We start from the raw sequence: 143,251 nt of genomic DNA, 5'->3' as shown, positions 1-143,251 counted from the left end.
TCTCCTGTCAGAACAGCACTGCAGTACTGGAGGTGGGGAGGGGGAAGGTCCTCTCTGCAAAGAAGCTGCTCGCTATTTTGTTTCGCTTGGAGTTTATTGACTGAATTATACAACCAAAGTGATTTTGATCCTGAGTTTATCACGTTAATTTTGCCGTGTGAAACCAGGATACAGTGTCTTTACTCCTGCAAAATACGTCATAGGAATCCTCTTTCTTGCTGCTGTATATTGCCACTGCTGAGAGGAGCGTATCACCAGCTTACGTTCTGTAACTGTGTAATTCATATCCAGCCAAAGAACTGTACTCTAACACCTTACATTTCCATGTTTCTTGTGTTTCCAGCATTAAATCAAGAAATAAACCAGATGAAGGTAAACTGAGTGTATAGCTGATGGTACTTTTGAGTGTGTGAACCTATTATCTTATAGGTCAATTTTATGTGTTGTAGCAATAGTGTAACATTGAGAACTGGATAATATAAATAAAATAATATCAATAAATGTCTTGGATTCTTTCTTTCGATTTTGTAACTTTGCTACTGAAAGCTATTGCAGGAATCCAGAGCCGTGGTGATTCTTTCAGTCTTCACGGGAGAATGAGGTTAAGCTTCCATCAAATGTATGTGCAGTGTTGTGGCACTACAGCAGACCAAATTGAACACCTTACTAACAGAGGAGTTCTGCTGTTCGTTGTTATAAAATACAACTCTGAATTTAAAGGAAGAACCCATATTCAGAATGGAGAGTGAGAATCGTTCAGACACGTCATTGAGAATCTTGGAAGTGGGCAGAGGGGGCTGAAACTGTTTGTTTTCAGAATGTTTCCCTCCGTGTCGGACCTTGTCGGTGAGGTGGCTTACACGGCACATCGCGCTGTGAGGTGAGCGCTTGCATCACACAATGAAAGATGATCTGGTCCTTCAGGAGCGACATTCAGGTTGAAACGTGAGACTTCCTGGAGCAGCAGGCTTAAGCAATCTCTTAGCAAACAGCATCACAGCCCAAATTGGGCCGGAAAGGAGGGATCTGAGAGGAGATCCGTGCCTCCCGAGAGAAGAGCAGCAAGTTAGAGCCGAGGGTTGCTTGGAGGTTCCTGTGTTCCGCGTCTGCATCACAATAGGCAGGTGTGCCTTGCCTCCTTCCCAGCCCCCACTCGAGATAAGTGTGTTGACGCATTGAGGAGCTGTGGGTGGTGTCGGATTCCTGCTGGCACTGAAATTTCAAACGAAGCAGCAGGCTGTGGGCTAACTATGGCCAGCGCCGGCTGAGAATATCCATAGGCTTCTGCGTTCTGTGCACAGACGAACAAGCGATGAAGCGAGGGAGTAAGCTGGGTGCCACCTGCTTCCTGGTGATGGCCGGTGTTCTGTTCAGGACTACAGAGACCACTGCCGAGCGCGCCTTCGTCACTTTGCTCTACTTCAACAGCACCAGCAACAGGTCTGTGTCCGAGCAGTGCGAATGCGGCCTGTACGGGTTAAACTCTCCTCTGCTCAGCGCTCAGGGCTTCGTGGCCATTCCCAAAGCCGCCAGTCTTCAAGCCTGCGACTGGAACACCCAGTTCACCGTCACGGAACCGCCGTGGATCGCGCTGATTGAAAGAGGCAATTGCACTTTTGCTGAGAAGATCAAGGTGGCAGCCAGGAGGGGTGCGACGGCAGCTGTGATCTACAACGCGCCGGCCAAGCGCAGTTACCCCATCCCCATGTCCCATATCGGTGAGTGTTGTGCGCAGCGCTGGGACCCGATACTGCCGTTATCTTTGGTCCCGCACAACCGGGCCGTAGGGAGGCATTTGTGCTCATGATTGATGGTTGCTTTAAACGAGGTACTTGAAGGGAGAAAGAAAAAGCATTATGAAATTTGAGTCTCAACTTCGGTATTAAGAAATACCCTGCTGTTGTGTTCGGTGCAGCCAGATGGGTGAGTGTCTGAGGTTAGAACCATTTGCTGCTTTTACAGCAAGTGTGCTTTGGAGATGGTAGCATACATTTCCAAGGCTGGAGGATACACGTGAGCCCACAAGTGCCTGCAGCACAGGTATGTGCTTTGCAGATTGCAAGCCGGATCTTGCATTTGAGGTTCTTTTCCAAATTTTTGTAATCCTTTCCGAACAGCTGCTGATCTCAGCCTCTCCTGTGATCCCTGACCAAAGTTTAGACAAAAAGATTCTAATCACCCCCTCTGGCTCCGATAGCTGTGAATCTGTGGTGGCAGAAGTCGGCTGTGATCTGGTATTGCTTGGCTCTTACTCCTGTGTGCGTTTCTCCAGGTGAGCCTAGCAAAATGATTTATTAAACATTTATTAAAATGTTTCAGTGCGCAGCACAGCTGGACGCAGCTATTTCTCTGAAACGCACTGTGGTGGTGCTGTGCCAAGAATCCTTTGGTTGAGGCCTTCCTTGTGTGGTCTTAGGAGCAAAACGAGGAAGTTTTAATGCCAGTGTGGGCCAGCACGCTGCCGACCACCTTCCTGGTGCTGCTTCAGCAGAATTACAGGTACAGACCCAAAGCTGTGTGGTTTGCAGGAGCACTGCGGGCTGGTTATGAGCCCAGCCACATCCAGTGCTGCAGTCTCAACTCCTGGAAAACGCATCCTGAATGAGGTGTTGCACAACGCGTGCACTGAGTGGCATGCAAAGCACAGTGCTTTGTTGTAAACCACAGCTGCAGCTGCTCTCATAGTACAGTGGAGCCAGTGTTTGCAAAGCGCATTACTGGAAGTATGTGGCTAATAACCTCAAGCTTTGTTTTAACTGTGGAAAGCTGTTTAGGCTTCAGTGGCCAGCATGAGAAGATTCACGTTACCTCGATTTCTTGGTTTGTGGAGCTTGTCAGCTCACACAAGCTGACAAGGTCAGGGAAAATATACCCCCTTCGGTAGGTAGCACTAGGTTTCGTGGCACAGAAAGTTAATACGTGAGCCCAGGGTTCACATGTGCTAAATACAGTGAGGGTAACTGATCTCAGTGAGAGGAGTTCTTGACGTAGTCTAGTCAGTGGAGGAGAAGCATCGTGCCCTGTGTCTGTTTCCTTCGTGCAGAGCTGAGCTGTACTGTTTGTATGGAGCAGAAAATGCCTGGGGAAGGAGTAACCACTGCAGTGCAGCACTTGGAACAAGAGTGTGGTTGGAGATGATTTCTCCATTTGTATTACAATTGCTCACAGAGGTGAGAAAGGAAATCATAAAATCACCAAGGTTGGAAAAGACCTCCAAGATCATCCAGTCCAATCATCCACCTACCACCAGTATTTCCCACTAAACCATGCCCCTAGTTGATCCGAAAGGTCCCTTCCAACCCAAACCATTCTATGATTCTATACACAGCTGTTCAGCACAGTACACGGGTGGAACTGGCCAGCGATGGCCTCACTGTGGAGCCAGGTCTGCAGGGATGTGGGGACAACACCCGTGTTCCGCTTGGCTTGGGAGAAGAGCTGCCGCCTCGGCAGTGAGTTTGCCCTGCTGCCACCCGCACTCTGTGTGCTCCTGCTCCAATGGCAGCGCTGGGGTTAGCAGCCAGCACTCACCTGGGCCAGCCCCAAGAACCGGCCGTATCCGTAACTGAACATAGGCAGCTTGGATGTCTGTAGGAACTCTGTCCCCCAGCTTATACATCAGGCCTTGGCCTTGCCTCGCCTTCCTCCGTCCTGCTGACTCCAGCACAAAATCAGTAGAGCTTGCTAGCCAGCCTTGTTTTCTGTTATAACAGAAGTGCATTTCACATTGTAAAACTCCTGCTGAGTCACAGGGCAATGGAACAGTCTGTTCTGGTCAAAATGCAGGTGTCTGGGAGGTGCGGGTGGCTTAGAGGTGTTGGGAAGGGACAAACGGAGAAAAGCTCCATTCTTGGTTCCTCCCTCATCCTTTCCAGCAATTCCTTCTGTCTGTTATCAGGCTGATGTTTTGGTTTACCTTTACACATGCAGACATAAAGCTACTACAGTACTGGTTTCATCTTTTCTATGAAATATGTCTTGAGGTCAAGATGTCGGTAGCATCTTTCCCGTTCCCTTGCTGATGATATGAAATGGGGATGGGGAGACACTCCCGTTTTATCCGAAAGATTTGTCTGTCAGTATTTTTGTCTTACTGGCATGACGTTGGACTGAGTCAGCGCTACAGAGGCAAAGCTTTTGCTGAAAAAGAAAAACGACTCTTAAATACTTTCAGCACTTGTATAGAAAGGTGATGGCATTGGTAACACACTTCCACTGCAGGTCCTCCCACACCATTTCCACCCATGGCATTTTGGTGCTCCCTTTTTAATACTGAATACTAGAGCAGAGCAGCGCTCTGTCACCCAACAGCCAGGTTGTTGGTCTCTCTCTGCCTTCCAGCAGTGCTGGTGCGGGCCGGTAGAGGGCTGCGTGGCCTCATAACAGTTAGTATTTCCCCCCTCCATCTACAGGAGGTCAGTAGGAGATAGGAGTACAGACGAAAAAAGACTTAAAACATCATTACCGCTGACATTCTTATGCTGCTCCCATATAGCAGCTAAGCTACAATATCAAGTGTGTTCTGAAGGGTTTTCTGCACAGGCTCTGCTACGACCCGGTCAATCTTTCACCTGGAGGTTAACAAACACCTCCAGGACGTGAAGAGCATCATTGTGGCAGAACTGCTGTGTAACAGCACCAAGTAGGTTCCTCAGCTTGTTCGTAATTACCAGATGTAACTGGTGATCCTGAGGATAACTGGGAGTAGTTGTGGACCTGTGCTTTCTTCCATCTTCTTTCAGGATATTCTGTAGACTCAAAGTTAGCTTCACTTATACCAGAAGGACCCCGAGGGAGGATCTGACTACCTGTTGATGCAATGCCTACCATAAACTTTTAGCTTTTCCTTTGAAAGCTGCTATGGAATCTTGCTCAAATCCCCCACCTTAATTCTCTGAAACATCACTGGTTATCTGAACTTCAGAGTGATTTCTGTTTTTACAACACATTTTCAGTGGTTCTCAGTTTACTATGGAAAATGCCGAGTACTGAGCCCTGAACTGCTACAGATGCCCACATGGAGCAGATGCCAGGAACTTCCCTTTTTTCCAAGCTCTTCTGAAGTAAGCAGCTCTACTACCAGCAGTCCAAATGCCTCCACGCAGTCAGGAGTTTCATAATGTAGACTCAATCCCCCCACTTATTGCTGGGGAAATGGTCCCCACGACTCCCCGCAGTGTGGGCAGAGGCAGCAGAAGCGCCCATTCCATCACCAGCTGAAGCAGGTGATGCAAGAAAATGTTTATCGGGGCAGCCACTCTTTATCAGCTGCAAAACTGAACGGTGGAAGCCTGGCAGTCACCGCCCTTGGGGGCACTGCAGGGAGTAGTGGTGAGAGTCAGCTCCTTGTACCTCATCCCCAGGGTGGAGGCACAGTGGAAACACCTTGGATCAATACAAGCCAACGTGGCTGCAGAGTGCCTGAGCGAGGAGCTGGGCATCGCTGTCTAAGGGGAAGTGGCACAAGGCAGGTTTAGCGTAAGTTCTGATCATTTCTAAGTTTCCTGTGGTCTGTGGCTTTGCACGGGCTCAGGACAAGACCCAGAGCCTGGAATCCAGTGAGACCTCAGCATTTCACACATTTCACCATGCTGTGGGATGGTGAAGTCCAGAGATGGAGTCCTTTTTCCCCAGGTGCTGAGTGATGCTGACTCACCCCAGGGGAAAGCTGGGCTTTGTTCCTTTTATTAGCTGAAGTGACTCAAATCTCTTTTCCTGCTTCCTTGAAGACCCTTGGGCTCTGGGCCACGCTGGCATGCAGTGCTCCTCTTTCTGCCAGTGGCACTGCAGGGAAACAGGGCCAATTGCGCTCACCTGGGTTGGAGCATGCAAGTGGTTTTGTTCTCTGTGTCCATGTTCCCCCCCCGACTCCACACAGGTGACTTTTCCCCCTCCCCATCCCTATCATTTCACCTCTGTTCCCAGAACAAGCTGAGGAGCCCATTTTGCTTCCGTGTTCCTTGAAACAATAAGCCTCATGTTCTCACAAGTGGGCCCCTTCCTGGGCAAGGGCAATAAGGTGCCAGTCATCCAAAGGGCATCTTGGGTTTCAGCCCTCCCTGAGGGCCTGGCTGGGCCTTCTATCCTCCCATCAGCTGCTGGCGTTAGCAACCTGCTGGGAAACTTCCCCTTGGGTTCCCAGGTGTTCCCTTCCATTTGGCTGAGGTTGGCTGTCAGCACAGACAAGCAGGGAGGAGGTGGGGGCAGAGGAGGGATGAGCACAGAAAGGGAAACGGGCAGCCTGCCCATGTCCCTCTGGATGGCATCACTTCCTTCTGTCACAGCTGCACCGCTCAGCTCGCTGTCATCTGCAATTTGCTGAGGGTGCACTTGATCCCATCACTATGTCACTGATAAGGGCGTTAGAGCACCAGCCCCAAGAAGGACCCCTGAGGGACACCGCTTGTCACCGGCCCCCACCTGGGCATAGAGCCTTGACCACAGCCCTCTGGCTGTGACCTTTCAACCAATTCCTTATCAATTGAATAGTCTACCTCCAATTTAGAGATAAGGATGTGAGGCAGGTCTGTGCCAAAGGCTTCCCACATGTTCAGGTAGGTGACATCAGCTGCCTTTCCTTCATCCATCGATGCCGTCACTCCATTGCAGGCCACAGACAGGTCAGACACGCTGTGCCCTTGGTGAAGCCATGCTGTCTGTCTCAGATCACCCACTCATCCCTCATGCGCCTTAACGTCTCTTCCACGAGGATCTGCTCTGTGATCTTCCCAGGCACAGAGGTGAGGTTCACCCATCCTTCCCAGGTCTTCCTTTCTCTCTTCCCTAAAAATTGGAGTGGTGCTCCTGGGGGCCTCACCTGACGGCCACAACATTTCAAACATGAAGGAGAGCCGCCTGGCAACCACATCAGCCAGCTCCCCCAGGACCCTGGGATGCAAGGGAGTGATAAAGCGCATCAATTTTTTCAGGTTTCTATTACTACCTCATTTTAAAATTAAGCTGAAGGTGTTTCTGGAAGTGTTTCAGACTGCAGGGCCCATCACTTGTAGAGCCTCTTTTTAGTGTAAATCTGCTGCTGCTTTTGATGTGACTGTCCAGCCAGGTAGCTAGAGGCACAAAAGTGGCAATGTGCAGGAAAATTCTGAAGTACAAACATAATTTGTACATAATGGTAACATAAATTATTCTGAAATGCATTTCCTTACACAGTTATGAATACGACCCATATCATGTCTTCATAGAATCGTAGAATCACTTGTTGTCTTGCCAGTTCTGCATTTCTTGAATGCTTTTGTTGTTGCTGTTACAGTTCCTCAGAGGAGTCCTAGAAGCTTTGCTTGTTCAAGACTCCTTGTAGTCACCTGTCTGGAATGCCTTTGTCTTCACTTTAATGCTCTTGCATCTCGCAGGCCTTGCTTATTTTTAGTTATCAGTCAACTTTCTTTGATATGAAAGGTGAAAAACATAACTTTATGGAATCACAAGTTTCTTGGATGGGAGGAAGTCTGTACATGAACTTCTTTTGCTGTGTGAGAATCTATTCCCTGTGCACCCTCAGCCCTGTGGATGGTGTTCTACCCTCGGTCCCTGGGCTAGTTGAGGGCACAAATAGCACTGTCACTACAATTGGGTCCACTGTGCAAGAACTAATGAAAAACAGCAGTTGGTTCCCTGGTGAAACTTGGCTGGAGCTGGCAACTTCTGTGTGTCTTGCTACAAGAACCACCACAGATCCTCCTGGGAGCTCCAGAAGCTCTCAGGTACAAGCAGGGAGAGTTCCAGCACTTGTGCCCCGTCCAGCCTGAGCCTTCCCTCTGGAAATGGCCAAAGGGCCACACACTCCATTGCTACACCTCTATTTTGCTTTAAGCTGGCTGGCTTTACCCACATGCTCACCTGTTCTGGAGCCACTCACCAGCCCAAGCTGCTCCATTGCTGGCTGTGAGCTGGACAACGTCTGCTGCCTTCAGATTGTGATTCAACACAGCATTCATTCCATGCCATTGAGTCCCGGGTTACATTTTGGGGATTTTCTTTTCCCATTTTTGTAGGTGCTCCTTCTTTTCCCTTGGTTATTCAGTGAAGGCCCAGAGATGCTTTCAGGTCCATATGGAGCACATGGAGGGTCCAGTACCGACTGCTGTAACACCTCCCCAGAGGAGATTACTTTTGTCCTTGTAAGCTTTATTCCAAAGACAGAGATTGAGAGCTGGCTGTTTGAATGGGAAGCAAACACAGTTGTGAAGGACATGAACATACAAGTCTTTCATCAGCAAGTTGCCCTGAATGATCCCTCTTGACTTTAAAAGCTGTATTTTGCATAAGCTTTTTTTTTTTCTAGCCTTGGAAAAAAAGATGCTTAAATATTTACTCAAATAAGATAAAACCCCAGGTGATAAAAGAGCCCATACCTATAGAAGTCAATGACAGCATTGCCAAGATTTCTCTCTATCTGAAAGTTCTGTCCTACTTTTTGAGCTTCTCAGAGCCTCCTCAAGCAGCCGTGAAAAAGATGACCAGGAAAATTTTGCAGCCTAAGTTTTTAAATAACAAAAATCTTTTCAGGTCACCAATGAGCAGGGCAGTTATTGATCAGCAGCCAAGGGCTGGAGCAGAAGCTGTGTCCCAGCAGAGCTGCTGCAATGCCCCATGGCTGCTCCCTGCGCCCTGCCCGCTGCACTTGTGCCCACAAGCACGAAGCTGCAGCTCCACGCCTGCCCTGCTGTCCCGTGGCTGCAGCCCTGCTGCAGGCTGCACTGTGTGGACGTACAGGGCTGTGGCTGGGCCAAGGCCTTGCATTCAGAACCCCCCAGACTACAGAAAGCTTTGATTCCTAGCGAGATTCTGGTTGCGTTTGGTCCGATTCTGTCTTGGTGACAATGGCAGAGCTGAGCAGCCTCGAAGCTCTGAGTGGTTTGGATGCTGTCCATCTTACAGACTGTGATTAAGTTGTTCCCCGCACCTATATGGAGCAGGTTTCAAAACAAAAACATCTCTGATTACCTACAGATAGATGTCTTATTGCAGCCAGAGATGTTACCGCTGCAGCAAGTTTTCTGCTTACACGTGGAATGAAGAAAGCTGCGACAAAAGGCTCTGCTCAGTGAACTCTGTTGCATTTATTTAGCAATATTGATCTTTAGCAAACTGCTTCATCTGCTCTCCATTACTTGCTCTGCACACTGCTGTTTCAGCAGCAAAACCAACGTTGTGCTCCTGAGCTTCACCAGGCACTGTGCAGGCAGCAGTTTGCCCAGCAGGGTGGGCATGGGAGGGCTGCATTTGAGCCCTTGCCCCTCACTTGTCATTCATTGGGCCAACCCCCATCGTGTCCCCAGGGCTGGTTGGCAGCCTCTCCTCGGCTGTCCTGCACTTAGCACAGCTGTAAGTGAAGGGAAATGTGCACCACTGAGCTGTACTGAACTGCTGGTTATTGGCTGCGTGGATTCAGGGTCAGGCAGATGCCCGTGTGAAAGACCAAGCAGTGCCAGCTCCTATCAGAAAGGCTCTGACTCTTAAGTTTACACCAATTTTGTCTGTGATTGCATAGGCAGCAGCTGGTTCTGTATGATGGAACCAGCCCCACAGTGACACACGGACATCTGGGGCTGCTGGGGCAGCTGCTGCAGAGGAGGCTCTCCATCACAGCAGCGGTCCTGTGAGAAGGGGAGCTGGAGTGTTTTTTCTCTCATCTCTGATTCTGAACAGCTGGGGCTGTGCAGCCTGGAGAAGGGAAGGCTCCAGGGTGAGCTGAGAGCAGCCTGTCAGTGTCTGAAAGGGCTGCAAGAAGGAAGGGGACAGACTCTTGAGCAGAGTCTGAGGTGATAGGACAAGGCAAAACGGTTTCAAACTAAAGAAGGGGAGATTTAGATTGGATGTTAGGAAGAACTATTTTACAGTAAGGACGGTGAGGTGCTGGCACAGGTTGCCCAGAGAGGTGGTGATGCCCCGTCCCTGCAGACACCCCAGGTCAGGCTGGACAGGCTCTGAGCTCCTGCTGGAGCTGTGGGTGTCCCGGCTCAGAGCAGGGGAGTTGCGCCAGATGGCTGTTAAGGGTCCCTTCCAACTCAAACCGTTCTTTGCTTCCACGATCCTCGCCCTCTGCTCACACACGCAGGGATGCTGCAGGCTCTCCAGCCGCACTGCCTGCCGCAGGACAGCAGCAGGACGTGGGCACCCACGAGCACGGGGCTTCTGGGTGCCGGCTGGCTGCCCGCGAGGGCACTGCAGGGCCCTGCATTTCCACTGCAGCTTGCACAGAGCCAGCAATAATTAATTACGCAAACACGACTACTACATAAATAGAATAAAGGGCGCTCGGTTGAAGCGGCGGGTTTATATCGCACGCTTAATGAGGGAAAACAACGGCCGGTGAATTAACGCGGCTAACCCGGCACTCCACAAGCCGAGTTCAGGCGGGACTCGAGCCGCACGTCGCCGAGCGCTCCGCCAATATTAACTCGGCGGTGCGGAGCGGTCCGGACGCCGTTCGAGGACCTTCGGGAGCGCTTCTCCCCGCCCGGGGGTTGGGATGCGCCGCGGCGGGGGCGGCCCCGCTCCTCCCACGTGGGCGGCGGCGGGGCCGAGGCGATATAGGGGGCGGCGGCGGCGGCGGCGGGGCCGTGCGGTGCGGTGCGGTGCAGGATGGCGTCGGGGGCCGCGGGGCTGCTGGCGGCGGTGGCCGCGCTGCTGTGCGCCGTGCCGGAGCCCGGCGTGGGGGCGGCGGCGGCGGCGGTGTGGACGGCGTGGCTGAACGTGTCGTGGGAGGACGGTGCGGGAGGCAACCGGAGCGGCTGGGAGGCGGGCGAGAGCGGCCTGTACGGGCAGGACTCGCCGCTGCAGGCGGCCGCGGGGCTGCTGGTGTTGCCCGACGGCCGCGACGCCTTCAACGCCTGCAGCGCGCTCACCAACTTCAGTTCGGCACCCCTCGGCGGCTCGGGTTGGGTCGCCCTCATCCAGCGCGGCGGCGGCTGCAGCTTCGCCGATAAGATCCGCCTGGCCGCCGAGCGCGGCGCCGCCGCCGCCGTTATCTACAACTACCGCGGCACCGGCAACGACGTGCTGCCCATGTCCCACGCCGGTGAGCAGCGGGCGGGCGGCCGCGCCGGAGGGGGAGCGAGAGCCGGGGCCGGCCCGCCGATAGCCGGACTCCGCTGCCTCGCTCCCCCCGTCGGCGCGGTGAGGGGTTCTGCGGGCAGCGGCGGGTCCCTTTCGGGCGCCGTCGCAGCTGAATTAAGGCAGATGAAACGAGGGCCGAACGGGGCGAGCGGCCGCCCGAGCTGCACGGTGCGGGTGGGGAGGAGCGGGGCCGCCGGCCGCCGTTCGGTGAGGCTGTGCGCGGAGCCGCTGTGTGCGGCCCGTGGGATGGGTTGGGGCCCTCACAGGTTTCTTTCTCGTGTTTCGGCCCCTGCTCGCATGCTAACCGCTTCTGGAAGCAGGTATGGGGCTGGTTTGATTTTCCATAAATAACTTTCATCTGCAAAACGTTACTTACACCGGGATGAGCAAAAGCTCCGTTAAAGGCTGTCGCCTTTTTGCAGAGATGGCAGAGACTCTCCTCTGCCTCTTGCTTGACAGCAGTGCGCTTTTGTTGCCTTTTTTTTTCCCCCCCTTTCCTTCTCCGGGCTCTCCATTTGTCAAATGAACGCGTTCTGGCTGCGTTCCAAACTAGTGCTTCCTGACAGCAGCTCTCCGCTGAAGGCTCCTGTCTGCTGGTGGCAGCAGGACGGGTGCCTGGCTGTGGGGCTGGGATGAGCTTCCTCTGGCTGCCGTGCCCCATGCTGTGTGGTGGGCAGGTAGCACCTCCCTGCCATGCCCATGTGCTACCCGGTGCCAGCGCTTTGGGCAGCCCCATCCTGACACCACAGTGAAAATGAGCAGTGGATCTTAAAGCTTGGGCTGTCCAACAGTGTACTTGCAGCTGCGCCCTTTATGAGAAGTGGGTTCCCTTGATAAGGGAATGGTGGCTGCTTTTGGAGGCTCATTTTTGCAGTCTTAATGAGCTGTGCTCCACTTTAAGAATTTAAAACCCGGAGTCTGGGCTCTTGTCTCAGACGCAGAGCTTCCTGGTGTAATCACATCATCTGCTGACAAATGGATGGAGCTGTTGGAGAGGGTGCATGAAGATGCTCATAGGGCTGGAGCACCTCTCCTGTGAAGACAGGCTGAGGGAGCTGGGCTTGTTCCACCTGGAGAAGGGAGGGCTGCGGGGTGACCTCATTGCAGCCTTTCAGTACTTGAGGGGAACTTGTTGATGGGAGGGGAACTGATATTTTCCACAGACACATAGTGGTAAGACAAGGGGGAACGGATTCAAACTAAAAGAGAGGGAATTTAGGTTAGATGTTAGGCAGAAATTCTTTATTTGGATGGCGATGAGGGACTGCTGCCCAGAGCTGTGGGTGCACACTGCTGGAGGTGTCCAAAGCCGGGCTGGGTGGCCCTGGGACAGCCAGCACATGGCAGTGGTTGGGGCTGGGGGGCTTTAAGATCTCTTTCAACCCAAGCCATTCTATGAAATGCTGTCAGGATTTGGCTCTCGTTGCTGACAGCAGCATTGCTGCTTGCTGTGTGCCCGCATGACCCAGCAGCTCCGAAGGGCTGTTTGCATTGCTGACTGGGGCAGATCACCACTGAAGCTGTTTGTGAGGGGAAAGGCTCTGCCTCTGCTCTCTCCGCCATCCTGGCTGCTGGGAAACCTATGGCATCTTAATCTTGCTGGCAGCTGCTCCTTGAGACGAGCCATCTGCTTGCCGCGGGGCTGCTCTGAGCGGAGCACTTCCTCCCTGCCCGTGCTGCCTGCAGCTCTGCTGAGGGGCTGATGCTGGAGTGCTGCTGGCTGTCCTGATCGTTCCCCATGGCAGGTGTCAGGCCTCAGGGCATGCTGAAACTTCCCAGCCAAATTGATGTCAACCAGGACGGTGGCTTTCTGGAGAGGGCAGCTTCTGTGTTCTCGAGGGTCAGCCTGGGCTTTTGGAGCAGCTCCTTCTGTGAAGACTCAGAGTGCCTGTGCTGCTCCATAGCGGCCTTGTCACCTGCATTGATAGAGTTTATGGCTTCAATCAGCATGTTTAGTCTGACAAATCTTTATGGCTTATATCAGTGGAAACTATATCAGTCTGTGTGGAAACTTTCAGGCGTGCCAACTTGTTAAAAATAAGTAAATAAATAAGTACTACCAATAAAAACAGCAGAAAGCAATAAATAGCCAGACCAGATGTGATTAACTCCTGCTTGAGAGTCTCCAGCACATGGAACGTCAAGGATTTAACGGAGTCCAAAGTAATATTTACTTTATACTTTTATAAGCACAGCACCTTATCAATTAGCAAACTCTAGCTTTAATTGTGTTCACTGTAAGAAGATGGTACCTCTCTGTGGCAGGCTGAGCAGGGTTTCAAAGTACAGCTCTGTGCCTATAATTGCACCTCTCTGCAATCTGTATTGACCTTCTGAAAAAGACATTTGGTTGGAGGAGAACAGCAGCATGCGGGGGAGAGAAGCGTGCAGTAAGAGTTGGTTTGTTTTAAAGGTGGACCTTGACTTAAGATAGAAGCGGACTGTTAGGAGGCTGTGGTGTCAGGGTGCATTAGATTCTTGGTGGTGTGTCCCTGCATTTGGTAAGGGAGGATTCTCTGCTGGTCAAGAAATTGTTGCAGTGATTTCGTTTGGCTTTTCTTGTTGTGTAGCTAGCCTCGAGGAGCGCATCACCCGATCTGCAGAGGGCTTATTGGAGGAGGAGGTGGCTGAACAGTTCTGGCTACAACCCTAACAGCACATCTTGGGCTGACGGGATCTGGTTCGAGTCTATAAACTGCATCCATTGGTGAAAAGGGGAAGGAAAGGTTAAATACATAGCACTGCCACTTAACTTGTTCTGCAGGAATTCCGCAAAGGTTAAGGCCAGCAGTCAAATGTCTAGAGGAAATGGCATATGGCAAAGAAGTGTGCTTGTGCTCTGCTGGAACTTTGTATGATATTTAGAAACAAGCTATGGCTTTGTTATGAGAGGCAGATGTGACCTGTAAAACTGGTCCTGCTAAAGCAGAGGATTGAGGCGGGATGGCAGGCCCAGGCTGTGCTGAGGCTTTGTGAATGTTGTATAAACAAAAGTTCTGCTCTGCTTTGCAGTGAGCAGGGTTTGCACGGAGCAAATCCAGGGCAGTGTTTGCAGCCTGCAGTGCCTGGAGTTCGCTGGTGTGGACCTGAGAGTAGGTGTTTGATGCCTGTACTGCAAGTTCATGGCTCCCTCATTGAAAGTTAAGGTTCTAGGGGCATTCAGACAGCTGGGAGTGGTTCAGTGGGTCTGGCTGAGCCTGATTCTCAACCTCATAGGGTCTGTGGGGGTGCAGGAGTTGGGGCTGACCACAGTTCAGAGGTCTGCGAGCACCCGGGGAGGAACTGAGGTTCAGATTGGTGCCTGCTGCTGGTGGCAGCAGTTGATCTAGTTCAGGTTCCCCTGTGCCATAGAAGAATATGTAGGATAGGCACCAACCCTTAAATAGCCTGGAATAGTTGTGCTAAGTGCTCTTGCTCCTTGGTTTTATGGGCTGCTGAAATGTGAAAGGATGAATTAAAATCCTAAGTGACAGCTGTGGCAGCAGAGGCTTCGTTGTGTGGGGTTGCTGCCCTAAAACAATAACAGTGCTTGTTTGCCTCCGGTCCCAAACATGCCACTGAGCAAACAGTGGTCTGGCTCAGTGCTTTCCTGATCATATCAAATGTGCCCTGTCTTCCGCCTGCAGACAGGTGCCTCCTGGCTCACATTGTGCTGACTTGTGTTATTTTATCGTTAGCTGCCTCAAACTTGCTCATTTCCAGTGAGATCTGGGCTGCCACCAGATTGTTGAGAGCAGAGGCTGATAGTGGCAGGCTTCATCTCATGGGAAGAGGGTGAGCGGTGCATTTTCTAAATCAGTAATGCTGAGTGCCGTTGAAAATATTTGCTGAAGAATTCTCCGTAGGGAACATTGGCTGCTGTTATTGTAGAGGGCTTCAGATACCGCTAGGCAGATGGGAAGGGAGTATTTCAGTCTTGCCAGTGTCAGTGACCAAAAGCCATGCATCAGATCTCTGGGGCAGCCCTCTTCACACTGTGGTGAGCTTACCAAGTGTGCTGTCTTGGCTGCTGGGCTCAAGGATGGTTTCGTTTTCCAAGATTTAGAGCCTGGCAGCATTTGCACAAGTCCTAAAGACTCAGAAAGAATGTGAGGGGGGGTAATGCTGGTGGTTGTTGAATTCATTTGGCAAGTGATCACTCTTAACACTGTTTAACCAAATAGAATTCAGGTTGGTTTCCAGCTCTAGGACCCACTGGGAGCCTATGGAAATTTGTGTTATTTAAAACAGTGTTTAGTCTTAATGTGCTCCAGCCTGTTTGGTGGAAGTTTCCCATGCTTCTATCTGTAGAAATCTTCCTTGTCCACAGTAATGGCTGTGTGTGTCTGGCTTGGGGGCCAACCTCACCCAGACAGTCTCCCGGGGCCAGTGGGTGGCTGTTCTGGGCCTGTTCTGGATTAATAAATGTAGTGTTGGTGAGGGCTGTAAAGTGTTCATGCTTGTGTTTCCAGGCCAAGACTGGGCTGTGAGCATGACCTTCCCCAACAGGCTTTTCTTTTGCTTGATACAACCATCTGTTAGCAGGGGTTTCTTTGTTCCTCTCTCTTCTGCCCTCGCCACGCTCAGGATCTCTGAAGGCTCTTGCTAGTCTTCACATTTCCCTGTGTTGCTGCTGTGCATTTACTTATTTCCCTTTTTATAGCCCTGGCTGTTGCTGCCTATTACTGCCAATTTTTGCAACCTTCTCAAGTGTCTTGCTGTTGCACATTTACCTCTGTAGCTTGTATGAGGAGGAGGAAGAGATAAGGCATAGTGCCAGCTGCAAAATAAAGCAGGCTGGAAGTGGATTCCGTTTGATTTAGATCATAGTGTGTTCAAGAAGACAGCTTAATTAAAAAAACTGGGATCGTAAGGGGCTGTTGCTTTAAATAACTGAGAAGCAGCCTGGAAGTGCGTGATTCTGTCTTGGCACTGGGTGATGTTTGGGGTGGAGAGAGCAAAGGAGGAGTAGAATGGGGAGAGACTGGACAGGACTGGGCAAGTCATTTTGCCCAGGCTTAAATTGCTCCTGGAATATCAGTTCAATAATCCTCCCCGCTGCGAAAGGGAGAGCTTGGTGTGTGGGACTAAAGGCATGAGGATGAAATTTCCACCAGCAGTGTCTGTGACTGTGGGAAATCTCCTGGGAAAGGTGCTGTTTGGTCAGATCAGCATTCCTGATAAGACTTGGCCTTCTGCATGTGCTGGAAAGCAGTAATTGTTTCTGTAAGCATTGTAGCATGTATTAGAGCAGAGCTAGCAAGCAGGCTTCATGGTTTGACTGCTTCTGAGGCCAGGTATGAAGCTTACGTCCATAGCGCCGTGTGATGCTGGAAACAACAGCTTTTGTATTCAGAGTTGCATCACATCCAGAAATTGGGGCTCAGCATGTGCGTGCTGTTACTTACCTTTCCCTTCTGCCATAAGAGACACTAATAGACTTGTACAAGCTTGCTTAGCAAGTACCAGAACCCCCCTATTTTTTTATTATTTCAATGCAGTGAGGTAAGCAGTATTCCAACAGTTGTACCTAAACATGAAAGGTGGTGTAATAAATGCACCACACACATGTCTCAACAGGCAGCATGCTGAGGTGGCAGGAGTCTGCTGGGAGAGTGATCAGGCTCTGCCTTCCTGCTGCAGCACGGGAGGTGGCTCTGTCTCTGGGCGGCTGGCTGACGGTGGTGCAGTGGGAGGGATGCCCAGGGGGCTGAGCAAAGCCAAGGCTGCTGCTCCTCTTAGGCTGGAGGCACAGCTAGACCAATCTTCTGTGTTGCAGGTGCCTCAGCGTGTAGATACAAGCCAGGAGCCAGCCACCACCTGTTGAAAAACAGGATTTGTATTTTGACTCTCTCCTCCTTGAGTTGACAAGGCTGCTTTTTTTGCTCATCGTCTTTGTGAAGCAACTGAAACGAAAAGTAGATTTTTTGTCTTCTGCTTCTATTGATGGTTGTTTAGTGCTGAGGGATGGGTGCTGAGCTCTTGCCATGGTGCTTCAAACAGTTCTTGTGCATTCTCCGAAGGTCTCAGTGCAAGGTGGTGCGCGCTCTTTAAAAAAGCAGCCTTTCATCCTGTGGCAGGTCTCTGGCAGAACTTACTCAGCTGTAGCAGTGTCTGCCGCCCTTAATCTGTTATTGCATCTTCATCTCAGTCCCGAAGCACTGGGAGAAAACAATGCATTGTTCTTCTGAAGTGCTGCTTAATTTTTTTAAGAAAAAAAAAAAAGCGCTCCATTTTTATTGATTAAAACAACTCTGCTGCTGCAGTGTCAAATGAGTCGCAGTTAGCTGGCTTTGGCTGCCCAGCTTTGTAAGCGGGGAAGGATGACGTTTAACTTTTGATAGCTGTACCACACTGCTTCCGTTCCTTTCCTTCCCCTCTGAGTGACTTCCCTGAAACGATGTCCCTTGTATGTTGTGTTCCTGAGGGAGATGTGTTGGCTGGCTGCTGGGCTGGATCTCGCTGCTGTTGGCTGTGCTGGCTGTGAGCTGGGTGCAGCACGGGGCTGCTCCCCAGGGAAGAAGCTGGAGCTGTGCTGCAGGGGTCTGTTGGTTGCACAAGGGCTCTGGTCAAAGAGAAACAATGTTGAAAGTGCTGGGGCTTAATTTCACTGCCCTCAAACATGACGCAAAACTTCAGATGTTTGTCAAGGAGGAAAATGTGACAATCTGAAATTTTGTCACTTGTGTGCATGGCATTTTAGCCTTTTCCCTTGTTATGAAACACGTATGTTCCTCTAACAGCACTGCCTCCAATTTATTTTCATGGAAACTACAACAGATGCCAAGGACACAACAAATAAGAGGGCAGAGTGAATTCTCAGCTACAAAACGCTGTTTTTCAACATAGTCACCATCATTAACTGTGCATTTTTGTCAGCGATGAACAGGATCCTGCTTGGCAGTCCAGAATGTGACTTGTTGTTCACATTGCTGTCACCACTGCTGGAACACAGCACCCACCCCCAGTTATGGTTTGGTCTCCATCAACGTTCAGCAAGCACTGATGGGTGTCAGTGGGTACCACCTCCTCCACGTGGAGGAATTCAGTGGCACACCTTCCCTTCGTACACACTTCCACATCCAATGCTAATTTATCAGGTTGCCTCTCTGCTGCCATCTGTAGTAGAGCAGTGAAATGTACCAGAATGTTGGTGGAAGGTTCAACCTCTACAGCCATACCACAGATAATCTGCCTCTAGCGTTGTGGGCTGAGATAATAAAACAGGAGGCGTTGCTTTTTGGAGCAGCCCTTATAATTTCTGTAATTGCTTTATACCTTCTTTCTTCAAAATGCCTACAAAACTATTGCCTTCTTCAAATGCCCAAAGGAAACTGTTGTAGCCAGGTTCCCCCCTGGAGGGGAGGGGTCCCATTGGGCTGTGTTGCAGCCTGTTCTTGGCAAGGGATGTGATGGGCTTGGCCTTTGCTATCTGAGAAAAGCTGCGTTAGAAGATCTATTGTATTTGCCCCAGGTTACATGTCTGCCTTTAAACAGAATGAAAGGGGCTTTCATGAGTTGACTTGTTCTAAAGCAACCAAATTCAGCTCGTGTTTAAACAATGCAAAGCAGTTCCAATGGTGAGCTTTATCTGAACGAGATGAGAAACCTGTTTTAAGTGAGGCTGGAAGAGCGGAGACAGTTTCTGAGCGAGCTTTGACATACAGACCTGTCAAACAACAGGAAGTTAATCATTCACGTCAAAGAGCTTTCTCAGTGTCTCATGCAAGCCCGCAGTTGCCAGTGTTGTGCAAAAGTATTACATGGAGAAATGTTAATTATTTCTCTTAGGTTTAATTTTCTGTGCTATTAGATACTAGAGAGTAACAGCGCTGCTGTGTTCAAGTCAACTGTAGAGGAGGAAGCAGCAGTGCATCGTGATGGCAAGCTTCAGAGCTGAAGCTTTTGCCTGAGCTGCAGAGCCGGGCGATGCTTGGTGTTAGTTGCTGGTGTATTAGAGCTGGAAATGTGCTGCACTGAAAGCAGTGTGTGGTCACAGAGCTGGCGTTGTGGCTGCCAGCCTGAGCCAGTTCTGTTGGGCTGGTAGTGAAACTCGAGTGGTGAATGAGAAATGTGAGAATGAAACAGAAGCTCCTTAAATTCCAGTGCCTGAAAAGTTTCCTTGAAGGAAAACTTGTTTTTCAGCATTTAATTAGCTGGGGAGCTTAGCCTTAACTGGAAGGGTCCTGGTAACACAGCAAAGATTCAAAGTACCACAGGTACTTTAACAGGCTCTTTACACGTTGTGCTTCATTTTTATTAAATACACACAGTGACAGGCAGAATGCAAAGCCTGCATTGAGCAAAATTAGAGCAGCAAAGTTTTCTCTTTTTCTCATAGGATCTGGAAGATAAGGCAAAGAGGGAGTGGTGTGTGCAAGACATTTTGCTGCTCTGTGGCCGCTGCCTGCAGACAGCATTGAGCCCACAGGAGTGTGCAGGGGGCAGGGTTTGACTCTGAAGGACACACAGCTGTGACAGCAGCTCCTGTCCAGATGGGAGGATTTGCTTACCAAGGCCATCTCAGAAGGGATGGTTGTTCTGGTTGTAGCAGCAGGTGATATTCTCGTGGAGCCCTGTGTGTGGTTTATTCTTGTGCATTGAGTGCATCTGCCGTAAGCTGGAGATGCGTTGCAGTAGGGCTGAGTTTTAATTATGGTTAAGGGAGCATTAAACTTTCATCCTGGCTGAGGAAATATGCCTGCTATGCTTTCACATAGGCCTAACAGCTGTCTTTTGGAGAGCTGCCGTGGCCTTCCTGTGTTGCTGTGCTCTCCATCAGTTTTAGGTCAGGAAAGCTGGTGTCATTATGGCTGGGTCTCCGGAGGACCAAGCTTCCTACCAGTCTTCCTGCTGTGGCTGTAGTTTCTGGGCTTTTAGGTCTCGTCCTGTTTTATTCATTCCACCTGCAGTGGTTGTGGAGCTTCTTCCTAATACACTTTCTTTATCATAGGAAGGCTTTAATAGCAGTGAGCCTGGGGTCTGGACAGAAAATATCATACTGTTGTTAAGGGAAACACAGAGCGTTCCTTAATGTGAGTCTCTGTCTCACTTTGTGAATCCCCATGGTGTCTGGAGGCTGTGCTGTTAACTACCTGGAAGGAAGAGCAACTACAGCAAGTGTCAACAGAGAAGGGAGAAATGAGTGTCCACTACTGGTTGTAGTTGATCAGTATCTGTGAGAGTCACTTCTCTCTTCTTTTGAAAGGAAGGAAAAAAAAAAAAAGGCAGAAATTTCAGGTTTGACACTGAACACATCCTGACAGCTCCTCAGAGCTGCTTCAGTGATGTCAGCACTGTCACACTTTGATGTCAGCAGTGCAAGGTACGGGGCTGCAGAGGTATCAGTGCAGTACGTGGGCACTGACCTGCCGTGCAGGCACCGCCTTGACGCATGCCACAAGGTCTCACCACACTCAGCAGTGCTTCAGAGCTGGCTTATCTGCAGCGTGCTTAGGAGTAGCACTGGGTGACACTGATCCCCTGCCAGCGCAGGAGCAGGTGTTCACTGTTCGGGAGTTAATCCTGCTGGCTCTGTGCACGTTTTGCATGCTGAATTTCTCTACTGAATTGCCAGCCCTTTCACTGTGTTCCTACAGAGTAGGAATGAATGGCAGAACAAGGAAGGTCTCTGCAGGCACGGTTGAACATGGATACTTACATTGGTATAAATAGATGAAACTCCACTCTGCGTCTAGGTAAACCTGATACAGGAAGGTAAAAACTGTGATCCCCGGTCCTGTACTCTCCTTGTGTGCCAAATGCACTTGTGTGCTAGCTCTCCTTCCTCACCCTGCAGAACCCTTTGAATGCTTGTGTTTTGGCTGTGCCTGCCTGTGTCTGCAAAACAGCCTCTTCCGGATTTTCACCATTGTGCCGTGCTGCCTTATCATTTGGGAGGAACCTTTTGCAGATCTCCAGACCTACACAGGCGGATTGTGTTTGTCTGAAGATCTGACTAACTTTCCCTCTCTAATTTCATAGGAGATGGAAAAGGAGAGGCTGAGAAATGTTTAACTAAACGGGTTTTGCTTCTGTTTAGCAATGACCCTATTATTAACAGCTTAATCTCACTTTCTAACTTTTTAAAAAAACTGTAGCAGAAAGCCTTGGTTTAATCACAGGAACTGATTTCTAGGCCAGAGATGTAGAGCCCGCTTTCCTGGGCTCGGTAACATGTTGCGGTGCCTGTCATGGTGAGATCCCTCTAGCAGCTCAAGGAGTGCTGGGTGCAGGCTGGCCTCACTGCTTTGATTCTAGCAGTGCAGCAGCAGGCTAAATGTGGGTTCTGGGCTTTGAGCTAACAGGGCACTGCTGAAGTAAGTAAGGCAGAGGAGGGAGGCCTTGTTTTCTGTGAGGTAAGGGTGATGCCCCTGTGATGGTGAGCAAGTGTTGGCCTGGGTGAGCAGGGGCCTCAGGCTGTAGGGGCAGTTTCTGAATTCCTTTCCCTGTTGTCAGCACAAGGCATTTGGTTAGCTTTGTGTGCTGTCACGTTAGCCCATCTGTAAGTGCCTTTAATAATGAATCGTCAGCTCTAAAGCCTTGCCCCCATAATGCAAAGTACTGAAGATGGGCACTGATGTAGGTCAGCAGGGGCTTGTTGTGGGGTAGCAGTGCAGATGCTGATAGACACAACCACCCTTTCAATCTGACCTTGTTTCTGCAGTGTCAAAGCTCTCACTTGCAAGGTGTGCTTTCTTCATGGCTGGTGAAAGTCTAACTGCCACGGCTGCCCTGCCTAAACTGAGCTCTGACCTCAGCACACAGCCAGTTTGCTCCTTTGTGAAGCAGTGCCTCCTCTCCTCCACCCCCATAGGTGTAAATAAGCATTAATGTGTTGCACCGTGACCAGCAGCTTGTGCCTGAATGAATGAGGAGCAGAAACAGCTGCCTGAGGTGCCTTCCTCCTTTCAGTGGCTGCAGCCAGTGATCTAAAGTCCTGCCGCATGACCGCTGATGTGTATTGATTCAAAGTAGCTGAAATTGTGAGAAATATCTGAGGATGGGAGGAAAAAAATGAAAAGTACCAGGAGAGAATATTCTCTTCTAGTGAATCGTGGTGAAGTGATGATCTGAAACTAAAATTGAAGTTGTCTATTTTTTTTTTAAAGGGTGTGAAACTCCATCTCACCAGGTGGCTTAGTAGTTGAAATGGTGTTGCACGTTGATGGTGACAATTCATTAACAGGCATCCCTATGCTACTTGCCATATTGCACTTAACCGCAAGCTATATTTGACTGGTGAGGCAGAAGGCAGTACAAGCTTTTTGGCAGGCTTCTTATTTTCTTGCTGTCACAATCAGTTCTCCCACGCTTTCCTCTACTCTTACGAAAGTAGAAAGTCTCAGCTCCTGACCTGACCCCATCTCTAATTCTTTGCTTGCTCCTATCACCTGCCTCCAGCCCGTTTTGTAACTGGCATACCAGTCCCAGCTCATCATAAAGGATGGTAGCTGCGCAGTCTGGCTGCCTCTTATTTCACCTCTGGTCTGAGATGCACTTCTCATTACAGGAGGCTTTCTGACTAGAAGATGAGGTTAGTCACACTGGGGAAGATTGCTGGACGTCATGTTTGAACATCTTGGGTCAAAGACATTACACGGGCAAGATAGACAATTAATAAGTGCATTCTCAAATGAGAGCCTTTTGTGTCTTAACACCGGTTTGAGTTTTGATAGCGGAAGGTTGGATGAGATTGCTTAATGGAGAGAAAAAATTGGTCTCCCCAATAAAATTGGTTTGGCTGGGATGTTAGTTAAAAATAGCACTTCTGTAGCAGCCTTTGCTTCATTGTGTGATATCTGTTATGAATGTCGTGCAGCTGATGGCTTAATGCCATGGAGCTCCTTGCTGGCTAGTCTGTGAATCTACTTTTCAGCCAGTGATTACTTGCTCATCTCCCCTTTTCCGTTTCTCCTAAGAACAACTTTGTGTTTGGGCTACTTAATGTTCCCACCAATAGCATGAAGTGTTCTCAGCAGTTGCTTTGTCACTTGAAATGGAAGCATCTTTGTTCAAGTCATTATTTAGGGACCAAGGTTGCTTGAAATTCCTTCTGACAGTAAAGCTCCTTGGTCCCTCTGGATAGCTTGCTGTACTGTCACAAGGGAGTTTGTCGTCTACTACTGACTGTTCAAAAGGCAAGCACAAATCAATATTCTCTTGTCTCTAAATTTACATTTGAAACCCACTGCATTTGTAGTCACCACGAGATTTCGCTCCAGTGTTTCTCAGTTATTTCTAGAACATACGGACGCAAAGGTTGGTCCATATAGCTTTGGTTGTTTGATGCCTCAATGGCACAGTCAAATTTAGGGCAGAGGGTTTAAGAAGTAGCGGAGCAGGGAGGGAGGCAGACTCATTGCAGGAAGCATCCGTAAGCTGCCAGCTCTGTGCCTGGCATCTGGGCAGGAGCTGACCTGGATGTGTGTATGATCGCTTTTCAACTTCACCCAGCTCAAAGGCAAGCTGAAGTGTAAACTGTCAGCATTGTGTCTGAAACGATGATGAGTGTCTTACATGGAGTGAGGAGCCGTATGGAGAGGAATGGTTTCTGAATACAGTTCGGCTCGTAAGTAATCAGCCGTACTTGTTCCGCTGAACAAGAACAAGGAGATGGCACTGACTCTATTAGTTATATTAAAACTGCAGGTGCCAGCGAGGAGCTTAACAGTTTGTTCTTTGGCTCTTGAACTGGGGCCTCTAAGCTGACTGGAATACAGCTCTGGTGAACGTGGGTTCTGTTTCTCTTTTGCAGGTGCAGCAAGCATCGTTGCCATTATGATTGGCAACCTGAAAGGCATGGAGATCCTGCGCCGGATTGAGAGTGGCCTGAAAGTGACCATGGTTATTGAAGTGGGCAAAAAGCATGGTCCCTGGATGAACCACTATTCCATCTTCTTTGTCTCCGTGTCGTTTTTCATCGTCACAGCAGCAACTGTGGGCTACTTCATTTTTTATTCTGCTCGCAGATTCAGGATCACGAGGGCCCAGTCCAGGAAGCAGGTGAGTTGGTGTTGTGTCTGCCACTTACTGTTCCCCTGAGCCACCATGCTGTGGATGATGAAGCTGAAATAGTGCTTGAGCACCAAGATGACTAAATTTCTTTCCAAAGGAAAGAGAGTGTGAGCTAAGGGAGGTATTTTTAAACAGCTAAAAACTTTTCAAAGAAATGGCAGGAAGGCACCTGTCTGGTTCTCTTGAGAGTGTAACTGGTCATGCTTAACCAACTTTCTCCTACAGATTTTACTTCCTGAAGAGCAATGCAGCAATAATACTGATGTAGTGGGGGAAGTGAGAGAGCTAAACTGCTTTTAGCTGACCCTCACACTTCCCACATAGCACTGCCTGTGTGCTAGCTGTAATGCAGCGTAAGACAGGCTACTGACGTGTCTCCAGAATGGTGCACGACTTCTGCCACCTCAGTATAGACCACAGGCTGGGAAACTGCATCTTGTTGAAAGCTTTTATGTAACTGAAAGCTATCAGAGTTGCCGTGACAGCCTCAATTAGGTGTTGAATAACAGCCACTGTTGTGTTCTTTTTAAACCCCAGGCAGGCCATTTGTTTTTTTTGTTTGTTGTCATTGTTAACGAGTTAAATTTCTGGGTAACTCTCTTTTGTGCAATTGTCCGATCAGCTGATATAACAAATGCGTACAGTTTTGCCTTCCGTCCCAACTTGTCCCTGCTCCTTCAGGGCTTAAGGAAAAACCTTAAAGTGAGATCTATGTCCTAGCATGATTCCTGTCAAAGAGGATGGGCAGCAGCAGGAACAAGCTCTGAGTTGCTCATGTACAAGTACTGTTGTTGTTGCAAAGGAGACCTGTGGTATATGCAGTGCTGCTTCTTGCAGGAGTTACCTGAACTGTGAAAGAAGAGTTGTTATGTGACCTCTAACTCCAGTTTGCTTGGGGAACTACCTCAAGATCAGTAGCTAGATAGAAAAGTGGCATTCTGCCATTGAAGGAGATGTGCCCTGTTGAGCTTCACTGCTATCTTGGGGGTTTTGGGCCCCCTGAACAGATCATTCTGAAAACACTTCGAGGCTAAAAGCTGGATGCAGGTGTTGAGATTTAGGCCAGTTTTGGGCTTGTGTAACATTTTAGGACTGACGTTTTAGGCTCTGAAATGCTAACTTGTGTAACCACTGTTCTTTGCTGTCCTTCACCTCAGTCACTCTCCCTGATGTGGTCACAGGGAATGTGGCTGCTGTTGAATGCTGAGTTCTTTCTGGTAACCGTAGCACCTAGCTCCGTTTGGTCGATGTTCTTCTGAAATCCTGTTGTTTAAATGTAGTCTTGTGGATGATGAACAGACCTCATTTTAGCCTCTTTGTGTTCTGATATTCCACACTTGGAAGTAACGTGGAAACACAAAGGAGTAGTTGAAAGAGCAGGGCTGGAAGTTGACAGCTGCCTGTGAAACGCAGCATTGCCACTCCTGGATGTCACACTGAATTGCCTCTGTGGTGCCACTCGTGAGGAATGGCACAGAGCCCTGTATCTTGATGCTGCCCTCTGCATAACATCTGTGGACAGAGATATGCTGTCTCTTATTGATGAATTTCTTCTTTCTCTGCAAACTGCCCCACTGAGAGAACTTGATTCCAATCACAATAGGCTGCCCTAGAAACTGATCTGCGGAAGATGCTGTTAATCAAATCACAAGAAAATCTTCTCTTCTTTGAAGGCATTTGACAGAGCAGCTGTCGAAGTGCAGCTCTGTTCTGAGCTTTCAGGCTTTCAAAGAGCTATGCCTGTTATTAATGCTTAGTGGTAGACAGCACTGGGAAAATCCAGTTGGTTTGGCCCGCTCCTTCTCTAACTGTTTCTATCTTGGGCTCTGTGTACACACAACACAATTTAGTCTAGATTGAAAAATAACACTGACGAATGACATGCCAGTTCCACATGATTTCAGCTGATCTGAAATTAAGGAGCCATGAAGTGCTTTATGAAGTACCAGAATCGAAGAAAGATTCTCTGACATAGTGGAATAAATGTACTACTTTGTAAAAGTGAAACTCAAGACAATCCAGAATTGTTTTGTAGGTTGTTTTTTTTTTCAATTGTTTCTGTACCAAAGCATCTAAAAACTAACCTTAGAAGGATAAGATGAGGAAAGAATAACAAAGACGTTCTTGTTGGTGAAGAGGAACTAGTAAAATGTGGCTCTATGGTGTTCTCTGTTAACCAGCTTACTGGATTTTCAGAGCATGTTCTAAGTCTCAAAATAGGGACTTTGAAACACTGAATATTAGTCAATCAACTTATCAGATTGCATGCTGCCTGTGGAACTTTGCTGTCATTCAGCCCTTTGGAAACTCTGCCTCTCTGGACTTTAGTCTGTTATTTGTTGGAGTAAAGGGTTTTTTCCCTCTTCTGTGCAGGTGTCAATGGGTTATACATTCATTTGGGCAGTGTTCTTAGGGAACAGTTGTGTTTTGGTAGCAATTGTTACAAACTTTCCCTTCTGAAGTCTTCTGAATGTTTCCCTCTACCAATGTTACAATTCTTTCTGAGCATCTGTCTCATTTTTTGACCTTCCTGGTGGCATCATGTTCTACCCTTAGAACCAACAGGGACTCTTTGGTCACTCTGCAGAGTTCTGTGATAAATGTGACATGCCAATAGTGCTCTGTGGTCTATTTCTGGTATTCTCGAATTCTTTACATCCTGCTTGTATGCCTCGTTTGCTTGCTCTGGATGATTTTGAAGTCTTTGCCATCTCGGCAGTAGTTTTTTCCTTTTCTTTGGCTTGTCTTGAAAAGTCTTCAGACTCCAGTGCTTTCAGAAGCCATCTCTTGTTTTATAGACAGTGAGGCTGTTGGGTGCATTAAAGCTTCACCACTCACCAGCAGAGTTTCTGTGTTTCTTGCTATGACAACGTGCTTTTTCTGGTGAAGGAACTTTAACAAGTTGGTTTGGTCACATATAACCCAGGTCTTATTTCTGCTGCAGATGTTTCTTGAAGGCAGCACCTCTGTCTCTCACTCAGTTTGAGCAGGAATTATATACAGGAAAAGTATAATTTTCTATAAAGTTGAGTGACTACTGAGATGAGCCACTCGTGTTGTCGTAAAGTCCAAGTGAAAGCAAGTTTAATAACACATCTGTCCTAACTGTGAGCTGAAATGAATCAGCATTTTCTCATGTTAAGCTGTTTACAACTGGTTGTTTTTTTGTCTGACTCCATTTTCTTGTGAACTTGAAAGTCAAATGGCAATCTCTGTGGTCTGTTACTGCATTGTGAGGCCTGTGAGCACAAAGGTGGCAGAACAAGGAAAGGGCAGTGGGGAGCTCTGCTTGGTACCAACAAAGTAGTGACAAATTCTGTTCCTCAGTATATTAACCTTTCTTAATAATGCAGAAGGACTGAGCGTGTTAATCTGTGGCCTGGTTTCTTATTTGAGCTCAAGTTTTCATTTCCATTGATTTCGTAAGGATTAGGTGTTGCAGCTTAGAACTGACCTAATTAATGATTTTGGAGAAGGTGAATTGATTGACTTGCCAGAATTCCTAACTGCTTTCATGGCAGTAGCTATCTGCGGGGAGGAACTTCCTTTGCTTGCAAGAGAAAAGTGGAAGTTCCTTACCTCCTTAGAGCTGGCTCATCTGTGCTGCCACGGCTGTACTTGCAAGGGTGCAGAAGGGGCTGGTGATTAAATTCCCCGGGAGGGACTGGGGAAAACTGGGGAATGAACAGCACATCTACCTTTCCCAGTCAGGTGCCTATTTCAGCATGCCAGAGCCTGGGTGGCAGCCAGAACCTGACCCGTCCTCTAATACCTTGATTCTGTCTTTTTTCTTGTCTCAGTCTAGTCAGCTTCTGCTCACCCTCCATTCCCCAAGGGCCGTAGGGTTGTTGAAACTTTTAGAGTCATTAACATTTAATGTTTGCTCCAAAAATTTGGCTTCACAAAATGCTTTGACATTCCAGGCTTGAGTATCTTGGATCTCTGGTAGCCTACTCAATAAATGCTTCCTCTTGCAACCTTTCTCCATCCCCCCGGAGCTGTGCTCTGCTGTACTTACATAATCAATGTTAAAGGTGACTTTGCCGTTGGTGCATTTCAAGAACAGCCATTAAACTTGTGCTCTGGCAAAACTTAAAATATCATCTCGGTAAATTATTAATCATGCAGCCAGTTGAGTACATTTACACTTTGCTGTTTGCCAGCAGTTTCTGCAGCCAGTTGGGTCCTGTCAATATGCTTGCCCTGACATTAGATGTGTAGATTAGATACTACACAGGGGAGTACGCTCCTGGATGGTTTAATTCCCCGTTTATAACAAGTAGCTGTAGTGCAGGACCTGATATTGCTGCATTCCTAGTCTGTGTTTGTTAGTGAAACTTCGGGGATTTTCAGAGACAGCTGTGTGGCTGCTTCTCTACAGCTTCTGGTTGAAGCGTTGACAGGAGGAGAATGATTTTGAAGTGTCATACAGAAACTTATGCTGCTGTCTTCAGCAGAAGAACTCTACAAGGTTTTTTGAAGAGAACTTGATTGGTTCTTGTTCCTAATAAATAAAATACGCATACTTGCATTTTTCACCTTAGGATGGCATGAATCTCTTCCTTGATCATTGTTATAGCCATTAAGCTTCTAAAAGTTTGCGTATTGATGCTGTAGGCTAGAAGCACAAAACAACGCTAAGTATCAGCAAGCTTGGCTGTACCAAAACAGCATGATAGCAGCAGACCATCTAAATCAACATGTTTGCCCTACTTCACCGCAGGGAATTTTATGTAGTATTGAGTTATCAGTTTGCTCAGTTTGTTAGGTATCATGAGTAGCTTTCCCCAGCTTGTCTCTTCCATGCTTCTGCCATGAGTCCTGCACTTTTAGCCTGAAAGGATTCTTGTATCTGAAGTAAAATGCATGAGGGGGAGCAGTGCTGGAAGGTTGACAGTGCGGTGTTCTGCACTGAGCAGCTGAATCTGGAAGAGGATTTTGGGTTGGGACAGCAGTGCCAGAGCTGCCTGATGCACCACTGTGTCCAGAGGCAGTAAGTGCACCAGAGAGGACAGTCAGGTGATGGTGGTAGAGCAGCACCAACCTGTGACCTTTAAACAGGGTTGTTGGCTCCCATGTTAACTAAATGCATTGCACTGACAGCTGGACAGCAACGGTTGCCAGGCAAGCTGGGCTTCTGCTCCTGCTCATCTCTGCCCCGTATCCTGACAGCAGCAAGCAAATGGCATGGAGGGGAATGCACTTCAGCTTCCTCCTCTGCCCTCATTGAAGCTGCTTTGCAAACCTCCTGGGGCTGCTCATTTGATTTGTTTAGCAAGGGGTAGAAATAAAGAAAGCTCTGAATTGCGTGTGTGTGTGTGTGTGTGTGTTACTTTGAACCCACACTGATAAAACTGTGTTCTTCCACCTGACAGGAGTGGTTGGTGCCAGGAGGCTGCTGGCTCTGTAAGATGTGGGGCAGAGGGCTGGTTCAGGGCGTGCTGTGGTGGCTTAGTGCTGGGTAAGGAACCTCACCTTTCCTTCCAGGTGTGAGGCTGTGCAGGATTGGCTGTGGGACTTGGTGCTCAGCCTTCTATACCCATTTGAGGCTTTCTGTTTATTTTGGTTAGGTCTAATCTGATCAAGGTATTATCTTATGGTTTCTAAAAGGAGAAACCGTGCTTTATGAGAAGCCTAGGTAAAAACAAATCATATGCAAGTGTTTTCTTGGTGTGTCGTCTGGAGTCAATAGCCACATGAATTTGTCCTGAAACTTGTTTTGTGTTTTACCTAAATAGCGTGGTCATGCTTACTTAGCTTGTTTTGATAATATCTGGGTTATAAAACTGGTGCCTGCTTGCTTAGACATTAGGAGCTATGAGAAAAATAAGTGTTTAACCAGGACTGCTTTCTGTTACAGCGACAACTGAAGGCTGAAGCCAAGAAGGCCATTGGACAGTTACAGCTGCGCACCCTGAAGCAAGGAGACAAGGTATAGCCTCAGCACTCTGCCACAGCCCTCACACAGCTTGGAGTACATCCTTCCCATTGGGAGAGGTTGCAGAAACCTCTTGGAACCCATAACTGCCTTTTCCTCTTTCAGGCCAAGTTATTTTCAGGGGCACAAGTCTTTGAAATCTGCACATACAAGTCATATGTATGTGTTTTTACGTCTTACCCATAGTCCTGCTGTGTTGAGAAGTCCTAATTTTCTGACATGGAAAATGCCAGAGATGCTTTGCTTGAAAAGCAAAATCATCATCAGTGGCTATTCTTCTTCTGGCTGACACTGGAGGTAGTGCTTTCCAAATCTCTGCAGTATTGACTGAAATAATCCAGTGATCGCAGAATCCCAGAATCACAGGGGTTGGAAGGGACCGGGGGTGATCTAGAGACCATTGAGTCCAACTCTCTGCTAAAGGGGTTCCCTACCAAGTGGGTCTTGAGTATCTCCAAAGAAGGAGACTCCACAGCATCTCTGGGCAGCCTGTTCCAGTGCTCTGTCACTCTACCCTCACTGAAAAGTTCTTCTGTGTATTTATGTGGAACTTCTATGTTCCAGCTCTTGGCCATCGCTCCTCATCCTATCACTGCACACCACTGAAAAGAACCTGGCCTCATCCAGTTGCCTGCCATGCTTTAGATGTTAGGGCATTGATCAGATCCCCTTTCAGCCTTCTTTTCTCCAGGCTGAACAGCCCAGGTGTCTCACTCTTGTACAGGAGGTGTCCAGGCCCTTCCCCAGCTTAGTCACCTCCACTGGACTCTTACTAGGAGATCCCTGTTGTTCTTGAAATGGGGAGCCCAGAACTGGATTCCTGGTAGTTCACAGCTATTTCTAAACCATGGGATTAAGCTTTCAATGCTTCTGCTCAAATGTCAGCTTTACTACAAATAATCCATAAAAAGTGTTTATTTAAAATTATGGGTAAGAGTTATTTTATGTTACTTTAGCTAGAGCCCTTTGTCTTCAGTAAATCTGACTGTAGTTCAGAGGAAGCTTTCAAAGCTGATTAAAGGTGAAAATTCATTTCTCCACTTTAGGAAACTGGTCCTGATGGAGATAGCTGTGCCGTGTGCATTGAGCTGTACAAGCCAAATGAAGTAGTGCGCATCTTGACTTGCAAGTAAGTTGCCTTCCAATCTGCCCCTTAATTCAAAATGGTAAAGCTTGCCTTTACTGGATGTTCCTCCTGCTGTGTTAACGAAGCTAATCAGGCTTCTATCAAATCGCTGTAGAGCAAGAGTTCTTGAGTCTCTGTCAAATAATGTTTCAAACTGTAGATGTACTCTGGTAGTGTGCTCCTACAGCTTGTGTCTGTACCTCGCTCAACCTGAACATCCAGGCTGACTACAGAGCCACTCCAGTTTATTCTTCTAGAATTCTCTACTGTTGCATCTTGTTGTGCTCCTATGGAAGCCCAACATGCCGCTAATATTTTGATTGTTTCTAAGATAAGCAATGAAGCTATTTCAGAATTTAAGGAAACTTGTTCTGTGTGTCTTTGTGTGCCTGCTGAATGAGATTGCTGTGGCAAAGCTTCTCAAATCAGGAGGCTACAAGAGTGATCAAGTTAAATGTTGCGTGAACTTAATTTTATATGGGAAGACTGCTTTTACACGGGGAGGATTATGAGAAAGTGCTTGGAAAAATTTTGACGTGGGGAAAAATCTAATTCTGAAGAATGGGAAAATCTGTGGCTGTTGTTTTCTGAGCAGTGTCACCTGTCAGACACTATTAAATTTGAGCTGGCATTACCTTTGCACAAGGTTATGGTTTTGTGAAAGCCGTGTGTGTAGGAGCGGTAGCCGTCCCAGCGGGCTGGGTACCAAGAGGCTGGCCTTGTAAAGTGCTGTCTGCAAACTTCCTTCACCTAATGCTTAGCAGTTTAGAATGAAACAAGACTGAATAAGCTTTCAGGAATGTGTTGATGGTTATTCAGTTGTCTTATCAGGCTTGTGCTAGCGGGTAGTCCTGTACGTTAATGAACTAAATTCCGTGAGTGCAGAGACATTTAGACTGGCTAGATGTGTAGAGCTGATAGAAGAGCTGACTTCTCTTGTTAGTTCCTTGGTAAGAACTTGCAAAGCACAGCGTGACTTACTGGGTTCAGATGAAATGACTGTTTTTTTAGGTATTCTTTATGTGTGAATTTGCTGTACTGTATTTTGCTCTGAGGCTGCTTTTAAGTATTTGTGATGTTGTCCTCCTCTTTGGCCCAAACATGGCTGTGGTAGGGATTTGCTTAAGATAACCATATTTGTTTGATAATCCCTGCCAGTGATGATCTCTGCCAGTATCAACCATACTAAACTCTCATGTGAGTTATAAACTGTTATGTACTTCAAGAATTTACTTGATGTTGGTGGCCAGCCTCTGTGTACAAACCCTACATGTTAAAAGCATTTAACTGCATGCCTAAAAGAAACAAGCAACTGAATGCTTCTGTGAGTCACAATAGTGGTATCTAAATATCTGGGGCGTATGTGTTTGTAGAAGGCATTCTTGTCCAGACAGTCAAACTGCAAGCATTTATAGTAGCAGAGATACACCAGACATGAGTACAAGTTCTCACAATCACTATGCATTAAGGTAGTTTCAGGTTTTACTACAGATGTTACACTGGTGCAGCTGGAAGGAGGTGCTGATTACGTGTGCTTAATTGGAGAATTCATTATCAAGCTTGGGTGTAGAACACCAAAGGTGGTGAACTCTTCACTTGTCTTATAACAGAGTGCTGATTAACATTGAACAGAGCTTTGCCATTTCAATTCAGGTAGAAGGAATAGGCAGGTTACAGGGTTGCAAGCTGTCTTCCTAAATTTGTCCCCTAGATCAAACCCATTGTGGGTTTGAGTACCTATGTAGAAGCACACATTTCCACTTGTGATGGCTGAACTATGTTTAATTGCTTGTGTGTGCAGTCTGCCAAATGTCCACTTGAAATATACAGTGACTGCATAGGCAAAGTAAATGTGTGGGAGTATAGTTTATCTTGAGAACATAACTTGGCAAGATTTTTTTATGTAGGTTTAGCAGGAGTGAGTGCTATTTATGTCTGTGTCGTCATGACGAAAGTTGAGCTTAAGGCTAAGGTTGAGATGCCAATATCTGTATTATTGAAATTATAATCTAGAAGTACATAGCACGGTGATTTGAAAACAAACAAAAAAACCAACAGAAGTCCTACAACAAAACCATTAACGCTGATGTAGCCTAGATAACTCAGTCGTTTTTATGAGTTGTGCAGAGAAACAAGTAAAAGGTTGAGACCATGCAACTAGCCGTAACTTTCAACAGCCGTGTGTGGCAAAACAAGGCAATTCTAGAATCAATGAATTCTGTGTTAGTAGATAAAGCTGCTACACAAACATCTTTCCTTATGTGAAACCTGACTTTTTGGTTGCTTCCTCCACTAGCCATCTTTTCCACAAGAACTGTATTGATCCTTGGCTTTTAGAACACAGGACGTGCCCCATGTGCAAATGTGACATTCTCAAAGTTCTAGGCGTTGAGGTAAGTCACAGTCTTACCTAGTGGCAGAGGTCACTACCAGTACTGGGATATATGAGGGACTGATGCATTCTGTCACTGCTCTGCGTGGCGAACACCAGAGGAAGATGCTGTTGCCAATGCCTGAGCAACTGAAATATATGCCAGAGTTTGGCTGGTGGATGGAGGCGTGCACTGAGTGGGAGGAAAATTTGTCTTTTCCTAGTACTGGGTAATAAAAAGGAAGAGCTGGTTAAAGAATACAGAAGCTGTATCTGAACTTCCCACTCTAAATAGGCAGTAGCTGGTTTTCACTTGTGATGCTGGGGGTTGACAGCAGAATTCCATTTTTCTATTGTAAACCTCTTTTTCCGGGTAATAGTCCACCAGATCCAGTCCCTCAAAGCATTGCTTTCCTTGAAAGATGCATCCCCCTGAAGCTGTAACTTTACCATTTTCTCTTTTTCACACAGGTGGACGCAGAAGATGGGGCAGAGTCTGTGCAAGCCACAGTATCCAGTGGGACTTCAAATGTCACTTCAATTAATGAAGTGGACAGCCACAGTGAAACTGCATCATCTGGATATGCTTCTGTGCAAGGAGCAGATGAATCAGTTCTGGAGGAACAGGCAGCATCAGAAAGTAAGTTTATTGCTTCACCCGACTTGTTGGATTGCATTGCCCTTCCATTGCTTGTGCTATGATAGCATTAGGTTTTTTTTCCCTTTGTAATATACAGCAGTGCTTGTTTTTTTGGAGTAGTGTTAATCTTCCTTTTGTTTTAACACTTGGCTCTGGCACTTACACTTTGTTTTCAAATTAAGTACAATCTAACCTTGAATTTCAAACAGATGTCAAGAAAAAGAGTAGTTGAAAATCACATACATAATACTTGCAGGCCAGAAGAAATTTCTAAAGAAGTCCCTTCTCTCTTTCTCTCTTTGGAGGATGTCTTGGATGAGTGAGTGTTGCTTTGCCACCACATCTGTCCAATTTAAGTAATTAAATACTCAGAAAACCTTTGGGAAGTCTGTCCTTTTTTAGCACAGATGATGCAAAACATGACAACTACTTCCTATCGAATTTCAGATTTTTGCCTAGGCTGAATCATCCTTGAACACTTTCAGAGTGTTTTAATTGAAAAGGCTATCAGCATTCCCAAATACCTTGTATTATTTTTTTTTAACAAGAGCCATGTGTATTTCTAATGCTAAAGCACCAGTGCTTCTGTGTGAGGTTTACTGATCCTGAAGAAAGTATGTGGAGGTGAGCTCAAGTTCATCAATCTAACAGAAGTACTCATGTTACTGGGGGGGGCTACCAGTAACATCTCTATCAAGTCCTCAGTTACAGGTGGTTGCTGGTTGGTAGAGTGTCCACACAGCCTTGTGGTACCTTGGCCGTGTATATATAACAGTGGAAGACAAAGCACTGTGTATTAGGGGAGGCAAGCTCATTCACAGAAAGCAAGGAGACTTGTTCACAGCTACAGAGCAACTTCTCACAAACTTTCTTCTAGTTATATGCAGAAGCTAGAGGTGTTTCACTTGTGTTCCCAAGCTAACATGAGCCCTTCCTTATGGGCTAGCTGTCTCTTGAGGCCATGATCTCTATTTTTCCACGTAGTATTGAAAATACCTGTTAACAATCAGCTCTGCTCAGACATAGTTGGTTTTGTTTGTTTAATGGAATGATTCCAAGTTTAAAAAAAAAAAATTAATGTAAATATCCATTGGATTCTGGTGTTGCCTTGGAAAGAGGAGTAAATGGAGAGGCTTTCAGACAGGGGAGAGGTGCTGAGGCTGCTTAGCTCTCCTGCTGGATCCCAAGCTGATTGGAAAGTGTGGGATTTGCTGCCATCTATGGGACACTGTGCCCTTTTTGGGCACACTGGCTAAAGAGAAGGCATTTTCCGTAGGCTAAACTTCAGAAGCTGAAATTTGCATTCCTACAAGCCAATGAAGAGATGTGGGACTAAGCAGTATGGTGCGAGCCCTTGTTCTCACCTTGAGCAGAAAGAACAAATTCTAATGTCAGCCTGACAGGCAGGCTGTAAGGATAAGGCCACTGTCTCCAAATTGCTGTGTCTCTCACAGTTTCTCCTGACTCTATTATCTCAGTTACTCCTGATGCCCATCTTCAGTACCATAAAGACAGGAGAATTCTCAGTCTCCTTGTAGTGGGACTTTATATCCTTATGTTGCACCTTCTGCCACTGCTGTACACAACCTAGGCTTGCTTGACACTTGCGGGAATTGTATTGCAAAGCCCAGAGAACACTGCTAGAAATAACAAAAAATGGCAGGAATGTGCTCACAAACTGAGAGCCAGCAGAAGAGTGGTAGTTAGGGAGTGACTTTGGATTTCCTGCTGTCTGGGAAAAGTGCTGGGAAAGGACTGCTGCAGTGGGCTTGTAGAAATAAAGCAAGCATGTTTTGCCTAAGGTAGTAAAGCTTGCCTGTAACCCTTTGCATCTTGTTTTTGTTCTGGACAGATGACAACACACATCTTGTAAATAATGAATCTCAGACTTCAGCTGTGGCTGTTCTTCCTCCCCTTGACAACCCAACTTTTGAGGCGGACGAAACACAAGTTTCTGAAGTTAGGTCCTAAGAATGTGCCCAGCAACACGGTATAAGCCTTCTGCAAGGAGCTGCCTACTGCCATCGCATGTACACCACGCGTTTGAAGAACCCAGTGGATGACTGTAGCAGCATCAATACCTTGAAAATGCTAAGATTAAACATGTTTCATTCATGATTATATGGTTTTCAATTCTTAAAACTACATCTCCCATGTGGAAATTAGTTTTAGCACCCTTCAGGTAAAGCTGTCAAATATAATGAAAACCATCAGATCGTAACACTAAAACAGAAGTTCCATCTTCAGCAAAGCTTCTCTTCAGCATTTGAGTTGCTTAAAGAAGGAGAAGTTTCTTTATGTAGTAGCTGTCTCTACTGGGAATTATTTTGACTTTTCTTGTTTGTTTTTAATTCAAGTGGGTTCTCATTGTAATGAAATAGATTTTTATCTGGTCTAATATTTATTTACCACAGTTGTTCAGTTTAAAGCGACACTATATTTAATATTTCAGTGCCCTGATTTGATAGGAGAAAGTACCAAGTGTAATGCCTGTCAAACTGGATTTTGCCCACAGTCTTCTGGTTATTTGGTGAACAGATCTACTCCATCGATTTACTTCTCAACTCCACATTCCTAAAGGGAAAAAGAGGGCTTCAGGCTGACAGGCCGAATTTGACTTGCACAATTCTGAAAAGGGAACAAATGCAGGAACTTTTCAGACTTCTTGATACCAGACAGTCTGAAAGATCCTACATGATTTTTGGAATTATAACTGTCTCTTGCACCAGCAATATGCAGGAGTTCTGCTTTGTGGCAGACTTGAACTGAAGGTGGGAAGATGGATCCTTCTCAAAGGATCTGCTGTGACTTGTTCAGACAACACCTGGGGAAGAACCAAATCTCTGGAAAATGCTGGACTGCTCTGGACTGTTGCTGTGCAGTGTCTTGCCCGTGTGCTAAAGCTGCAGGGCCGGCTAATGTCCTGTAAATGTAACAGATGATTGGAGAAATGTTCAGCTGTCTGTGAGGAGTTCAATGGGTGGGGGGCTGAAGAGGAGCATTGGGTGCCTCAATATTAAGTCTAGGGCCTTGCCCGCTAAGGGTAAGTAAGGACATCTTACAGATGCACTTTATTTTTTTTATCTCTGTAGCTATGGTTTGTTTCTAATGTTAGCAGAGCTTTGTCTTAAAGCCCGCAATAAGGTACAATTGAATCTGCAGGGGAAAAGCAATGCATTTTCTTATCTATAGTGTAATTTAAAATGTTGTAAATATTTTGTGATTTGTATTGAATTTGAATATGAAAATGTAAATAAAACTATATTCTGATGACCTCCTTATGACTGACATGAAATGTTGCTTACTAGCTCTTGTGTGGAAGCAGATACATTTCTTGGGTTTGCCCTGTCCCACAGCTCTGAAAGTCATTGCGTGTTGGTGAGGCCAAAACAGCAGCTCTTGCTTGAACCGGTATGAGTAAGGAGTGCTGATGATGTGCAGGCTGCTTCCGTTGTGTGGGCTCCAACATTACAGCTACCAGGCACTGGCCTTTCGGTACTCTGTATACAGGAAAAACAAGTGCTGTAGGGCAGGCTGCTAAGGCTGAATAGCCAACTCAGTGTGCTGGGAGGGCAGGGGAAAGCAAATGGTGTGATGTCTTGAATTATCCTCTTTTTTCTTTTAAGAGGCTCCCTACATGTGCCACAACTGCCTGATGTGCTTCTGACCTGCCCATTTGTACACAGATCAGTACAAGGCAGTCTTACCTGAACTCCTGAAACTTGCGTTTCACTTTCTGCTGGTTGATCAGCAGTTCTGCCTTTAGTTAATGCTCTTAGTCTTGCAAGGCATTTTAGAAACTGTTAAATGCCTGTTATTTTTTAAAATGATGTTAGAGGATTTGACAACTCTTTAACTGTACCTAATTTGGCAGTAGGTACAGCCTACAGCCTTGTATTGCTGACTGACTATGGAAGTACAGAAATGTGACCCGATGGAGTTGGCCACGACTCTCTATTGCAGATCTCCAAATCAAGTCCAGGAAGCATTGGTTGGTTATGGGCTCAAAGTGTGAATCTGAATATAATCTGATTTCTTGCTGAAGCTTTGTCTTGCTTGTAGCTGTGATTATCTTTCTATTCTGCACCTGAAGCGTAGAGCAGAGAAGGGAGTGCCAAGAGGTAAGCACACTCCTCCAAACACTTCAATTTCATGTCTAGAAGCTTTATGCATTTGTGGTGTGTAAGCTGTAACATAGTAGAATGTTGTGGTAATAGTTTTGTGAAATCATCCGTCAGACTTCGTGTTTAACGGGAACAAAAGTTGATCTCCCTCAAACTCAATGCATTGAAAGTTGCTTTGGCACTTTTTGTTATGTTGATAGGATTCAAGCCTTTCTATTTACTGTCTTCTAAGCAAGACAACTGCAGTTTTTTCTAGTCTTGGTGTTTCTAATGGTACATCAAAGGGTAAGGTGGGGGCAGAGCATTTTCTCAAAGAGCTAGTGGAGTACTGAAGAATGAACACAGTTCAGTCAGTTCAATGATGCTGAGATAGAATGAGATGCAGTAAATGTTTTCTGTAAAAATGTGAACCTACTCAGTGCTCAAAGAACCTATGCTAATTTTTAGAAACGTTTTTAAGATTATTGTATCAAATGTAAAGTACTGTTCAGGGAATAAATGCAGTGCTTGTACTGGGACAGTATTTGGGTTGCTAGGGAAAAGAATTTAATGTTTTTCTGGTTTTGCATCTTAAAGAAGAGTCTGTATACGTTGCTTGTAAGCACTGGCAATGAAAGCATGTGAATTTCACACAGGAGCTCAGGGGTGCTGCTGTTTCCTTCTGAGAAAGCTTTTCCCCATTTTGCTGAATTCTGCAGAGGTTTTTCCCTTTGTAGTACTGCTACAGTCACTTCTTCTTTAAAGATTTTCCAAAGCTACTCTTTAACTTCGTATTTCAAAGTTCCCATGCATTGCAGTTGTCTTTAGCTGACCCTGCCTTTGAAGTACTGAGCAACTGATCTTTTCTGATGCTGCAGTTCTGTGTATGTATACATATAGGCGTGTGTTTTATGACATAATAGACTCTTTCCTTAAAGCAAAATGCAAGCAACATGTCTAGGGATGGGATTGTTCCTGAAGGGCCATGTAAGCTTGTTGTTATTGTGAATAGCTTTGATTTTCACTGTACATACCAATGCTTCCGTGTAAGATGCTGGAAATTATGTGGCCACAAGAGGTAATGGTTGTTAAAGCAAATGCATCTTTTTGACTCCGTTACTGTTTTCATCCAGTCCTATAGACATCTCAGTTGTTCTGCCCCAGAGAGGAAGCAGAAAGAGATTCAGGTATCACCTCCCATGTTTGCTTACTGTTGTCATTTATTTCTTCCCCCCCAAAAAACAAACAAACAAACAAAAAACAAAAAACCTCTGTTTTAGACGTGTAAAGATCTGCATATTTTCAAAGGGAGACTGGGAAAACCTTCCCTCTCTGTGAGAGAGTAAGCCCTGCTGCCCTGCTATCAGATGCTGTATTACTGTGCTTTCTTGTAAACCAGACTTTGCATGGATGGGATTTTACTGTAAATTCAAAATTTGAAATGTAATTTACTCATATCAAAGAAAATTTTCAGGTGTCACTCTAGAAATGTGGAAATGTAGTTGTAACTGAGATTTTGCAGATAAGGGAAAGGCAAGCCTTGTGATGAGGGACCACAAGCGTATAAATGCAACATGAATCAAGAGGACAGCTGGATTTCCTATAAAATTGACAGACTTTGTCCGTCTCAAGCTCTGGACAGAAAGATCTGTAGCTGTCAAGGGGGCTAGCAATTGGACAGCATAAATGCCTACTCATATGTTGGCTGTGTGATTTAATGAATTTTATTCAGTGTTTAACAAGAGGGCTAGCTTCTGCACTAGTCTATTTTCACCCAGGTTTAGATGGATGTTTTCCCTGTGCAGATTTGAATAGTGTTCAACTCCCCCAGGGGCATAATGGCTGACATTTTGGAGTAGATTAAATCTACTGACTTTGACAATTTAATTTTAGCTCTAAGGGAAACTTGAAACCAAATTGTGATGTTCACCCGCTGTGAATTAACAGCTATGTAATTCTCCGCACTGGTTGTTAAACTGTTGGTTATACAAAGTGAAGCCAAAGTGTTTATACAGCTGTTTATCTATTTATATACACTTGGCTGTGGTTATTTGAGGAAAATCATTTACCATTTCCGGGAGGTCATTAGTGCAGTGAAAGAAAAATTCTGCGGCATAAATGGATCTCTCTTGCTGTGGAATGCATTGATTAGACTGTAGGATGATTGTGCGCTGATTAAGAAAGAATTTAAGTATCTATAAATAAATTCCTCTGCACTCTGCATCTTAATAGTATTTGGCTGTTAGGAACCAGTGCCTGAAGGAATCAGAAGAAAGGAAGGCATTCAGGACCTTGTAACAACAGAAGGGAAAACAAAGATGTTTTTGTTGTTACTTTTTTATAATCCAAATAACAAAGTTTGAATTTTGCACTAGAACACAACTTATGTCCTAACATGTCCAGCCTGCGCGAGATGCCAGAAGCCAAGATCTGGGTAGGAAATGCCAAGGGCGTCTTTCCCTGCAATTAGCATCAGCATTAGACTGCCTGTATTAGATCCTAAGTAAGTGTTTCATATTCAAGGGCTGGGTTAATTGGGGAAAATTAAATGGTAAACACTCCCTTTGGGAGTGCTCTTAGAAGAACAGCATCTGAGCAGGAATTGCTGTCAGCTCTGGTCAATCTCCAGCAGCTGCCACAGCAACAGTTTGTCCACAGGGGCTCACTGATATCTGTTACTTCAGGTGGATGGACTGTAGAGACTGCCATATGGAGAATCTGCTGATGTACTGTAGTTGTTTGTCTTGTCTCATTAATGTTTTGTCTGTGTCAGTTACCATGTTTGTCAGTTTACCATTTCTTTTTTCCGCTCTAGTAAACGTAAAGTACCAGAAATGTGTTGCTTCCTACTTTGTAATAAAAATAGGTAAAATGAATAGCAGCTTGAATTCAATCTATATTTGGTTTGAAAGGTAATAGCAGAGCTTCTCTTGTTATGATAGAATGAGTGACTGGAATAAAAACCTTATACCAGAGCATTTCATCCAGTTTTCAAAACTTCTCATGAACTAAACTGGTGCTGCTAGGTAAAGGCTTCCATATGTGTCTGGAAGTGGACAGGCATTGCCAAATACCTTTCGGTGAGGGCCTGGAACATTTCGTGTTGTCTGTACTCACAGATAGATTAATGGCTGCCAGAAACACTGCAGGAAGTGGGTGCCCTGGGGAATGCTGGAAAGAGTGGATAAAGTGAGGAAGTGCCGAGTTTGAAGTCTATCACTAGTGCACGATGTGCACAACTTCCTTATAAAAATAGCTTAAAGAAGAGTCTGAGTTTAAATGCATACTGATAAGATACACAATCAATAAAGCTTTATTTTGGGAAAATTTTAGGAAGAGCATTGATGCTAGAAATCACTGTGCTAAGGGACTGATCTGACAGAAACAGAACAGAAAACTGTAGAGAAGTTTCTGGGAAATGGGCAAGTCCCGCTTTGTTCCAAGTGACAGACTGTATGAGGAGTGAAGGCCAGGAATGAGGCTTTCACACTCCTAATATATCATTAGGAGAAGTCATAGAGACCTCTTGCAGGGGCAATGGGCTTCCATGCCCTCAAGCTTATCTGTTTGGTTTTGGTCAGCACCAGAAGATACATTTGGAAAGCAGTGTGTAATGACAGAAGGCGAGACCTCTAGTTTCTTCTGGCAAGGTCATGAAGAGACTTGAGAATAAAATACTGGGAGAGAGCACTAGGTGTTGACGACTGAGCAGCTGGATGGCTGTGGCTGTGGCCCTCCTGTGGAGCTGGGAGTCACACTGTGCTGACCCACAGCCCCAAGAAACCCTCAGCTGTCAGGTGTGTGTGGTGGAGTGTTTCCAGCGCAGGACTTTTAAATGTTTCCTCTTACTGCTTTCCCACAGGACAGCTAGCTCTGAGAGATCAGCTCATGAGGGGAGTCAGCAGCAGCAGACAGTAATATGGGCAGGTTGCCATGTACAGCCTGAGTGTGAAGGCTGTTGTTTCACTCACTACCAGGCTTGATTGTTTTATTACAGCCTAAAAAAATAGTGCTGGTTGATGTGTAGATGATCTGAAGAGCTACTTTATGGGGACAAATGACCAAGTTCTTGCAGACACATAAAGGCACAAAGCCCGAGTCAAACATTTGTTAAGAAACCCAAAACATCCACACTGCTCCAAGTGAGCTCGTAATTTCATTGGGTGATAGAGGCAAGGAGGCAGTGCATCATCGTATATCATGAAGTGTAAATAGGTGGCAATATGTCTGCTGCTCCCCTGCTCGGGGCTGACAAGCAGATTGAGGTGATTGACGTGCGTGGGCAATGTGACACGGCCAGGCGTTCGGGTGTTTCTTTCTGTGCCCCAGCCTGCCTCAAGGCACATCAGGCTTGGGAGACTAGAAAACAAGCGTCAACACCAAACAAAGCAGCGTTCTTCGGTGATGAATGCTTGATGTTTGGCCAAACTTAGCCGCACCTCTTTGGCTGCCACGAGGGGGGGCAAAACAAAAATCCCTTTGTGAGGAGATTTTCACGGCCGAGACCGACGCCCGGCTGCACCCCGCAGGGGCGGCAAGCGAAGCGCCGCTTCCCGCTTCGCCTCAGAGCCGGCGGCCGCGCAGAGCACGCCGGGAGCTGTAGGCCTGAGGCGTGGAGGACTCCCGCCGGGACTACGTCTCCCAGCGTGCCTCGGGGCGGCGGCGGCGCTTGGCAGCCGGGCCGCGTACGTGGGAGCGGGAGGCGGCGGCGGGTATGGGCGGCGGTGGCGGCGGAGGGCGGTGAAGCCGCCGAGATGTGGCTGAAGCCCGAGGAGGTGTTGCTGAAAAATGCCCTCAAGCTATGGGTGCTGGAGCGCTCCAACCAGTACTTCGTGCTGCAGAGGCGGCGGGGTTACGGCGAGGAGGGCGGTGGCGGGCTGGCAGGTACTGCGCGGGGCGGGCGGTGCTGCGGTGGCCGAGCGTGGGCCGATCCACCGCGGCGAGGTGCCTCGGGTGTTGTTTTCTTCTTCCCATCCCCCTCTTCCCCCTCCCCCCCCCTTTTTTTTTTAGTATAAATTTTTAAAAAATTGCTTTTCTTACTCTTCGCGTGCACCCCAGCAAGGGGGTGAGGTGGCAGAGCTGAAGCTCTGGGCTCGGCCAAACGGGAGGCGGCACTGACACCGCGACAGGCTCGCTGTAACGGGCTTTATTTTATGAGAACTGGAGGTGCAGACCGGAGTGTCCAGGTTTGGTTATCGTCCGTGGCATAACGTCCTCTGGCACCCCAGCTGGGAGAAGAAATGGCACAGGGACGTGGAGTCACGTTGGGGTGTCACAGAACCTAAGGAGTTGGAAGGAACTTATGGGGATCTCCCAGACCAACTTCCCCTGATCTGGTTTTACCCATTACCCGTTATCTTCTCACTGCATGCTACTGAAAAGAACCTGGCCCCATCCCTTTGACTCCTGCCCTTTAGATATTGCACCCCGGGGTACCGCTGGCCATATGGCCACAAGGGTGCACTGCTGGCTCGTGGCCAGCGTGGTTTTAAAGTGTTACGAATGAGTTGTGTCTCTGGGTTCGTGAGTATGAGTTGCATCTTCACATTCTCTCTAATTGCGTCGTCATAATGTAAGCTGTACTGAACGTGATGCATTATTGTCTTATTGAAGCATTTATTAATTCTTCCCAACAATGTAATAACATCTAATCGTCTGACTGACAAATTCCACAGGTAGAAATAGCCCTTCCCACCAGAGGAGTTTCATTGGCATGTGAACCACTTATAGGGGGCAAGGAACATGTAAAAAGAAATAACTGCATGATCCCAGATTCCATGCTAGGAATATCGTAATGTTATAGTAGATAATGTCAGGCTTCGGCTTACAACAAAGGATGCTGTCTTTCAACTCTGGTCACCAATCTGGGTTGGCTGTTCTCTGTCCTGTGTCTTTGGAAACCAAAGCAAGCTGAAGCGATACAAAGGTTGTCAGGCAGTGTGGTAAGATTCACCCAAGAACTGCGGCAAAAATGAAAGAATGAGATGTCTGTCACTGTTCTCCTGACCTTGCAAGCATATAGCAGCATGGGAAGAACACCCAAGTGGGATAGTTCCTTTGGTATGCCTTCCTGGATGGTGTTGCATGTTTTGTTTCTATAGCTTTTCTATTTATATGAGGCTCATACAGCTTTTATTTGCACAGGTTACTTTTTAGTGAACAGAAGCAAAAGTAAGATGTTCCTGAATTAAATTGGTAAATAACAAGGGTTAGCAGAAGAATTGGAAAATAACAGAGTTAGATTTGTGTTTGCAGGTATGAAAATATTCAAACCTCCTAGGTATAAACTAGCATAAATTGCTGTGCCTGATTTTAATTTCTTAGTACTGTGTGTGACTCAGATAATTAGTGCTTACTTCAGAAAAAAAGCAATGAACAGCTATTATGTTATGCCATCACCTAGGAGAGTGCCAGCGAGAGCCTTTTGCTTTTCTTGTGAGCAATGTTTTCCAGCTGATGCGACACAAGGTGAAAGGGACTGGGAAATGGAGCCCTGTAGGAGGAGAGGGACAGTGCCTCAACATAGCATGGGGAGGAGGGTGCAGAGTGCTGCATGGCTGGGACTGCACTGATGTGCTGGCTGAGGGACGGCTGCAATGGATTTCCAGTGATACAAGAATATGCTCAGTAGGGAAGACTTTGAGGAGGGAGCAAGTGAGTATTGAGGGCACAACCAGAAGCAGAAGGTGCAGACCGAGTAAAAGAGGAAGGCAGGGTTTGATGTGTTAGCATGGGCTTATAAAGAAATCCACGCTTAGATTTGTTTGTGCATCCCTTTGGACTGGTACAACAGGGTCAGTTTGTCATCTTTTGGTGATGGCTAGCTCCTGTGGTTTGTGTCCACGCATAGTGTAGTTTACTAGTTGGTTAGTGTGGATAGAGATGGATACTTTGTGCTGGTTTCGCTTAGCCTTGGTCCTCTCTGCTTTTATACACCTGCTTAGTTTTATATTTCATTCTCTTTTCCTCCTTAGACCTCACCTAAGGGTGCGGATACTGTAACCTGTTTGACTGCTTCTACTTCCTGATATTTCAAGTGCACTGTGCTGTCACAGAATCTTCTGCCTGCAGTGCAGCTGTGTGGCCACTTCCTCCAGTCCTTCTGTTTCTGCAGAGCCACTACAAGAGGTCTGCTTAGTCCTTCTAGGGTGTATTTGTAAGGATACAGTTAAACAAAATGGTGTGTGTGACAAAGCGCAGTTACAGTGACAGAAAACTGCTGCTGTGAATGCACATGCTGTACACAAGGTCTAGTGAGATCGAGGAGGTTGGTCATGAAGACATTGTTTCAGTTATATATATTGTTTGGTTATAGGACCTTAGCTAGAAGGCAGGTATTCTGGAGTAATTATATATGATATTACAAAATACCAGTCTTTCAGTGACATGCTTTAGCTTTTTCCTTTCTGCTCCAGTGTACAGCACAGCTGTGAGAGGAGAGACACTTACTGGTAAAGCACATGGTTGGGAATAATCTTCCCTGCTCACTGAATGTGCTGTGCTTGAAAAAAGGGAGATTTCAAATGTTGGGAAAAATCCTGACTCTTCGAGTCCTAGATTTCCGGCAGCAATTACTGCTATCCTGAATCTGCAGAAGGTTCTTGATGCTATTCCTGCTTGTAGAATGCAGCCTGTTGTCTGTGTCACTGCTAGCTAGCGTGCTGGCAGAGGAGGCTGGAGACAGAGCTAGGCTTGTATATGCTCTATGAGGAAATTGACTTTATCTGTCAAAGGGCATTATGTTAAAGAACACTTTAGCATGGTGAGTATCAGCAGCAGGGACCTTGCCTCACACAGAACTTCCTATTGGGTCAATTAAAAATGGTACTTGGTGATCTTATAGGAATTCGTTTTAATAGGAATAGCAGGGCAGGAGAGGAAGCTTGGGAAGCTTTGCACTGTAAGTAGGCTCAGTACGTGATAGAGGCGATGTTTGTTCTTTGGAACTTCAAGGTCTGTGCTGTGGAGTTGGGTGTGAGGCTGGAGAGGTGCAGCTTGCGCTTTGGGCAGTTTTCAAGGTCTGTAGTAGTGTGTCCCACTGTCTGGTGAAGAGCAAGTATGGCAGCTCTGCTGGCACTGGGAGGAGCAGGCAGCGCTGCGGTGTGGCTGTGCTGCTGCCTTGGGGACAGAAGGGTTGGCACTGAAGGTCATCTTGCTTGGTCTCCGCAGAAGGTGCTGCACTGCTTAGATGTTCAGGAGTTTTACTCACCTCTCTATTTAGCTCTGATTGCGTATTGAATTGACATCTATTCATGTTCTGTAGCCTTTAGCTGTGCAGAAGCGAAGAAGAGGAGGAGCTGATGTATGTCAGACTTGCCACTGGACCTACCAAGGAGACCAGTGTTTGTCTTTTTTACAGAAACTTTGTAATTTCCCAGTTTTCAAGGATATCTTTATTGCCACAAGTACTTTTACATATGGCCCTGAATACACACCTTTGTTTAATAAGCTGCCATTGTCTCACCTGAGTCATAAGCACTGGCCAGAATGTACATTGTAAATAGAGATGAAATCCTACTCACGGGAGACTTAGATGAACCAGTTTTACATCTCAATTGCTAAAGAGCATTTGCATCTCAGTCCATGCTCTGTAGTGCCTTAAGCTGAGGTTCCTTAGTCATGAGACCAAGCTGATTCGGAAATACAATTAAACAGAACAAAACAAAAAAAAAGGAGTTCTGTGCTTAATTTGAAGAAATGCGACAGGGAGTCTTATTCACAAGTTGACATTCTCCCATTTTAAATAAAGCACACTGAGACAGAGAGGTTTTTTTGGCTAAGTATAGCGCTTGTAAATGGCCAGTTGTCACTAGATAAACTTTTTTTTTTATTTTAAGTGAACCAAACATTCTGGGATGAGGCTTTGTCTTGCTTTTGTAAACAAATATTTATGGTGGTGAGGATTTGTGGTTTGGGTCTCTTGCATTGCATTGCCTCCAGGGTTGATTTCCTTCTTAAATGCACAATTTATTATAGACTTTATTTATTATTGACTTTACAATACAAAAAACAACTGAACAGTTCATGTAAAAGCCATTGCTTTACATTCTTCATGTTTATGTTTCTTCTGAACATAGAGATGCTGGTTTTGGAAGGTGCTGAGGCTGTTGCATGCGTCCCTGCTGGGAGGTGTCCTCAGTGGGATTCCACCCATTCTGTTCCATACTATAAACAGGTGTTGCTCTTGAACTATAACAAATATCTGATTGAAACGAGTGATATTTATTTTCTAACACAAGCCTACTTTTTTCATAGTGTTTTTCCCCTTTGGACTTGCTTTAAGGTTCAGGTTGCTCTAAGCCTCAGGTTGCAGAAAGGAGCAATTAATGCCAAACCAAACTCTTCCTGCAGAGCTCCACTTTCTGCATTTGCTGTCACTCGGATGCAGCTCTTACATTACTTTCACACTGTGCCTTTTTACATCAGTGTAAACAAACATGGAGTGAAGCCTCAGTTGTACCTGGATGTGTCTGCTTTGAGAGACCCTGGGGACACGGGGCTGGCCAGCACTGTGCTGATGAAGCATCTCTGTCTGTAAGGAGCTCTAATTCTCATCAATATTTGATGTCCAGTAACACTTCTAATGTAGTAAATCAGGAGAGTGATCTGGTTTTAATTTCATCAATTATTGATCTCAAAGGTACTGTTAGGCAGCAGAGGAGCAAACAGGCTTGTGCCAACTCTGCTTCAGAGCAACAGCAGTTCTTCAGGGAAAGCACTCGGCAGTACTCTCTGGATGTGCCTGGTGACACAGAGTGGTGTGAAATAGAAGAACACAGCAGTGTCTCTCCCAAAAGACAAAGTGCTGGGCAGTTATTTTCATGTAGCAGATAGGCATTATTGCTGTAAGTTGGTACAAGTGAGAGCAGAATTCATGGTGAACATGTTCTGGTGGATGTCTCTGCAGCAAAGTACCAAGGATACTATGCAAGGCACAGTGCTGGTATGTTGCTTCCAGTTACCATTGAGTCATCCACACTCAGCTCTGAAGGTTTGGTGTCACTGAGGCAATTTGTTCCTGATATTCTGTCAGCTAATGTTTGTATTCTGTTGGCCCAAGGCTACATAAAGTTTTGCAAAGATCACCTTATTCCAAAACTATTCAGGTTTCCTGGCCCCTTTATTTTCTAGGATGTTTTTCTCTATTCACTTCAGTATCCATGGTGCTTCTCAATGGTTTTACTTAAATAACCATGAAATTGAGAGTGTTTTCTAAAAACAGAACCTTTCTCCTTGTGAGTGTGCATCACTGAAGTTGTCGAAAGCTGAAATCATTCCCTGTGTGAGGCTGGAGAACGTCTTGGCTGAAATCACTGCCAGAAACTGTGGGTCTGAGAGCAGAGGTGAGAGTGGAATCATAGAATTGCTCAGATAGGAAAAGACCTTAGAGATCATTAAGTCCAACTGCAACTTAACCATACTACCCTAACTCTAGTAGGTGACCTTCTGAAGGTTGTCCCTAGAACTGGTGTTTGAGAACAGTATGCTGCATATCATTGGCAAGGGATTGGCAAATAGGGTCTGATTTGCTTTTTCCTCTTGCATCCCTTATGGAGGTAATGCCACTATTTGGGTTGAGCAGTTGCTGATTCTTCTGCTCTCTACTCCTTTATTTTACAATTAATATCCTTGGACTAGTGACCTTTAAACCTTTCCTTGTCTGCAGCCTTGGAAGTGAACATTCCCATCTTGTAGTCGGAGCATATTCAGGCCCAGGAAAAGCAGGTGGGACTGCCAGGTCCTTGCAGTGATGCCAGTAACTGCAGCTGTGAAATGAGCTCATCACCTCTTGAATATTTAATGGCTGAAGCACTGACCTGCAGTTGTGTTGTAGACAGCACTGCTGACTGGTGGAACTACTGAAATGAGAAATACTGGTGCAGTTTGTGCCTAAAATTCTGTGATATGATGATCTGTGATATGATCTATAAAATCTGATGGTCTTCCAAACTGATGGGAGCTCTTACAGCACTCAGGAATGCTGCTCCCTAGTGTGCTGTCACACTCATTCACACAAGCTGAGCTGTTGCATCAACCTTAGCAATAGTGACTAATGTCTTGGTACCATATCGTAACAAAAATATGATGAGGAGAATTGTAGAAGATAATAAAGTATCTGCTGAAGCAGAGCCAGCTTTGTGACGATGAGCTCAGTGTTATGACTCAGTAAGCCACAGCTCTTAAAGCAGTTTTGAATGTTATCTGTTCAATGACTGACTGTAGTTTGAATGTACAAAAAATGCTACTTTTCAACAGGTACAGTCTATGAGTTGCAGGCAATGCAAGGTAATAGTTTTGATTGATGAGATTTACTGGTCTTTGGGTTCCCTTTGTGGTTTTTATTTGCTTCCATTTTGTTAAGACAAGGAAAATCATTCTGAAACTTGAATAGCCACATCGATAGGTCACATGAGGTCTGTGCTGCAAGGAAAATCGTGTTCAGAGGATAAATGCCTGGATAAAATTGAGAGGTCTTGCTTTGATTCACTGAGTACTCGCAACTGGTTCTTTCCTAAGTTGAGGAGGGATTAATGGAAGGAAAGTAGAGTGACAGCATTGCTTGTATTTTCATTGCTGTTGTAACAGGATTTACTTGAACATCAGAATCCAGAAGTTTGTATTTTTTTCTGTGTAGATTTTTCTTCTTCTTTTAGAATTTCTTGATTCTTAGCTTTAAATACAGCTTTTAAGATCTCTGAGCTGTCTAATGTCTTTGTTACTCTTAGTGACAATGATTTTGCCTGTCAAGATGAAGTGCATACTCATTTTGTCAGGAAATATATATAGAGAGAAGAGAGAGTGTCTATTTTTTTTTTTTGGTAGAGATGAAGTGTGTTTTGTTAGTATTTTGATGTAAACTGTGTTTAAGTGGAACTAATTCAATATTTAGGGGCAAGGAGGTAACATGGTCATTGTATTTGGTACCAGTAATCTGTAATGAAGTAATGCATCATCACACATGATGGCAGGATGAAATCCTCATGTTCCATGGTTTATAATGGAGTCTTCTGATAGACTTGATAAAGAAAGGCATTTTATAGCCCAATGCCTGGAGAATGGAATGAGCAGGAAAACTTCTGTCTGTATAGGGAGTGTGACATGGTGTTCTCATGTGAAGGGAGTGCATGAGATTTTCATAAATCAGACATCATGTTTGTACAGTTTCCCTAGAACTGTTTCCTTTGTCTGTAAAACAGAACAACAGTAAGTGGCTAATGAAGAGGTAGTCCAATCTCTGCTCGTGCTTATTAAAGGCTGGGAACTGCCATGATCCTTCTTAGGTTATCATCTGGTTTACCATACTGCATGGCTATTGCTTCCAAGGGCATCATCTCAAACTTTTTCACCCTCAGTCTGTGTTTATAATGTTTGTAACGGCTTCCCAGCAGCTTCCTCTGGGAAGGCTTTTCATTTTGTTCATCTGTGCTTCTTTTTTTCTCGGAGTTTATTACAGAATAAATCTTCACTTGGATAACATTCCTATTCAGTAAGAAAGGAACTGGGAGGTAAGTATGCATTTCACAGCTTTAGTTTTACCAGGCTGCGTGTGCTTTCTTCAGGTCTTCTCGTGGGAACCCTAGATGCAGTATTGGATTCTACATCAAAAGTGGCCCCATTTCGCATCCTGCATCAGACACCGGACTCACAGGTCTACTGGTCCATTGCGTGTGGTATGTACTGTTCTTTTAGAAGCTAAGTGAGTTTATAAAGTGAAAAGTTGGGATGCAAAGGATGGGCTGAATCTTATGGTTGGGTTAATCCTCTCACATCATTCATTCCAGTGATCTTCACACGTTTGAAAATTATTTGGTAATCACACAGAATCACAGAATGGCCAGGGTTGGAAGGGACCTCAAGGATCATGAATCTCCAACCCCCTGCCACATGCAGAGCCACCACCCTCCCCATTTCATATCAGCCCAGGCTGCTCAGGGCCCCATATATAGTGATGCTCAGGATATTTCAGTCCTGAGATTGACAATGGTTTATGGTTCCAGTTTTTCAGAATATACCTTCATATGATAAGGTCAGCTTGCCTGTTTTTTTGCAGCAGTCTGTATAGTACTAAGGAACTGCCTTGATGCTCTCTTAGGATTGCAGGGGCACAATCTTTTATTTTCTAAGCTGCAAAGGAGGTCTGTAATTTGGCATAGTTCAGGATGATGTGGAAAAGTTGACCCTTGAGGGGATTAAGTATAAAAGCTATAGGTATAAATAACAGGAATTGCTTATCTGATTTTTATTTTTCTACTTTATCTTTGTTAAGAATGAGCCAGCCTTCCTGTCATGATAGCAGCTGAATTCTTCCTCATATCTGTTGGTCTTAGGGTGTAAGAGGTTCTTTCTCGTTTGTGTGTTATGTTATTAGTCAGTAGCAAATGGAAAAGAAAATTGACCTTGAAAGTGGAGTACGTGGCTTTTCCTAAAGCATCGTTATTACTAGGTTGATTTTGTTGTTGTTGTTATTGTTTGTTTTTAAATTCTGCAGCTTGCCCTGAGAAATAAGTGTAAATTCCCTTACACACACTGCTGAAATACCAAGTATTCAGAGAGACCTCCATTTCAAAAGTTGAGAGAACTCAGTTCTTTGCATGCATCACTGTTTTTTCTTCTTCAGCATGATCTTGCCTTTATGTTGAAACTAAGATAGTCACGTGGTCAGATGACAAATGTAACTGTTGTAGGATGAATCCATTTCTTAGGCTTATTAAAAACTGTGAAAAAGTCTATAATTACACTTAAAAGAACCCACATTTTAGTTCATTTTTTCCGTGCTTTAAGTTTTTTTAGTTAGTTGTGTTCTGTACAGAAGTGAAAAACCCAAGTCTCTATCTAGATTTCTCTGGTCTCACAAGCATCCAGACCTGTGGTAAAAGATGAGATTTGAAGGAAAATTAGAGGTGCCACTCTGCAAACGTTTATGTGATAGAAGGAATCATAAAGTGATGGAATGACTTGGGTTGGAAGGGACCATAAAGATCATCTAGTCCCAATGCCTTGCTGTGGGCAGGATTGACAACCACTAAATCAGGCATCAAATTAGGGCCCAGGGCCCCATCCAGCCTGTCTTCAGGAGGGGGGAATCCACAAATTCTCTGGGCAATGTCTTCCACTACCTCACCAGCCTCTGAGTGATAATTTTCCCCAGTCATCTAACCTAAGTCTCCCCTCTCTTAGATTAAAACCACTCCCCCTTGTCCTGTCACGATTGGACGCATAAAAAGTCAGTCTCCCTCCTGTCTATAAGCTCCTTTGAAGTACTGGTAAGCTATGATGAGATCTCTCCAGAGCTTCCTCTTCTCCAGCCTGAAGAAGCCCAGCTCCCTCAGCCTGAATAATTCTACCAGTAAATGCAGTGCTCTTGTTGCATTGAATTATACTGTTTTCCTTATAAACCTTCATTATTCACCTTAAATAAGCAATTGTGCCTTTTCCTGTTTGTTAAAATTAAATTAGCCACTGCATAAATTCTGATGTTTCCTTTTCAATGTTTGGCTCGATTGTTTCTGCATTTCATGCTGCAGTGCTAATCGGCTCGTACTCGTGTTCTTCAAGGGCTCATCTGAGGAGCAGTAGTCAGCAAGAGAATTGTTAAATGACTTAATGTAATTCATAATGTCTCACTTCGAAAGGGCAGCATTATAAATGAAATACAATTTGAATGGTTTGTGCATTGGCTGTAAATAAAATTTGGAGACTTCTTCTGGAGAGGTCAGAACAAATGGTGTCAGGCTGTTAAGAAAGGTGCTTTGATAAATGAGTTGGAAGTGCACTCTGGGGGATTCTAATGGCATCAGGTAAGCTCCTGAGAAAACATGAAAGGTAATCTTCACCCTAGGACTGAATTTTTGCCAGTTCTGTGCTACTTAAGTACACTTTAGAACAAAAGGCTTCACGATGTAAATATACTTCGTGTTATGAAACACATTGTTCCTTCTGTGAAGTGAATAAATGGAGGAGGAGATTGCTTTCTTTCCTGCTTTCACGCAGTGAGGGTCTGAAACAGTACTGCTGAATTGTTTAAATGTTTAGAAATAGTTTCATCTTCATTGTGCCACATCTGTGCCTTTGCTTCTTAGAGTGACTCAAATAATTGCTCTGAATGTGTAGTCGGAGTGGGAGAATTCGTTTTGATTTCATTGCTTCGTTAATTACTCTATCATTTTTCAAGTGTCATTGCAAATCCAGCATGTGTAGCACAGCCTAACTAACAATATTTAGATCGATTTCTATTTATTCCCTTAAGGCAGCCTTAATTCTGTGGAGCCCACTGAAAGTTGTTCATTTAGTCTTTACAAAGTAAATTGAAAAAACAGAAATTGTGCATGGTGTGTTCTTGCCTGGGGTAGTGACAGTATGTGATTGTAGACTGTTTAGTTGTGAGCATTCCTGGGAAGGATATAACAACCAACTCACGTATGTTCTAGAATCCTTTTATTGAATCCTATGTAAATTCTTCCCCTCCGTTTCCTTCTCTCTGTATCCCCCCATCTGATGGAGTGGAAAGAATCACCTGTCTTTAAGGAGTCGATTCAGTGTTGAATTTGCTAGGCCTCTTCTGTTGGTTCACTAGTGTAAGCTCTGCTTTATTACCTGTTTCCACCTGCGTGGAAACCGAGTATGTGAAAAGAGTAAGATGAATTATCATAACCATTTCACAGCTTGTATCTAGCAGTAAGAGTTTTCCCTTCTATTTGAAGCAAGCCACTAATCTATTTCTAAGTAGTTCAGGTGAGATAGTTGGTGGGTTTTTTTGCTGTAAAATCACAGTGACATTCACAGTGAAGTAAGTGATTGCCTTCTGAAACCTAGAAAAAAAGCACTGTCAAGTGAGTAAAGTAACATAATGAGGTCGTCTTTTCTCTAAGCTATTTGCAAGTGCCATATTTACATTCTGGGAACATTGAATTTTGTCTTGTCTCTATGTTTTGCATGTTCCTTATGGCTTGTGATGGCAGATTTTTAAGTTACTCCTCTGGCTGGTATGTAACGAAAGAGGAGGAGGCATTCCTTAATTCCTCAGCACTGCAGTCCCATAGGGTTCAGAAGAAAAATGGTACTAATTCTGGAGGTGCCAGATGCTGCTTCAGGGGTCATTCAGCTGGTATGAATGAGCCTTTTGTCCTGGCGCAGGAGGTCTGGTGTATATGGCTTTCCATCTAGGGCACAGCTCTGCTTCTGTCCTCTTTTAGAACCCTCTAACTGCAGGAAAACATTGCATTGTTTGGAATTAGAATGTAAGCAGAACTTTACTATATAGATGGAATGACAGCTGTTTCCTGAATGGTGCTTGGCTTAGCACCATTAGTGCTTAGTGTGATTAGAAATCTAATTAAAATATGACTTGATAGAGAATGTGATAAAACAATGACTTGTACTGAGCATAAGCAAATGTTTGTGGTAGGCAGCAGAGATGGTTGTTTTATGTATCCAAAGAGAGAAAAATCTTTGCTACCATCCTGGCCACGGAGGTGCGTACGGTGATACAACCTTACCCTTGTGAGGAGTGTTTGTGCAACAGTGCAAATCCGAGGCTGGGAGTTCTCCTGTGGGAACTGCTGTGGCTTTGTGATCAAAGCTGAGCGTATCAAAAGCTCATGTTTATTTTCTGATAAGTTTCTGAATGTGATCTCGTGTTTCCCCACCTTCGAGGGGAGCGTCCTACATACTAACATGGGTGTGTGCTGGTGATGTTGGTGGTGCTGGTGATGCTGGTGAGCCAGAGGAACTGTCAGTCCCAGTCTGGCTTCAGCACTGAGCCACAAAATCTTGACAAAGCTGGAATGCTTCTAGGGGTAACGGCTAGAAATACAGCTGCGTAAAGAGCCTGAAAGATAAAAACACAGCAGTGTCATTACTGTGATTTGGATTTGTGGATATAAATTACTCTGTGAACCTGAAATTTGCTGAATATTCTCTTGATTAATGTTTTTAATGAAGTAATTAAAGTCACTTCTATCTTTCTACTTTCCATCAGGAGCCAGCAGAGAAGAGATAACAGAACACTGGGACTGGTTAGAACACAATGTCATGAACATTTTATCGGTGTTTGATTCAAATGAAGATATTACAAGCTTTGTCCAGGGAAAGATAAGAGTAAGTAGAAGGCACATGACACAATTGAGAAAGGCTGAGTATTTTTACTTCTAAATGTACACAAATCTTATGTTCCATGCAGACAGCACCACGATATTGTGTACTTCTGAGTGAATAATACGCTCCATTGTTACTGTTTATCTGCCACATAGTTAAATAAAGTTGTTCGACACAAATTATGTCGTGGTAAATGGTACACCACGTGCCTTTAGATAGTGGTCTGGAACTGATAACAAATTATCTCACAATAGTTTTGAGAACCCCTAGGAAGTATATGAGAGTTCATTTTGCAATTACTAAACATTTAGCCCTGAAGTTCATGTGATTAAGTGAGGAAAACAGATTGTTTTCAGATAAGGAAACCTGAAGATGTGTGTCGTGCCAAAGCTGTATGAATCTGAAGTGGCACGTGTGAGCTGTAACCTTGTGTTTTGATCCTCAGACTATTCTTCAAGTTGTAAAATACAATATCCTATAAGGAGAATACTCCTTTGTATGTGTGCAGTTTTTTATAAGGCATCCACGTTTGTGGATACGTATGTGAAATAACTGTTCTCTTGTTTTAGGGTTTGATTGCTGAGGAAGGAAAAGGTTCTTTTACAAAAGAAGAAGATCCCGAGAAGTTTCGTGAAGGTCTTATGAAGTTTGAGAGGTGCTTTGGGTTACCAGAGCAGGAGAAGTTGGTTACCTATTACTCATGCAGCTACTGGAAGGGCCGGGTGCCTTGTCAAGGATGGCTTTATCTTAGTACCAACTTCCTGAGCTTTTACTCATTTTTGCTGGGAGCAGAAAGTAAGTAAGGCCTAAGCTAAGGCTGGTCCTTTCATGTTTTACTGTATATGTTTCACATGTGGAAGCATTTTTCTTATGTCATGAGGAAGTGATTTGCCATGTGAGCAGGTGTCTAATTGATAATTGTTAAAGTAGAGTAGCTTACGTGAGTCTGTTAGTTTGCAATTTGCATTTTCATATTAGAGCAAAAAAAAGAAAAAAAAAAAAAAAAAAAAGACAGTCCAGACTTGTATTTTGATAAATGGTGTGTCTTTAATGTTCTTTCTATAAAAATCATTCTAGTGGAATTAGTTGATAGGAACTGTGGAGAGAGTCTTTTTTTTTGCCCATGTGAATTTGTAGCCATTTCCAAAGGAGTTGTGATCTAACAGTATTGTTTAATTATACTTTCTAGTGCTGCTGCTTTTTTGATTAATACAAGGGTAGCAGCTGAAGAGGAGTTACTCATATCTCCTTATATTTGTATTTTCAGTAAAGCTTATTATCTCCTGGGATGCAATATCAAAACTTGAGAAGACTTCCAATGTTATTCTGACAGAGAGCATTCATGTCTGCTCCCATGGGGAAGATCACTATTTTTCCATGTTTTTGCACATTAATGAAACATTCCTTCTCATGGAGCAGCTGGCAAACTATGCTGTTAGGAGGCTTTTTGATAAGGAGACATTTGAAAATGACCTAGTCCTGCATGACCCCCTGCAGATCACCAAGAGGTAACTGCTTATAATCCATCAGTTCTGGACTCAGTCATTTTTAGACAAAGGGGAGGAAAATCCTTGTGTGAGGGAGATCACTAAACGTTGGCAAAGGTGGTGTTCTCTTAAATAGCTATCTTGTTAAAGTTTGAAATCAAAGGCTTGCATGACATTGTGACCTCTTATTACTTTGCAGTATCAAAGGCTGTATGAAGGCAGGAAGTGATCAAACCTTCAGAACTGGGCTTCAATTACAGTTTATAGTAGTTTGTATTTTTAAAAGCTGTTTTAGCAGTGTTTGGGAATAGGAAATCAGGAATGGAGCTTCAGAGTCTACAAAGAATCTCAGTGAGAAGGAGAAGAATAAATGATTTAAAATACATATGTATGTAACTGCATGGCTTTTCTGTACTGGAGACAGGTGATAAAGTCAGTGAGCTGCAGGTTTTCCTTGTTTCTGGCCGTGTTTTAGGAAGGGAGATAGGTGTGTGCATAAATAAACAGATGGTTGGAGTCCTTCCTTCTCAAGGAAAGTGTGATTATTTCTTGTAATAAATTTATGATTTATTTCTAGTTTCAGTTGATGCGAATGTTGCCCTCTCCTTGAGGAGCAATCCAAATTCCCACTTAAATTGTGAGATTTTGATTGGCTGCTTACTGTGAAAAGTAACCAGGAAACCAAGGCTACAGTGGGTTATTTTAATTAACTAAGTCTGTGTTGGAAAATATTATCTGTGCAAAGAGGAAAGTATGAGAAAGCATCTTCCTGTACGTTTCAGCCTTAGCCTGGCTTCCAGTAGCTCCGTTTAATTTGTTCCTAGTTAAAGCCAACTATGCAACAGATTAATAAAAAAAAAAAGTCAAGAAGTCCAATTGTTCTTTCCTTGTATAGAACACTAACAACAAAGCCAGGTTTGGGTTGAATTTCGTAGATAATTGGGGTATTTTGATGGGTTGGAAAGCACGGCAGACTAGGCTAATAGTGTGTATTTCTTTTCCTCTCCCTTTAGACCCTGATTCAGCAAAGTGCTTTGCTGTGCAAGAATGTGTCTGAATTTATTCCTATTTACTGAAGCATTGCAGTGTTTTGTTTAGTGGGTGTGTACTGGTCTGCTCCTGCACTTTGTTACCTCTTCAAGCAAAATGCTGAACCTTCCAATTGACACTATAGTGGAATTGAGAGTGCATGATATTTTACTGTTTCAAGAAGCCTTTCCACAAGACATTGCAACTTTTCTATTTTTCAGGATATTTTAAAAATATTCCATTTTTCTCTTCTGTCTCCTCCCTGATTTTCTGCTTTGTTTGCTTTTTAATCCAGAGGCCTGGAGAGCCGAGCCCACAGCCAGCAGTTCAGTGCATTCTTCAGGCTACCCAAAGAAGAGACTTTGAAGGAAGTTCATGAGTGCTTCTTATGGGTTCCTTTCACTCATTACAATGCCCATGGGAAAATGTGCATTTCAGAAAACTACATCTGCTTTGCTAGCCAGGATGGCAGCCTGTGCAGCGTAATCATTCCATTAAGAGAGGTAATGCAAGCTACAGGCAGAGCCACTTATACCAGAAGATTTGCACTTGTGTAGCTTAGTGTCAGTTGATCAGATTTTCCTTAGAATAACCTTAGTTTATGTGATGTCATGATTTCCCTCTACTTTTGATGCTGCTTATAGTAATACTGCTTACAGAGCTACTTCCATGTTTCTACACTGTCCCCTGTGTCATTTTTGCCATTTCCATTTATTTTATCTCATTTCTGTAGCTGGGTACAGAATCCAATTTTTCAAATAGTGCATCTATTAAAAAAAAATAGTAAAAATTAAAAAAAGCTTACTTTTTGAGGTTGAGTTAATGTAAGATTCTTGAGATTAAAATGACTGGAAAAGGTAGAGGATCTTGAAGATAGTTGTTCTGCTGTGTTTCTTCCTTAGCTCTGTAGTGCCATTCATCTTTTTGCAGTAGTTGAGAAGTGCTGTCTGTTCAAACATCTGTAGGAAAATCCATTGACATTCTTCAGTGAACAAATACCAGCACCAGCTGGTAGTCTGAACAAACTGAACAAGGATTGTATTATGAAGGACAGCTTTCCTAGTTCTGTAGGTTCTACAGATAGACTGTGGAATCATATCTAACTAAAAAAAAAGGCCTTCTCCATCTCCCTGATTTCGTGTGGTCTGTGACATTGCCACATTTCTGCTGTTAGAGAATTTTTAAGGTTTTTTTGGAGATTTTTCAGCAGCATCCAGATATGTGCTACAATTAACCAGTCTTTAAACAGTCTTGCTAACAATGTCAACATCCATGTGTTGTGGGGGGGAAAAAAAAGAGACGGTTAAAGGAGCTGACTAAATTATCTCCTTGTCGTTTGTCAGGCCCTCACTATTTGTTCTGCAGTACCACAGAGTTCTTTCATTTAGTCTGTCTTCCTTTTCTTTTCTGTAACAATGTAAAAACATCAGCAGTGACAGCTGCTCTACACATTCATGATTATCTTACAGTTATGTGCATTATTAAGGTGTATTAAGTACTCTAACACGTAGCTCTTTCACAATAGCAATTAAAATCAGCTCCAGCCATCACATATTATGACAGCTGGAATTTGTTCTCATGGAACTTGATTCGTTTCATTACTTGTCTGTCTTTTTGATGGCAGGAAAAAAGTAACAGCTCCAGCAGGTCGGAGGCGGCAAGATTTCCAAGTATGCTCCATGCTTTCTGCTGAGAAAAACCTTTTCAGAGATGTTCAGTACCTGGTAGAAAGCCTGTGGCATGACACTGCCGTGTATTAAAACAGCTCCAGGCCTCTAAGCTGTAACATAGCCAGTTCATTACTTACATTACTTATTCTGTTTGTGTGGTGCTGTTCCATGTACGTGTGTATTTTTAATAGCTTTTTCTTTTGGAAACAAGGTGGTAAAATGTATTGGAATGGCTTGCCTCGTTAATGCAGCCTTGTCTCCCTAGGTGATAGGTGTGGATAAGGCTGACCCAGCCAACAGAGGAGTCAACATTAGTACCAAAGGAAAAAGAGCTTTTCGCTTCACTGAAGTTAGAGATTTTGAACAGCTTGTCACAAAGCTCAGAATCAAATGCAATGCAACTTCGAGTCCACAGCATATAAATACAGAGGTAAGTCTTCAGCCAACTCTAGGTTCTCATTAGCTACTCTTAGAAATAAGTTTGTCTAGTCTCACTGAGAATTTAATGTATAGTTACCTGTGTTCTTGATGCCATGCACTATTTAAGTCTGAATCTAGACAGAGAGGGTCTGCTGCACCTCTGGATAACAAGTTGTCTCTTTTTCTGTTTTTTAAATCGTGCTCCCATTTCTTGCCTTCAGCCCCTTTACTTTAAAACTGAAGCCCATCAGTCTGACAGAAAGTTATGTTTCACTGTGCCTTTTTTTCGGTCAGCTGACTATTTGACTCAGAAAGCGGATGGAATAATTACAGGGTTACTTCTGGATGTGAAGAAATCTGTACTTAGTTTAATGCATGAGAAATAAGAAAACATGGCCAGGCAGCCCTAAAAAGCATTGCTTGTTAGAGCTCCTGCATCTCTTCTCAGAAGATTTTCTATTGAGAAAATTAGAATCAGCTGGAGCAGCATCAAGAATGACAGTTGTGTGTACAAGTGTACAACTGAATGCCTTTTGGTAGAAATCAATCAGTGTATCAGACTGAATATCAGTGTGTCTCGGTGTTCAGATTGTGCTTCTTAAGAGTTAAAAGATACAAATGAATAATAAAAATAAGACAGTTTGATATCAGCAGAAATGCTCAGTTGGCAAGTGTACAGCACAGCCCTGGGAGAGCTGAGAGTTAAAGTCTGCTTCTCAAGGGAATTCCCAATTTGAGCACCCTCTTTTGGGCAATATCTGCATTGTTTTGGCCTAGCACACTAAGTTCTGTAGCTCTGGGTTTAAGGTGTGGAAAAATAAATATTTCAATGCCCATGAGTAAAAGAGCATGTGAACAATGATGTTGTTGTTAAATGCATTATTTTTTGGGTTCTCTTATATTGTTTCCATCAGGTTTTGAAAAGCATCCAGGTTCTAATGCTGTTTTCAAAATGCTCTCAGCGTTTCTGTGTAGTTCTGTATGTGGCTCCATTGAAATTAATGGTGTTCTTTTGACTTGGTTGATGATCAGGTCTCTGCCTGTTACTGTTTTTCATAATTAATAGTTGTCCTTTCATCGTTAAGTTTTTGGTTGTAGAGATGAATTTTACAAGAGTAGCCTCTTGAAGCCTGCCTGTTCAGAATGGGGACTGCTTTCTATTCATTTATTTTGGAAGTCTGTTTGTCCATCCAAGAATTGTATGCCAGTCTACATTTTAGTAAATCTGGTACCTGTAAACTAATCTGATAAACAAGGATAGTCTGGAAGCAAAATGGTTTCTGCTATGAGTGCTGCTTCTTGAAGGATCGTTTGGTGTTTATCACTACCATTGCTAATATCTATTTAATTATTTGTTAAGGTTGCAGGTAGTTCTGCTTCTGACAGTCCAAAGGATTTTGATGAGGTGCCATCAAAGATAGATCTGAGGGATAACACCAAAACTGTCAGTACAGAAGCCCTAATGACTGTCTACCATCCTCAGGATGCCGAGAATCTAGACCCTAAAATGGTAAGGGATAAAGTGGCCAACAGTTTTTGGAATCTAACTGGAAAAGACTTAAGCACATTCAAAACATACTCCAGCAAGGCTGCTGGATTCCTCTACAGCTTTGCCAGTCTTCTTTCATCTCCATGTCCAGTATTTTCCACGAGGTTCTTCATGGCTCTATTCAATTTTCTGCTCAACTTGTTTAATAACGATGTGCCTCATCTTCCTAGAGCTAATTCCTCCTGCTCTTCCAGCCCCTCAGGGAAGAACTGGCTGTTTCTTTTGAGATAGTGAACATGTTTCAGATCTGTCTGAATTGTTAAGGTACAAAGTCACTACAAACTCTTCAGGAACAAGGGGAATGTTATCAGGAAATTGATTGATTTCTTAATTGCTTCATTCTTTTATGCATCTATCTATCAAAATTACACTCTCAATGTATTTTAAAATTTTTTTTTTTTTTTTTTTCAGTAAGATGTACTATTTTTGCTTCTCCATGGTGTGTACAAGAGGACAGAAGAGTTTCATTTTAAAATTAGCCTTTCAGCAAAATTAGACAAATATTCAGATGTGGAACTTATGATATTAGAAACATCAGAAAATAAGCACTCCTTTAGTAGGAATAAAAGTAAAACATTTTAAAATTCTACTTTTTATAGTCCAGAGGAAAGAAGTGGCAAAATTTACTTTTCCTTTCTGCAGCTTGCCTTTAATTGCTTTAACAATATTAAATATCACTGCTGCAAGAGTAGAAAATACAGAGCGTCTGAGCACTGGAGTCTCTCGTGGGCTGCAACCACTGATGATCAGTTGTTTTACATTAGATTAATTGAATTGCTCTTTTGGAGCACACTCAGCGGTTATTAGAAATGTTGTACCTTACAAAGGACCTGTTTCACTGCTGCCACTTTTTCCACAAGTAAAATGTTGTAACTTCAGTTATGTTTAAAGAAGAAATTTTTGCCAGCTCTTCCTCTGCAGGAGGTTTCACTGACATGGCTGGTGCTGTTGATGTTCAGATGCATACACAGTTGTCTTGCGTGTTGATGGTAATTGCTGGCTTGCCAAGTGTTCTCTCTGGTTGATAAATATTTGATTAAATGTGAAACCAATCTGGGTGTGTTTTCAGTGCTCAGTTCCCCTTCGTAGTCCACTCGACTTCCTTCTTTTGCAAATTCCCGATTTACTGGTTCTTTCCCATTGCTGCTTGGAGCCTGTGTTAAATAAAAACAGAGGAGAGATTTAGAAGCACTGGCAAAACAATGGCACTGATGTCATGTCAACGCTGTGTGCTTTGCACCATTTGTACCCACCCTGTTCCAAATCTGTCAACTGTTGTAATGCAATAAAGTGCGATGAGCCAGAAAGGAAGAACAGCCTGCCTTCGTTGTTGAGTTTCTGTGGGATATTATCTTGTCTGTATCAGAGTTAATGCATTTTCATTGCTGTTAGCAAAGAACAATTCGAAGGCACATTGAAATTGCAGAATGTTGATTTATCTGAATAATTAAGCAGATATCTGTAACAGTATGATTTGACTATGCGAGTAATCTCTTGCTTTATTGCACTGCATCATCATGGCCAAGTGCTTGTTTGTTAGAGTTTGCAGACTAGTGCAGAGAAAACTGGAGCCACACAGAAGCAATCTGAAGCTTCCTCCTATTTTTCTTGGTTTTCTTTTCTACTGCTTATACTCAATTTCATCTTTTTCCTTCTGTTAATTTACTGTTTACCAAGAAAATGTACCAGGAAGCAAAAATAAGAGTACCTTAAAATTGACCCAAGTTACGATCAGATTTTTATGTGTATGTATCATATAAACGTGTATTTATGTGTAAATAGCTGACAAAGAACCTTAACGAGTGCCTCTAGTTTTTTTTTTTTTTTGCCACAGGAATTATATAAAATGATGAATTTTGCTCCCCCCTTATGTGTTTTTGGAATGTATCAGAGCTATGATGGTAGAATTTATCTGTGTAACTGCACTGTCCTGTCCATCTAGTCCAACAACCCCCCTGCTGAAGTGAGTTCCCTCCAGTAGGCTCTGATCTGCATCAGTGTTTGTTTCAGACAGCTGTACTGATACCGGTGCTGCCATTTACAGTTTACATGAATATAACTGAGAGAAAAATAGAGTCTTGTTTTCTGAAACATGAAAAAAACCTTCCAGTATACATAATAGTCTTCTTTTTTTTTATTATTTTTGTAGTTGAAAGAAAAAATGAAAGAACAGTCCTGGAATATCCTTTTTTTTGAACGAGGTCATGGTGTCAGCATGTTTCGAACAAAGAAGACTCGAGATTTAGTTGTAAGAGGGATCCCAGAGGCCTTAAGAGGAGAGCTCTGGCTGCTCTTCTCAGGTACTGCACGGCAAGTACAATGGATTCATTTGTGGACTATATTATGTGGATGTTCTTGTTACTGGCTGACCATGGTCTGAGAAAAAAAAATAAAAAAAGCTTTTTCCTGTGGCAATTTATCTAAACCTTCCTGAAGGAAGAGCCTTTAAAACACATCCAGCATTGATTCAAACTAAACCTGTGTCATCACCTTCTGCAACAAACTCAGCTAAAAAATAATGACTGTATGCTCTATTCGTGAACTTCAAGGGAACAGTCAGTTTCTGCAGTGCCTCTACTTGCTAAAAAGCAATGTGTGTTTATGGGCCTGTTTTTCAATTGTTTGGATTGAAGCTTACTGGGAGGATAATGTTCCCAGACCAAAAGAAAAATGTTTTCCTAGAACAGAATTTGGCTCCAGTATTGGTAGCTGTTTGTTAGACACTGTTGCTTGGTTTAGAGAGTGAAAGGTACTGGAATTATGGACTTTCATACACGTAGGGAATCTCTTGCCAGAGCTCTGAGTATACTTTTGTGAGTTTCTGCTGTAGAACATACCTGTGACAGAGCAGAGGTGAAAGGAAGTTTGTTTCTTTTCTCCCCCTAATGAAACAGGAAAAAAAGTAAGTCAAAGTCAACTTTGTGATGGAAAGTAACTTTCCTCCAAGCCTTGTTTTCTGTTTTTATTTCAGAAGAATGCCACTAATTTCAGTAGAATTACTCTGGTATGTTACACAAAGAAGATGGAGGTATCTCAAAAGTCAGCAGAGTTCTTTTTTTACAGATTGCAGAAAATGGCATAGATGCTTTAGTATTGTCCTCTAATGCTGTTCAGTAATACTTATTGTCAGGTGCTGTCAACGACATGGCCTCCAGCCCTGGTTATTACACTGAGTTGGTGGAGAGGTCCTTGGGAACATGCACTTTAGCTACTGATGAAATCGAACGGGATCTGCGTCGCTCCTTACCTGAGCATCCCGCTTTTCAAAGCGACACAGGAATCTCTGCCCTCCGGAGAGTTCTTACAGCTTATGCATACAGGAATCCTCAGATTGGATACTGTCAGGTATTGTAGTCTTGAGAGCCTCAACATGAGTTCATCAGGGCAGTACAGTGCATCTCATGAAATCAGTCACAGAAATACCTAATGGTTTATTTTTGTTCCTGTGCATTACTTACTTCATCCCAGCATGTCACGTGAGCTTTTGTGTTGTACTTGAATTTGTTGTTAAACACTGCTATCTCCATTGCACTTGTGCCTGCATTTCTACTAGACTTTTAAAACTTAATAACATTTTTATGTAGCTTAAATACTATGCTCTGAATATAAATGTTGAATCCTTATACCTAATAGGGCTGCAGGTTATCCTAGAACTCTAAACACGTGGTGTAAAAGGCCTTCAGAAATATAACTTTAACAAATGATGATACAGTTGGGGTTTCACCCTCTTTCCTCATACACGTTTCCTTTCTTCTTTAAATGTTTACAGGCAATGAACATACTGACATCAGTACTTCTGCTGTATGCTAAGGAGGAGGAAGCGTTCTGGTTGCTGGTTGCTGTGTGTGAAAGGATGCTACCTGATTATTTCAATCGTCGAATCATTGGTAACATCAGTCTGCCTTGTAATCTATCTAGAGCTCAATATGATGATCTGTCCTTGAGAACAAACGTAAGGAGTGAGCTGGAACCTAACTAGTCCAGAGAAACTGTGGTCCTTGGTTCAGTATTGTAAAGTAGAAAATGGGAAGAGACAGAGAACATCCCAAGGCCCTTCTTAAGAGAGAGCAGATGTGATTTTTCAAATATTGTCGTTATCCTAGGGATAACTACTCCAGAAATATTTTCTTAGACTATTACAGAGTTCTATTGCAATTATAGCTGCAATTCGTGCCATCTATTGGAACTTAGCCAGCTGAAATAAAAGAAACTGAGTGTTCCAGAAGCAGACCTAGCCTAGTACTAAAGCTTGCAGATATATATGCTAGAAGAAAATTGCTTGTGAGATTTCTCTCTCATTGCAGAGAGGATGCGTCGGCTGACAGGGGAATCAGTGGCAGTAGCCATGCACATGCAGGAGTGCCAGCACACTTTACGGAATGCAGAAGTCCATGTGTAGAGTGCATAGCTTCCATCACAGGGAATGGAGACAGTGGTGCTGTGCAGCTAGCTCTGTGCTTACTTTTACAACAAATTGCATTTGGATAGGAGCTTGATTTCTGGCTAGTGAGAAAAGTACACTTCTCTTTATTAAGATATGGGTGGTGGTTTTGTTATCCTCTCCCTGCAGGTGCCTTGGTAGATCAGGCAGTGTTTGAGGAGCTCATCAGAGTTCATCTGCCTCAGTTGACAGACCACATGATGGGCATGACTTTTTTCTCCTCAGTCTCTCTCTCCTGGTTCCTTACCCTTTTTATCAGTGTGCTGCCTATTGAAAGTGCAGTCAATGTGGTGGACTGTTTCTTCTATGATGGAATAAAGGCAATCTTGCAGCTGGGACTTGCAGTGCTGGACTACAACATGGATAAGTTGCTGACTTGTAAGGATGATGCAGAAGCAGTGACTGTTCTCAACAGGTATCAGTGCATGTCTTGTTCTTAAAGACAGCGTAGCAGCTGCTGTAAGTGCAAATAGAAGTGTCATGGGGCAGTGGGGACACGTCTGGCCAAGAATTCTGAAGGCTTCAGAGTAACTAAATGCCCGTCTCGGGTTGAAATTCTGGAAGGGATGGTTGGGAAATATGCCTCAGTACTCTGAAAAGCCCATCCTCCTTTAAAGTTCTGCTAGAACCACTGCAATTTCATGTGTTTTAAAGTAAAAACTGTTTTTATTATTATTTTTAACTAAAAGATGACTTTCTGTGATAACCAGCTAGTCTAGAGAACACTAAGACTGTTCCAAACAGTTCAGACATTCACTTGGTAAAAAAAATATACTGCAGCTCAGTTCTTGTAGTTTTGGCTGCTGGCTCCTTTGCTGCTAATGGTTGAAAATAGGGGGAAAAAAATAATGATATTGAGGATAATTCTGACCATATAGCTGTTCTATATTACAAAGAAAAATTCAGATCAAGTGCATTCTTAATTGATGTATTACTTGCACGGTTTTTGCTTGACTAGCTGCCTAAATAGTGCTGTTGCTGCTCCTGTGATTGTGTGTCAGGGAGTGTTAAAACAGAAACACTGTGCTGAGACTCTGCTCTGAGTCATGAATTGTAATTGTTATGCAGTGATAATAAGAATTTCCCTTTAGCCAGATTTTTAAACGTTGTATGTTTGGATGGGGTAAGAACTATGGAATTACTGAGGAAAATGTGTTTTCATTTTAAGACACCATGCAGCCTGGTGCTGATTTTAAAACATAACTGTGCTTGTTTAAAGTTTAGGCACTTAAAAGCAACAGCAGTAAGAGCACATTCACTCAGTTTTTTGATTTATTAAATTATAAAATCTAAAAGCAGAGTGAAGTCTTGTTTCATTTTAACCAAGTAAACTGCCACTTCCACTTGCCACCCAGTATGCTGATGATTGTTGTGAACTTCTGTTGAACTTTGACTTTCAGCATTTTACTTGGCTGCAACACTTCCGTTGCACAGTGAATCCAGCCTGCAGCATACTGGTGTATTTATAAAATGATGGCAGTGGTTTGTGTCACCTCCAGAAAAAGGAAGCTGTCACTCCATAGAGTGACATAGATAGACATTCATTTCTCAGTGCTGGCCAAAGAATTGGCTAACCTCCATGTTGGAGCTGTTTAGCCTGGTTATGTAGGTGTGATGGATAGTACAGATCAGGCATGTCTTGGCTTATGCATCCGAGGGAATTAAGACTGCCTGGGTCACAGTTCAGCACAAGGCTCCGTTCCTCTGCCCTGGTTATGTGCACACTGAGAACAACCAGGAGAAATTAAGTGGAGGGGACTTTGGAAGCCTCTGGTGCACCTTCCACCTGCAGAAAGGATTACTGTTAGCGCTGGGTCACATCAGCTGTGCTTACTGTCTAGCTGTGTCTTGAAAATTTCAAGGCTGTACAGCCTTCTCTGGGTTGTGGGTTCCTGTGTTTGCTGTCTGTACTACCGTTACATCAGATTTGTGCTGTTCATGCTGATATTCTTTGCTACTTTTGCACACTGGTGTTGATTTGCCATTTATGCTCATGTTTTTTTGGTAGATGCTGACGTTACCATTTTGTTGTGATAATCTGCTTCCTGCTGATTTCTCATGTGTTTGCTTCACGCAGGTTTTTTGACAGTGTCACCAACAAAGACAGTCCTTTGCCTCCAGCTGTGCAGCAGGGCTCCAACCTCAGTGATGCAAAGGGTGATCACCCAAAAGTGGACATTACTGACTTGATCCGAGAGTCAAATGAAGTATGTGTGCTTGTGGGTATGTTTTTGCACCCCACACAGTGTTCATGTTGTGCAGGCTATGTTGTTCAAACTAGCGTAGGAAACCTCTCCAGAGTGGTAGGGATTATGGTGTGCATTTTGCTGAGGCTTGCTGACAACCATATATGTTATAACATAGATTTGGTTTTGTATTTTTTGCTTCTTTTTCTTTAACTGCTTTAGAGTTTGCTTGCTAGGCTGCCCTGAATGGAGTTCCCTGGACTCATCATAGGTCATGCATTGTCATCATTCAGTCTGATAGGAGTATGTCAGCTCAGTGACAAAGCACAGGAGAAACAGCAATGGTGTTTGCTTGTTTGAGGCTGATTGCTTTCTGCTGCAGATGGTGGTAACATCTGACACAATGGCTGCTGCAGGAAACTGTACATAATTAGCTTAGTGTACTTGTGAAATGGATGTTTTGGGATGCGCTGGGTGAGGAGGATCAGTTAGGATCTTCTAGCATTTCCTTTCAGTGTGCTGCTTTGATTCTTGCAGTGTCTAGCTTTGTAATACTGGGGAGGATATGGATCTAGCTTCTCCTGCTCGTTCTGTCCTCAGTTTTAGATCAGGGATTAATCCATTTGTAGGTAGGTTTCTCCTCCACCTAGAGTTCACTAAAGTGAACTTCAAGCCTGACAACATATGCATTAGACTTTGTCTTCCCATACAGTGAACTGCAGTGTCTTTTCCTTCATCAGTCTTTTAAACACTTTCTTTTTTAAAATTGCACTGTTTATTGAGAGTCTTGATGTGATTCTTTGCTCAGTTTCTGTGGTCTTCCTGTGCATCCACACTTGTATTTTGCTGCAGAAAAAGACAAAAAATACCTTAGATGTATCTAACAGCAGTCGATTTCATAGAACTGTATTTTTCTTCACAGAGATATGGAGATATTCGGTATGAAGATGTTGAGAGCATGCGCTGCAGAAACAGGCTTTATGTGATCCAGACATTAGAAGCTACAACCAAGCAGAATGTGGTGAGCGACTTGAAGAACAAAACCCTTTCTTCCTTTTTGGAAAATCTTAAGAACAGCTACAATTTCCAAAGCCAAATAAGTCATTAATAGGCTGAAATCCCTCCTGTCTGCAGGGTGTCTGTTAGCTGAGGTTTGGGTTGTGATGTTTTCAGTCTTTGAATCACAGCATGACCTTCTGCTCTCATTACAAATGCCATAATCACATACAGCTTCTAAAAGCTGGCATAACTTAGACATTTTGCATCGATGGGAACAGGCTGCCCTATATTTCTTTCTGCTGTTCTTAAATTGCTCGTGCGTTTCTCTTTGAGATGTAGTGCTACAGTAAGGCAATTCATTACTTGCATTTTTTCTTGTGGAAGCCATCCCAAATGTCACCAAAGAGATTATTGCACTGCATTATTGTCAGCATTCACCAAGTATTGCTTCTTGTGTCTGTGATGTGTGTGGGTGTGTGGTAATGCATGCTTGGTGTGGCAGCTCTTCAGCTACCAGCATCGTTCTTTTATTTCAGGCTCCTGAATGAAGGTAGGGGTTGCAAGGTACTTCCCTGGTTTGTCTGCTTTTTTCATTGCCTTATTTGCAGTAACTGGTAATAATAGTTGCCTACTTAGCAAGCAGTGCTTTCATTAGTAGTGGATGTGTCTTGTAGCTCAGTGTATATTGAGCTAAGCTGTTATCTGTTGTATTTCATTTCACAAAACATACCTCTTTGTGAAGATGGATACTGGTCATGTTTGAATATCCCGTTTTTTTTTTTTTTTTCTTCATCATTTAAAAATGGGGATTCAGCTTCACAGGTAAGGGCTGAATGTGCATTTGTCCACTATAAAGAAAGCTGTGTTCATTATAAATAGTCTAACATTCAAATTGTATCTCTTGGGTTTCATAGCGTAGGCTCCATGTATGCAAATGATGCTTTAAGTTCCCTTTTTAGGGAGAAATTATTTTTCCCATTCATCTCCTTCTGATCACCCTCTAATTGCTTTTAAGAAGCAATTCTGTTCTTACTGCTGATTCTAACATGCCAAAACCTGGAATACTCAAACTGTTTTTATAATTTAAGTTCATGTCTCTCACATTTTGTGGGCTTATTCCAAAAAGAGACTACTCATTAATTTTTTTCTTAATTTCAGCTTCGTGTTGTGTCTCAGGATGTAAAATTCAGTCCTAATGATCTTGACGAGCTTTATGAATTATTCAAGGTAATATGCCATCTACATCACTTCTCAAACATCTGTCTTAATGGTGGACAAAATGAGTGTGGAATAGCTTTAAGGGAGGTGAAGGCTAGATTCGTCATTTTTTTACATGTCTGTTTAAAAGCAAATTACGTAGTTGACTCCTCACTTCTTTAACCCAGATAAACAGTTGTTTCTTCATACAATCTAATATCTATAACCTTCCCTTTGCAGAGGGAACACTTTCTTTCCTGCTATTGGAATGTAAATAGTCCTGTTTTAGAACACCATGATGCCAGCCAGCCGTATCTGGAGCAGTATCGAATTGATTGCCAGCAATTCAGGGTTCTTTGCCATCTCCTGAGCCCCTGGTCACACTGTGCAAACAGAGACTCCATTGCATTGTGGACATTCAGACTGATGGATGAGAACTGCCATGGCCTTATCAACTTCAAACAATTTTCCTGTGTGCTTGGTAGGAGAACAGCACATATGCATAGTATACATTCACTAGGGAGCTCCATTTTGGAAGCAGTCCTGGGTGTTACTGCCTTTGTGCACATGTAGCGAGCTTAAGGAGCTTCTTATTTTAGGGTCAGATTATCTTGAATTGTACTGAAATAGCTAACAGAGAGCTTTACAAATTAGTAACTCCTCTGAAACATTAATCCTCTGGAGAGTAATCTCTTATTTGAAATTATATTTAAATCCAGCTTTACTATTAAAAAAAATTGCATGAGCTTGTGGTTTTGGTAATCAGTGCTTCCTCACTCTGTAAGCCGTCTCATACACAGATCGTGCAGGACAACCTGTGCTTTATACCTCTGGGGAACTGAAAGTTTTCAAAGTTGCTTCTCCGTTCCTTTCATCTTGTTTTCAAAGCTCAGCAGTAAAAATAGGAAAGGCAAATGCTGGGAAGACTTTGATGCTACGTTTCTTTGGTGCTGTGGTTTTATTTCAGTAAGTCGCAGGCATCCTGTGCTCTGTCCTTTCTTCTGTAACCTCAGTGTTAGCTTGTTACAGGTGTGTTGCGATCTAATTAGTGAGCATGCTTTTGTGTTTCACTGGGTATTCAGAAATATTTCATGAGATAGTGTGCTCAAATGTTGTCACGTTCTTTCCTCAGTGTAGGCAAACCCTAGGCGTAGTTGCAGCTGGTATTTCTTTAAGCTTCATCTCTAGTTGCGCTCCATGTAGGATAGGACATGTCCTGTTCCAGTGTCTGTGGATTGTGGTTGTGTAGGTAAGAGGGTCTTTTAAATCTTGGCCCAGCTGAATAGCCTGTTTTCCTCTTGTCTCAAACAGATACCATGTATAATGGAAGTTTCACTGACAAACTCAAGCTTCTTTTTAAGTTGCACATCCCTCCAGGTGAGTAAGAGGCTGCTGCTGGCATTTTTGTTTGGTTGGTTTTGTTTCTTTAGCTTTTCTTTCCTCCTGCAGTCAGTAGCTCTGCCTGCAGTACAGTCCTGTAGCTGTAATATTTTTTGCAGGGTAGTGTACGCTTTGGGAAGTACTTAATACATTCAGACACCATTCCTGTTTTGTTCATAGGGATGATATATGAGTCTAAAGCTTTCGCTTTTTCTCCCTCCTTTGGCAATGCTTAGGAGTTCCAAAACCACTTTATTCGATTCTTTATTGCAGCTTTTACTGAAGTGGAATCTCTAAGCCCTTCCAAAGGCGTTGATCTTTCAAAAGAAGAACTGATCCGCTTCAGTCAACTCAGTGGTAAGTGTGTGACTTCGCTTACAGAATATTGGAAGGATTCTGTTAATTATCTCGTGGTGAAAAATGGGGAGTTTTCTTCTGAAACCCTCTGAAATCAGGTTTGAATTCACCTGTTCCAGCAAATCATGTTACTGATAGCAAGAATCTTCTGCATAGATGTTCTGTAAATAGCTCTGTTGTCGTACAAAGCAGTGCAGAATTTGTGGGTAGCCATCTCTCTTCAGAGCAGTTTTCTTCTGTAGCAGCATGTGGCTTCATTATGAGCATCGTTTAGGGGCCATTTCATTGGCAGCTGCACACAGAATAGTGATGCTCTGTCCTGAATTGGGTATGCCTGATGAATGAATTCAAAGGCTGCAAGTGTTTATTTGAAATAGAGGAATATCTTTGGTCAGCATTTTTCAGCATAGTAGGAAGCCTTTCTGTTACGACAGTTGTTGAAATGGTGACCATTGCAGTTCCATTGCATTCAAGAGATGATATTTCCTGCTTCAAGACATTTAATAATCAAGTATATGGTGACTCTGAGACTGGGTTTCAAAATCCTTTGTTTATATTTTAAATCCTGTCAGTTGAAAAAAAAATAATAAAATATGGGATTTAAATTTATGGAGTTGGAAAACTGTTTGGTTTTACATCGTTTTAAGAAAGACTCTATTTGATGTTTAGAAACTATCCAAAAGTTTCATCCATAGCACGTTGGTCCTGTCCTCAGCACTGTTCAATGCGTGGAGCATAAAGCATTCTGGAGGTTATCTACTTGATATGGCTGATGGTGGCTTTTTGCTGTCTCCAGCCCTGTGGTAGCTTCTATTTTTTTTGGAAGGAATGCAGATTTTGCCACATGGTTTCTTCGTGGGGAGGGTCTTTTGGGAGTCTTGCTCCCTAAGGAAAGAATTTTTGATAAAAGGAAGTGAAGTAGTGATACTCCTTGCTCAAAGCAGTAACTTCTTTTTTTTTTTTCTTCTAAACTCTAGTTTCATCTGCTGGGGATAGTCTTGAAAGTGATGCTTTGAAGAGCAGCCCAGAAAAAGGTAGAGAATCCTGGGGTCTTTTGTGGGAGCAGGGCTTGGAAAGTGCATGCTGACAAAGTACACTAATTCACATAATCTCCAGTGTAGTGCTGACATTATAGTGTTAAGTAAGTGTAGTCCTGTGGCGGTGGGAGCAAAGTAAACTCTGACCTTGGCCCCACAGCTCTGAAGGAATGACATGGGGGATGCAGTTGTTCTGCTCATTGTACCTTAGGGGAGCTCTCAGTTCTTGTTTGCTCACTTTATTTATTTATTTTTGTCAAACAGGGAAGGGCAAGGTTGATATTCAGGCCTATCTGAAGCAATGGCAAGATGAACTTCTTAAAAAAGAAGAAAGCATTAAGGATTTGCCAAGAATGAATCAGGTAAAACCATCTGTGTCGCAGTATGACGGGCCTCATTTTTCACTTCTGTGTTTCTTTTGAAGTTCTGTTAGTATTTTTCTAAAGGTTTCTTCGGATCCCTTAAATTCCAGACTACACATTAATGATGACACTGTTTGTTTTTTAAACTACTTTAACTGTAAGCTTACTGTAGACTGCACGAGGGGGGCTTACAGACACACAGGTTTACCAGGGCCCATGACTATGCTGCCAGTAGAGCAGTTTTTGCAGCAGGTGCCCAGCAGCTGCAAGCACTGGGTTGAGATTGCAGTGCGTAGCGAAACAGGAGAGTTGTGTTGCTGTTCTCTGAATAGTCTCATCTGTGTATCTGTTCAGTCTCAGTTCATCCAGTTCTCAAAAACTCTGTACAATCTATTCCACGGAGATCCTGAGGAGGAACTGTTGTACCGCGCCATAGCAGTGGTTACCAGTCTCCTGCTGAAGATGGAAGAAGTTGGGAGAAGGCTTCAGAGTCCCACATCACCAGTCAGAAGTCTGGCTGCCACAACAGAGGTGTCTGCTGAAAGCCCCCAGAAGGGACGTGAGGAGGGCAGCTCTGAGCAGACCGGAGGCAGTGGAGCGCAGAGTCTGCGAAAGGGCCACGAATGGTCTTTTGCCTTTGAGCAGATTCTGGCATCCTTACTGAACGAGCCAGCCTTTGTGAGATTTTTTGAGAAACCTCATGAGATAAAAGCTAGAATAGAGAGCGCTAAAAATTTACAACTCCAAGCAAGAACTAGAGTGTAATTTACTTTGACTCTGAATGAGGTACATAGAGCACTGGCAGATGAAGGTGGTTACTACGGAAATTGAGTACGTTGTTTACACAGGGAATGGGGTTTGAAGATTTAGCTTTAAATGTCAGATTACTCGTATGCTTTCATGTAAATAAAAATAGTTTGAAGCACAATCACTTTCTTGCATTGTTCGTAAGTTTCAATCCAAGCAGGAGCTGAAGAATAAACTGCCTGCCATACTATTAAAATATGCAACATTGGTAGGAAATACTAGATGTGACCTGTGACAAACTGACAGCTGTTATGGTGTGTGCTCCCCACTTTCATTTCTATTCCTGTGATAAATGTCATGGCTTCTATCTGGACATTTTCTACTTAAAATGAATTGTCAACAGCTCAGAGGTTGACTTCCAGGTTACTATTTCCAAACTTGCATGTGGGCAGGAACATGGTGAAGACTAAGAACAGAGGTTTCAGCTGATAGATACAGTGGGTGCAAGAGCCTCAGGTTAGGGAAGAAAGCAGCCCTGCTCACAGCTCCCTGCTTTGGTGTCCTGCACTGTGACAGATTTCAGCCCCTCACTGTCACTTTGCACACTGCCTTCTCTTGGCCTGTGTCTCAGTTTTTGCAGTGTGGCCCTTAAAACTAATTTCCTGCTTTTGTAGCTCAGCCTATATTTGAGATCTCTTTCCTATTTTCGTATCAATCTTCTTTCAGTTTAGGCAAAAATGGTACAAGCTGCTTGGTCTTGTCACTAATCTTGTAAGAGCCACTGTTGGCATCTTAGGAGCATGGTGAAGAAATATTTAGCCCTTGGAAAGTCCAAGGACAGACCATCCTTAGCTGCTTACCAGATAAGCTGAATGCTGACCTTGGCACTGTTAGGGACAGACTGCAGTTGCTCCTTTGCCTATGCTGGGTCCACACCCCAACCAAGTGATAATGAATTCTTTTTTACAGCTCTCTGGTTTATTGCTGCTGTAATATTTTCTGTCTGGCAACAGCATTCGTGGCAACAACAAACTGTTTGTGAACCTCAAGTGAAATTTTTTGTATGCATAAAAATGATGTAGTGAAGATGCTGGGGAAGAAAGCTCTGCCAGTGCTTTCCTGGTGGAATTTGACATTGAACCTGAGGTAGCTTGTGCTACAAAGGGTTTACACAAAGATGGGAAGAGTCTGTATTTTAACAACATTAAATAAACTGGTTCAAAAGAGCTGTTTTTAAAGTCTGTATGACAAGCTCTCTCTGCAGAGCAGCATTATTTTTATACTGTGCATGTTTTGTAAAGAAGCAGAATGGGGATGGCATCATTCACTACTGGTTGCTTTTCTTGCACTACTAAAAGGAATGAGGAACAACTGACTTTCATGTTACAAGCATTCGTTGAAATGCCACCATTGCAAATTGGTGTTAAAGTTCTTGTGCTGCTTCTAAAGAATGCAGTTTTGATCTGGAATAATGAATGTATGAATGACTTCCTCTCCCCTATACTCTCAGGTATCAGTTTTATTGAGCAAGCAGTAACTCCAAAAAAATATTTGTGAAAAATGATGAAGATTTTTTCAGAAACCTTCATGGAGAGCAGCCCCACCTGATGCAGCATACTGCTGGTCTGTGTATTGGTGCGTAAAGTATACAAACTGACTTATTTGTATGTATGTTTCTGAGGCAAACCAGGGCAACGCTGTGTCGATGTTTTCCTGATGCTGTTTTAGGAGCACGGAGCAGATGATAACTGATGTTCTGGTCTAGGATGTGCTCAGATGAGGTTTGCTCAGTGTGCCTGGACGCCTACCTGTGCGCCCTGCTGTAGGGACCCTGCTTTGGCAGGGGGTTGGTCTCGATGATCTCTAGAGCTCCCTTCCAACCCCTACAATTCTGTGATTCTGTGTAATTCTTACGTAAGCAGCTGCGCTGAAATGAACAGAGCCCCATGAAAAGAGATACATCTACCCAAGCAAAATGCTTCTGTAGGGCCGTGGTGGGTACTGCAAATTTCAAGAGGCATTCAAAGGTACAGGCTGTTCACTGAGCTACGTAGCACAGGGATGTGAAAGTCTTAAAACTCAGTTACGTTCTTTGGTGGAGGGCCAAGATGTTTTTAAAAAGTACACGCAGGATGAAATTAAGTACAAAAGACTGTACTGAAGGAACCTGCAAAATCCAATGGCCCTCTGTTATTACATGGTTTGGTTATGCAAAACTGAGCAACTTCTTGAAATACCAGTTTCTATTGCAGTCGATCCAAGAAACTATAGAGCCGTTACCAGATGCACAGTAATCCTTGCCAGCTGTCAGAGCTGTGTTACAGAGAGCTGACCAGCTTGTGATTTAAGAATACGTATATATCTAAAATATATTTGGTGTTGGAAAGGTGAGCCCGTGATGGCATCGCACTGCAGTGGCAGTCACTGGGTGGGCACACTTGTGCTGCAAGAGCTCAGTGGGGAAGCAGCCCGCCGTGCTCACAGCCCTTCCCTGCAGGGGGACTTCCATTCGCGTCCTCACATGGAGGCTTTTAGATGTGGTTTTGGACTCTGGGCAGCTTACCCATCAGTAGCAAGCGGCGTGCTTAAATAAGCACAGGCGTGTCATTTCACAGCTGTCCTTTTTTTCTGTAACGGCTCCCATTATCTCGTGGTCCTGTCTTAGGAACTGAGCGAATGTGCACCCGTCAGCATAAAGCACACGCAGTGTTCGGTCGCTAGCACTAGTGCTGCTCAGACAGCTTTTACCTTGCAGTCTGCTGCGGTGTCACCGGTGTGACTGGGCAGCTGCGGCACGGTGATTTGTGCCAGAAGGTTCCAGCAGCTGTTGGTCAAACTGCACAGCCCTTTTGGGCCGTCATCGTCGCTGATACGCACAGCGTATGCCTTTGTCACACGTAGCCCTGCGCCCACAGGGCAGCCTCTGAGCCTGGTGTCCCCCATCACGTGGCACTGGCTGCGCTCCGGCCACCACGAGGAGCAGCTGCTCTGCCCCGTGTGCTTCGCTCAGCAGCGGTCACCCCAGGGCCTGAGCACAGCACAAGGAACAGCCCTGGGGCCTTTTCCACCGCAGGGTGAACTGCTTGGGATAAAACTGGGGCGTTTTCTGGGACTTAGAAATGGTCGCTGCTGTGCGATTCAGAAGATGCCCCCTGTGTCAGTCCATTCCTAGGACAAACCACTTGTTCCTCATTCCAATGACTATGTAATAGTATATTTTCAAGAAGAATTTGCTAATATATAGCAAGTAAGAGGTAGCTGTATGTTGTATCTCATAGAAATTTCTCATCCGGCTGTACTATCCAGGGTTCTTGATTGTGACTGCAGTTGCTGTCTGGACTTAACATGAAGTACTGCAATTTGTCTCCAGGAAGAATAGGCTGTTTTGCTTTTTTCTTTGCTACAGCTTTGTCACTTTACCAAGAAGGCCACACATCTGTGTTGGCAGGTTGGCTTTTTATACAACGTGTTGTATGTAGAAGTACTGTAAGACAAATGGGGTGTTAAATAAAATATGTTTCACTTAAGAAAAAGTAATCTGTTTGAAGCACTGTTCTTTCCCATGATAGCCTGCTTCGGAAGATTGTTCAAAAGCATCAGTTACGTTAAAGACATTCGTAGCAAGGACTGAGCCATAGAAAAAGCACACTAGGCCTTCGACCTCCCCTAAGGGTGAGGAAAAGAGTGGACCCAGGTTTTGCAGGCTGGGACCAGTTCAGCCCTGTGCACAACCTGAGCTTGCTTCCATGCCCGGATGGCTGCTGAGTTAGTCCAGGAAGAGTGGCATTACTCATTTCTGCATCCAAATGAAGCCACGGATGGCGTGCCGTGGTGGCTCTGATGCCCTGCTCTTCCTGGCTCATGCTCTGCCTCTGGCAGTGGTCAGGAAGATTCCAGTCTCTGGCTTGAGCCCCAACCCTCCCCTACTGTGCACTTGTGTGCAGTACAGCTCCTGCACTCCTGCAGAGCAAGGAGCAGAGACCGGCCCTCCATCCGACCCGTATTGCCTGGGAAAAACAACAGCACAGTTGTGTAAGAGGTCTTACAGGTATGCTTTTATTTCTTTCTCTTTCTTTCTTCCTTTTCTTTCTTTGTTCTTTTTTTCTTTTTTTTTTTTCTTTTTTTTTTTTGAAAATACCATGTATAATCTGTTTAAAGCTTCTCAAAATGCACAGGTTCCCATCCAACAGAGCTGTGCAGCGACATAGATTCAAGACAAGAATAAAATCTTTACTCTTCATAAGACACTTTCTTTTTCCCATTACAAAATACTTTTAAGAATAATAACATTTATAAATGTATCTATATTTGACAGCATATAAAATAAACCAAGATTTATAGTCACTTCTAAGATTTTTCTTCTTTTACACAGAGTATGTTACAATATATACAGTCAATTTTTCGCTGTGTTTGTCAAACCAGCCTGATTGCACCCACCAGGCTTTAGCTTATATGTACAAATACGCTAAAAGTGCAAGACTTTATTAATTAAAGCTGCCTGTGTTTTCAGAGGTCTGGAATTGTGTGGCCTGTAGATAGAGATACACACATACATACATATATATATGTATATTACAAACACACACCTGTATATCTAGATATGAAGGGAGAGAGTGCTAGCACACGGGTGCTTGTGTGCTGGAAAGCCTCAGGTTGTCACTGAGCGCTGGTGCTGGAGCCCAACTTCGCTCATCAGCACCCAGGGGGGAACCAAACCCGCCAGCAACCCTCAATTCCAAAGGGATCCCAAAAACACAGGACGTAGCTATCACCGAGGTAAATGAACAGGAGTTCACCTGAATGAGAAGATTCATTTAGTCGTTAATTCTTTGAGTGCGAGTGATAACTAAGGCAAAAATCCCACGGCCCTGAGCCTGCCGTGCCCGGTTGGATGCAGGCTGAGCAGAGGCTCTGGGATTTTGGCCCACGGCACACACGGCTCTGCCCAGGCGGCACCAGGCCCACGAGCGGCTGTGCTAGCGGCTGGGGTGGGTGCTGGAAATAAAAGGGGGTGTGATAAAGTGCATGTTTCAGGTTGCTTGCTTCAGCAAGGCCAATCTCACATGTAAACATCCTTGCAAACCTCTCCTGCTCCCTGCCGCGAGGCTGTGAGCGATAGACAGCCGTGCCACCCCACAGCTCCCCCCATCACCGCGCAGCCCGGTGCCATCAGCAGGGCTGTGGAGGGGCACAGCCCCATCCTGCACACCCACCGCCCCCAGCCCCTCTCCTTGCAAGGCAGCGAACCCCTTCTGTGTCAAGCCCTGCTCATAAGAGCCCAGGCACACAGGGCTGGCATGTGGAAGGTGACATGCAGGACAGCCATCGTGCTGCAGCCTTCTCCCAGCAGCAACACTGAGACATAAACTGCGTACAATAGTGCATCCTTGCTGTAAGTGCGTGCCTCTGCGTGTGCACGTTTTCCTCCCCACCTGCCTGCAAAGCTGAAAGCAACGGCCTACACCTTCACCTGCGTCTGGGCTCCAGCAGTGCCCACAGTTAGTGCTCAGCCCCCAGCACCTCAGAAATGTAGCTGTTCCTTTTTCCTTTGGAAAGACACAAACAGTAGGGACACAGCTATACACCCACTGAGGAGCAGACTAGTTTTCAATTCATAAATATAAACATATACTTAAAAAGTGGCAATTTACAAAAATACACTTTATTGCTGACCCCATGGGCTCGTAACATCGCCTGTGTCATTGTGAGTATATGTTCCGGGTTTGTCAGCCTGAAATCTGACTGAGCAAAACCACAAAGTTTGCTGTCAATATGGTGTTCTACTGCGTTGGTTTGTTTTCATGTTAAGAAACATATACAACAACATCCACCTGGATCAGAACAGAATGACAGAGGAGAAAGAGTAAAGGTTCTTTGTAGGTAACCTGAAAAATATTTGGCTACAGGGAGTAAAAACCATATAAATTTCTCTGCGTTTGTTAACCAAAATAAAAGATGAGGAATATCTTACTGGTTGTGATGTGAGCTGGTTTAACAACAGTAAGAAATTCAGGCAAAAGTGGTGTTACGTAAGTTAGCAGCATTATCCAATCTCCCGGAAAACAAAACGGTGGGGTTGAGGTATAGAAATAAGGAAAAACTCCACAACGGACCTACGAGAGCGAGGCGAGCTATGTACACGGCAGCCCTGCAGCGCTGCGGGCGCTGGGATCGGCATCACAGTGACTTCCAGCACCGCGGCCCCGATCGGACACGGCTCGTCTGCAGCGCCGCCATCCCCACGGGGACCTCAGCCACCTGCCCGCAGCCGGGCGGCTGTCCCCCTCAGGTCAAAGATCCGCAGCCAGCACTGGCACGGGCAGGCACGGCTCGGCGACCGGCAGCAGCATCCCGGCCCCTGCCCCAAAGCACAGCCTTCTCACCGAGTCTGCAGCTCCGGTGGGCGGGAGCCCCAGGTGAGCATCCTCCTCTTCCTCAGCTCCACGGCGCGCTCCCTCTGGGCAGGCCTGGCCGAGACTCGCAGCGCACGGGCTCTTTTGAGCGGTGATGCCGACGGGAGCCCCCAGCGGGGCCCCGCGGCGATCCCGCCCTGTGAGGCGGGGTCTCGCTGGTCTGAGCGGCAGTTGGGTCAGGGCAGCTGCATCTCGGGCAGGTCAGGCAGGTTGCAGGGCTGGCCCTGTGCGTGGCGGCCCTGCGGCTGCGGGTGCAGGAAGTAGCTCAGGGGGCTCTGCTGCGGGAGGTGGGCTGGCTGGAACACACGTGGGCCGGGGCCTCCCGGCACCGCCTCAGCTCCTTGCATCTGCAGGGCGACACGAAGGCAGTTGATTGGTGCCGCCCCAGGCCCAGCACCCCTCCCTCGCTGTTTTGCAGGGGTACCGGAGCCCAAAGGTGGTCTGCGCCCACCGAGCGGTGAGCGAAGGACAGAAGAGTAGGGCGGGGTGCTGGGACCCCCATCCTACAGCCCTATGGGCAGCCCGGCAGAAGGCCTTTGGCAGGCAGCTGCTGCACAGCTGCAGGACGGGCAGCCCTACGGCTGCTGCTCCACAGAGCAGGCTTCATCACTGCGCCATGGCACTGAGGCCCGACTTGCTGCTGACTGAAGCTTTCACCTCCTGCACGCTGCCACGCTGCTGTTCTCAGGGCTTACAGCAGTTCCTGCCCATGTTTCCAACAACAATTTATTTCTCACTCCAAATGCAGCCCTGCAGCGTAACTCCAGCTCTATTCCTGTTCTTGTTTTCTACCATCTTTTCCAGGACAGCTATAGCTTGCCTCTGCCAACCCATCAAGTCTTGGAGAGCATATCACTCATTAATTAATAGTTTCAACAGCCCTTCTCCTTGGCAGCCCTGTTCACTTGGCGTGCACTGATGAAAACATGCACTGAAAAAACAGAACTGCCTTTCCCAGAGTTTTGTGTCGGGAAACAACCTTTTATTGAAAGAAAGCAGTGACTGCAGCTGGTAAGAACCCTTTTCAAGGGGACCAATCCCTTATCGCCCATCGCTTCCACAGTGGGATTCCCACCCCAGGCCCTCTGAATCATAATTGAAGGCCTGGCTCTGTCTTCTGCTTGCTAAGGGACAGCTGGGCTTGGAAATACAGCCTTGAAACTGGGTACCAAGTCAGGTTGGAAATGCTGTGCACAGAGGCACACGCAGATATAGCGGGGATGGAAGGCACACGAGTGCACAGCTCAGGTGTAATCGTGGCCAGCTACCATTTCTTCCCCAGATCCCACCCCAGCTCTGCACACAGGCCTTACCTGAAGGTAGAGACGGTGCTGCTGAACCTGCTGCTGTGGCCAGGGGTGGAGGTGCAGCGGGGTGCTGCCGGGGTGGGCCACGAAGCTGCCATGGGGGAGCATCACGGATGGGGAGAACACAGGCGAGGGGGCGGGGGGCCGCACCGTGCTGCCACTGATGGGCTGCATCTGCGTGGTGGGAGGCAAGGGCTGCTGCTCTGCCACGAATCTGCTACAGGGAAGAAAATCCAGTGTGAGAATCCAACCGTGGCTTGGCTGCCCGATGCTGCAGGAATCAGAGCAACAGGACTCGTCCAACTGTGCCAAATCCCACACGAAAGTCCCTCTCCCACTAAGCATTCCTGACTGGAACCGCAGGGAATCAGAGATGTAAGGTTGTACATCTCTGTGACTTGATCAAGTACTTGATGCTTTGCAAAAGCCAGCAAACAGTTAGGAACACTTTTCAAAAAACTGTAATTAGGAGTTCTTTGCAATTAAAAGAAGTACATATTCTTATTACTTCTCCTGACTAGCTTAGATTTTGTTTCCTTTAAATCTGGTTTGTTTTCATGTGATCACATGCAGGTTTTTCAAAGTAATTTCTGGAGCCACGAAGCAGCACCCTGCTACAACACCACGTGGGAGCAGGGACGAGCAAGGACTCACTTCCCTGGCTGCCTGCTGGCGCTGCTCGGTGTGGGCTGGGTGCTGCCATTGGCGGCAGGCACCATGGCCTTGATGGACTGATCCAGCAGCATCCTGTGGTGAGGAAAAAGAGGGGGCAGTCAGGGCAGGCCAAGTCCAGACTGCTGGCTGCCAACCTCTAGGAACAAGTCCTGTAAGCCCTCACTGAAAGCATGCGAAGTAGCACTGATTCTCCTTGGAAAAAAAGGCAGTGCAATAGGATGCTTCTCATCACCCATGGAGGTGGGCTGAAACTTGCCACACCTTCCATGTCAGAAACACGTTTTTCACATGGTGAGATCTCTAGCTCACATAGTTATGCTGCTCCTTTAGAGAGTATTTTGCAGTGCCTGGACCCCAGAGACAGCACCTGCAGACCCCTTCCTGAAAGGCAGTTGCATATTTTGGGGCAGTTTACAGTTTTGTACAAAAGAATAATGTTTTTGTCACAGACCTCATCCTGGCTGGAAAAAACAGAACTCTGGAGCAAGCAAGACAGGGCTGGGAGAATAGTTCCAGCTCTTACCTGAGGCTCCTGTCCTGGCTGTAGTCAGACTGCATCTGCCTTTCACTAACATCAGTTGGCAGCTGTGCAGCCACTGTGATGGGATGTGCTTGCGAAAACACCGTGGGGTTGTTGTAGAGGGGCACTGAAATGCTCGTCTGCCCTGGCAGACACGTTGGCTGGGCTTGGTTTCCTCGCATTAGGTGCTGCTGCTGCTGTGGTACCTGAAATGCAGGTACAGATGCACAGATCAGGTTCTGAAGCCCTCAGTAATGCAGCTAGAACAAAAGCTTCAAACTGAGAAAAAGACACAGAACAACTGAAGTTCTCCTTGAGTGAAGTGGTAAGAGTGGAATATGTCTATGAGCACAAACACCTTGTTGTCATTTGTCACTCTTCTATGATCCTCAGCTGCGGGAGGAATTCTTTCATCTAAATAAGGTTCTGGGGAGACATTATAGCCTTCCAGTACCTCCTGGGGCTTGCAGGAGAGCTGGGGGGGGAGGATTTGGTATCAGTGAGTGCAGTGTCAGGGCAGGGAGAAATGGCTTCAAATTAAAAGAGGGGAGATTTAGGTTGCATATGAGTAAGATATTCTTTATGCAGAGGGCAATGAGGCCCCAGCACTGCTGACGGAGCTGTGGGCGCCCATCCCTGGAGGTGCCCCAGGTTGGACCGGGTGGGTCCTGGACAGCCTGAGATGGGGTGAAGGGGCAGCCAGCACACAGCAGGGGTGGCTGCAAGGTCCTTTTCCAACCTAAACTGTTCTGTGATTCTATACTGTAAATGTAGACCCAGTGAGGCTAAGCTCATTCATCACAGCTGCCTTCCAAGACTTCTCTGCCGGAAACGAATTCCCCTCTGACAACCACGAAACGCTCTGTGCCACCTGCCCACGTGTGAGCACAGCCAGGCACCTGGGAGGGAGTGCTGCAGGGCTCCCTGAGGAACAGGCGCGGGGTGGACGCAGGGGGACCCCCGTAGCGCTTGGCCATGGGGCCCGGCTGTGGGGCCTTCTTGGTGCTGGGCTGCCGGGATGGAGGCGGGGCTCTCCGTGGGCTCTGACGCTGCGCGCTGTTGAAGACCAGTGGGATCGGCTGCTGCATCAGCATCTTTAAGGAGAAAAGAGGCACGGGTGCGTTACACATCGGGAGGGACATAAGACAGCCCTTGCTCGGCAACTGCCACTAGATGGTGCTTGGGCTTTGCTAGAAAATAGGGGTTCTGTAGGCTCCCGTCCTGTATGAGGGGTGCAGCTGGCGGGGCCCCCAAAGGAGCTCTGCTGGGCTCCTCGCTGCCGGGAGACCCTCCTGCCCCTAGCAGCCTCTGTCAGCACGCAGGCACCGCACCTGCAAACCCGGCAGCACAGTGAGCTGTGAGGATGGGCTGCTCAGACATTCAGAGCCACGACTGCCTGGTGCTGTTATCCCTGTCACACGTTGTGGGATGGCACAAATGGCATTAACCACTGGGATCACCGTGCAGGGTGAGCTCTGACCAACCTGACCCCTTCCTTGGGATTGTTTTCCTAAATCATGACTCCATCATTAAGCAGCCACCGATGGCAGCCATCCCTCAGGAGATACCTTGCCAGCTACCCCTACGACTGAGGCAACACTGCGCATTCATCCAGAGCTCATTTCCAAATGCTTATGCTGCAGATAACTGTCGCAGATCTGCATGCTCCAAGGAAAAGCACGCTCTGGGGGCAGGGAAGTGGTACCTGCAAGTTGGAGTCCTGCACCAGCTGGAGCTGCTCCTTGATGACGTGCAGCTCCTCCTGCTGCGTTTTGATGTCCGCTTGCAGAATGCGTGTCCTCTCCTCCAGCTGCTCCTTCAGCTGGTGCATCATGCCCAGCGGGGCTGGGAAGTGGTACACGGGCTGCAGGGCAGAGAGAGAGCATTGGCTTGGGCTGGCCCCACTGCACACATTCATTGTGATGCTTTTGTACAAGGCAGGCAGGTTACTGGAATACCAGACTAGCTATGAGCTATAATTGCGATTTTTTTTTTGTCTCTCTTCTTTTTTTGGCCTATCTCAGATCTGTCACATCACCCCCTTCTTCTATCAGGGCCATAACACTGTTGTGTTGTATCAGCCTGTGCCAGCTGCTAACAACACAGATGAGTCTTCAGCAGCCCCAAGCAGTTTGACAGGTCTGAGACTTCCTTTAACCTATGCTTTCAGCATCCCAGCTTGGCTGGGTGCAAGGGCCCAGCCCTCATGCTTATCACACAGCCCCAGCACAACCCCTTCCCTCCCACCCAGCTTGGGGCAGGGGCTCATCACTCCACATACCATCACAGCCTGCTGGGAGGGGACCGCTGGCTGCTGAGGGAGGTGTTCGCCCGTGGCTGGAGGCGTTGCTATAGCCTAAAAATGAAAACTTTGCTTTATTGGAGGTCTCCAGCACCTCTAGTGCCGAGTGGGCACAGTATGAGCTGCTGCTGGCCACACAGCCCTGGTGATGAAACAAGTGTGGGAAGCCTGAAAGCTTCACGTGTAGGCTGAGCGTGAGTAAGAAGGGAGAACTTGAGCTCCTATATGCCCGCTGCTAATTGATAGCAGACCCTCAGTGTCACCATCTGTGTCTGGACTAAAGCCTTTTAATATGTTCAGACCCAAGAGATGTGTTGGGAGATAAAACTTGGCCTGGAGGAACAAGGAACCCAAGACAGCGGGCGGCTGCAGTGCATCCAGCAACTCTCTTCACCCCTGCTACGGCCCCAGGAAATCCCAGCTCAGGCCCCACACACCCGGAGCTGAGGATCAGACCCCTCCAACAGTTAGACCAAGGCCTGCCATCTGCTCCCTTCAGCAGCACCGACCTGAGCGCTTCCAGCCGCCGCCAGCCGCAGGGCTGCCTTCTCTGGCACCGCCGGCCGGGTGGAAGTGCTGGTGTCGGTGTGTCGCATGGACGAGGTGGCTGGAAAAGAGAAGCTTTGCTGTCACACTGCAGCAGAGCTGTGCCCGGCCACCCCTGCTCCCACGAGGCCGATGCAGGACACGGCACCACGGCGTGTCAGTGCTGAAGCTGAGCGCCTCTCCCTGACTCAGTCCCAGCTGGTGGAAGCCCCTCACCCGACCCCAGACGTGGGAGGGTGCCCTGCCCCTCACTCTCCCACCGAACCGGGCACCTACAGGCAGAGTCGGAGAGCGCGGTGTGAGAGGAGCGGCGGGAGCTGTGGGACGACAGCGACATTCCCTCCCGGCTGGCATCTTGGCTGCTGCCACAGCGGCCCACTTCTAGGTAGCTGCCGTGGCTCTGCAGGGAAAGAAGCACATGAGAGGGGGGGAAATAACAGCGTGGCGCTGCCAGCCCCCTCCAGCTGACCCCAGGCTCTCTTCTTGATGGTCATCCTGATGACTTTACCCTCCCAACCCACGTATCCCAGTGGGAACAGCCAAACCTAGTGCATTTGTGTGACTCTGGAGCTGTCACCAAAACAACAGATGGCAGCTGGTTTATGGCTACGAGCCCACAGCACGACTGTTTCACTGCAGGATGTGCTGACCATGCTGTCCGTGCTGTCACCCTCCCCGTGCCTCCCCAGGAGCTCCCCACTCCTTTCCAAAGAGCAAGCAATGGGTGCAATTGCCCTACTGCTCCTCCCACTGCCTTGCACCAGCAGATGTAGCTTCATGGCTGCAGAAAAACATCGCTGCTATCATATGGGAAGGGCAAAATTACAGCAGTGTGCTGTAGTGAGAGTAGCTGCTAGCAAGGTGGCCTCTGCTCCAGCACAAAAGGGCTCAGGGACAGTGCCCACAGAGCATCCTATAAGTAATTTCTATAAAATAATGGCTGAAGAGTAGTGAGGCTAATGGAATGATAATTACAACAATAATGCTCACAGAGTGGCTTTGATTATCAGTCTTACTGTAAATTATTGAGAGGAGGAATTTGAAAGGAATTGAAATGACCTTGTTAATTGGGCAGACATATTGGGATGCCAGACTAATTCAAGCCATGAAAATTACTGCTCTGGTCACATTCCTGCACAACGGTGCAAATAGAGCTGAAATCTGGAATAAGAACCAATGCATTGTTTTCCCTTTACATCCAATCTTTGTCTGAGTATCAGTGCCAAGCCAGCATGAAGCAAACAGGTGTATGGTGGTACTGCCCTGCTCTCAGAAGGACATGGAAAAGCTGAGCAGTGGCAATGCAAACTCTGGATTTGCAGCTGCATGCACACACCAAGATGGGATTGCTTAGAGCCATGCAGCATATGACTCCTGAGCACCTGCTTGAGTCATAGCCCTGGCAAAGACTTGGAAGGAGAAGGGAATGTGGGAGAAGGAAGAACAGGTAACCTGCTAAGATTGGTAAGAGGTGGCCATTTCATATCCATTTCATCCAACTGTGAAGAGACGCAGTACCTTTATAGAAGAGGATGCCAGTTCAATTGATGACTCTTCGAGGCCAAGGTCTCGCCTTTTTTCAGCTCGGACTTCTGCGTAACTAATAAAAACAATAAACAAAATTATACCATCGTGCCTCTAAAAGTCTGTATTTGCTCCCCTTATTATTTTTTCCTCTTAAATTATATTTACAGCAAACAATGCTACATGATTCACCCTGGGATATATTGGAGAGAACGTTGTAAGGGCTCTGAGCAGTTGTGGTGTCAGAATTAGGACTCCTGAGATGTGAACGGGTGAAACCTTTGTGGGGAGCAAGAGGCACTGCTGAGCTGAGCTTACTCACAGCAGTGTGGGTCCCTGCACAAGAAAGGCAGGGCCTGAAGCACAGCTCAACTGCCTGAAGCACAGCAGAAGCAACGCAGCCCAGAAGTAATTGCTCCATCTGATGTTTGCTTAAAATAGCACTCTATGTGTAGTTTATACCAGCGTCTCAAACACCAACACCTGTGTACAGGGTGCCCTCAGTTTGTGCTTCTGAACGTGGGAAAGATTTCCATTTCATTTGTGCTTTTTCTTCCAAATGTTTGACAGGAAAAAGGGGGAGCAGAAAAAAAAAAAATCACAACAACTTGATTCCTAAGGAAATGGATTCTTCAGGAAAGATGCACTGAGCAACAACCTGACTCAGGTTAACAGGTCAAATCAGAACGTTGCTATTTCTTCAATCCCTTCAGCAAATACACCTGTGCTCTGAGCACTGCTGTGTGCTGACAGCGGGAGGCAGCAGGTCCGTCGCACAGCTCAGCTCATTCCAGCCCAGCTCTGCCACCAAGTCTGCAGCCGAGCGCGCTGCAGGGCTCCTGGGTGCTGCCATGGGCAAGGAACATGGCCAGCAGGACAGTAGCCACCTTCCTGCCTGAGTACCTAATGCTCTGGACAAAGGTTTGGTAGGAGATGTATCACCCCATTTCACACAGAATCACAGAATGGCTTGAGTTGGAAGGGACCTCAAGGATCATGAAGCTCCAACCCCCCAGCCACAGGCAGGGCCACCAACCTCCACATTTCATAGCAGCCCAGGCTGCCCAGGGCCCCATCCAACCTGGCCTTGAACACCTCCAGGGATGGACGGGGCATCACAGCCTCTCTGGGCAGCTGTTCCAGCACCTCACCACTCTCATAGTAAAGAACTTCCCCCTGACATCCAACCTCAATCTTCCCTCCCTCAACTTCAAACCATTTCCCCTTGTCCTGCTGTCATCTCCCCTTTCAAAGAGTTGATTCCCCTCCTGTTTGCAGGCTCCCTTTAGGTACTGCAGGCTGCAATGAGGTCACCCCGTAGCCTTCTCTTCTCCAGGCTGAACAAGCCCAGCTCCCTCAGCCTGTCTTTGTAGTGGAGGTGCTCCAGTCCCCTGATCATCTTTGTGGCTCCTCTGGACCCTCTCCAACAGCTCCCTGTCTTTCTGGTACTGGGGGCTCCAGACCTGGACACAGTGATGCAGATGCACAAGAGCAGAGTTGAGGGGGACAATCACCTCCCTGTCCCTGCTGGCCACCCCTCTTCTGATGGAGCCCAGGATCCCATTTGCTTTCCGAGCTGCAATGCACACTGCTGGCTCACGTTCAGTTTTTCATCCATCAGGACCCCCAGGTCCTTCTCTGCAGGGCTGCTCTCAAGGAGCTCCTTCTAGTCTGTATGGATGCCTGGGATTCCTGTGGCCCAAGTGCCAAACCTTGCCCTGTGCTGTGTTGAACCTCATCAGGTTCACCCAGGCCCACCTTTCAAGCCTGTTGAGGTCCCTCTGAATAGCTTCCCTTCCTTTCACTGTGACAACAGCACCGCTCAGCTTGGTGTCATCAGCAGACTTGCCGAGGGTGCACTGAATTCAATGTCACTGATGAAGATGGTACAGAGCACCGGTCCCAAGACAGAGCCCTGAGGGACGCCACTCATTACCAGCCTTCACCTGGACAAACCGGCCTCTGTCTGCGGCCTTTCAACCAATGCCACCCATCAAATCCACATCCCTCCAATTTGGAGATGAGGATGTGGTAGGGGGCCATGTGAAAGGCCTTGCTTAAGTCCAGCTAAATGACACTGGTCGCCTTTCCCTTGTCCACCAACGGTGTCACTCCATCATAGAAGGCCACCAGATTGGTTAAGCATGACCTTCCCCTGGTGAAGCTGTGCTGGCCAAGAGGATCTGTTCCATGACCTTCCCAGGCACAGAGGTGAGACTCACCAGCCTGTAGTTCCCTGCATCCTCCTTGCTCCCTTTCTTATAAATGGGAGCGATGTGACCCTTCCTCCAATCATCCGAGACCTCACCTGACAGCCATGACTTTTCAAATATGATGGAGAGCAGCTCTGCAACCAATTTACATTTGGTAAATTTACGACCTACCATTTACACCCACAGAATCATCTGACTGTTAAAGCTTCAGCTCCTCGTCCTGCCATGCCACTGCTGGTGGCACTCTGACAGACATGGACAGTGGTGGCTTTCAGGCCCAGCTGCCAAACCGTGGTGAAAACACATGATGCTTTTCCCCAGGTTCTCTGTCGTAATAGCTTTCTACAATTGCATACTATTTAGCATGCCAATGCACGCAGCAAATATTTGGCTTACACAAAACAGGGCTGGAAAACATAATGGACCAGGACACGGAGCACATACTTTAAAGTGCTTGGTGCTTGCTCCTACCTAACTACCAGGTGAGTGCACACGATGAACTCGGGCTTGGAATTCCATTGGTGGTAGGTGATGTAGTAGTGTGTCTGCAGCCAGATCCACTGCTGGCCCTTGGTCAGGAACCGGTAGTAACACGACTTGCCTTTTCCAAATTGCATCACTGGTAAACAAAAGGAAAGGACATTACAGCAAACGACCTACAGAAAGCTCAAGGTGCAAAGGTGATCAGAAGAAATGCTCAGCCCCAGCCTTGCTACCACACTAATGCTGCTCTTGTGGCTTTGTAAGCATGACAGGCACACAGCCACGCAACAGCTTTCCTTTGGGTTCTTTCCCGCTACCAACTTCCACAACTTCCACAAGAGTGCACTTTAATATTTAGAAATTTTTCTTGTAACTACTAATTGGCACAACTCTACAACTGGTTATATCTCTACAACTAATTAGTGGGCTTCTCTGAAAGTAATAAGCATAAGTAATATCCTTTAAACAAAGTATTGGCCTTTCAGAAATAGATGAAGATGTATTTCAGAGACGGTGAGCTTGATTCTAATAATGGCACAAATAATATGGTGGTGGAAATCAGGAGTCACACTGAGAGCTGTGTGCAACAGACTACTGAATGCAACAGACCACTGGAGTATATATCGGAGCACATCCAGAAAAATCACAGGTGCTGCAATATAACAGGAACATAACAAGGGAAACTACATTAAATAACCACTTTAATTGCTCCCATACTGCTGGCAGTACAAAATGAAACACGCTCACTTAAAATACCCATAATTAACGCAAAGTGAAATAAAAATGTGGTTGAAGCAAACCCATTGCACTTCACAGCGGGTGGGATGGGATGCCAGCCCACGGCAGCCAACCTGCCAGCCAGGAGCCTGTCCAGACACGGGGACACGGGCACTCTTACAAACTCTGCTTTGCTAACTGCCAGGGCTGTCTTTCTCAGCCATCCCATTAATGAGGATGTGCTTCAGAAGGAGCATGTAGAGAAGGCCTTCTGGCTGAGGTGCCAGGCGGCTGACTGCCCAGCACCTGGTCCTGTCCAAGGCGTCATGCAGCAACTCCTGGAAGTCATTCACCAGCACCTGACCTCACCTGCCTGAACAGTAAATCTAAAAGATCTGTTTCTGCAGTTGTGCTGAGCAAACATGCCTCTAGAATATAATGACAGATCAGTGGCAAGCACAGACGTAAGCCACAAACAGATTCTCTCCAAAAGTAATTTTCTCTAGCTCTCTGCTAGGTCCTTTAGCATCTCAAATGTGTCTGAGGTGGAGAGGCAGTAGCAGAGGTTTGGACATTGCAGCTGAGAGCTGAAGAGTGCTGGGAGTCATGGAGCTGCTTGGAGCCCTGGCATCACACTGCCAGCACTGCATGGCAGCTCCCACACCTCCCTGCTGCCTGGGGCAGCTTTGTTCCCTGCTGGTGAGCTCCTTCCAAACAGCAATGGCAGACAGACAAAAGCAAGCTGGTCTAACAAGAAACCTGTAAGCAATGTTTCTCAAAAAAAAAATAATGTGATAACCAAGATGCATTTTACGAATTGCATCATTACATTTCATTTCTTGGCACTTCAGTCCAGCAGGAAGACTCAATTCTTGTTCAGCATCTGATTCTGAAGTGGGTGCAACAAAATGGAAAAATACAGTCTTTGGGAGAAAGCTCCTCTCGCACCCTTCTGGCTGGAGATTCACACCAATGAGCACTGCACCATGTCTGCTGCCACCTTCTGCGCTGGCCTGCCAAGGCTGTGGACATTCTCTGGTGTTCCCACATCAGACAGAACTGGACAGACTTTCACAACGATGCAACATCGAGAAAAATCTGCGCTAAAAGCTCACAGCCTTCTTTCTGTGCCCACAGATGTTGCTGGTGGAAGGAGAAGAGCCCTCTCCCCGTTCCACAGCTCCGCTCTGCCCCAGGGCAGGTGGCATGTGACATTAGACCCTTCTGGCTCTCAGAAAGTCCCCAGGAAGGATGACAGTCAACAACATCCTCAGGACTAGGACTGGCCTCATACACAGGGGACAGAGGGTCCCTGAGTGACTGCTGAAGGATTCAGGCTCCCAGGGAGGCACTGCTAAGACAGCCTTTTTTCCTTCCTTCCTTCCCAGACAGAGACACTTTTTGCGATGACAGCAAAAGGCTTTGGATGAGCAACACGTGAGATCATGGATGGGCATACTGTGGATGGACTTACAGTGTTCATGGCACCTAGCGAGAAGCTCCAGGTCATCTGCGTGGTAGTAGTCATACCCTGACGTTCCCAGCACCTCAAAGGGTAAGTATCCTATAATAGGAGGAGCCCTAGGAAAGAAGCAGAGGGCAGGTGGTGAGCACAGACCTGCACTGTGACACCAGGGTGACACTGTGACCGAAGCCATCGGATGCACCGCCTGGTACCTCCACCCGGGAGCAGATTTTCACATAGACAGCGATGAATTGACAGATACAAGCAAAAGGCACAGAGAGAAAGAGGCAAAAACTGAGAAAATGAAAAGGTGTGTGTTTACTGCTTCGCAGCCTATTCATTATGTGGGTGTAGGGAGGGCATGTGCGTATGCAATGACTCAATCCATTAAGCACACCCGTGAGACATGGCTTGAGAAACGCTACGGATGTTTGTGTGCGTAACAACCCAGAGCCCCAGCAAAATTCTCCATCAGGTTGGATATAAATGTCATCTGGGCAGTGACTGCAGAGGGAAAAGTAAGCGAGAAGCTTCTGGAAATGAATGGGAAACCCTCCCCTGTCCTTCCTAACGACCCAGCTCCATGTTCATCCCCTTGGGGGCATCAAAGGTTATTCAAGCACAGAGGGCCAGAAGAGGTCTGTGATCGCTCCCTTCCTTGCCTTGGATTCCTGAAGGGATGCTCAAAATCCTGGCTGCACCTCCTCAGTGTTTCCCCACAGCCGTGGGCAGCCTGGCAGCTAACGGCTGACAGGGGAGAGGGAGAAAAAGGCCATATGGATGGGGGGCAGCAGCCTGCAGCACACTGCCACGAGGATCAAGGGCTCAGCAGGAGCCAGACCCGGCCCAGGACGAGGAGCTGTCTGCAAGAGCCAGGCTTCTACACTCTAATTTCTAGACACAGAGAGCCCTCAGTACACAGAGGTCTCAGCCACAATACAGCCCTATTGAGCAGAAGGACTCTTCATAGAGCACTGTGTTCTGTTTCCTCATGTGACCCAGATTTCTGTTAATTATGATAATACATGTATTTATTAAAGTGCCCTTGCTGTCTCTTTGTCAGATTGGCCGGTGTCTCTCGACATGCTTATCTTCAAGACAATAATGCCTTTCAGATGCACATCAGATAAACATTTAAGCTGATCAGGGAAGTATTATGCTTCCATGACTTTCGCCAGATTTCTTTAAGTGAGAAAGCAACCACAAAATGCTCCTAATTTATCATTTGACAAGGAGCTGGCTTGCTTGTGGAACAATTTAGAAGTGCCTTGTTAGATAACTTCCAGCCTTGGGGCCTGCAGCTGGCTGTGCAAATGGAAAGCACCGTTTTCCAGTGAAGCTCTGAGCACAGGGCTGGAGGCTGGGTCAGCACCCTAAGAACAGGGCATCCAGCTTTCTGCCTGGCCAGAGCAGACCTTGCATTTAGTAACAGGAGGGAAAACCAAGAACAGAAGCAGAATATTAACAAAGTTCACAGGTTTTCTTCTTCCACGTGTGTGTATATATGAAGACCAAGACAACAGTTCTTCCTGTTTTTCTAACATCTAACCAGATCTATAGAGTGCTTTCTGTATTATTCATCATGACTCCATGCATGCCATGGCCATGATATGAAAGGTCACGGGCACACACTGCTCCTACTGAGGGCACGCCTCTAGGGCCAAGCTCTGTGAGCTGATGTAGCCAAGGAAGAAACAGGAAAATACCCAACAACATTTCACAGCATCCTAGGGGGTGCACTGGGGAGAGGTTTGAAGCACTGATTACACGAGACAGCCCACACGATTCCCTTCTGGTTCCGGGGTCCGGTGCTTTCACAAACCATCTCAGTGTCTGTGTTAGCTTAATCCACTCCCAGCAACAATGGTCTCCTCACTTGGATTCCAGTGGGACTGGAGTGGCTGCGAGCGCCCGGCGCAGAGCTTCCTCTCTGAGTCATAACCTAGATTCATTCATCAAAAGGCTCTTTGATATGCTGCAAAGAAGCTCCTGCCTGCCTTATTCACAGCAGCTTCTGGGCACAGCCCTGTGGAGAGCCAGCTCACTGCTTCAGACAAGTGACATAAGGGGCTTAGGGCTCTTTGAGGAATCCTTGTTAAATCACCTGATTCTGAAAGTGTGCCTCATTGGACAGGCCAATTAAAGTCTAACAAAGTCACTGCAGGGAGATCCCAACAGCAGGACTAACGAGCCGGCTGTGCCAACCCACACAGCGGCAGTGGGGCTGTCTGCACTTCAAAAGCGCGCTGTCCCTACTGCAGCAGTGCAAGTTGCTCCCTATTTGTGTTCCCTCTCTCTGACCCACATGTGCAGACGACGCGCAGCCTCCACTCCCCCTCCAGTTCAACTTATTTCCTCCAGCCTCACCCACCAGCTTTGCAGAGCCTTTGCAGAGCTTGCGAAGGGTGGCAGAATGGAGAGGGCAGCATTTTGGCAAAGCGTTTGCGTTTTCATGTTGAATGAAGAGAAGCAAGAGAGAACAAAACCCTCCGGCTTCTTCTAAAGCAAATGAATCCTATATTAATTAGCTTAAAGAAGTCATTCCAGACTTCTTCATTCCGCATGCCTACCCTACTGCATTCAGTCAAAAGCAAATCTGCAATTAAACTACCTAATCCACTGCTTTTTCTAAATTCCATCACTCATCAGGGTGGAAATCAAATGTTTGTCAATACAGCAAAACATTCAGCAGGTACTTGGCAGCTGCAGATGGTGGGCAGAGGAGGTAAGTGGTAGGAGTAGAATTCATGGTGCTCGGCATCAGTGACTTAATGCCTCGGTGAAGCTGAACTTTTCCCTAGACAGTCACCCTTTACTTATGTGGTTTCTTAACCACCGTAAGTATGACAGAGGGCAAAGCTTTTAAGGAAGCTTGATAAGTAAGTATGGAACATCATTATCTATGTAGTGTAGTTTAATTACAGCTATTTTACCTGGGATCTCAAGCAACATAAACATTTCTATTTTTAAACTATAGTTTGCTTATACCTCAGTGACCAAATCTCTTACCTGTGGTCCAAGAACAAAAACTTCCACTCCAAACTATGCCTTGACGTAAATTCTTCACATGGCTCTTCAACATTGCAGAGCTCCTGCAAAACAGTTGGCTCTTTCAGACATTTAATTCTGCACAATGACAAAAGGAGTCCTCTCTCAAGACCAAGAATGCATCATTTATAATATGATATATAACAAATCCCAGCAAAACACAGGGCTTTAAAAGCACTTGGCTTCTCTTCCTCCAAAGAATGCATTAACCTTGTTTTGTAGAGGCAGAAACTGATGAAAAATGGCTGAACAATTTATCCTGTGCTGAGTCTCAGAGCTCAGATAAATAGTCTGAGGGCCCCATCTGCAGCTGAAATTCCCCACTTTTGTGTGAATACTGGCAATGACAGGTGGATGGCAGAGCAGGCCTTGAGCTGGCCTGGCCAGTGCTGTGTGCAGTGAAAAGCACCTCTGCTCATCATCCCTGTCCTTGCTGCACTGTGCCACAGGACACAGCCACCACGTACTGCAGTGCTCAGGGCCTCGAGGTGCTGGTGGCATTTCTACACAGAGGAGCTGTGGGCTCTGTTTCTTCAGCAGCTCCAACGTTTCAAGCAGTTTAGCTGAGCCTGCTGCCCTGAAACTGCCATCACATGGCCACCTCTTCTCAAATGCAACTCCCATTTTACAATTACTCGTTCCAAAATAAACATCACCTCCCACTCCCAGGCCCTCAGCATGGCCAGTCTGTGTCGCTGGATCACAGAACATAAGGGTTGGAAAAGACCACCACCCAGCACAGGAGTAAGGCAGTGGGAGAGCCCTCACCTTTAAGAACTGCGGTGTGACGAGACGAACTGTTGCTACGAGGCAAATCTGCTCCTCTGTGGCTGACCTGAAAGCTCGTGCAATAGCTGACTCAAAGCCATTACAGGAGGGTGTAGGCACTAGACACAACCAGACAATTTATTTAAGAAGAAAAGGAAGGAGACTTTTCTTTTCATGTCAGGACAGGTGCAATGACTGATGAAACCCAAGCAACAAACTCCTACCCACACCACGATGCCACACTGATATACACTGATGTTATCCAAAGCATGATCCTTTAGGCTGTACAGGGCTGCACCACCTACCCCTGGCTTGCAGGGAAGCATCACAAGTCAGTTCTGATTGCTCACAGCACGCAGCTACAGCCTCTTTGCTAGCATTTCTGCTTCAATCCCAGTGCGTGTTTTGCAAATGTCCCTTTAAAATCTCAAATTGAAAATCAAGGGGATATAGAAAGATCTGCTGCATTATCCTGGCCTGAGCCCTTTTTTTTTTTCAATAGAAAGGAAATCACGACTGGATGTTAAAAAATTTGGTGACCAAAAGGCTGGAGTGTTGCCCCAAGGAAATTGCTCACATGAAATCCAGCCATTTGTCCTTTTCTTAGATTCGATTTGCAGAAAATAGCACCTTTTAAAGCTCAGTATTTGAGAGAGCCAAGATTTTACAAACTGCTCGAACTGTTTCATTTTTTAAAGAGTCACTCAGTTGTCACAAGTGAAACAGAACAACATGTTTCTCCAGTTAACTGAGTCAGTGGACTGATGCACAATAGGCAGTGAATCAAATGGAGGGAGGGTCGGTCTGGTGCCCCTTCTCTAACCAGCAGCTTGCCCAGCTCCTTTACATGCAAACCTCTAACAAACCCACAGCACACTCCATCCCTGCTGTTTACAGCCTGTTCAGCTGAAATAAGGCTTTACGTGGCTACAGAAGAACACAAAATTAAAGGAGAGAGGCTAAGGAGCAGTGGAAGGAGATGTTACTTACCATGAGTAAAATACTTAAAATCCACTACAAATTTCACATATTCATATGTCAGAGGCTCATTTGGATCTAAGCTGCCTCTCGCTAAATGGCAGCAAAACTCTATTTGCTTTTCCACTGGAAAGAGAGAAAGAGAAGGAGACATCAGCAGCATGGCCAGCAGCCTGCACTTTAGCACGCTCAATATATGGACAGTGCCCATGTTTTCAGACCCACCCTTCTACTGTTGAGATGCTTCAGATGGACCCAAGCAAGCAAGTAGTGGGAGCAATGATCAGCTGTCTCTGCTCTAGGATGCATGCTGTGGTACCCACGGCTGTGCAGTACCCAGCTACACTGGGGCTGAAGTCAGGGGCAGCTGCCCCTGGCACAGTGGGGACAGTCTGGGAGCAGGACAGCAGCCAACAGCAGAGACCCAGGTGGGCAGCTCAGATAGGAAGGCTGCTGCTTCAACTGCATGGAGGGCTTCTCAAGCGTCCTGAGATGCGCCAGTTTCTAAAGAACAAGACTGCCAAAACCCTCTGGGATTTCTCCTGCCCTCATTCTTCCCCCAGACCCCAAACTCCTTTCACAGGCTTACTCCCACTCTGGGAAAAATATCTAATGAGGAGAATTTCCCTCTGTCCTGTGAGCCAAAGCAAACAGTAAAGTACACACTGTCCAAAGCAAGGGCAGCAAGTAGGAACATTAGCTGATGTACTGCATCAAACCTCAGAATATTCACAGAGGCAAAGCAGCAGTGGCAAACAGAACTAGATAGCTGGGAGCTCCCTCTGGGAACTGTTGGCCTGTGGCAAATCTCCTTCATCAACAGATGAGCAAAGAGCTTACCGTTTAGAAAATCAGCTGCAACGGGCTCTGTCATGAGCACATGTGGAGAAAGGAGCTTGTACACCTCGCTCTGCTCCCGCTCAGGCAGAAAGTTTAATATATTTTGGTCCACCAAATCTGACTGATGCAAAAGAATGCTCTGTCACGTTCAACGGCACAGGCTGACACAACAACACGTGCTTTCATCCTACAGCGGAGCACAGATGCTGCCAACCTAGCAGCCTCTTAACACAAGGATCTAGGGAAGAATATCACCCTTAGGTTACCCTATCCCCAGGCTGCCATCTATTTGCAAAAGGCTGAACGGGCCCCAGAGGCTGCCCTTCAGTTCAGCCACATGCAACCTGGAGGAGTTCCGGTACCACAGAAAGACAACAGGAAGTGAAATTTATCATTTCAAACTGAAAATGTGAAACCTTTCCCTTTGGAAGCATGAGACAGAAGCGGGACAGCTCCTGCTCACCTCCTCCCCTGGCCTTTCAGGCTGACTGGCAAAATTAACTTGTCCTGCAAGTGCCCCGGTGCTGATGAACCCACACGTCCTGACTAAAGGGGTGCTTCCATAATGTCAGCACATATTTGTTTCTCTGCACATCAGGACGTTCAGACAGGTTAGGATACTCAGGCTCAAATTTGTCCTCACGTAGCATAATCTATGCCAGATAAAAACAAGAAATGTTTTTGAGGAGCCAGCAGAAGCTTCCACACCCAACAGAAATGGATAACTCTAACATTTTTGGTACCAAAGACCCTGGGCTCAAAAAAGAACAACCCAATGCCATCAGAAGAGCAAACATTTTCACCTGAAATTGTCTGAGAAGAGCTTCAGCACACAGATATGAAGTTTTCCACATACCTGGTGGGATAACCACCACCCCAACCCTTCTTCAGACATGCAGTCGGGGGGTGAGCTACGAGGACGGTGATTCTACACAGATTTTTTAGCTGAATGGCAGACCCTGAGGCAGAACCACAGGCTCCTGAGGAGCTTCCTAAGAGTTTGTGGGTTCATCCATCACTCACAGTCATCTGGCTCTTTGGCTGCAGTGACAGGGCTGTGCTAAGGCAGGAGAGCCATCCTGCAATGCGCTGCATTGTCGGAACTTACCGGTAAGTGCCCGAGCAGAGATGAGACACTATCAGAGACATAAATAATAATGCCATCGGTGGTCAGAGCGATGAGGAAGCCATCTAATGCCTAATGACAAAAGATGAGACAGAAGGAAAACAAAAGAATTACACACCGGAGCAACTTCCAGCACAATAAATAGGCTAAATTACTCCGTGGGTTTAGACTGTTGGATTCCAAACCTAACAGAAATCCCTTATGGCAATGATAATTCAATGTGGGGGAAAAAAAAGGTGCTGTTTAATTCAGCATTCTTTGTCTATCTTCTTATTTGCTCATTAATACTAAATTGACTTCTATTTTGCACCCAGTGAGTACTTATTTTACATGAAGCAAGACAGTGGTGGTTAAATTTTCTACACCCACACAATCCTGGTGACTTCAGTCACTTCATTATGTGTTCTGAATTGCACAACAGTTAACTAATTCAGTGTGTAACGAGATGTTAGATACGATCACAGCAAAACCAGCACGATGGAGGGATGGACAGATGGATGGATACTGTTTTTTAGCAATCCATGACTAATGGACATAGATCAAAGGGCAAGACGAGGGACAAGATCTAAAGCCTTATTTAATTTGCTTAAAGCACTCTAGGCAAGTGATGTGACAATCTGAAAATTTGTTTTCCCTCTCTTTTTCACAATGGCTTATGGCCTGGAGTCCAGGTTCTCTGTGCCTTCTCAGTCTCTGCATCTGCTTTCTTCTTTGAGCTCTTCACAACACCTTCCTGTGCTGCTGATCCGGGCTCTGTCCCTGTTCTGTAACACTCCCAAGGTGCTGGCCATCTGACCTGCAGCCAGCATCGTGCACAAAGCCAGCTCCTCTAAGGCCATCGTTAGGCTGCTCTGCAGCCCAGTTTGCAGGGAGACGGAGAAGCCATGCAGAAGCAGCACCCAGCAGTGTCCACTGCAGCCAATCACTCCCTACCTCACTGTGACTCCCTGCTTTTGATAAAAATAAGCCCTCTCTGGGTAAAACCACCAACTTTATTTAAGCTGGTCAATGGGCTCAGCCCAGCGCACCGAAAGTTATTAGAGGGCTCACTCCCCTGTCACTTCTAAGAGCAAAATTTGTTTTGGTTCAGCTGGAACAAACTGGCTTGTTTGGTAAGAAATTCCCAGAAAGAATGAACAGACTTTTCCAGGGAGGTGAGTCATGACATCCTGATGAAAAGGAGTAACGAAGACACCGCCGCGCCTCCCAGCTCGGCCCAGCATACACCCTGATTCTGGTGGGGTAAAGAGTAGCAGCACAGAAGTCCTCAACAAAGGAATGTGCAGTACAAAACCAAAGCTGCATCCTTCAGAAAGGAAAAACGCAGGCTCGTTGGGTGTTTCCAAAGCCAAATACAGGACCAACTGGTTTTCATTTCAAATTGAAATGCCCTTTTTCTTTAAGGGGAAGCAGCCATATTTTGAATTCTGTGCTTGCAAAGCATTTAGCACAACACTGGTCTCCATCAGGTTTGGATTAGATGTGCCAGCAGAGGAGAAATGATTAACACGGGGACCCACAGGTGAACAGAACTGCATCTCTGAGCGACTCCCCTGAACTGATTAGTTCTCACTAATCTGTGGGGCTTCAATTTCTTCTTACCTCTAACATCAACTGGGTGAACTCCTCGTTGCTAAGAAATGAAGGCTTCCAGTCTTGTCTAATCTCACAGGCTTCTGTCTGTGCTGTGATTTCTTAAAGAAAAAAGCATCAAAAAAGCAACATTGCTCATAATCACCGGGACTTTCTTCTTTTTTTTCTTTTTTTTTTCCATTTCCAACTAACACCATTTCTTTTAAGAGGCTTTCAGAGGAATCATCCTCAGATCATACTCCGCACAAAGCCTTCTTACTTGCGACACTCCATTTTCACATCATCACAATGCAGACACATCAGAAACCAAGAAAAGGAAGAGGGGACATTTGGGGCAGGCGTGTGCCCTCGGTACCTTTCTGTTTCTGTAAGAAGTCGATGGTCCTCTGCAGTATGGTGGATTTGTCCATCTTGAGAGGGTGGCCGTGCCCCTGCAGCATTGTGCAGAGCTCTTTAATGAGGACATTGAACTGGTCTCTCCTCTTCTTTTCAGATTTGTTGCGTGATGCCCTGCGTGACAGAAAGCTAAATGTCACTCAGTAAAATGCAGCAGCTCGGCACAAGGCCCCATCTCAGCAAAATGCTGTAAGTACAGGAATCTGAGCTTCTGCTGGCACTGCTCACTTGTACAAAATTAGGCTTGGGTGTCAGTGCAGTGCTGGTGCTTGGAGCCTTGCAGCAGGACTGAACTCTCTGTCAGCAAGCAATGTCTGCAGGTAGCAAATAGCATTTACAGGCACTTAAGCCTCCTTACATCCATCTCTGCAGCATTTCTCACTCTTTCAAAATCAGGGATGATTACACGAAGGTGAAATTTCTCTGGTAAGAAAGTCCTGGCACCACACATTGCCTTTTTGCCCACTCTTGCTTTGCGCTTAGTATACAAGCACGTAAAGGTCAAAACAAGAAGGCTGCCTCCTCCCTGGATCTGTAATTGCAGAAGTAGCTTGTTGCCAGAGAACACTGTGCAGAGGCAACTTGACTGCAGAATAAAGTCAAGTACAAGCTCTCCTATCTGATCTTGAAAATCTGCAGTAGCAGCAGCACGACTTATGAAATTGGGCATGTTAAGAGTCTGGCTGAGGAAACCACAGACTAGTTTTCAGCTTGCATTAATGCAATTTAAGAACGCTTTTATTAGAGTTTTATTAGGGAAGAAAGTAAATCCATTCAGTTTCTTCCAAAATGTTCTTTCCAAAGCTCATAGCTCAGATAAAGCTATTTTCATACAACCCCTTCCAGCAGTCATTAATTTTCTTTACAAGCATATTCATGACAATACATGCTCCTGTGCTCCCAACCGAGGGTGGTATGCAGCAAGCATTCCTGTTCACATTCAGGTTGGCATTCAGAGGTTCTCACACACAGCATTTGCAGCAGCCCTCTCTGTTTTGGCACTGCTATTTGATGAGTAATTAGAACAGAGCCAAGCTCCTCTGGAGGGAGACCAGCCCTGCCCTGTGCTAAGCAGCACTGCCCCAGCTGAGGCCAACAAAATCACTGGGATGATAAACAGCTACAGGATAACACGAGATTCTGAGAGCAAGGTAATATAATCCAAGGAGCACTGAGCTTGAAAACGGTGACATAGTTACACTGTACGTGGTCTGCTGTACATGGCCTGAAAACCACAGCATTTTGCCTCTGACACGAGTGTCCCAAGCACTTTTTCAAGCATCACACAACACAGCATTTACAGTTCTCCCCTGAGAGAACTTCCTTGCTCCGTGCATCCCCTCATACCTCTTTGCCCTGTCCTTCTCATCTTCATCCATCAGTTCGTTTACACAACGCAGGGCTCTGGAAGGAAAGGACAGAAATACTTACTGAGGCACACTGCCTGATCCTGCTGAGGATGTCAGATCATGGAGCTTACTGGTTTGTATCTTACGACCTCCTGGATGATTTTATCATCTACTTCCCCAGCCTCCTTTCCATTACTTAGTTTCTTGCTTATTCTGACCAAAGGTTTGAGGATTGAAACCCATATCCCCAAACTGGAAAAGAGTCAGCAGCCCCCAGGCTCCCTTGGAGTCCCCCTGTGCAATGGCCCCAGTCCCAAGCAAGCCCAGCTAGCACCTGATACAGCCAGAGGAATGCAAGGGATGGGGAGCCCAACCAGTGCCCTGCTTTCTGCCCAGCTTCTCCCAGCAAACGTGAGAGCTGACCTCAGCTCAGTGTCTGGTCCAGGCAGCACTGTTTGGCCTGCCTGGGGGAGCCAACTTGGCTGCTGAAGTTCATTGCAGTGCTTAAGGAGCACCTGAGATTTCTGTCCTGGTGCAAGGGCATAGGAGGAAGGAGGAAGCTGTGCTGATCCTCCACAGGATTAGTATTAGGCAACAGCAAGGTATGATCCAAGGGACAATATGAGACAGCTTCACCCGAAGTGCCCTGCAGCCATCGCCTGCTGTTGGCTCCACCACCCCCCAGCTGTGTCCTACCATGGGGACTCACAGCCAACATTTCAAGCTAGAAATATTCCTCTGCTGGCATCACTCAGGGAATGGAAGGGAATGAGAGCCAGCCTCTCCAGGGCCTGCCTGCAAGCAGTCACCATGGGCTGCTGCCTGTGATGTATGCTAACTGCTCCTGCAGCACAGCAGGTGAGAACAGTTGGAGCCAATTCCCAGGGAGGATGTGGTACTCTCAAGACCCATGCAACGATGGCAAATTCAGCACAGTGACAGTGATCTCTTCACTGGGGGCTCGTTCTCACTGTCTCTGGTTGGTAAATCAAAATGAAACCATCCACAACCGAGAACATGCCAAAGATGCTGCTCGTGGTATCTAAAGGGCAGGAGACGAGAGGATGGAGTTGGGCTCTAAAGTCCAGTGACAGGACAAGGGGCAGAGTGCACAAACTGCACATGGGAAGTTCCACACCAACATAAGGAAGAACTCCAGAGGACCCTTCCAACTCTTACAATTCTGTGATTCTGTGAAATATGATAGAAAGTCACCCTCCCTCTCCTGCTCTGGGGCCAGGCATCCCCTCCTTGCAGGAGACCTGGGTAGAGGACACTGTGTGACTTCTTCAGTCCCCAAATGTGAATGTACTCAATGTGGAGGGAGTGGTTCTCACTGCCTGAGTCACTGCAAGCTAACAGCCAAGTGAAACATTACCTGCTCTACTCCTCAGATTCATCAGTCCAGACTGATGGAGTGGGATTAGCTCTTCTTATCACCATGTAAATAGAGACAGAGAAAAATTAATCCTGGAAGGAAAAGCAAATCCAGTTAAAACAGAGCTGCAAACAAGACATAGCCTAAAGAGCAGCAATGACTGCAAGCTGAAGAAGTATGACGGCACAGACGAGAATCGTGCACGGGTGCGACCATGAGCACTCTGGGACCTGGTGCTGGGACCAGACCTGGGGCTTCTGGTTTGTCTGCATCTGTCAGCAGTCTCTGCTGTCCAAAACATCACCGGGCCCAGCTGCTGCTGGAGGAACTGAGGTGCCATACCTGACAGCAGCATCACCAACCAGAGCCAAACGCTGTGCTTCCAAATTTAGCAAACTTTTAATGCCCCTGAAGCCCTACTTTGAGTCACAGCTTCATCACCACTTCTGTTACTTTTAGACTGCTCAAGACACTGCAAAATGCTGACACCACCAGCACTTGTAGCCACAGTGACCAAGCAAACACGCCTACATTTCTGATAACCCAAAGGAGAAGCAATAGCTTTCTCCCTTCTCAAAGACATGAAAGCACCTCAAAGGGAAAGGAGCCCAGGAAGACCCTGAAGAACCACTGTGCAATACACATAGCAGGCACTGGAGAGGGCAGAGGTAGAACTCACTGCTAACCACCAGGAGCCTGGCTAGTGGTATGAGGACAGGGCTTTGCAGGGAGCTTGGAACAACGGGCCAAACTCCTGCTCACAGCAGCTTAGAGGAACGATGCCAGTCTGTCTGCTTGGCTCAAGAAAACTGTGTGACAGGGGCTTATCCAGCACAGTGCAGATGTTACCTAGAAGGGGAAATGAAGCTCCTGACATAGCATTAGTATGAGAGTAACGCATAAACATTTCAAGTGTTTCAGCCATAAGAGATCCAGGAAACTGTGCAGCTGACACCAAGTCGTCACTTCCAGTTCAGAACACAAACTTCCAGGGAAAACCTTACACAACGGCTGGTATCCTCGGTGAGGCTGCAGCTGAGGACACCTACGTAATGAGCTCAGGTACAGCAGCCCTACTCTGCCTTGTCTCATGGCAGCACTGTGCTGGTCATATCCTAGTTCAAAAGCTCCTGTCCCAGTTCAAAAGGAACATGTGATCTTATTTGCTATCCTATTGACCCACATAACAATTGAAATTCCTATCTTGGCTGCTTCTCATGGTCAGTGCTATTTTTTCAAGATTATATCATTGTTTCTCCTCCAGAAGGATGACCCACATTGAAGTTTGTCTAACTCTTACTAAGTTCTAATGTATACAGCTAAAAAGAATATTATTTTTAAAACAATGAGTTGTATTTTAAAAAATACCTGGATCTTCACTAACGGGTTTATTACAATTTTTCAGAAAACATTTTTCATACACAGGCCTAAGCACAGAATCATAGAATGGTTTGGGTTGGAAGGGACATTTAAGATCGTCTATTTCTACCCCCTGCTATAGACAGGGACACCTCCCTCTAGACCAGGTTGCTCACAGCACCATCCAGCCTGGCCTCAAATGCTTCCAGGGAGGGGGCATCCACAGTCTCTCTTCTGTGCAACCTGTTCCAATGTCTCACCACCCTCACTGAAAAAAACGGTCAAACAAAAGAATTCGTTCTGGGTTTCGAGCACAAAGCTCTGCCCAGAAACCTCTCCACTGTCTTGCCCATTGGCTGTCTGACAACTGAAAGCTGTCAGGAACCAGACGGGATCCAGCCAGTGACACCAAGCCTAAATGAGGAGCAGGGCTCCAGTTCCCCGGTCTCCAGCAGAGCTTCTGCTTCCCCCTGAGCGCAGCCAACGAAGGTGAGGGGCGATGAGCCTGCCCTGCATCTCTCCTGGGTGAGCGATGTCCCCGGTCAGTGCCAGCCCAGGCTCAGACAAAATAAATGGTCATAAAAGAAGTCACAGGCTCAAATGCATGGAGAAGCTTTTTGCATGATGCAGCAGGATGGTGAGCTATAAAAAGTCTCAGCAGGAGACACCTAAGGACAAAATATTCTTAGCCGGATTAAGCACTTCAGAACTACATTTGGCTAAGTGCTTTTTGTCTTGTTATGAGCCAGTGCTAAATATAGTAACCAGAATACTTAAGAATAGTTTCATAAGGGTTGTGTACACTCCTCAGCAAGGTAGGGCACTTAGCACTACTGACAGCAGCGTGTCTGCATGCTAAGAGTATTTTAAATAGCTCCAGATAGAATCTCTTTGACCTTAACTGTATTAACCAGATCAAAATTTATTTATTGCCTCCTGAAAATCCTCTCCTGCAGCGCTGGGTGAGAAGGACTCCTGAACTCTCCAGACAGGTGAAGAGAGGACACCTGTAGTACTGCCAGCATCCTTTCCCGTGCTGCCTATGGCAGGTGATGCTCAGTACTGCCACCAAGAAATGCACATCCATCGTTGCATCCGTCCTATGAAGAAGGAAAAGATTTGTTCTTTCCTTGCACAGAGTGTCCCAAACAGCACTCAGAGCATTTTATGGACAAGCTATATTTTAGACTTATCAAATATCACCATATTTAAGGTTGTTGCCAGGATTACAGAAAGGGCAACGGAGTACAACAGCCTTAACAAGACAGTGGACTGCTCAGACTCACCCAAAAGCAGAAGTGCTGCTTTACCCTTTCTGCAATGCTGTGGCACAACTTTTTACTGAACAGGGAATGAGAGAGATAATGCTTTTTAACTCTCTGTTTTGCAGAGTTGTTTGATTTCAGGTGCAATCTACAGCTGCAACATTTTGAGTAAAGAAAATGATTACTTATCAGGTAGCAGTAAAACATCATGTTACCTTCAGGATATCTCTTAAAGGAATATAGGACTAGTAAGAACTATGCCCTGAGGCCAACAGCTCATATGAATGCTTCAGTACAGCTTTAATGTTAAAGGTTTTGCTACACCACTGGTGGCAAGATAGGAATTGAACGTGATGCTGCTGATTTCTGTGTGGTTGGGAGCTTTCATCAGTCACCTGAAACCAGCCCTGTATCAATTAAAAGTATTCTCTACGCAAAAAAGCTGGTTATGCTTTCATTCAAACTTTCATAGAACTTTGCATTTGAGTGACATACACCAGCTAGGGATTCTTCAAATCTACACCGTAAGAAGTATTTTAATTATGAAATTAATTATTCCCACAGATTTTACACTCAACAAATTCAGCAGAGAACCCTCAATTACAAGCAGCAGCACTTCGTGGCACAACGTAGTCATAAATAAGAGAGATAATGCATTCTCCAGCAAGACGATTTATATGTCAATACGCCAATTCTTCCAGAGGCAACGGGAGGGCATGGCTGCGGCTGACAGCTAAGCAGCTGATTTAGTTTTTAAAAGGCAGAATTTAACCTTTTCAGTAAAGTGTTACTGATTCAATTATAGGATGCTAATGTAAATGACATTTGGAAAACCAGTGAATGCCTCCGAATGTTTCTGGCTGCTCTGCACAAGGCAAGTGCTTGACAGAGATGCGGTGCTCTCGCACTGCCAGCCACTCTCCCATCACACCAGGGAATGCTGCAGCTTTCAGGGAACTGCACCTTTCTCAAAAATGGTTTCTCTCCACCTCCTTGTTCCTTATCTGTCATCTTTGTTCTTCCTGTTGCTTTCCTCCGTATCCTTGCTTCCCTTTTCTCTTAATATCGAATGCTGTGTGCTGTGTTGGGCCCATCACTGCAGTACAGACGTGGAGGCACTGGAGAGTGTCCCGAGGATGGGCAGCGGAGCTGTGAGGGCTCTGGGGCACAAGTGTGACGGGGAGCGGCTGAGGGAGCTGGGATGGGTCAGTCTGGAGCAGAGGAGGCTCAGGGGAGATCTTAAAGCACAGCTCCCCGAATGGAGGCTGTGGTGAGGTGGGGGTCGGCCTGTGCTCTTACTTAACCATGATAGGATGAGTGGTAATGGTCCTAAGCTGCTCCAGGGGAGAGTTTGGTTGGACATTAGGAGAAATTCCTTCTCAGAAAGAGTGCTGAGGTATTGGCACAGGCTGCACAGAGAGGTGGTGGAGTCACCTTTCCTGGAGTTCAAGAAGATGGTGGGGCAGATGTGGCCCTGAGGGACGTGGATAGTGGGCACGGTGGGTGTGGGCTCTCAGCCGGAGGAGACGACCTCAGTGGTCTTTGCCAGCCTTACTGACTGTGATTCAGAGGAGAACATCACGATGCCCTCAGTCCTGCCAAGCTGCCCAGCAGTGGGAGCCCCAGGTTTGCCCAGGCCTGAGGCACACACGCAGTTCCCCAGCTGCTCAGGGACTGCTGCCTTGGGACCACGCCAGCGGGGAGCAGGCAGGCGTGTCCTCGGCTGGCTGTGCCACACGGTCCTTTCCTGCCAGACACCCAACCCTCGAATCTCCGCCACATCCTTCCATTTTCCACCCATGCCTATGTGGTCACCCGGCATCCCTGCAGAAACCGGAACAAGGGAGTGGCAGCGGATTTATGAGAGGACCAAAAATTAGGTGTCCTCTCCTGTTCATCTGTCAGCGGGGAACCTTTTCTGCCTGCCCCGTAACTGCAGCACCTTCCTGAGCTGCAGATACCCTTCCCTGCTGCACTGAGTTCTGCATTTACCTTGTTACCTGTGACAGATTTATGACTACGTTCATTATAGCAGCAACAGCTTCAGACAGAAGCTAAGAGGAGCCCAAAGAAAATGGATTACAGAAAACAATTACACCACAAAGAAGGCTGTATCAGAACAGTGTGATTCAGCACAAAAACGAAGCGAAATGAAAGATACGGGGAGGAACAATGCTGCTGCAGGTTTTCTCTTTATTTTTTTGGTTTTGTGTTTTTTTCTTAACTAGGATATGCTGTCTTCTGACAAAGGGAAAAGGGAAGAGAGATTAAAAACATGAACAGACACTTGAAAAGAAGAGATGATTACTGGAACATCGTGTTCTCTAAGATTTCTGTCAGATCCTGGAGAAAATAGCCAGCCAACTTTGTTCTGTTCCAGCAATTTGCGAAGCCTGGAAGGCTAAAGATACAACTCCAGAGAAGATTATTTTAAAATCTCCAGGGTTTCTGTAACAAGAAGAGCATGCATTTAATTAATTCTATCAATTTGTCTAATAGCCTCTTAAGATTCTCAAAACACGGCCAAAGGCAGGAATGCCCGTTAGCCCCAACAGCACAAAACCACAATTCCACTGCCATTAGCAGGGGAGGATAGAAATGAGTATGCAAATAGCCCTTCTGCAGTCTTGGATGAGTACCTGTGTTTATCTGCAGTTACTACAGGAAAGGGGAATGTCTGGTGCACTAGAAAACGCTGATCATGCATCTAACCTATAAATACGTCGCTAACACACCTGGCTCATTCAGGCACTGTACTTCCAGACCCGAACACTTAGAGCCAAACAATCCTCAAACAATAACACACAGGCAGTTCTCCCTGGTGTGGAACAGTGGCAAAGGCAGTTGTTCACGACGAATTCTCCAGCAGAAATTGAGACGTGTTCTCACGTGACCGTTTCCAGGAAAGGCACATGGAGACCAAGATGCAGTAAGACTGAAATCTCACAACCAGAACTCTTTTGAACAGAACGTTCTCCAAAATTTCCAGAAAACACGCGATTTCTTAAAGTTCTGGTTTTGTTTTTGTTTGATCCTGACAGTGCAAGGGCCTGTGGGGATGCACAGACACACAGACACATGGGGGTACTTCCATCATATTCACTTCTCTGTCAAATCACAGAAGGTAATGATTCTGTGTGTGTGGAGACCAACCAACAAATTTCAGCAATGATAAAAGCAGCTCCAACAAGCTAAAATCAACAACAAAACAAAACAAAACAAAACAAAACACCAGCTTGATTCTGCAGCTTAAGCAAGGTGGGCAACATCTGGTCATAGACCCATAGCTCAGATTCTGGATACAGTCATAATTTCATTCAGCATAGGTTCAGAGCAAACCATCTTGACACCTTTTCAGAAGAACCCAATGGTGTCTGGTAGCCAGGCAGTGCCAGACCTGTGCCCATGGTGGTTGTGCACAGCCCCACGCTGCCTGCTGGGCCAGGGCTCAACCTGCACCAACCGTCCTCACGACTGACAGAAGTCACAGCGTGCTTCTTGGATTTGGTCTGTTTTGGCAGCTGTGTAAGTACTAAGGCCAACATGCCAAAGCTGTCCTTTTGGATGTGTTACCCTTAAATATCACTCAGACTTCCAGGATGGATGGGGCTTTTGGCAACCTGGTCTGGTGGGAGGCGTCTATAGGCACCTATAGCAGGGGGGCTGGAACCAGATGATCTTAGAGGTCCCCTCCAACCCAAACCATTCTATGATACTGTTTTCTTTACTATGGTTGAAACTCATCCCATGAAGTTTGCATGTCATTGAACTAACTTCTCTGAGGCCTTGTGCTCTCCCTGTGTGCAGAATAAATGCAATCAGTGCACAGTAAAGGGAATCGGCAAACTGGTCAAGCTGAATACCTTCCCCTGTACTTCTGCCAGAAAGAGGCCAACCCCCAACAACGACCAGTTTGCCGAATGAGAATAGAACCATTCATGTACTTAGCTGTTCTCTTTTTCTGCTCAATACATTCTTTTGTTTTCATTTCTTTGTAGTTCTCAATCATATGTACAAAATGTGTTTCAAGTGATGGTGGATGGTACAGGTGAGGGGATGAGCATTTGGGCTTTGTGTTCACTTGTGCTGAATGTGAATGATGAAAAAATAACAGTGAGGGCTGAGGGCTGCTTGACTTGCAGAGTAACAGCAGAAGCCTTCTTAGAGGACAGGTGTGTGTCCATGATGTTCCAGGACAACACTCCCAGACTGCTCAGCTCTGGAGAGGTGAAAAATGGGCTGCAGGACATTCCTTCAAAGCCCATCTGCGGCAGACCTTGGAATCACAGAATCTTAGAATCACCAAGGTTAGAAAAGACTTCTAAGATCACCCGATCCAACTGTCCTCCTTCCACCGATATTTCCCACTAACCCATGTCCCTCAGTACAACATCTAATCATTTCTTGAACAGTGAGTCCACGACCTCCCTGGGCAGCGTCTGACCACTCTTGGAGTTCTGACAGCTGCAGAAGTGAGGTACCATCCTGTCACTTGTGAAAGTAAGATGGATCTACCATCTCTTTGACAAGCAAACCTTGGGGTGCTGCCTCAGGAACAAACTAGGTGGTGCCAGATGAACAGTGGGAGACCTTGGAAATCTGGTTCTTGTGCAGCTCCCTGGGATTTTCTATTAACCATATCTACTTTTCCGATGCTATGCAGGTGGCTTGCTGCCATCCCTTTCCTCCTCTACTGCTTTTACAGTGCAGTCTATAAACACAGTTATTACTGTTGTACAAGCAAGGAAACAAGGGCACACATTTCACTGCTGTCTCTTTTTAAGAGTGTACCAGTTTTGAGAAGTTGGATTTAAAACAGTAAGCATAGTTACAGCGTAATTTTCAGTAATGCTGAAACCTATCACAAGTACCTACAAACAAGGCACATTTTGGAAAAGCTTGACCTAAATCATTGACCAAGGTCAGGCAGCAGAATTAAGAAGTGAATCCAGATGTCCCGACGATTAGCCCTGTCTACTGGCGCTCAGTCAAACCTTCCCTCCTAAAAAAAGCTTCCTGAAGCATCAGGCTGCAGTCTTAGAATTCCTTTAAATATGCAGTACTGATAAGAACTGATTTTCAAATGAAATAGGGAAAAAAAGCCAGCACAACAGTTCATTATTTTTTCCTCAGGTGACTGCTGAGTGAGCAGTGGAAGGAGAGCTCACTGACCCCAAACTCCTTCCTGTTAAAATAAAAAATAAAAAAGAGATTCTTCTTCCCTTTTAAAACGACACGAAGAAAAAAAATGTTCTGCCTCCGTAATCCTAGACCTGAGTAATTTAATCTGCTCTCTGTTGCAATCTGTTTTTCATGTGCATCACCAGCCTGGAATTTCTGGAACTCAATACATAAGGAAGCTATTAAAAAGAAAAAAAAAGGAAATATTATGACAAAAGGATTAGAGATAGGTCTAAACTAGATTGAAAGCCTCCCTGCAGAAGAGGAGAATTCAGCTGCTGATCCAAACTTATTGACTTCAGCCCAGATCTCCAACTGAAGCACTGCCAAGGCTGGCATTTCCCAGCGCCAGCCCACCTCTCCGCTCCACTTTGTGCAGAAGGAAGGAGAGAAGCCCTGGGGCCACGCAGTGCTCCAGCAGCAGGAGCGCAGCAGCACTCATCATCTGAGCAGTGGCACAGCCCTACGTGAGAAATCTGCGAGAAAATTATAAAGAGCTTTAGTAGTTTAAATTCAAAGTCTCGCATGCAAGCTTGCCTGGAGTTTTATCTACTTATCCATTAAATGAATATCAAAGGATTCGCTGTGGCTGAGCTAACTGACCTCATTTTATATCTTTGGCTTCACGCATCCGAGTTCAATCCTAAGAAACTTCCTTCCCCTCTCAGTGTGTTCAGTTCCGCAGCGTTCCAGGTATAATGTGCATAAGTAAAAAGGAATTTAAACAAAGCGCCTACATTTCAAAATTTCATCTTATCCTCATTTGGCTCTGAGAATTTCAGCTGCTTCCCTGAAATGATCTGCTCACATCTGCTCTCCAGCTGAGCTGTGTTCATGCCCCACTGACCTTGCCGCTGCCATCGCTGTAATCTTGCGGCTGAGAATAACCAGCCACGCACCCCGACCCTGCAAGCGCCGAGAGCCTTTCCGAACAGAGGAGGTACAAAAGAACCGACTTTTATGTAAGAGGGAAAGAAGGAGTTCAGAGAAAAAGCTCACTCAGGTGAGTGATGGGAACCGCACGCCACAGCAGCCCCGCCTGCCCCCTGGGGAAGGGGAACCGGAGCCGTCAGCATCTTGCAGGATTGTGCGCTGCAACGGCAGCTGGCAGATATTCTCCCAATGCAGAGTACAGCGGCACCGTTCACACTCATTGGATTCTATTTGCTGCCGTTCCTATTCAACCCCGACTAATCCGATCAAGTTATTTCTTGGCCTGTGACTTAAAGCCGAGTAAGTAAACACTTTTCATAAGGTCTGAGCCCAATTGTTTCAAGTGTATGATTAAGCACTGGACATCAGCATTATTGTGAGAAAACTCATCTCGTTACTCAGAGTTTCCAAAACACCTTGTAGTAGTCTTGAAGCAGTAATTTTCCATCCATGTCTTACTTTCTGCATACAAATACGTAATACGGTTACAACAGGGTCCCAAAGACCAAGCACGGGTTTGTTCTTCAGCTAGCTTTAAGAGCAGCTCTTCTGAGCTGAGAATAGCGAATAATTGCCCCAGTTGGACTGCATGATGCAAAGCATCTTCCGAGACTACCAGACTTTCTCCTTGCTTACTATGAAGAAGACAGATGGTTATTAAACACAGGCAGTAACTGCATACTGGACCAAGTAATGCTCATTGGTAGTATCTGTTTTCAGTAAGACTAGAAGACTTATGAACCAGCAAAGCTGCTGATCCAACCGTAATTCCATTATGGTTACACCAAGGATGGATTTGAGTTCTTGAAGCCTATACATTTTTTTTGCAAGAAGAACTGCTGCCACATACACTGCTGAAAGTGCTAATAATATAGCTGGCTTTCCTTCCTTCTTTAGAACAACCTCCACACCTTCTCTTTCTCTTTTCTGAGTCACACTTAACTTCATGTCCAACATTCTCTTGTGATGCATCTTGCCTGTGTCACTTCTGAGCCAGCTCCTCAAAAGGAGTGATTTGTTCTGAAAGCTTCAGGAATAAAGAATATTTAAACAATTAACCACAGCCATATTCCTCATTCTGCAGAGTACTGCAAATGTGCACTGGAAATTAAATGAGAAAGCAGGATTTTTGCCCTGAGAAAAAGAAGGAGAGGATACACATCAACATCTCTCTCTCTCTCTCTTTTTACTTGCTACCATTTTTAGACTACAAATATGACAGCCACTGGAGCACTTTAATACTGGGTCATTATTGTTACACATACAAAGACCCAAGTCCTCATTCTGTCATACAGATAAGATATTCACACACATTTTTTCCCTTGCAGTTTTTTTGCATGGCTGGCTGGATAATCATCCAAAATAACAAAATATGACTCAGCACGGCTGAATGTCCGCTTGGGTTTGGGGATTCTGTTGGAGGCCTTTTTCTTTAAGCTCTTAAAACCAGAAAAGATGTGTCCCTCCCAGATGACGTCCAAGCAAAAAAGATGTGAGTAAACACAGAGACTCTGGGGAGAGGAAGGGATCAAAAAGACACGTTCCTGCTGTTGACCCCTGAAAGTGGCTTGGTCTGACCCACGCTCCAGTCCTGATGCTACAGGAGGAGAGGCAGGGCGGCCACTGATGCTCTGACCCTGCCGGAGAGCACACAGTCCCTCATTACCTGCAGGCTGTCAGGAATTCCTCACCCCTGGCAGAGGAAGGATGTGGGACAGAGATTTGGAAACATCCTAAAACGATGAGAGACCATGAAATTAGCCATGTGTGTTTTTTCTGGACAACAAAGTGCTCTATGTTGATTGCAACAATAGTGTGAGCATGCAGAACATTTTAAAATACGCTTTATTTCAAATCTGCGTTGGCCTAGTATTAAGAATCCTCTTACTCTGAGTCCAAACCAGGACTCAAACACAAGCAGCAAGTAAAACGCATGGGTCCATCCCTCTAAGGGTAGCTCTCCTCTAGGCAGGAGCTAATGGCAGCAGCAGTGGGCAGTGCCCTCCTGCAGAGCATCCTGGCTGTGCGGGCAGGGCTGCAAAGGACAGTGGATGCACACCTTCAGACACGGGCGCTTCCTGGCTCTCAGGTTAGAGACCTGGCCAGCTGAAATGGCTGTGGCATCAGATGGCATCTCCCTGCAACAGACTGCAGTGCGCCGCAGAATGCAGGCCTTCATCTAGGAAGATCCGTTGGCACACCGCTCTGTGTAACGCCGGGGTGAAGGCAGCGGAGTTGGCTTGTGCCTTTCAGAATGACGACAGACACAAATCTGTTACTCGGAGCTTCCCTGACTGAAGTACCCTAAGCCACATAGACCAGCAGGGTCCACACTGTGTTTTACACAATAAAGTCAGGCTGTCTGAGAAGATAAACATCAGAACCAGCTCATGGAGAGAAAGGTACTGCCGTGTACGTGCCCACAAACCATACGGGTTAAAGGGGATCTTGTTTCTGTCGAAGTCAGACTACGTAACACCACCAAGGCCAGCACGACCCCTGACAAAGACTTACGCAGTGGCATGAAGCCAGCTGCAGAAGTTAAACGTGTCCGTGACCTTTAGCTGGCAGTCCCAGTTTCCTCAGGATTTCACACTGTGCTGGAGAGGCAAATATCATCTGTACTCACAGCCTCCTTCTTGGTGCACTGCTGTCGTGCATGTCTCCTACAAACCACGAGCCAGCTTCAAAGTGTTTTAGACTAAACTCAAGTGGGGAAAACAATCATTTAGGCAAAAAGAAAAACAACCTCCCTCTTTCCTTCTCTTCCTCTCAACAGCTCCTCTGCAAAAGGTCAGCAGTAAAACTCCCTGTAAGCTCACAGAAAGCAGCATCACGTCCTTCCTAGCATGAACGTTCCTTCCAGTTCCATTTATTTTTGTTGTCAATAAGTGAGAATAGACAACTGCTCATGAAATTAAAGCCGTACCCCTAATTACTGCTTAATTACCACCGGGAGCAGCGGCCACTCTCCCTGTCACAGCCCAGCATTGGTGCCAGCGACGTCTGGGTGCTTGGATGATCGCTGTCACGCTGACATGGAAACCTGTGCCACGACTGTGCAGAACATGCCAGTGGCAGAACATGCAGGCCCTGCATACAGCCAAGATGCCACGGCGACCCACAGACCCACACAGCTTCCTTCAACACTGAAGTGTAAATGAATGAGAGATCAAGTGCAGTACCACAAAATGCTTCTGGTCAGTGGCGGAAGCTTGTTTACCACCGCTGTAGTAGCTGAGCTGCTGAATGAAATATTTACAACTATTCACACCATCAAATTCATTTTCCTTAGGAAATAACTGATTAGGTATCTCACATCTGCTCCTGACAATGATTTCAGCCTGTGCCTATCCATTTCTAGTCCTGACACGAATGCTAATGCTTTAGAAACAGCCATCCTTAATGGAAGGGCGATGACAGGCTATCCGACGCCGGTGACTCGGGCTGTGCTGGGGACAGCCTGCAGCGCCAGGTAAGGATGGCAGCATCAGCCCACAGTTCTCTCTAACCTTGTGACCTAGAGCTTCGGGAGCCTGTCAGGAGATAGAAGCTGGAGCAGAGCTTGATGTGGAATTATCTTGGGAATTATCTCCCTATAGCTGTCATAAGTTTTTAATATCTCGCACCTGTTTGCTTCCTCTATGCAGAAGAGCAATCCTGCTCTGTCAGACTCCGGCATTGCACGTCCTCCTTCCAGCAACACCTCCTTATCAGTGCTCTCTTCTGATTGAAGATACTGCAAGTGTTGCAAGGCTAGGAGGAAAATCAGCTGCGAGTAAAGTTGACTCAGATTATTCCTTAATAAAACACGACATTTGTGTCAGAAAAGGCACCAAATTAAATGCCACACTTCTGCTGTTCTATGAGCAGTCTCTCAAAGCCGTGGCACTGTTAAAAACATAGGAAGAAAACTAATGCTTGGTTATTCTGATTTAATTAATCCAGCAATCCTCTTTTCCACAGTAAGTCCATCTCAAACACTTAAAAAATGGAGAAAAAGAAAGTATTTATTGGGGTGCCTCTAATGCTCTTCACTATTGGGTGCCATGCTCTTCACTATTGCAAAGACCTTCTTAAGTCAACTGCAGATCTCCTCAGTGCCACGGCAAAGATGCCAAAGACAAAACACAATTGGTATTACTTCTCCCGCTGGTACTGGGCAGTGCTTGTGCTGGCAGTCAGGTCAGAAGAAAACTTTCAGCAACACCAATAATCGCTGCGGATTTTACTGCACAGTCAAGGAAGCAAATAAAAATAACGGAAGGAAATTTGCCTGCATTTGCTTGGAAAGGACCTTGAGGAGCTGTAGGTCAAACAAACAAAGTCTATGTATCTGTCTGAGCAGTAAACTCTGGAACAGTTAGAAATGCCTCATAAAAAGTACATTTCAAACACAATCTAAAGAAGATTAGACTGACAATTTATCTCTCCTAGGACTTCAAGACACTACAAATAAGCACTATGCCTTCTACGTCAAGCAGTTCATCATCCAATTTATTCACTGATATATCTTCTCATTTGAACAACGCAAGCTGGACTATATTGGAAAATCCCAGAATAGCCTCTCGGTACAGCAGCTTTTGAAATAAGATTATTTATATTTATAAAATTTTACTCCCTGTGCAATCAAATTCACATCATTCACACAATCGTTAACAACAACTTTTAAGATGCTATTCCAGCTGGATCACTTATTAATATTTATATGCTTTCCTTCAAAAATAAAAATAAAAACAAAAACATAGAACATTGTCATCCTCTTTTGAGTTAGTATTTGAGAGAAAACAGAGATTCTCCTCTTGTCACAACAGCCTACCATCAGCCATCAAATCAGCCAAAGACTTGAGATCTTAACTGCTCTACTAGCTGCAGTTCCAGCTAGGAATACACTCAAGAAATTCAGCTCTGTATTCTAAACTGTGCTCTGGGCAAGACGGAGTTCTGATCCAGCCTCATCTCTTCTTTCCAAATGGTTCAGTGCCAATTTTTGTCCATTGCACTTCATCTTCTCCCATTTTTGGCATGGGATCTTTGTCCTGTATGGACAGTACACCTGGACTGCTGCAGTTACATTTCCTTTCCTATTCGACCCTCTTCTGGGATACTCTCCTTCCAAACTGAACAATTTCCAGAAAATTGAACACCAGAACTGCACACAGTCTCCTCACATAACAAAATTTTCAGCAAGGGTTCCTGAATTGCGCAAAAACTTTCCTGAGTCATGGACTTCTGCTCCATCCCCAGTGAGACACAGCAGAAGGACCAAGGCTCAGGTGATGAGGATGCCCCAGCTAAGAAAGGCAACAAGCTTTGTGCAGGCAGAATGAGAAGGACTGGCCCAGGGGCCAGCACATGTCCGCTCTGTACTGCACAGCTCCGTATCACTGCTGCCATGCAGGAGGCCAACCCCAGAGCTTCTGATAGAAAGAAAATAAAGTAGCTCAATTTTTCTGCGTTGACTCACTGTCTCCAGCAAATGACGAGACTCGGCTCCCTGCAATAAGCAAGACTGAACAGAAAACGTAGGTGTTAAGATTAGCACAAAGCGTTTGTTTTGTTAAAACTTCCTACTGTGTCCTTCCATCGGAGGCCAGCCCCAAATGAAGCCATTCCAATCATTGTGAGTGAAAGCCAACCACTGGTACTCCTCTTTGACATATCCAGCAGCAGCGGAGCTGACCAAAGGCCCATCTTTTTGCCACACATCACTCACTTAATTAATACATCACTTAATAAAGTGTGATTATAAACAATTTGATCAGAGTATTTCTAATTTACTGTAAGTCATGGATGCACACGCTGCACTTGGAGACGGGACAAACAGGTTTACAGCCAAACTTCCTCAGCGTGGCTGTCACCTCCCCAGCTATTACTGCCTGTCTAATTGCTGGTTGCTGCAACAAGCCAACACTGGGCGAAACACACAGCATCCTCCTCAATCCATAACGACGTATGTTGGGATTGGCACCTACTGCGCAGACAGAAGTGCGAGCTCAGCCCTGGCCTCCGTGGGGCCAGTCAGCTCAGCCCTTTCAGACACAGCCTTTGCCTTTGCTTAAAAGCCTTCTTAGAGTGCCGCCGTGTGTATGCAAAACAATTAATGCCAAGGGAGCTGTTATCAGCTCATCTATTGCTTATTTATTTCTCCAAAAAATGGTTTACCCAGCATGGTGCCTATGGTCAAAACTTGACGGTCCTGAAGCAAAGTGCCATGCTGAGCTGTGAGATGAAGTCAGATTAAAGTAGGCTGAGCCCAGAAGAGAACAAACAAACCTTACTAATTTCTTTTACGCATGTGTGTATGCGTGTGTTTGTGGGTTGAACGGATGAAGCAAGAGAGGAGATTAGCATTTCTATGGATATGATTCCTGCCATTGCTACACACTTGAAAATCTTGCTTAGGCTTGGGCAGTTTGTAAACAAGAATAAATACACCTACAAATATCTCTGCATTTAGCTATTAGTCAATCAGTTAATCGACCGATGCCTGGCACCCAACAAAGCACCTCACACTGACTTATACATCTCTTACAGGGCAGAGGGAACAATAATGGTGGGGAAAGAGAAGTCTGGACAAAGTGCCTGTTGAGTTGTCACGCTGTTGCGGGGACCAGAGGGGCCTGCCTAAATCCTAGCCTGGAGCCAGGGATGAGAGCAGTGTGGATGGCAGCTGCTGACACCAACACTGTAGACCGAGCTCAGGGTGCTCAGGACCATGGGTGTCCCCTGCCTCTGTCAGGTGGCACAGCTGCCTCTGTCCCACCTGCTGTGCAGCAGGTAGCTGTTGGCCAAAGCCAGCTCCTGCATGGCTGCCAAGCATCCCATCAGTACATGCCACCCCAGCTCCTCCCTGCCTCCTTCCCAAGGAAAGGTGCATTTTGCAGCGCTTTCTGGGAAAGTGTTACCATGGTTTTGGCTGAGATAGAGTTAATGTTCTTCGCAGAGGCTTGTATGATGCACTGTTTTGCATTTTTGATGAAAGTAGTGGTGATAACACACCAATGTTTCAGTTGTCACAGAGCAGTGCTTACACAGAGCCAAGGACACCCAGCTCCGAGTGCTGCCCTGCCAGGAGAGGGAACAGAACCAGGACGGCTGACCCAGAAGAGCCAAAGGGGTGTCCCGCACCAAACAGCATCATGCTGGGGTAAAGGGGGAAGAAGGGGGGACATCCATAGCAAAGGGGTTGGTCTTCCCAATAAGCCATTATGCGTGATGGGTCCTGCTTTCCTGGAAGTGACTGAACATCTGCCTGCCCATGGAAGGGTGAATGAGCCCCCCGTTTTGCTTTGCTCGCATGCGTGGCTTTTGCTTTACCCAGGGAACTGTCTTTACCTCAACCCATGAGCTCTCACACCTTTACCTTCCCTATTGTCTGCCCATCCCACCCGGGAAGAGGGCATGCATGCTTGTGTGGTGCTGAGCTGCTGCTCTGCTAGAGCACAGCCAGTGTTTGGGGAGCCTCTCAGTTACCATAGCGCTGTGCTACAGCAATGTCGGCAAATTAATCAATTATACAATCGTGTTTGCTAAGAATACAAGGCACAGTCAGATGATCCAATGCATTTCAGCAGCTCCGTGCAGTTGGGTTAGCACACTTCCTCGTCTGCAATCTCCGTGTTATCCTCATCTGCACTGTCATTTTTCCATATTTCAATTTCTCTTAACAGGCAGCTTATCAGCTATGGGATCTCTGCTCCAGGCTAAGTCAAGCTGTTTTCCTTCTTGCTTTCCTGCTTGCTTTCTGTCTTTTAGTCTTCCCTTTCCTTTCTTTTTCTTGGAATATGAAAATGTAATAAAATGCACATTATTGTATATCGACTTTCCTATAACGGAACTGTCCCATTAAAAATACCAACTCATCCCTAATGGCCCACAACCTCCTATTTTTTTTGTACAATTTACAGCGTTTTTACAGCGCTCACTGTAAGTCCAGCTTTGCAACAAATTTTCGGAGCATCAGGTAGCAAGGGAGCAGCGAGGACATCAAGATGAGCTCTCTAGCCTCAGCAGTCAGAGCTGTTAGGGCTGACTTGGCAGCGTCTTCTCAGCCTTCAGCCAGGAGCCCCAGAACACATCCTCACACCCTAAACAACAAAGTTACACCCCATGAGGAAGTTCACCCCACCTCCCAAGAACACAGCAGAAGCCGTGGTGCGTGGGGTCAGTGCAGCACTGCTAACAAAGCCGGGTCCACTCTCCTTGCAACCTAACATTAAAAATACAAAAATAGCAGAGACCAAAGGACTAACTCTGCAAACTTAATTTCCTATCTCCAGGAACTCTCTCTCCAATTTAACTGTGTAATCTCCTTCATAAGATTATCAAGATCTATCTCAAAACCACCCTAATTGAAAGACCATTACACAACTTCAATTCTTACGTGGTTGGAAGCTTTCTTTGAATTTCCCATTCAAATTTACTCACAACCAACTTACAGAATTTAATCTTGTGTGGTTGCTAACTTTTGGCTTACACAGGTTTTCCACCTTCTTGCTATTGAGTCCCAGCTGTGCGTAAAAAGACTTATTGTAAACCGTCCCCTCATTTGTTCAATTGGCCGGAGCTAAACAAATTAAGCTGTTTACTCTCACGTCATACAATGGAGAGCTCGTTGGTATGACCACACCTCTAGCTCTCCTACTGTTCTAACTTTTCTTGCCCTGGGTCTCCAGAGTTAAGCAAGATCCCATTGGGCTCCTGCAAGGGCAGCAGGAAGCTCTCGCACAGTGATAAAACCACCCTTCCTGGAATCTCCCCGTGACTCTCCTCAGACGCCCACAAATGGTGTCCCCGACAGCAGTGTCCCACCACCTGCTCAAGGCAGCCCTGGCCAGCCAGTGCCACGTGTCTCTCCATCCTGCTCCCGTCACAGCGAGCTCTGCTTCACACTGGAAATTCTTGTTGGTCCATACGTGCAAAACTTGACACTGCTTTGCACGCAGCGCTATTAAACGTCACGTCATTTCTATCACTCCAATCAACAAAGTCATCTGAATTCCTTTCACACGACAGCCCGGTGCTGTTCTGTACGGACCCCATCTTCCCAAGCTCCCCATGCTCCCCCTCGCTGCAGGGCCCAAAGCAGCAGCGCTGTGTGCTCTCTCTGCCCGTGCCTCCCAGGCTCTGTGAGCACCACTCCCCATCCATACAGCTTTATTTGGATATAGCTGCCATGCCTTCTGCTTGGTCATCTCCACCACTCAGCTCCTGCACTGAGCCACCGCTTTCATTTTATGCAACCGTGTCCTGTGGGGCATGGTATCAAGTGCTTGGCTCTACATAAATCACATTCCTGCATTACCCCACCTAAGAAATCTGTTATATAAGAAAGATGTTAGATTAGTCTGCCACAATTCATCTTCGATGAAATCTCACTGCAATTTCTTCTTCTTCCTCATTATTTCCATGTCTAATTATTCTTTCCTACAAAATATGTCATGAGACACCATGTACTGCTGCATTCAGGCCAGCACGCCTAGCGTTCCCTGCATCACTTTTCTATTTCTTAGCCGAAATGGGACTGTGAGTACAGGATGCAAACACTTCCCGTCTCTGCAGCTGAGGAGCCCCAGGACAGCCTTGCTGTAAGGCTGGTGCACTGCTTTTAGTTTCCCAAAACCAAGATCACTGGGACTCCTTCCTTTATCTCACCAAGATGTTTCAGTTTTTCTTAGTTTGGTTTGGTTTGATTTGTGGGGTATTTTTTTTTTTTTTTGTCATCGCCATTTTTGTTTTGTTTTTAACTTTGCCTCAAATAGCTGCTGGTCTCCTACAGCTTTGTTGAACACCACACTCTGCTCCAGATCCTACAGAAGGCCCTGCTTTCATGCACACGCTGTGTCATTATACACAGACACAAGTTCTCCTTTCAGTTTGGGCATGGTTTATTTCAGTTCTGCCTAAGCTGACAAAAGACAGGTTTTGGTTAAACCAAAATAAGTTCATTTACACCAAAATAAGAACGCCCATGCGTGAGGTCACATCAGGTTAATCAAATCACTTTAAAAATGGACTTCAGGTCAACTGATGTAATCTCTCTGTGTCGGCAAGGCCAAAGCCAATAATGGAACATGAAGTAGGTTGAGTTCCCTCATTAATTGCACGTGCCCCTGTGTTCTGACCAAACCCGACGGCTCTGAGGTGGCAGGGCTTGCTGCAGACACAGCTGGCACGGGGCTTTGCCAACACCTGGGGCTCAGTGCAGCACTGCAGGGCTTGGGGGACCTTGGTGACAAAGCTCTGTCGGCTGGCTCGGCACAAGGCCACGGGTTGCACACAAACAGAAACAGCAGAGAAACAAGGAAACAGGAGGTGTGTAAGGAAAACAGAGTTGGATCACCTTAATAATACCAGCAGTACTCTTCCACACGATTTGCATTTTACTGCTCTGGTTAAAGATGTTATTCCCTAGGAGTCCCTAACGGCCCCAGCACAAGCTGGATTCAGCATTCTCGTACAGGCACACAGCTCATTCCTCCAGTTCAGAAGGAGCACGCTATGTCAGCGTTAAACCCTTTGTATCATTCTTGGGCAGTTGCATAATTCAGGCCAAAACAATGCAACTTGTGTGCATAGACAAGCCCTGCTTCCAAACTGTGGACATGGCACCATTTTCTGACATTACTGATGAGCAGAAGTTGGAATTGACAGCAGTATCTCTGAAATCTAATGCTGCTTCCAGCACGATGCGACTTTAATTAAGACCTACCCACTCGCTACTTTCAGTGCTTAACCTTGAGCTGTTTTTGAGTACTCGACAAGTGAAATGATTTGAGATATAAATGGAGTGGCGAAGAAACAGGAACCATTGCAGGCCTTTCTGCCCGGAAGTTTGTAGTTTAGCAAAAAAACACTCAAACCAATCCTACTTTTCTTCTAGATCAAATCATTCTAAGCCACTGCTCTGAATGAACAGAAGGACAGAAATAACCACTCTTACAGCCATTTACTTTTTCCTATAACATCATCCAGAAAAACTTTCAAGACTCAGCAGTGAGCACAAGGTCAGCCCAAGAGGTACTGATGCCTTCCACTCATACAGCCTCCCCAGCTGGCTTCCCCACAAACCTTCCCTCTGTGCCACGGGCCAGCACTTGGGCACCCCTGCAGCCTCACCACGCTCTCAGCGCTCAGGATGCTCTGCTCCTCCGCACTACATCACCAACCAACACGCTGATCTGCTCCGATCAGTGCACAACAGGAGAAGTCTCCTCTTGGTTTTGGAATGTATTTTCCAGAAAACCAGAAACCTAAATGCATTTTTTTCCGAGCAGATAACTACAGCAAGGAGCTGCAGCTCGGGAAGTGTATAAAAATTGAACAGATTCTCCAACAAAACGGTACAAGGTGTTGCACTATACTGAGAACACGAGGTTCACATTGCATCCTCATGAAGCAGCACTCGTAGGACCGACTTACGAAGACCGCACAAGCCACAAACGCCGCTCCTTTAAGGCAAGTTCCCGTATCCACATGTTGAGGATGGGTGAGCAGCGATCCAGTAAATTAAGGACACAGGGGAGCCGTCGTTCTGCTAGAAGCAAAGCGGCTCCTCGCACACCGAACAGCGCACGCCGTGAGCTCCGGCAGCCCCGCCGCTCTCCGGGCACATGGGGCAGCCCTTGCTGGGCACAGCTCTGCCCGCGGGGCACCTGAGCGGCTCTGGCCGCGGCCGCTGCATCCTCACGGGCTCAGCCCCGCCGCAGAGGCACCCGACGGAGCGCTCGGCGCCGGCTGGCTGTTCTCCACCGCGCACCCTGAGCGGGGCGGACCGGCTCCGCTCCCGGCCCAGCGCCGGCCGCCTGTGGAGTTACCTCTCGCAAAGCCAATTCGTGGGCGAACCGCACGAGGAGCTCTCAAATCCCCCCGAATTTCTGCTTCTCGCGGAAACACTTCGTAAAACCGAGTGCTCCCATGGCCCCCGTGAGAAGAGTAACTTTTCAACCTGGCTTTTATATTCTACGGTTAGGCGCGAGATTCAGTTCGGAGCCGTTTTTCAGCGTATTTTCAGAAAAACGCGTTTCCAAACTGACCGAAATTCACGGCAGAACGAGGAAACTCCTATGGAGCCCACGGCAGCCTGCAGCAAACTGACTCCCGCCGGCAGGACGGCGCGGCCCGCATCCCCACCGGCTCCCCGCATCCCCACCGGCTCCCCGCACCCTCGCCCCTCCCGCTGCAGCCCCAGCCCCGCGCCGCTTTTTGGGGACGCGACACGACTTCGGCGGTAAGTTGCCGCTGGATATCTCCCATCTCCCCGAAACTTCTCCGGGACCGCCGGGGGGTGTCGGACGAGGGCAGAGCCGAGCGGGGCTCCCCCGCAGGGGCTCGGGGACCCTCCGCCCTCGCCGACGCTCGGCGGTCCCGCAGGGTACGTACCGTCCGGGAGTAGGATGCGCGTTCCGGAGCCGCTCTCAGTGCCATGCCCGGCCCCCGGCGCGTCGCCCCCGCTGCCTCGAGGGTCACCGCCCGGCCCGGGGCGCCGCTGCCCGCGGGACGCACGGCATGGGGCGGCCGGGGGGCGGCGGGGCGCGGGGCGGTGCGAGCTGCCGGCGCGCTGCGGCGGGACTCGGGGAAGAGGCCGGTGGCGGCGGCCGGTTGTGTAACGCGGCGGCGGGCAGAGCCCGGCCTCCCGGCACTGCACAGGCGCGCTCCTCCTCCCGCCCCGCTGCCACCGGCGGCCGCCCGCACCGCCACCCGCGGAGCCCGGCTCCGCCCCGCACTCACGGGACGGCACGGGACGGGGCAGCGCGCAGGAGGAGCGCGGCTCGCGTGGGGCCGGCGGAAAGTGGGTCAGTGCCGCCCGGTGGGGCTGAGGTACGGCGTGGCCGCAGCCCGGCACGCACCGCCCGCGGGACCCACGGGGAACGCACCGGAGCGCTCCGGCCGCCGAGCCCCGCCGGGCACCACAGCGCTCCGCCTTCTCCAGCCGGCTTTCGGCACCGAGTCCATGCCCCAAACAAGCTGCTCTTTGACGTGATTAGTCATTCCGCACCATGAGTCACTGATTTAACATTTGCCGCTTCCTTCCTCATAGGACTGCTTTTTTCCTTCCCTTTCTCCGCCGTGAATCTCTCCCCTCCTCCCAGGACCAGGGGCGGCTCGCGGCCCCGTCCCGCTCCCGCAACATCCCGTGCGACGGCGGGGGCATCGGGCCGGGGCGCTGCGGCCGCTTCCCTCTCGTTCCTTCGAGTAACGCTAATGGACGGGACTTCAATGCCGCTTCTCTTTGCTCTGGGAGCACCTGAAGCGTTGGCACGAAGGCTGAAGGCATCGCTAGGGTCCCAGAGTTACACCCCACCCGCTGCGGGCATCTGCGTCGTATAAGCCCCCTCCAAGGCAGAACGCTCACACCAACAGGTTGGCTGTTGCTACCTTTCAGCCGCGTCGTTGCGGTGCTGCAGACCCGGGCGTTGCTGCCTGCTGTGCTGCCCACGACGGTACTCGATTCCCAGCTCAGGGCTCCCGCTCTGCACTGCTCCATCCCCCTGGCACAGCTCTGGGGGCAGAATGGAACCCAAAGGAGGCTCTGGACAATGGACTCTGCTACAGGAAACCTAATGCCACCACAGAAAGGGAAGTGATGTTACAGCGATAACCCTGAGGAGCATCTGCTGTTATTGATGAGGGCAAGGGAGTGGGTATCTCTGCATTCAGTTATTATTTCTGCTCTTTTACAGGAGAGGAAGCATGGTATGGCTATGTGAACTGCCGCAAGTGGCAAAGCTCATTTTCCCACTGAGAACTGGTGCTTTGTGGGACCACAAGCTGGTCCCATGAAAGAAGGCAACCTTTCTCCAGTCTACGTAGCAAAATTCCTTCCCACCTTCTCTCAGGGAAGGTGCAAGTAGCTGCCAAATGCGGCATCCCTCCGCTTATCACTTGAGCTGGGATGTGACTCTGCAGGGCAGCCCAGCTAAGTGAGCGGCAGTCACTGGGAGGATGCTGTTGCCTGCACAGTGCATCATGTGTGGAACTGGTTCCATCCCAGGGAGAGCACCGCCTGCTCTGCAGGTGTGATGCTTAAAGCTGAGTCCCCGCAGAGGGATGCCGTGGGCTGCGCAGCCCCAGAGGGCTGGGTTGCCTGCAGGCACTGCACACATGGGGACAGCTCTGGATCCAGCTGCAGGGTGCCTGCTGGTTCCCCCTGCAGAGCAGGGTCAAACCCGGACAGCCCATCCTGTGAGCCCGGTGAGCTCAGCAAACTCCAACACTGCTACAGTGCAGCAAAACCCTGTGGGATGTCATGGCATGTATTAATCACAGTAATGTGATGGTCTGACCAGAGCTTGTGTTGTATTTGCAGCGTTTGAATCCAGACCCCTGGCAGGTAGAGCCGCAGCAGGGAGCAGGCTGAGCGAGCGTTGGGGCTGCCCTCCCTGTGGCAAAGCTGGAAGAGTTTCCACGTGGATGGCTTTAATTACCTCATTCCAAAGAACGCACTGTCTGCTAACATCTCTCCAGAAGTTAAACAGGAGCGGTGAGGCAGATGATGGCACAACAGAACCCGTGCACTGCTCGGCACACCACAGCTGTGGCTGTTCTCTGCAATGGGTGCCAAACCCTTGGAGTGGTTGCTATTATTTTTTGACAGTGCTGCGTTGCAAGGACGTGTCAGCAGCTATAAAGCCAAAGGGTGACTGAGTTTTGCCATAAAATAAGAACAGCAAAGAAAATATGTGTTTACATGTTTACAGCTTGTCCCTGTGGGATGTACCCAGCACTCAGAGGAACCTTACACAGTGCCAAGACCCAAACCAGCACCTGACCCTGTCTCACTGCAAAGCATGCCTGTAATTTCAACGTGATGCTCTGTTTTTTCATGCAGCAGCCACTGGGAGGCTTGGGGTAAGCCTGGAGGAAAACAGAGGCAACAAAGCAGAAGCAGCACCCTTGCTTGGATCCACAGGGGCTGGGGCAGTGCAATACACGCTGGGGCCTGGGATGTGGCTCAGGTGCTGCGCTCTGAGACTGGCAGGACATGGGGAGTATCATGCTGGCACAGTGCTGGTACCTCGATACTGTGCCAAGTAAAGAATTTAAGCTCCTTCTTCTTTAGTTGTCCTTCATTCGTTTGAGCTGTGCCTGAGAAACAGAGCTATTGCACCCTTGTGTTCCAATGTACACATGTTTTTATTTGTGTCACCGAGGAGACTCGCTGTCTTTTATGATGGTGACGGTGGGCACAGAGGAGTGAGCAGGCACTTCCCTCTCAGCCTGGCAGTGTTCTGGTGCCTTTGTCACATTTCCAGATCTCTGCTTTCCAAGATCTCTACAGGTCCTTGATCCCGGCACTGGGGCTTAGGTTAATGCATGGGGACCTATATGAAGCGATAGGCTGATTTGAACACACGCTTCATTTTTTTCTGGATCAAGAGCTGTAGGTGTGTGCTTAACACTGCTGAAGTCACTTTGATCTTCTCCGAGGACAGAATTTTCTGCAGATTAAGTTCTCGGCTCCAAATGATGGTATTGGTTATTTAGCAAAACCAAAGTTGGGAGATGATTAAATAATTAGTGGGTTGGATTTAAAGAATATAGCTAACGTTTCTGGGATATTTTAGTCACATTTTGGTCACATTTACTTGTAATATACAGAATATATCGAGCCTGTCAATGTGCAGCCCTGTGCTGCCCCACAAGTATTAGTGTGCTTCTCCCTCTGTAGATGCATCTGTTCTCGGGGCCTACGCAGCTTTGCCTTCACTTTTCCCCCTTCAAAAAGACTAAAATTAAACCTCAGGTTTGCACCACAGTCATATGAGAAGATGGGTAAAATCCCACTCTCATTTAGGCATAGAAAAGGGAATGGAAACTCCATTAGAGGCAGAGAAAAAAAACAACCACATTCACTCTAGTGTGAACGGGATTCCCCTTTGGTGTCCAACCTGGCAGGAGCCGCTTGCTGTCCCACCGAGCACCTGAGTGCTGCTTTGAAGCTTTATGCAACCTCTTAAAAGGATTGGGAATACAAACGAGTTAATCACCATTGAGGACAGAATGCCAGCTAAGCTTTAGGGAACCAACCGTCTTCATTTTTGTCATCCAGCACCTTCTTTTGTAGAATCTAGTTTTGGGTGGTTCATGTGGAAGCAAGAGTGATATCCAGCTCCTCTGTAACCATGTTGAATGTGTTTGTACTCATTTGGAAACCTGAGAGGCACCAAAGTCAGAGATCAGGTCAGGAAAAGGAATAGAAGAATATTTTAATGAGGCCAATCATACTTTGGACAATTACTATTATTTTTATTAAAAAAAAAAGCTGATAGTGTCTGTTGTAAATAAGAATCCTCATGGTCTGCTATTCTGACTGACTGAAAGAAGTGTGGAAAAAGCTTTGCAAAAGCAAAAGCAGGGCCACCCCCTTCTCTCCTTATTGTTCCGTGAGCATGCACAGAGTCTGGAGCTCCTCCAGCTCCATCTTAGTGGGATCCTGTACCATAACACTCCTGTGTGTTAATTTGCTTTGATCCTGGGTTTGTATCTTCTGGAAGCTGCACCAAAGACAAATTCAGGCTGCCGCACTTAAATATGGGCTAAGTGGGCATAGGCAATAGTCAGCTCTGATTAGTATAATCAGCTGCTGAGGGGCCTGAACTGACAGAGAATGAAAACTCAATAACAATTTTGTTAAAGGGGCAAACTCCCCTGGATTCCACAGTGCAAACACAAGTGTGCAGAAGGAGCACTGAGTGATGCAGAGGCCAGAGCATCACCTGTGGCTGAAAGCACAGAGGCACAGCTCTCCAAACATCTCCTGCAATAGCCTTTTAGGACACATGCAGGAAAGAAAACAGTGTGTGTCTCCGACCCCAAGTCAATCTGGTCCTTGGGTGCTTCCCACTGTTTTCCTTCTGTCCTTTTACTGATTTAGTTGTTTTTACAAGGACCGAGATCTTCTAAATGAATTCAGATGAATGCATAAAGTAAATGATCAGATCTTCCCCAGAGATCTGATCCTCAGAGTGAGACAGACAGAAAGCATCAGACACTGCTGGTGCCATGATGCTGTGCTCATACCTGCCCAAAAGCAAGTTAAAATGCAAGTCTGGGAGACTTTGTCACAGAGCTTACCACTAAACAATACTGAAATGTGTCAAGAATTAGACAGAACTGCGTGGGATGCACTCTACTCACAGAAATGTGCGTTTTTCTGGGCACAGAGGAGGTGCTGAGCACCATCAATGAACTGACTATAATGCCGGAGGCAAATATGTGACGGATTTCATTTACCAGCAGAGTGGCAAAACGTCAGTCCAAAGAAGTGCCAACAACGCCCGCTGACCTGCTGAAATCGGCCGGTGCCATGCAGCTGCATGTGGTCACACCTTGTGTTTCGACAGAAGGCAAATGTGCAGCTGGAGTTTCCTTATTCAAGTAGGAATACCATCACCTTTGGTCAGGGTTTGTGAGCGAGGGATAAAGAAGCAGCGGTCTGATGCAGCCTCTTGCCATGGAACTCGGGTCATTCTGCAGAGGCAAAGACGTCTGGGAAACAGACTGGGTTTTTTTCCTTTGGACAGCTTGTCTCTGTCCAAAGTATGGTGCCGCGTGGGACTGCCACCTCTCACCCAGACCCTGGGGCTGCACATCGCATCCCACCTGGCTGGGCACCTCCGTGACACCTCCAGTCTGCCCACAGCGAAAGGGTTCAGACACACGGTTTGTTTTGCACTAACCGTCTGCCAGCAAGGTTCTGCGTTACTCATGAAGGCCATCCACCCCTGTACTCAATTCTGCCTTCAGCACCGCATACACACAGCCTGGCTCAGCAGACCCAGCCCAGAGCTTCTCCAAACATCATCATAAACCACTCTTTGGGAAACGGTTGCTTACAACAAATTTATTTCAATGGAAACGAAAAACCCTCTTGTTTTGGAGCACAATTAATGAAGAGTTGAGGCTGTGTTATAAAGCCTCTTTTATTTCCCCTCATCTTTCATCCCCACCCTGCCCACATCTGCCTACCTCTGAGACTGACGGCAGTGCTGGTTTGCAGAATAACAGTCCTTTCAGCTGGGGAAAAACAAGAGAGAGACGCTCAGACAATAATTCTAAAAGCGCATTGTTTCTGTAGAGCCTCGGTCCTTTCACTCCCAGAACTTGGGCTGACCTGCATTAGGCAGTGCTTGCACACAGCGCCATACACGCGGCCCTCCCTGCGGGTTTGCTGCCCCGTCATCCTCTCCTCGGGCCCATCGAGGCGGCACGCAGCAGCGCGCGGCACAGAGCGTGTCACTGGCACAGCAACCAGTGGGTGAATCATAACGAAACTATGAAGAGGAAACATGTCACAAAGGAAAGCTCGCTTTTCATTGGAGTGCTTCATCTACAGAAGAGTGCTCAAGTTAAGGATGCCGATGAGAGAATTAACTTGTGCCCTGGTCACTTAAGGCAGCGTTTTATGCAGTTATTTACCCGCTCTGTTGCTATGGGAAATGTGAATACTTGCCATGACAACTGCAGCAGATCGTGGCACGCAACCCACTTCAGCGCTGTGTCTTCGTAAGGAAACGCTCCCATTCATACGTCCTACAAATTCTGTGTCCTTGACAGCAGCTCAGCGTGGGGTTTTTAGGCGCAGCCATTGCTTCTCTGTGTTTTACAGCGGGGTATTGCCTGGTGTCTAAAATTGGTTATTACCTGTTTCTTAGCTAGCTCTTCAGTATTAGACCTTAAAGCACTTTGCAAATGTAATCCTTAAAAGAAAACAAGCAAACAGCAGCAACAAAAAACCCTCTGGTTAACTTGATTTACAGATGAGAAAATCAGGCAATAAGTTTACGTGTGCCCCCACAGCACAACAGTACTGGGACTGGTGTTTGCAGCCATGTCACTTAGACAAACACCAGGAGAACAGGAGAATGCCTTACTTTTATTTATTTATCTATCAGAAATGAGCTGTATTTGTGTCTGAAAATGCTACGGGCAGCACTGGGCCTGGCCAGCACGCCCCAAGTGATTTCTGGAGGGGAGGAAATAACGCATCAAACTGTTGTCAAGAACTGTGGGTAACCTGGAACACAAATAATGAGTTGAAATGAAATACGTGGCTGAGCAAACCATCAGCGAACCAATCTGTAATCATTCTGGCTATTTACTTCCTAACCTTTTCAAACACGTTCAAAAGTGCTTAACAAGTGACATCTCTTCTTTATCACATGGCTTAGCCTCGAGGGAAACTCTTTTAGTTGCCGACGTTAACCATGTTGCTTTTGGCACTGGATCTATTACTTTGCTTTAAAAAACAGCACTGACAACTTTTTTCCACTGTTTAATTTGTGCAGTCACAGTAATTAAATAAGAATCTCCAAATATTCCCTGACATATTGCAGATTTATCATCATTGAAGCACTCTTCTGCACATTTCCATAATTGCTGCTGTTCAGAACAAAATGGTTGCGCACGGAAAGGCTGACAATTGTCTCCTTTTTGTTAAGTTCCCAGTTGTTTGCCCTCTTGGCAGTGGCGTATAGCAGTTTCATTCCATAATTAAATTATTTTCCATTGACATACAGAGGCAATAGTTTGCTCTCCAATTTTTTTCCCCTTTGTTTTGCATTGTTTCTAAAGATGTGCACTCCAGTACATCCCGTGGGGACCCAGTGCATCCTTTCACAGCATCTTAAAAAGCACTGTTCACGTGCCGCTCTGGCTGAGTAACAAATACAATATTTATTTTCATTTTTAACAACAACAAAAATACAACAAATAAAAATACACAGCCCCTGGGTGGAGCTGAGGTGAGAGCCTCGATTTTTCAACAAGTTTCCTCTAAAACAAGGGCCTACTGCCACAGGGGCCGAACTCAGCCACCTCCTGCTTGCCATGGGCAAAACCCGCTACCCACGTGGGCATCACCTACTGCTGGAGTGCCCACTGAGGGCAGGGATCTCAGAGCAAGGTGCCCTGCTCCTCCTCCTCCCTCTGGAGGACAGCGGAGATCCTTCATGGTGCAGTCAGTGCTCGGCTGTGTTTCTATTTCAGGGCTGGGCTGCTGGAGCTGGCTGGGTGGCTGATCGGCTTACCTGCTGCCTCGCAGTATCGGGGCCTGAGCGAGGACAAGCTGCCCTGACCCCAGCCCAGGCAGGTCTGGGGTTGTGCTGGCATGTGTGGGGAGAGAAGGAGCTGTGAGATCTGTTCTCCAAAGGAAACTTTGCTTCTCACTGAGGTTTGAGACCCAGCAACACTGGTGGACTGGCTTCTGCCTGATCGCTTATAGCAAGAATCAAGGATGGACGGTTTGTTTTTCTGTAGGTTTGGGGGCTTCTTTTTTTTTTTTTTTTTTTTTTTTTCTTTTTTTGCAGGCTTGCTTTGGGGTTTTTTTTGTTTGGTTTGGTTTTTGGGAGGGCTGCTTTTCTGGATTGCCAGGTGGTACCTCTTCTGTTGAACACGTGTCTTTCCTACACCAAATCATATTGAGAGTGGGCTTCAAATGTCAAGGCTTGGGCAAGGCAAGCTTTCCTTGGCCAGCTTGAAGCAGTGGTCTGTGTGCTCAGCATCCCCTGTTCACAAAGGCTGCAGACCTGAAGGGCTGCACAAGAAATTAAAAAGAAGAGGCAAAAACATTTGCATTCTGAGTGCTGGAAATGTGGATGTCCACAGGACAGACTTCAAACCCATCCTGAGTCTACCAGGCAGATGTGAGGTATCAGAGATATCACTGACCTGTCAGCCTTGGATGGGTCATTTTCCTCTCTGTGTAGGGTTTCCATTGCTCACAAATACAAAGGAATTGAATGGCTCTGTATCAGGACCCTTCCTCTTAAGGACGAATATAAACAGTTGAAATTTTTCATTGATCTAAAGGACAAAAGCCTAGAGAGAGTGCTAGGAACAAGCAGAATCCATTGGATGGGGCTCACTGCCTGCTCATGATGGTTGACTTGAGAGTGACCTGTAAGACTGAAAAAAATTGCCTTAGAGAGCACTGTGTAATGATATGCACTGTAAGGGAAGGACATCAAGATTTGCTGGTCTGACAGTTGTACAAACAAAGCTGGACAAACTTTATTTTATTACAAAACTGGAATTGTTTATGCTTCCCAAAGAGAGTGGGAAGGTGTCCCTTGATGATGTCTGGTGGGGAGAGAACTTCCTCACATTTTCTAAATATCCCTTCAGAATGGCAACACGGGGCGCTGTTGCTTGTGTGTCCTCATAAAATGCAGTCTGGGCAATGCTGCAGGGGAACGAAGCCTTTGTGAATATCAACTCACTTCTGCAACGATTGCATGGCAATAGCTGTGTGCTTTGAAGAATGCATGCTCTTTTATGCTACCCTGTGTGCTAGAGCACTAAACTTCAGTCTGGGCACCTGCAGAGCCTGAGCTGTATTTTTAGAGTAGCTTGGAAGGTAAAACTCGAGACTTTCAGCCAAGCGTATGACTGTGATTTGTGTGCAGTTTACAAATGGGAGAAATTAGTGCCGTATTCTTTGAGTGAACAAAAAGACAAGAGAAATCTTCAGGCAGAATTCTGTGCTCAGATCTACCCACGCCGCATACATTGATGTTAAAGAAAGCCATCTCTGTGCAGCTCATAGAATGCAGCATGAGAACAGATGCCAAAGACATATCTTAGAAGAACATATTTAGCCTCTAAGTATCTCACACTGAGGAGTGATTGTGCAAAATATGGTTTTCGTGCCAGCATTATTTTTGTAAATAGTGAGGAAAATCTCATTCTTCTCACTACTGTAGATAATCTGGTTAAAGTCAGGAGGAAGGAATAGCTTTGGGTATGCATTGGTACAAAGAAGTTCCATGAGAATTAATATACTCAGGTTCTTGGTCCTTCATTTCAGAGTGTAGGGGAGGTACGTGGAGCAGCTGGCAGCATCCAGTTCTGTCTGGAGGGAGGGATGGGCAGAGCCAATGGGTCCAAAACTTGCTCAGTCAGTTTATCAGGTGGAAATCTGCCAATTTACATGAAAAGTGATACATAAAACTTCCCAGGATTGATTGTGTTGCTTAATGGAACTACGCAAGCACGTGAAACATTGAATACAACAGATGGAGTCCAGGAGATTTTAAAGAAGCCATCCCAAGGAGAGAGGAGAGGCTTGAGGCTCCCACTGGCTGTGCTGTGGATGCACTGAGCACAGCACATAGCCTTTGGTGCTGCCAGGATGTTGGTGCACAGCCACCAGCACCTTACAGAGCCCATCCATCACCCTGCTGTTACCACCACACCACAGAGACTTTTGTTCTCACTCATTATCCCAGTCAGGAGTTGGTCACTTCGGTATCTAGAAAGTACCTCCACAATGTACAACTCTAACATTGAACGCAGCACTTTCATCTCCAGAAGTATTCAGGATTCAACCCATCATTAACATTTGTGCTGTAATGACTACTGAGCTATTCTTGTGTTGGGAAGTACTCATTAACACCAATAAAGCATTGTGAAGATGGAAGTTACTGTTCCCAAGACTTGTCACTGGCCTCAGTCCAAAATTATTAGGGATGATGATGTGATCTCCCATAGATGCAGGACAGATAAAGACTTTCAGAGTGAATTTTGCTGAAATGTAGTGGGGCATTTTCTATGACGTTTCACAATGATATTATTATTTTGCTAATGATAACAAATAATTATTAATAATATTGTTGCTATCATATGCCAGCTGCGTACAAATTCAAATCAGGTTAAGTTCTGTTAAAAGGAAAAAAAGCTCCACAACATTGAGGCTTCCATTATTAATGCAATTACAAAATTGAGCTAAATGACTGCATTTCATTCAAACAGTCCAGATTTCGCAATTAATGAATAATTACGTTCATTTATTTTATTGCTTTTGAGGTAGAAATTTAGTTAATGTTATTCATTTTGAAGTTCAACCCGGTATCCTCAATTCATAGCTGCTGCCCTCTGATGTAAGCTCAATTTAATATCTCTACTTCACACAAATCTAAAGCTCAAAAAATAATGGCAGTGCCGTTGCCCTCTGTCTTTCTAGTTCTTTTCATTTTATATAACCCAGCAGCACAAGCAGGCTGTTCTATTGATAAGGACTCCAGATGTGGCACAGCCGTACCTATGACTAACACACTCAACAATACCATTCACAGAATATGTTGGTCAGGAGGGCAAGCAAGCACACAGCACTGGCCTGCATCACCTCTGGACGTCAGCATCTGTGGAATACAGCCCTCTGCTTGTGGTGAAGGCACAAAAGAGGGAGATGCACCCTCCACAGCCACCATTACACGGTGAACAAGAGAAAGCCACCTTAGCATTCCAGCCTTGGAAGAGTGCAGTCACTGAATAAGAAAAATCAGGATGGTAGCATAGTTTGGATCTTGATCTGTACTCATCAGAGTCAGCCTCACAGCAGCAATGAGTGTTCCTTACTTTGTACCTCACCTCAATCACATGCTTCGCTACATCCCACACCAATGTGGTAATGCTTCTGGTTTTCTTATTAAAAGTATTTTCATCATCATCAATAAAGTGCAGTTGTAGATAAAGGCACGAGGAGAAAAGTGATACTGGTTCCCTGTGGCAATAACTTAACTTGTGTGCAGTACCCTGCACGGAGCCTGGACTCCCCTCCTTGGGCCATAACAGCACAAATTCAGCAGTGAGGAGGTAGTGCTCTGGGAAAGCTGAGTTGTAGGCATGAGGAACATCACTAAACATCTTAGCAACTCAGCCAGACTGGGGGAACATCCCTTCCTCTGGTAACAGATGAATAGGTGAGGTTTGGCCGGATAAAATGTGGCTGGCTGTTTCAACAAATACACTGTTTTGCCCAGAGGAGCTGACAATTATATTTTATCACTCATTAAACACACTGCTCAAAGTCGCTTCAGTCGCTGTCTCAAGAGATGCTCCCTTAGCCTGCTCAGGAACCTCTGCTGCTGAATTTCCTTGCTTCAAACCAGGAGCCCAGCTCCACTGCAGACTTTGCAAAACCAGAGCGTTTGGACAGTGAGGGGAGTGGAGCCGTGTTTTCTCTTCCTTTGCCAGGTCTCTGGAGATCTCCATCTCCACATGCCTGTTAAGTCAAGGGAAGACAATGGCACTTGGCAGGGAAGTCCTGCACTTGCCCTGCTCTGCACCCACTGCACTTGGGCAGTGTCCCCACCAGCAGCACCGCTCCCTGAGCAGGTCTCCAAACCCAGCGTGCTGCAGCTCATACCTACAGCTGTCAGCCATCATCTGCTGAGTGCAGAGTGGTGGGCATGCAGCCCGTTTGCCTCATATCAGAAATCCACCTGGCCTGCAGGCACTGTGGCACGCTTTGCAGCAGCTCTGCTCTCACTGGCTGCTCAGGGCTGCAGCAGGGGATGTGCAGTGTGCAGAGCCTGAGTGGGGGCATCGTGGGGCTTGCAGCGTTTCCTCACCTATGCCCAAAGTCAAACAAAGAACTTGTGTTTGGGCAGATCTGTATCTGGACAAAAAGATCACAGTGAAACATCAGGGTGGGGAACTGTGCACAAATCATCACATGAGGCATAAGCAAGTGACTGCCAGCTTCACATATTATAACATACAACTTGCTGACAGGCAGAACTTCCTTTCCAGAGCCAATTTGTCTCCAGGACAAACTCCTCCTCTGTGAGGATTCTGCAAACTCTTTCTTCCCTCCTTGGGAAAGAGAAGGAAAGCACGCATCAGGAAGGCAACAACGATACACATGGTTAAAGCACTCTGTCTTGCTTCCCATACAGTGAAAGACACAAGTTCCCACAGTAAGTTCACAAAGCTCTGCTATAATAATGAAGAACGCAAATCAGAGGAGCCTTTTCCTCACAACACCACTGCAAATTGCTTCCTGTCTATCACATGGTTCTGTTAAAACTAGTTTTGCTTTGGATAAAGCCACTAGCAGGATGACAGTCTATACTTCTCTCTTTAATTTTCCTGGCACGTTCAGTTGGCCAGAGTTTAATGAAAATTAATACTAGATTAATTCATGCCTGAAATTATGAAGGAATGAGAAAATTGGAACAAGAGCATTCAAAATAAGGACAACAACTAGATTCATGAGATCTTTTCTCATTTCTGCTGTCCAAAATTTCTTTTGAAGCTTCCAAACCTTTCTGACTTACCCAGATTGGAATTTGGAGTTAAGTTGGTCTCATGAACGCATTGGGAAATAATACTTAATAATGGGCAAAACCAAATCAGTGAATCCTGCCAGTTCCTTTGGGATGTGGGTTGGCCACAAGAGCCAGCATTGTGCAGCGTGCTGGCAGAGCAGCTCATGGCCCACTGCAACACCAAGGGCAGCGTCAAGGGAGGTGGCCACTTCTGCAACTTGGAGTGTCCAGTCCAAGTCAAATTACAAAGCTCCCTCAGCTCTGGGCAGCAGCTGTGCAAGTGACAACACCACAGTGGCCCGCATCGGCTTAAAAAACTACTGCTCCCTTCTCACATTCCCTCTGTCTGCATTGCTGGTTTTCATATGCAAGGATATAAACCTCCCCAGCGGGTGAGGGACCACCTACACCACTCACACGTAACAACAGAGTTGGTTCTGCCACCAGCAGGCTGGGCGCTTCAGTGCACTGCACCGCTGCACAGCTCCCAGTCCAGTGCGGATTTCCAGCCACAACTGAATGACATCTTCTTGAGATAGGAACCTGGGTTCTCACCTTCTGTAGATCACAAGGGGCTGCATTCATCAGAGGGAAGGAACTTACATGCTTCTGAGGAAGAATCTGAGTGGTTTTGGGAATGCCACACATCATTCTCTTTTCCAAGTGCACTGAGATACAGCCAGAGAAAGTACTACGGAAAACTGTGGCTGTGTTGAATAACTGTCTAGCCAAGAGTGACTCCATCGAGTTTTTCAGACATGCCCTGTTCACACCTATCAGCAGCTAATTGCAACATGACTGTAAGATCACCAGGACCACATTGACATGTAAGGAAGTGATTAAGAACACAGAGCTTCCTGAGAAGCAAGAGCTGTCCCACTTTTCGCAGTGATGCTGGAGAACAGATATCTCTGCGGAGCTCTAATGGGCTACAGGGGTGAGCTATCAATAAGCACTCTTTAATTAAGCTCTTTGAGAAAGTCAGGCTCCCACTGGGCTTGTTGTGAGAGCAGCAAAGCTCTTGATTTATAGCGATTCAGTGCCCAAGCTTTCTAATGCTGATGTAGGACACCAAATCACAGAAACCTCTCCTGTATAATTAAAGGCAGGATGTGCTCATGGTTATCACAGTTCTGAGTGGGAATGCTGGTGAGTGTATTCCTGGGTTAATTCCTGGAATTTATATAGTCCATGTTATATAATAGATTGCACTGATGACATAAAAGTGGAGTTAATTAGAAGTGGAGAAGAAGTAGTGATGGGAAGATTAATCAGGATCTTCTGAGCTCAGATCATGCCACAGACTTACTGCAAAGTGTGGAGAGGCCTCTTCTCTTCCTCTGTTAGATTAAGTGGGAAAGGTAATTAAGTTTATGGCTTGATTTTCATAAACGCAAATTTAAACTCTTTGCTGGGGCTCTGTATCTTTGAAAATCAGGCCAAACAGCATTATATTTCTTCACAACACTTATAAAGCTAATATTGTTCCTATATTCTAAATCCATCTTGGTTGGCTCGCCAGGACTCTGCGCCTTACTGCAGTACATACGATGCCTGGATTAAGCCCTGCCTGAACTTCTGTCAAGCACTCTGTGTTACACCAGTGGCATGAGAATGCTGACCACTGCGTGCTACCTGCACAAGTTGGTGCCAGAGCTGGTGCTGCCGGTGGCTGGGAGCATACTTCAGCTAACAGCCATTGGCACTTTGGAAAGTCAGTCTGGGCTTGCAGCTGTTCTGCACAGGAGGATCTGACCCAGTCCTTCAGTAACCACACGCTCTGTGCAAATTTAATTGATTTGGGAATTCTCCTAAGTTCACTTCCTACGCACTGGCCCTCATTGTCCATTTATCTGCTAAGCAGAACTCCTTACTACGCCTTGTTGAGAATGTTGGCTCCTTCCAGGCTGCAGTCGAGTCACCCCTAGACTTTTTCTCCGCAAAACCAATCAGGTAGTCCTGGACTCCTTCACCAACATACATATTTTCCACTTCCTCACACTCTTTAAGTATTCTGCAGCATTTCATTATCTTTCTTGAATTAAGGGAAGTCTTGCATCAGCATTGCCATGAGTGCCAAAGAACAGAAATAATATAACTTAATATCCCTGACTGTATTCCTTCCAACTACAGCATTGTGGCTATTTAACAGTGACTATTAAAATCTTGATCATTGCTTTCAATCCTGTGGGTGCATCTATCCAGCTTTGGCTTTCAAAGAACGGCTCTGTTAATCCATGCTGAAACAAGAGCAATGTATTTGGCATGAGTAGCCACCCCCTCTGCATTGCTTTATGGGGCTAAATGGATAAAGGAAGAAAATAACCACAAAATTTGACTTGTCGTTACTCTCACATTTTCATCAGAAAAGCTATGTCAATATTTCAAAGAGAGAAAAGAAGGGAAAAGACAGGAAAAAGATGAGAGAGGAGAGGAGAGGAGAGGAGAGGAGAGGAGAGGAGAGGAGAGGAGAGGAGAGGAGAGGAGAGGAGAGGAGAGGAGAGGAGAGGAGAGGAGAGGAGAGGAGAGGAGAGGAGAGGAGAGGAGAGGAGAGGAGAGGAGAGGAGAGGAGAGGAGAGGAGAGGAGAGGAGAGGAGAGGAGAGGAGAGGAGAGGAGAGGAGAGGAGAGGAGAGGAGAGGAGAGGAGAGGAGAGGAGAGGAGAGGAGAGGAGAGGAGAGGAGAGGAGAGGAGAGATTTCCCACCAAAGGTAGGTCATTCTTTTACTCAAGACCGAATTTCAGTCTATGTGTGTATCAGATGAACAGGATTTGGTTCAAGAAAAGAGTCTGAAGGGAAATTTTTTCAAACTGTGATTTTCAAAAACACTTGACCCATCAAGAAAAAAGACATGAAAAACACAATAGAAAAATCAGAAGTATAAAGGAGGAATAAAGACATCCTTTGGGATAAGGCAGTGGAGTATATGGAGGTGGAAAAGCACACAGGAGAGATATGGAAAGTATTCAAAGAGAAATTACTGTATGCCCAATGGTTATGTGTGCCATTGAGCTATAAATACTTCAGGACTGGAGACAAGGGTAAAATTTATACAAGGAAGTGGAAAAAATCATCTTATGTAAGGAAAAGCCCTCTAAAAGCAAAGGAAAATAGAAAAAGTTGTGGTGTAGAATAGAGAAAAAGACAGTTAATGAATTGAAGAGTGCATGTCCAGAGACACACGCTGTTCTTTCATGCACTGTTCTCTAAGTGCACGTGTTTATGAAGGCCTGAACATTACCAGTCATGCCATCAGTTATGAAGGTGCATTTCAGGAGCTGGCTGTACTTGACTCTGCCACAGAGGCTTAGTATAGCCCCTCTGTAAACCTGCTGGTCATCTGGCACTTCTCCTGTCACTGGGTGGCCTCCTGTTGCTTCTCATGCTGCCCTACACTTGAACTTCCACCAGGCTCTGACTGCTTTTCTGTTTCGTGTTTTGTCAGCACCAAAAGGGCCAAGTTCCTGAATGTGCTCTGAGACCAAACACAGTTATGAATCACAATATGAGAGGCAAGACTAGCTGCTTATATTTCCAGTGCTGATGTGCATTCAATTCTGTTGGCCCAGAAGCATCCCTGTCTGTTGGCACTTACAAGCAAGAACTTCACATCTGCAGGTGATGGATGTGAGTATGCAAGCAAACTGTTGCATGTCATTACCATGACACATTTGCAAACCACCTACAAGACCTGTGCCATAGGCATGAACCGCCCTCAGCAAGGGCAAGTAGTTCTCCATGGCCTTAAGGAATGTAGGTTCCGCAGGGCAGGATTCATCTCACCTCGCTTCAGTTAGTTGAAAATCACGATGCTCATTCCTATTGTCAAACCTAGAAAGAGTGGAGGAAACGAAGCTCCTTCAAAGGGCCCATCTCTGACACACAGATGAAGGTGATGAAGTGTTCAAAGCCGGGTTGCACAAGTTTTTGAGCAATCCGATCTTGCCAAGGATGCGGCTGTGGCAGCAGGATTGGACTTCAAAGCACCTCTTCCAACCCAAACCATTCTGTGTTCTCTCGCCATGACCTGTGGCCAAACGGCTTGTCGGGCAAAGTGTGGGTGGCTGCCAAAGAACTTCAGTCCCATTGTAGGCAAATCTGTTTCCCGTAACAGAAATGGTTACGTTACAATATTTTGAGGAGGAGGGTTGAGAGCTGAGAAGGAAAACTTTAATAGGGTGAAAATGCACCTTTAAAACTCCCTTTGATCTGTCACAAATAGCTGTACGCTGAAGCCCTGCTGAAAGTTCATCCTAAAGGGAGACAGTTCCATTGCTGTCATCGTTTCACAGTGGGTGAGTGTTGGCTTTCTTTTTAACCACACAGTGAGATCAGCCCCTGGCAGAAGGGGCATGAACCACACGTGCAGCTGTACCCCGAGCCTGGCTGACCGGGTCTCTCCCTTGCCCTACTTGTTTTGCCATAATTATTACATAAGCAGCATTTGCCTGGCTCCTACTTTCTCATTTCCTTTGCTCGTTTTCGTTTGATTTTTAGGACAGCCTTTTGCTCGAGTTACACTGACCTCTTTTGAGAAGAGGGTAACACATTTTCTTACTAAATCCTCTTATCTGTGAGTACCTGGCACATTTACTGCCCAAGTCAACAGTTGGACTTGGGAATTATTTTAATTAGAAAAGCGACCACTCTAATTGATAGTGAAACCTGAAAGCCTCATGTAACAGAGAAGTAGCTATGCAGAAATCTAGACCATCCTCAAGTAAGACAGATACCTACAGCAACAATCATACTGATTTTTTCCTTTCCATTCAGCAGCGGAAAATATGTGAACATACTGCATCCCAACTCCCCCAGATATGGTCACCTGCGAGTTCTGCTTTAGCTATGGCGGAACAGAACACGGCAGCGCAGCCGGTGCTCAGGCCTGCCAGGCATCACCCCTCCATTAAGCAACGTGGTATCAGTCAGCATATCCCAAAGTGCTCCCTTCCCTCCTGCCACTGTGGTTTCACCCGGTGGCTGTGGGAGACATCAGCAGTGTGGTGGCTTATCTGCCTTCCTTAGGAGCTTGCAAAACACGAGCAGAGGGTTTCCTCCTGAGGTGTGCAGATTCATTGCATGTGGCAGCTGGTATAATGGTGCAGATAGCCAAGCTCCTTGCTAGCCAGCTGGCACAGCGAAGGAAGGATTTTTTTCTTTAACCCATGACAGAGCCCATTGCATTCAGAATATGAGAAAACTTGTCACATGGAGAGCCGGGGAGAAAAGCAGAGCAGAAGACATGTGGGGGTTAAGCCAGGAGGTAGCCAAATCCACAAGGTCCCTCTCAGCCCACACGTCCCACCCTCAGCCTTCTGCAAGGGCAGCACAGAGGCACAGTGCAGGCAGGGAACATGAGTAGTGCTCTGTGTGCATCTCTGGGATGCTAGAGGACTACTGTAAAATCTTTGCAGGAGCTATGGGGCTCCTACAGATAGGATCTGGTCCCAGCATTAAGCCAAGCAGGCTCCAGGGCCTTGGCCAAGGCTGGAGTCGGACCCAGGCATTGCTTCTGGCAGCCTTGGTGCTGGGCACTGCCAGCAGTGGGCACCATGCCTGTTGTACACAGCTCAGCACTATGGTGCTTCCCTTGTCAAACCGAACAGAAGAT

General features: G+C 46.2%; 3 protein-coding genes across 3 annotated transcripts; 2 read left to right on the top strand and 1 right to left on the bottom strand.

Annotated features, from left to right (window-relative positions):
• Positions 1-10,605: 10,605 nt before the first annotated feature.
• On the top strand, positions 10,606-36,121 carry RNF128 (ring finger protein 128; the record flags this gene model as incomplete). Its single annotated transcript, XM_079542023.1, has 7 exons — positions 10,606-11,041; positions 23,816-24,063; positions 29,936-30,007; positions 31,060-31,142; positions 33,436-33,532; positions 33,982-34,150; positions 36,003-36,121. 7 exons carry the CDS (start codon positions 10,606-10,608, stop codon positions 36,119-36,121), a joined length of 1,224 nt encoding a protein of 407 aa, XP_079398149.1.
• Positions 36,122-43,007: 6,886 nt separating this feature from the next.
• Positions 43,008-74,226, top strand: TBC1D8B (TBC1 domain family member 8B; the record flags this gene model as incomplete). Its single annotated transcript, XM_079541965.1, has 21 exons — positions 43,008-43,137; positions 50,814-50,924; positions 55,232-55,350; positions 55,917-56,142; positions 56,615-56,855; positions 58,159-58,366; positions 59,799-59,963; positions 61,314-61,463; positions 63,652-63,802; positions 64,633-64,847; positions 65,272-65,389; positions 66,073-66,358; positions 68,021-68,150; positions 69,052-69,150; positions 70,287-70,355; positions 70,566-70,806; positions 71,637-71,702; positions 71,979-72,062; positions 73,040-73,096; positions 73,364-73,461; positions 73,816-74,226. The coding sequence occupies 21 exons, from the start codon at positions 43,008-43,010 to the stop codon at positions 74,224-74,226; spliced, it is 3,375 nt and encodes a 1,124-aa protein (XP_079398091.1).
• A 6,571-nt stretch (positions 74,227-80,797) lies between these two features.
• Positions 80,798-102,501, bottom strand: PASD1 (PAS domain containing repressor 1; the record flags this gene model as incomplete). The annotated part of the gene is made up of 20 exons (XM_079542039.1): positions 80,798-80,968; positions 81,935-82,142; positions 82,583-82,675; positions 83,127-83,329; positions 84,023-84,217; positions 84,829-84,987; positions 85,405-85,479; positions 85,935-86,032; positions 86,248-86,371; positions 87,490-87,571; positions 90,180-90,327; positions 92,383-92,489; positions 95,383-95,465; positions 96,190-96,308; positions 97,180-97,293; positions 98,008-98,128; positions 99,116-99,205; positions 100,736-100,827; positions 101,082-101,236; positions 102,470-102,501. 20 exons carry the CDS (start codon positions 102,499-102,501, stop codon positions 80,798-80,800), a joined length of 2,469 nt encoding a protein of 822 aa, XP_079398165.1.
• Between the last annotated feature and the right edge of the window lie 40,750 nt (positions 102,502-143,251).

The sequence above is a fragment of the Tetrao urogallus genome (genome assembly GCF_951394365.1).
Source record: "Tetrao urogallus genome assembly, chromosome: 13".
In the NCBI taxonomy this organism is placed as follows: Eukaryota; Metazoa; Chordata; class Aves; order Galliformes; family Phasianidae; genus Tetrao; species Tetrao urogallus.
Note: the sequence above shows the minus strand (reverse complement) of the source record. Positions and strands in the feature narration are given on the sequence as shown.